Source organism: Python bivittatus, unplaced genomic scaffold (genome assembly GCF_059951505.1).
Source record: "Python bivittatus isolate LINGU-HERP-01145 unplaced genomic scaffold, Pbiv_v1 ctg000330_np1212, whole genome shotgun sequence".
Classification (NCBI taxonomy): domain Eukaryota; kingdom Metazoa; phylum Chordata; class Lepidosauria; order Squamata; family Pythonidae; genus Python; species Python bivittatus.
Genome location: NW_028277058.1, coordinates 62,600,792 through 62,722,687, shown reverse-complemented (window position 1 = coordinate 62,722,687; position 121,896 = coordinate 62,600,792). Strand labels below are relative to the sequence as shown.

At 54.1% G+C, this 121,896-nt stretch overlaps 3 protein-coding genes across 8 annotated transcripts; 2 read left to right on the top strand and 1 right to left on the bottom strand.

Annotated features, from left to right (window-relative positions):
• Positions 1-2,298: 2,298 nt before the first annotated feature.
• On the bottom strand, positions 2,299-17,736 carry LOC103066980 (H-2 class II histocompatibility antigen, E-S beta chain-like). 3 transcript variants are annotated; one of them, XR_015796307.1, is made up of 7 exons: positions 17,566-17,736; positions 15,378-15,650; positions 12,532-12,813; positions 12,238-12,351; positions 5,703-5,766; positions 4,250-5,261; positions 2,299-3,387 (listed from the first exon to the last, which is right to left on the bottom strand). XR_015796307.1 is itself a non-coding variant. In XM_088141482.1 (6 exons), the coding sequence occupies exons 1-6, from the start codon at positions 17,651-17,653 to the stop codon at positions 5,252-5,254; spliced, it is 831 nt and encodes a 276-aa protein (XP_087997608.1). In that variant the 5' UTR covers positions 17,654-17,736; the 3' UTR covers positions 2,299-5,251. The 3 variants fall into 3 exon arrangements, 2 of the variants coding, with proteins under 2 accessions (XP_087997608.1, XP_087997609.1); XM_088141482.1 differs by having other exon boundaries at positions 2,299-5,261; XM_088141483.1 differs by lacking the exons at positions 2,299-3,387; positions 4,250-5,261; positions 5,703-5,766 and adding exons at positions 9,402-10,745; positions 11,601-11,621 and having other exon boundaries at positions 17,566-17,735.
• A 4,669-nt stretch (positions 17,737-22,405) lies between these two features.
• Positions 22,406-83,486, top strand: KCP (kielin cysteine rich BMP regulator). Of its 3 annotated transcripts, none has more exons than XM_088141475.1 (50): positions 22,406-22,568; positions 33,305-33,861; positions 34,347-34,419; positions 40,979-41,247; positions 42,863-43,046; positions 43,622-43,689; positions 43,842-44,012; positions 44,262-44,358; positions 44,977-45,059; positions 46,253-46,346; positions 47,469-47,548; positions 48,885-48,978; positions 49,894-49,976; positions 50,838-50,931; positions 52,523-52,602; positions 52,702-52,795; positions 53,651-53,736; positions 54,574-54,667; positions 55,636-55,788; positions 56,334-56,440; positions 57,504-57,597; positions 58,691-58,864; positions 59,231-59,313; positions 59,497-59,590; positions 59,740-59,922; positions 60,472-60,642; positions 61,185-61,361; positions 62,702-62,787; positions 63,951-64,041; positions 65,021-65,103; positions 66,431-66,604; positions 67,814-67,993; positions 68,636-68,906; positions 69,133-69,215; positions 70,107-70,274; positions 70,475-70,568; positions 71,452-71,625; positions 73,224-73,306; positions 74,381-74,501; positions 75,120-75,199; positions 76,011-76,110; positions 76,834-76,922; positions 77,407-77,509; positions 78,075-78,217; positions 78,414-78,586; positions 79,652-79,763; positions 79,853-79,954; positions 80,549-80,713; positions 81,726-82,032; positions 83,216-83,486. In XM_088141475.1, the coding sequence occupies exons 1-50, from the start codon at positions 22,472-22,474 to the stop codon at positions 83,431-83,433; spliced, it is 6,834 nt and encodes a 2,277-aa protein (XP_087997601.1). In that variant the 5' UTR covers positions 22,406-22,471; the 3' UTR covers positions 83,434-83,486. The 3 variants fall into 3 exon arrangements, 2 of the variants coding, with proteins under 2 accessions (XP_087997601.1, XP_087997600.1); XM_088141474.1 differs by having other exon boundaries at positions 75,117-75,199; XR_015796306.1 differs by lacking the exons at positions 78,414-78,586; positions 83,216-83,486 and having other exon boundaries at positions 75,117-75,199; positions 81,726-81,863.
• A 2,502-nt stretch (positions 83,487-85,988) lies between these two features.
• Positions 85,989-88,790, top strand: LOC103066016 (interferon-induced protein with tetratricopeptide repeats 5-like). 2 transcript variants are annotated; one of them, XM_088141476.1, is made up of 2 exons: positions 85,989-86,134; positions 87,343-88,790. In XM_088141476.1, exons 1-2 carry the CDS (start codon positions 86,130-86,132, stop codon positions 88,661-88,663), a joined length of 1,326 nt encoding a protein of 441 aa, XP_087997602.1. In that variant the 5' UTR covers positions 85,989-86,129; the 3' UTR covers positions 88,664-88,790. The 2 variants fall into 2 exon arrangements, with proteins under 2 accessions (XP_087997602.1, XP_007442168.2); XM_007442106.4 differs by having other exon boundaries at positions 87,340-88,790.
• The last annotated feature ends 33,106 nt before the right edge of the window (positions 88,791-121,896 follow it).

The following is a 121,896-nucleotide window of genomic DNA, read 5'->3' as shown; positions in this document are numbered from 1 at the left end:
GATTCAGTGGCTCTGCTCAGGGGATCAAAGGGAATGCTGATTGTATGGGGAGAGAAGGCAGAGGGGGCAGAGGGGCCTTTTTGTGGGAACTAGAACACAAAGTTGGAGGTGCTGAGGGCCCAGGCTGCTCCCACTGTCTTTGTGGAAAGGACCCTCTCCACAAGAAGTTCCCACTCCCTGTGAAGGCCAGCTGTGGGAGAGGCGAGTCCGTGCATGAATTTTGTGTTTGAGGAAGGCTGGCTGGCTCACATCCAACCACGCAATGAGCCATGTGGGGAGGCGGGGAAGGGATTCTGCAGAGCTCCTGACCTGGGGGAGTGGGCTGCTGGTGCCTTCCTCCAGATGTGGTGATGGAGCTCACCTCTGCACTGCTCCTTTGCTGTAGGGTCAGCCTTGAACCTCTGTCTCTTCAGCTTGATTGTGGGAGCTGAGTTCCAGCATCGGTCGAGAAAGAGGAGAGCCATCAATCCGCCTGTTCGCCCTTCTGGACTCTCTGCCGTGATCCTCCTCCTCCCCTTCCCTGGAGACTGGAGTCTCCAGAGGGTCTCCCGGCCTCACAGGCAGCTGCTTCGGCCCCCGGATCATTCCAATTGTCTCTTCCTGCGCCCTTTTCTTCACCAGGTGCCAAGATCCCATTTGAGATCCCATTGCAAGAAAGAGGCATTTTGAGGATTCAGTTTCCCCAACCGGGAGGTAAGAATGTGCGATTTAGCTTAATTCGCTTTTTATCTAACCCATCGGCCAAAAACGTTTTCCAGCTTTGCTGATATTGAAAGCTTCATCTTAAACAAGGCCAGGTCCAGACACGGAAGACTGAACTTCCTTGTGAGGAGAAGCATCTCTTCCTTGCCACCGCCCTTCTCCACGCCAAAGTGAAGTGGAAGTGGTTATTAGCGTCCCGCCCCAGATCTATGGGTCACTCCCTCAATAAGGAATAAAAGAAGTTGCCCATGCAGCTGTTCCTTTCCTGCGCAAGAGGAGGAGAAATGGAATTTAGGATCCCCTGCAGTTCCTCTGGGCCAGCAATTGTGTGCAGAAAATAGTTCTCTCTCTGCAAATAGACTCAACAGCCCAGATCAAGCCTGGTTGTCCCCACTGACCATCTCAGCTGAAAGCCTACATCACGCTAACTGTCATTTATTTTATTATTTATTTAACCCTTCTGTCTGCAGGGAACGTTGGATCCAGGGGGGCCTCTTCGCCCTCCCCAAGTGGCAGGAAATGTGGGGGGAGGGGGGTGAAGAGACCCAGAAACTCTCCGGGCTGCAGTGAAAGTGAGATCCATACCTCAGTCTCCCTCTTCCTTGGGGGAGGATATAGGAAGGGGGCACAATGAGGAGGACTAATGATCCTGGGGTCTCCCAGCCCCTCCCTCGTCTGCCCCCTGGTGCACCTTCCCTGCTTTCCCCAAACTTCTCTTCTCCCCCCACTATTCAGCCCTCCTACCTGCCTTTCCTCAAGAGCCCCCAGGAGCAGCTCAAAGGGGGGATCTCCAGTCTCCTCCCCCCCATATCCTTCCTCCTCAGTTCCCCACATGGTTCCCCCTCCCCTCCAGACCTGGATTCAGCGAAGGGGAATTGGGGGGGGACTGGGTCTCCTTTCCCAATTCAGAGGCTCCCCCAACAAGTGTTGGCCATGGGGTAACCAACTGCTTCGGACATGTTTTCACCCGGTGCAAGAGAGGGCCAAATGACGCACAGAGTCAGGGAAGGCTTTCACCCTTTATTTCTGTACGGAGCAAAGAGGGCACTCAGGACCAAATTCCAAATCGGGCGCGCAAAGGGGCCTTCTCCAAGGTCTCTATGCCTTTCGCTAAGCAGGTAACATGCATCACAATTCTTATTGGCTAAAACAAGTCCATGGGCGTGTTACATCATGCACACGCGTCCTACAACTATGTACCCCATAATAAGCCATGGGGGGGCTCATTAGCGTCTCATCTTTACTCCTAGGGGTGTGTTTTTTACTATTATAATGAGGCAAGGGGTACTATAGTTCAACTTTTAGCCAGTCACATATCTAATCGAACCAGAAGAAGCAGGAGCAACACAGGAAATTCCTAATCGTCACAGATACAAACAGCTCTCAGTACACAAACAGCCGGTCAGGACCATGGGGAAGAGGAAGGGGAGGAGGAGGGAGGTCTTTCACCTAATCCAGGGCCTTCCCACTGTGAAAATCTACCCCCACCTTCTCTTCCTCCCTAACCAAGCCTTACTCTTGTGTAGGGTGTGGGGGGGGCGCCTTTAAGGTCCAGGGGCTGCCTCTGCCCAAGGGGAAGGGGGCAGAGGCTGGTCTTGGCAGGGATGTCTCTCCCTGGGTTTCAGGCGAGGGAGGGTTGCCCTGTCAGTTTTCATCCTTTTGAGACCGCTGGTTGCCGGCCTTTTGTCTGGGGGGGCTTCACCTGCACTGCAGAGCCTCACCCACCTCTTCCCAGCAAAGACCACAGCAGGTAGCAACCTATGCCCTCAGAAACCTGCACATTGCCCTCCCGTTAGCCAGTACGGGTTTAACCACACCAGCTGGGAATAATAGGAGTTGTAGTTACACATCACACAGTTACACGAGACCTGGCTCTGGAGAAGGCTCTAATGCTGGGAAAGGTGGAGGGAAAGAGAAGAAGAGGAGGACCAGCAGCCAGGTGGAGGGACTCAGTTACAGCTATGATGGGTGCACCATTGGATGACCTGAAGGGCCAAGTTGGGGTCAGATCAACCTGGAGAAGGTCTGTCTATAGGGTTTCTAAGAGTCAACACCAACTTGATGGCACATAATCGATCAATCAATCAATGGGAAGGGAAGGGAAGGGAAAAGAAGAGAAGAAGAGGACGACCAGCAGCCAGGTGGGTGGACTCAGTTGCAATGGCGATGGGGATACCATTGGAAGACCTGAAGGCCAGGTTGGAGACAGACCCCCCTGCAGAAAATCTATCTATGAGGTTGCTAAGAATTGACGCCAACTTGACGGCACATGATCAATCAACAGAAATCAAACAAACCATTTCTGCAGCGCTGCCAAGAAAATTACTTGGATCAACGGGACGTGAGCACCGAAAAATGTTGTGGGAACCCAGCCATTGTTTTAGAATGGTATGCAAGCCAGGTCATCACGTTAAGCCATGAGATGGCTTATTTGTCTCAATATTGCCTGCCCTGCAGGCACAGCGGTTGTGTTTTCTTAACCCATTTTGGAGTTCTGGGTGTCGTAGGGAGCTGGTCTCTGTGCCTCCCTTTCAGTTGCCAACGAAGAGGCCTCGCAATCTTAATCCTGGAGACGGATTCCATGGCTGACCCATTTAGCTCCGATTAAATCCCAAATCTCCCCCTCTCAGAACGGGTTGCCTGGAAGGGTCTTCAGTTAAATTCCCAAAGGGACGGACATTTCTCCTGGACAAAGAATGCATGGAAATTAGATTAGGTCGTGACATGCCAGCTGGCCCCATCCATACTGCAGAAGGGCCTTTCCAGCTAAAGATGCCTCTGAAATTCTGGAGGTGGAATGAGAAGATCTGGAGGACCCCCAGTCCTGCCTGCAACACGGCTCAATACAAGAACGTTTTGTGAATGCAGCCCTGAGAAGCCCCAGGGCCACGAACCATCCACCTGGAACCCCCCCCCCCGGACTCTGTAACTGCTTTCACGCAGCGAGATTACCAAGCTACCCATTTTCTGGGTTGACAGAACGCCCCCCGACCCTCGTTCTTGCCACCAGCTAAGCTACCGAAAACGAATCAGAGTGAAAGCGCAGGAAGACGACCTGCGCGCTACGCATCTGCGGGGGCTTTGCCTGGCTGGCTGAAGTGTGTGGGGCAAATGGGTGGGTTCTGGAGCTCAGGCTGTGAAAGTCCTCCAATCCAAGGCGCAAAAGCAAGAGGGGATGGAGGGAGCCCGGGAGAAAAAGGGGAACAGAGGCTGCTCTGCAGCTGCTGACCAACCGAGACATCCAGCAGCCGAGAGAGAAAAGGCGGTTTTCCTTCGGAGGGACTGGACAGTCCGGAGACGAAAGGGTGAAGGCCCAGGGAGGAAGCGCCCAGCGTGGGAAGGTGCGAGACTTCTACCTGCCAGCCACTGAAAGTGTTGGGGTTCGCAGATGCTAGTACCCGAAGATCCCATGCACCATTCAGCTAGTTTTAGTGGTTTACGGAGCAGAGTAGAAGCGTTCAAAAAAACTTGCACAAAGGCTTGACTAAGTTCAGTTCAAAGCAAACACTCTCTGCCCGTTAGTTAAAGGAAATAAAAGACAGCTCACGGTGTAATTTGCAGGCCTTCATACAAAGCAGTTTCACAGCAGAAACAGTCCTGTGCGCGTGAGCAATACGTTCGGATGAAACCTCCATGCGAATGCAGGCAACCCGCGTGCAGGTCAGAAGGCCACGAGGAGCAGGGAGGGCTCCCCCCTCGCCTTGTGCTGGGTCAGGAGGCGGAGAGGAGGAGGGGGGGGGACAGAAGAAGGCGGGCTCCGAGCCCCTCCCGCACAGGGCAGGGAAGCTGGGCTGCCCCAGAGCTGCCTCTCCCTTCGTGCCCAGAATTTCCAACAAGCGTTAGTACCACTCCCTTTGCTTTCTCCTTACGAAGGTAGGCTTTAATCACTTCTTTTGATGTAAAATTGGCCAGAAGTATAAAAAATAAAGTATTATCCAGAGGAGCTGTCGGGGGCTCAACTTCTCACATTGCCACCTTAACCGGAAGCCCCAAGGGCGAGTCAGTTCACTGCTCCAGATGAAGCTCTTCCCACACTCCGTGCGTTTATACGGTTTCTCCCCTGCGTGGATCACTTTAGGGGAAGCAAGCTGATAGCTCCAGAAGAAGTTATTCCCACACTCCGTCCATCCGTTTATACGGTTTCTCCCCTGTGTGGACCCTTCTGTGGGGAGCAACCTGGCTGCAGTCCCTGAAGCTCTTCCCGCACTCGCTGCATTTATGTGGTTTCTCCCCCGTGTTGATTCCGCCACTAAGGAAGGAAGGAAAGTCCAGCTGCACCTTTTTTCTCCTTCCCTGCCCTGGTCCTCTTCTTCTTTAGTGTCGGTTTGATGGTGTGCATTTTAATCTAAATTTCCCCTGAAGACTTTTCCTCCTCTTCCCCTGGGGAACTGGCAGGGCTGCTCCCCCTCGAACTGCATCGCACCCAAAGGCGGAACGGGTCTTGCTGCCCTCCTTTGCCTGGTTCCTCTCGCGGGTCTTTGCTCCGTTTGACCCGCAAACGTCCCTCTTCCTTCTCTGCGCCTGAGAGCTTCTAAGAGTTCCCGGCAATTCACGTCCTCCTGCCCAACAGAGCGAGAGAAAGAAGTGCGTGTTTACGCGAGGAGAAGGAAGCGAAACATCAGAATATGGGATGGGACTGTGAATTTCCTCCCCAAAGACTGCAAAAACTGAAAGGCGAAAGGCTATTCTGCCCCACCTAAAATAAGCTCATTTAAAGCTTATCGAATCTGGACTCCGGATGCAGGTCCTTACCGATTTCATCTGCATGAAATTGCATGGGATGGAAATTGATCTTTTATGGGCAGAAGAAACCATTCTAAACAGCCATTCATCAAAAATAACTCTGAACTTTGGGTTATTATAATGTTTGTCGCTTGCTATCCCTGATTTTCTATTTATTCCGGACTGCATAGCCTTTCCCATTCATTCTCCTCTTACCCCCAAGATCTTGGTTTCAGATGAGAAAAACCTGCATATTTCACCTATTAAGTTAAACTCACATGCCTGTATGGAGAACAACTGCCGCAGCTGGTCCAGAGTTCCTCGCAATCGCAGAGGAAAAGCCTCGAAGGGAAGGAAGGAGGACGTTAAACGAACAGCCTGTCCGACGTTACGCAGAGAGTTCGCAGGGCAAACGAGGCTGGCTGAGGGACCGAGATACGGGCGGTTGTCGAGGTGGGAACCAGGGTTAGTCTAAGCTGAGGTATCAAGTGAGAGTGCTGCAGATTTGGGGGCCAATCCAGGGCCCCCCGACTCAAATCCATCTTCCCAGGGCAGGCAAAGCACCGGCTCAGTACAGGGTGTCCAGTCGGCCTTTGCCCCGTTCCCGAAAACACTTTTCCAGGGAAACGAAAACTTTTGGCTCAGCCATAAACACCATGAAGGCCAAAGGATGCTTCATCCGATGGGAAAAGATCCTGGGGGGCAAGCAGAGATCGGGGGAGCAGACAAAAGTAACCCCCCGGGAAGAAACTGCCTCTGTTATCTATTGAAAAAAATCTATGGGCTTTGTAGTCCGGCCCCGCAACCTCCTAGTTTCATCCTAACGGCTCTGACCTCATGATGTGCTGGTTGCTCTATTCAATGTTGTGTCTGCACAGCGTTGCATCAGCCTCTTCCAAGGGGGCCTGTGGTCACCTTCCCCCCCTTGGATGGTGCTGTGGATGATGGGAGCTGGCTGGGGGAACAAGATCCAGATGGCCTTTGGGCGCATCTGCTTTTGCATCTCAGCTTGAAAAAGGGTTGCAGTTTGACCCTGCTGTTAACAGCTCTGTGGCAGGTGGGAATTCAACTGGTGAAGCAGGACTTTGACAAAAAGCCATAGGCAAAGTTTGCACTGGGGGAGGCCAGAGGAAGGGGGGGCCATATGCAAGCCGGTGCCAGAGGCGGTTCTCGACTTGTGCCATCTTTCTGAATGTGGCCAAAACACAAAAGAGGGATCTGCCCTGCAATCGCACAGGCGACCCAGTTGCAATGAACCTCCTGAGCCTGTGGCCGCCCAGCCCGGATCCCGGGCTTTTGCGCCCAGGCCGTGGGGCTCAGCTGGCAGGGCGGCCCTCAGGGGTCTCGCTTGCAGTCTCGGCTGGGGGCAGCCTTGGGCCAGGCTGGGTGCTGTGGGCTAAATGGGCACATGGTCTCTCTCTCTGCAGAACAGCAGCATCAACTTTGAGAAACCCCGTAAAGTACATGTGGTGGGAGCCAAGGAGAGACCCCTTGCCCCCCAGGAAGGGCCCCCAATGCCCTCCAGTGCCTTTCTCCTTCTCCTTCCCTGCAGGAGTTCGAGATCCCCACCCGTCTGCACCCCCTGCAGGCCATGTGCCACAACTACACCTTGGCCCTGACCGGGCCCTCCAGCAGTGGCTGCGGGGCCTGCCCCCCCTCTGTGTGGCCCAGAGGTGGGTGCCTGGGCTCTGGGGGCCCGGGCCTAGCCCCCTCCTCTCCCGCTTCCCACTCTCTGCCAGTTACCAGCTCTCCTGTGCCATGAAGCCCCTTACTGAGGGAGCGGCCCCCGCCAGGGCCAGCAAACCCACCTTGGTGATCAAGTGCTGTGCAGGGTGAGGGCCCAGAGGGGAGGGTCTGTGGGGCCTCTGCCCTGCACCCCCTGCTCACCCATGTCTTCTTTGAAGCTTGATTGCCTTGATGGGAGTGAGCGCCTTGCTGCCCTGGGACAGACCTGGGTCCCCCCACGTCACCCCCAACCTGCTGGGGCCATCGGTGCCTCCCCAACACTGAGGGAGCTCTCCAGATGACTTGGGACTACCCCTCCCTCCTGACTCCTCCGCCTCTGCTCCTGCTGGGGATGGCTGAGGGATGACCCCCAAACTGGCCCTGTGACCTCATGATCGGGACAGGCTGAGCCAACTTGTTCCCTAGGTTCTAGTCCTCAGCGTTATTTCAAAGCACAGCCATGGGGGGTGGGATTCTTCCTCTCACCTGGTCTTGGTTTGGGTGCCCAAACTTGTTCCCCACAATCTGGCTTGTTCAGAAGAGTCCCTTCCCCTCCCCTCAGACTGCCACATCATCCGGGTCAGCCTGGCACTGCAAAAGGGCACCCTGCACCAGGGCATCTTGGTCAGGGGGTGAAGTCAGTTGCAGCCCCTCCGGATGGTGGTTAGAGAGAGAGGAAGTGGGGCCGATTCGTCCCGGGAAGGTTTTGTGAATAGAGCAAATGGGAGGATTCAGGGGCACTGCAAAAGTTGGGGATGCCGCCTTCCAAGATGCGTTCTCCACTCTCTGAGGGAATGCCTCTTCTAAAATGAGGGTGGTGGAAATGCTTGGGTAAGATGAGCGTTTATTCCACTGTTAGGGGTTTATGCAGATTCAGCTAGTTAACAAATGCTTGTGGTTTAGCTCAGTGAAGGCTTCTCTAACAGTGTCCCTGCACTTACATTGATCCTGGCTCAGATCCAGGTTTAAGCAAGTGACGCTGAGCCTGTCCTCCGAACAGCAACACCTCCCTTCCACTTGGAAGTCCCCTGGAAGGTCGGGTGATGTTGAACCACGGCACCCCAATCTCTCTGAGGAGACTCGAAGCGGGGGGCGACTGAGGTCACCCAGCCATCGTAGGGAGGGGCAGGAGGGCCGCCCGGGAGGCGAGACTTGCAGGGCTGCTGGATTGGGGGGGCTTCACTCCCCCATTCTGCTCTGGGGCTGCGAGTGCCGGAAGAGTGTCAGCCATGCAATGGGGGCCTTCGCGGCTCTGCTGGAGCCCACCTGCTTCAGGGTCCGGCGGTGGCCAATGGGCCTTTCACCTGTCTGTGTCCAGGGAGCACCTCTCATCTACGGGGCTGGGGGGTGAAAGGGGTGCTGTCTCTTGGGGTCTCAGCTGCCAGCAGGGAGGGTGTCCTCTGAATGCAGCCACGCTGCCTAGGGATGATGGGAGTTGTAGTCCAAGTCATCTCAAAAGGGGCTCCCCAAAGTCTCCCTGCAGTCTGGCAAGACCACACAGCTCATCAGGGGCACCAGGGGGCAGCAGCAAAGCAGCAGGGCTTCTGCGGTCTCTGCTGCACCCTGGAGCATTAGGAGAGGGTTGCTTGTGGTTGGGAGATGGACCCCACTGCAGATGGTCAGTGCTGGGATGGGAGACCACCAGGAGCCCCCACGGCTCTCTACTACTGCAAACTCTATCCAGGCGTGAGAGATTCTGGGAGAGGAATGGAAGGAAAGTAGGCAGAAGAACTCAAGAGGCTGAAGGTGAGTGCTTTGGCAGGTGATCTTAGATCGTCCTCGGCCTCGGGGACAAGGAAGCTGGAAGAAGCCAGAGAGAGCTTGCCAGGTGGGATGCCATGGCTGAGATTCTGCGTTTGTCTCCGATGAGCATGAAAGAGGCCTTCTTGCTTCCTTGGCCTTGACCCCACTACGTGGGACTTGGGACCTCTGTGCTCTTGTGTGCCAAGGGGGGCAGTGTGGACCCTCAGCCGTGCAACATGGGTCACATGAATCATAGTGGCCATCCTGGGATCGGCAAATCATAGGCTGAGCGCGAGCCACAAAGGTGACCTAACTGCAGAAATAGCCAACACGATCCTGAGCTGCAAGGACGGAAGTCTCGTGTCAAGCTGAGGGAGGACTGCTCTGCTCGGTGCCCTGACCGGCTATGGCATCTTTGGATGTACGAATAATGATCGGAGAACCCACATTCAAGGGGAACACCATGGAGAGAGGATGGAAAAAGTTACAAGGGGACTCTCATTCCTTCTCCAAATTGTCAGAGGGGAGAAAAATCAGCTTTATTCTCATGAACAGGACAAAATGGCCCAGCACAGACACCCGGCCAAGATCTGAGAAACTAATCCGGGATTCCTCCAAGGGTGGGAGCGGGAGCCGAACTCAGCCAGGCCAAGCAGTGGATCTGGACCTTGATATTCCCGATGGGTTCCTGCCTCTTTTTCCCCAAGGGAGGGCTGCGGAGGAGAATGAGGACGAAAATGAACCCAGGGCAAGAACACCAGAAACAAGGAAGCCTCCCCTGAAAGGGGTATTTGGAAATCGGGGGGACCAAAATCAAGTGAAATAAAATTAGGGAAAAATTATCACACGGCAGTTCTTCTTCTTCATAAAATAGAATCTCAGGAAGGAGAGGGAAACGCCCTTCTGTGGAAAAATACTGAAAAGAAAAGACCAGAGACAAGCAACATGGGTGCCGAAAGCATGGAAGGGATCAGGGGCTTCCTCTTAGTTTTCCTCAAAGGATCCACCCTGGAGAGAATCCGTAGGAATGTAGGTAGCGAGGAAGGAGCTCCAAAGGAAGAGCCCCCTTCTGATGAGAGGAGCCACGCTGGCAAGGAGACCTATAGATGTGGGTGGGAAACGTCTCCCCTTCTGCGGAGGATCAGAAATTCGGGGATGGAGGGAACGGATTAAATGGACAGCATCAACTCACATCATTCCAGGGTTTTCCTACAGTCAACATTTTGTTGTTTTATAGCAAATAAAAGCCAAGGGAACTGACCCAGAGGAGAACAGCTAGAAGATGAAGCTCCTGCGCATTCAAAGCCGAGAGGGACGAGATGGAGAAATGAGGGGGGGTCCAAGGAAGGGGAAGAGGTTGGGGCTCTGCTGGGCAGAGACCAGTTGATCCCTGTGATCTCTTCTGAGGAAATGGGGATCCCAGGGTGGCTGGTACATGTGGAGCATCTGGATCTCTCTGGATCTGGTGGCCCCCAGGCTTGGCTAAGCGCCAGATGGATTTCGGGTTAAGTGGCTGGAGGTGGGGGGGTTGCAGCCATTGCTCTGAAGGGGGGTCTGTGCTGAGCAGGAGAAATTGGGGGGTCTGGAGCGACAGGCAGGCCAGGAGTTCCTGGGGGCAGACTGGGTGGTCTCCACCCCCTCCCCGTTTCCCCCTCCCTCAAAAGACAGGCCCTGAAAGGAAGCTGGTGGGTCTCGGCAGGAGAAGGTCCAGGCTGCGATTCTCCTCCTCTCGCCAGTGTTGAAGCTGCATCCTTGGAGGGTTGCAAAAAAGGCAGAAATCCATCAGGTGCTGAAATGCTTCAGCTATTTTGCATCTGAGAGCAGGAAGGGACAGCAGGATTAACTCCTGAGGGCTGTGAAGGAAAGAGGTGGGGAAGACAATTAAAATATGCAGTAAAACCTTCAGTGTAAATCAGGGTTTTTTTGGAGAGTCTGCAGGAAACACACAGGGTGGGCTTCCCCTCCCCCTCCCTTTCACCCCCCCTTCCCAGGCAAGCCCAACCTTCAGGGGGTGGATGATGGGCAGGGCCCGGATGGAGCCAGAATCCACCCCTTTCAGGGAGGAAAAGGCTGCGAAGGACCAGGGATTTCTCCCCATCTCATCTCCGGGGCTCGAAGGGGGTCCCGGTTCAGCCGAGGGGCTGCAAAGGGAGGGTCCAGCCTGACCTCGATAAGGTGGAATTTGTCCCTAATTGGTTTAATTAGAGGGTCAATCAAGAGAGGAGGCCTCCCTCGGCCCCCCCCCCCCGCAAATACTTCATCAGAACCGAGAAGATGCTGCTCAGAGGGTGGAGTCAGAAATGGCGTCTGGTGTCCAGCCTGGTGTCCCTTGGCCAGAGCTTGTGTGGAAGGTCAAAAGGGGGGGTCAGGAAGGGCAGCCCACAAACCTGGGGTCCTCCCTCTCCCTCCCCCAGGAGCTGCATGGCCCCCCTCCTTCCCTTCCCTTTGGCAATGTCCCAAAATGAGGAAACATCCTGGGGGGGGCTTTGGTGTTGTGTGCGGCTCTTGTGTGCAATTGCGTTACATTTTGGGGTCCCTGCAAGGAAAAGCCACCAAAAATCTTGGAAAGGGATTTGGGGACTCCAGAAAATCTTTGGAGGCTTTGCGGGTCCTTCAAGGCTCTTTCGGTTACTTAAGAGAGATTTTTTGGGAGAAGAGAGAAAGAGGAAAACTTATTAATTAATGGAGGGAGAATAGAAGAAGCTCACCTGGTTGCTGGATGGGAGTTGCTGGAAAAAGGGAGAGAGACGCATTCAGAACTTTTTAATCTTTTTAATAGGACTGTTTTTGACATATTTACTGTTTAATGTTTTTTGCTATATGCTGCCCAGACACTTGTGGGAGGCTTTATAAATTTGATAAATGAATGAATGAAGGCCTGGAGCATTTATGGGGTCAAGCACCCATTCTACAGCCTATAATATATTGCATTAAATCCCCCCCCCCTTTTTTTTCTTCCTTTGAGTCAATGTTGACTCCTGGCGGCTGCCTGGACTAGTCCCTGCAGTTTTCCTGGCAAGGTTTTGGAAGGGGGTTGCCATTGCCGGCTTCCTGGGGCTGAGAGACAATGACTGGCCCTCGGTCACCCAGGGGGCTTTGTGCCCAGGGCAAGACTGGAACTCACAGCTCCTGGTTTCCAGCCTGGTGCCTTCACCACCATCCCAAACGGGGTCTCCTATCCCTTGTGCCCCTCCAGGAAGAAAAATGTCTCCAAACCAATTTCCCAATGAGACCCTCAGCCTTGGGATTTGGGGCCCAAGAGGACCCACCTTGCCATCCAGATGCAAGGCCTCCCCTAGATGATCCCCTCCCCATAACCTCTCACCCAGCCCCCCACGGACTCACCTTTCTTGTTCTTCAGGTAGAGGGAGAGCCCCACAGCCAGGAAGACCACCCCCAGCACAGCCCCCACGGCCCCCGTCCAGAGCTTGCTCTTGGCAGCGTTGGAGGAACGTGGCTCTGGGGAAGGAGAAGGAGCCTTGCGTGAGCAGCAGGATCAGGGCCAGCTTCCTCCGGGGGGCCATTCTGGCTCTACCCACAGGGAGGGGCTTCCCAGCTCCCCATCAATGACCCCTTCTCCGTGCAGGATGGTGTCCCCAGACCAGGAGGGCAGGGAAGGGGAGGAAGGGAAAGGCTTACCCCACTGGACAGTGACGGGGGCCTCCAGGCTGGCGTGCCCCACCTTGCAGGCGTAGACGTCCCCACGCTGGGGCTGGGTCTCCAGCAGCACCTGGAGCTGGTAGGTCCAGTCTCCGTTCTGGAGCTCCTCCCCGAAGGCGACGCCCTCCTTCTCCGGCCGCCCGTTCTTCAGCCACTGGACGTCGATCTCCAGGGGGTAAAAGCCGGTCGCGGTGCAGAGGAGGATGGTGTTGGGGGAACCGGGGTCCATCTGGGCGGGGGAGATGGTGACGGTGGGCTTGGCTGGAGGGGAGGGAGAAGGAGAATATTTATATTCGTATTTCATATTCGAGAAAATGAATAAAGTCCCACATGATCTGGACAACACAGAGAAATAAGCAGAGAAGAGCAGAACAAGATTTAAGGGAGAAAAGTGTGGCTCAAACTGGCACAACTCCTGGATGGATTAAGGGAGGGCTGGATGGGCCCCCAAAGATGCTCCTTCAGAGCTCCCTCCAGCCGGGAAGGGGGTCTCGGGTGGCGTCTGGGGTCTGTCCTGGGTCCTTGTGCCCTTCAGCGTTTGGGTCGGGGAGTTGGGGGGGATCGATGAAGCTCGTGGCCTTCTGGGAAGACGTCAGTGGGTGAGACGAGGCTGAGTCTCTCCCTCCTCGGCTGCGAAAATCAAAATGCTTCTGCATCTTCTGCTACTTTGGGGGGAGGCGAATGGCTCGTAAATGGCTTCTGGGGGGGCTGCAAGGTATGTTTGGATCTGATTTTTAATCTCGATTTTTTTTCAATAATTGGCTATTTAGTGTCTTGTCTAAGTAGTTTGTTAGTAGTTTTTCTTACTGGTGAATTTCTTCACTAACAGTGAATAACACTTAATACGATTCAACTTTTAAAAGTTTTGGTTATTTGCAATGAAGACCTGGGATCTAGTCTGGTTGCCGCTCAGATAAATAATACATTTGTGGCTTTTTCTTCACAGGAAGCACATTTTTATCTTGGAACATTAAAAATCTTTGCAAAAGAGCTGAAAGGAGGCAGTTTTTTCAAACTGAAATGCATGTCCCTGCTTTTTTCTTTTTTTTACAAGAAAAAAATTCTGAATGAGAAAATACTTTTAACAAGGAAATGGAAGGAACAGAATCAGGAGAAGTTCAAACTCTAAAATCTGGCAGTTTTAGTGAAAACATCTTCAAAATGCAGAGATTAATTTTAGTAGTTAAGGAAGGAGATCATCAGAGGGCAGGAATAACATTTTAAGCCCTCACCAAAGATAAACCTAATTATTTACAAAACTGCCTTGCAAATATTTGGGGGGAACAATTTGATCTGACAGGAGTTGCTGGGCAGGAACTTTAATTCAGTTCTGGATCCACTGTTGGGTTGGAAGATTTTTTTTTCTTTTTAAAGGCCCCCCAGAGATACCACATCCTCCATCGATCCATCCATCCATCCATCCATCCATCCATCCATCCATCCATCCATCCATCCATCCAGGAATTCTATTTAATACATATATGGACACCTTTGCATTGAAAACAGCAAGAATATAAATTTAATTTCCCCACATCACATGTGTTCCACATTCATGGAATATTCCCCAAAACAGACTCGGGAGGCGTTTTCAGTGAAGTAAAATTAACACCTTTGATGAGAGATGAAGATCTCTTGGGGGAGATTGATGAAACTTGTGGCCTTCTGGGAAGACATCAGTGGGTGAGACGAGGCTGATTCTCCCTGTTCTTTGGCTGCAAAAATCAAAATGCTTCTGCATCTTCCGCTATTTTGGGGGGAGGTGAATGGCTCGTAAACGGGGCACCCGCCCTCCTTCTCCCCCCAGAGGCGTCTCTGGCGTTGCGTCCGGCAGCCTCGGCTTCTAGGCGGCTGCAAGGTATGTTTGGATCTGATGTTTAATCTTTTTAAAAATTATTTTCAGTAATTGGCTGTTTATGTCTTGTGTAATTTTTGGAAAACCTGGGCTCAGAAAGGGAATACGAACGACTCTTGAGGTTTCACCCAAGGAAGAGAGTTTCCCCGAAAAGGCTGAACTGCAACACGTGCAGCTAAAACACTCGATTTGCACAATGTTTGAGCTCTGAAACCTTATCAAGTGAGAGAGATAAATAAGTTCATCATTAGGCCAAGAATTCAAATTAGAACAAATTTAGGCAATTTGTAGGAAATCTGGAGCAGAGGATCGGGCCTCCTGCATTAAACCATCGATGGCTTCGGGGTTTCCTATGACCGGAAACTCCATTTTAATGGGGGTTTTTGGGCTCCATCCCAAATCCGGGACCTTCCCGGCCATGAAGACGGGGCTGAGTCTGGCGTGAAAAGCTGGTTTCGAGGGACGCTTTTCTGCCGGACTCCAGAAATCGCCCTAACAAGGTTTCTCAGCCTTCGAATCGGCTTTTCCACACTGCAGAGGAAGAAGCACATAAATATTTCCATACGACTGAGGTTTACGCCTTGGTTGAAACGTGGAATCACGATTAGAAATTCTAGCCTGGTTGATCATTTGTTCGTTTGTTGGATTTAGAAGCTGCCGGACCCTGAATCAAGAACAAGAATCAAGAGGCAAAACGCCCCTCCCATCCCTGAATCCGTATTGGGGAGGGGGAGACGGGGCTGGATTCTGCCCCCCCCCGAATCCTCCCTGGGGCACGTCCTGGAGGGGATCAAAAGGATCCCTGATTCAGGGCGGGGGAAGAGTTGGGATCCTGGGAGGAAAAGAGGAATATTTCGTAGATCTGAGAGCGCAGAATCATCACGGAGTAAATCTTTATAAGGGGATCCTTAACGGATTGAATGAAAGGGGAGGGGCCGATATTTCCTCCCCAGAAGCCCCCCCCCAGACTCACCTCTCCGGCCAACCATCCGCCCCGTCTTGGCCGCCTCGTAGTTGTTCCGGCAGAAGCGACCCACGGAGGCCCTCAAGTACTGCAGGAAGTTCTTATCACTGTTCCACTGGTCGGCGTCCGGCTGCCCCAACGGTGTGAGGGCCACATGTTTCCCGAGGTTGCTGTCGAAGCAGACAAACTCCTGCCGGTCGTAGATGTACCTCTGCAGGTAGTGCACCTGCTGCGTCCCGTTGAGGAAGTGGCACTCGGCCTTCCCCTGGTACAAGAAATGGGCTGCGAGGAGGAGGGGGAAGGCCATCAGGAGGGAGTCCAGGACCAAGGGTGCAGGAAGAGACACGGGGGGCTGCCACGAGACCCCTGGCCCAATCCACTCCGTGCCCCACCATTGGGGGTGAGGGGAGGAAGGACCCCAATCCACCGTGAGTGGGAGAACCTCCAATGCCTTCCTTCGGCAGCAGCAGCCAACCCTGCAGGGCTGTCGCTCCCTCAAGACGCCCCCTGGAGGAGGGAGGGAGAGGTTTCATGGTACCAGTGGGTCTCCCACAGGGAGATGGAGAGTTGCTGGGGGTCTGGAGGGGGAGGAGAGAAGGGGAGGGGGAGGAGCTTCCTGGTGGGTCCCCTCCATCCCCCCCGCCCTGGAGAAAGGCAGACAGAAACTCAACTGGTGCACCAGAACGCCCTACTCTCTGCAGGGAACGTTGGATCCGGGCGGGGCCTCTTTGCCCCCCAGAGGGGCAGGAAAAATGGGGGAGGGGCTGAAGAGACCCAGAAACTCTCAGGGCTGCAGTGAAAGTGAGATCCATACCTCGGTCTCCCTCTTCCTTGGGGGGGGGGGAATATGGGGAGGGGGCACAATGAGGCTGTCTGGACCGATGATCCTGGGGTCTCCCAGCCCTTCCCTCGCCTGAACCCCCCACCTTCCCTGCTTTCCCCAAACTTCTCTTCTCCCCCACTATTCAGCCCTCCTACCTGCCTTTCCTCAGGAGCCCCCAGGAGCAGCTCAAAGGGGGGTCTCCATTCTCCTCACCCCACATCCTTCCTCCTCAGTTTGCCCCTCCCCTCCAGACTCGGATCCAGCGAAAGGGAATGGGGGGGGGGCTGGGTCTCCGTTCCCAATTGAGAGGCTCTAAATTGAGAGGCATCTAAATGCAACTCTTGCCTGACCTTAAAAGCCTCTAATTGGAGATTTATATAAAAAAAAGTGAAGTTTCTGAAGGTGCAAAAAGGTTTTTCCTATGAAGGGCATTGTTTTGATACACAATTTTACACTCTCTCATAATGTGTGGGCATGCATGTGACAGTGCACTCTATCTTATTTACAAAGGATTAACTTGCGTTTCTTTCCCCCGCCTTATCCCTTTGTTGAATGCCTGATTGCCTTCCAAGAGAGCACAGCGTTCCCCCACCCCACTTCCTTAGAAGCAATTAGCCATTAGATGCCTGTAGCCATAAATTAGATTCGTACCAGGCAGGCAGAGGCACCAAATTCCAAAGAAGTTAGGTATTTCCTTGATAACCAGGAGAAAAAGTTAAACTTAGATTCAACTTTTAGGGACCACCTCAACCCCTCCTTAGGTCATCCCAAAATTCCCTTGTATGGATATGAGGGGATGTACTATCTGAAATATCTGAATATGCCTATAAAACCTTTGTTGCTCGCTTCGCAAGGTGTGGCTCTGGGCAACACTCCTTGAGCCATCCAGAAGGTTTCCTTGGCCAATAAAACCTCTGTTAACTAAAAGCCTCATCTCAAGTCTTCTCATTTGGCTTTACTGAAACTTGGGAAATAAAAGATGCCATACACCTAAATGCATCTTTTTCTTCTATGGCTTTTGCGCGGATTTAGGAACAAAAACGCCGCGATTTCCCTCTTTCTCTTTCACTTTCTTCTCCTTCCTCCTTCAAGGCGACAAACTTTGGGGGCTCCGGATCCGGGTCTCGTTCGGGGCCGGAAGGTCCGACTCTGACCCGGGTCGGCTGCCTTCCCACGACCCCCTCCCCACCTCGGCCACAGCCAGGGAAGGGGGGGGTCCCTCTCGGTCCTCCTGCGGGGGTGTGGGGAGGGAGGGGGCAGAGGCCACGCGGAGATCGAGGCTCCTACGGGCTCCCGACTCTCTTGCCCTAGACCCCTTTCCCAAGGTCACTCCTGGGGGTCCCAGCTGCCTTCCCCCCACCCACCCGTCCTTACCAGGGGGCTCCTGCCCCCCTTCACTTCCAGGGATCCGGGACAGGGCCCCCACCAGGAGCAGCAGCAGGGGAACCCCTGCAGAGCCCATGGATCCTGCCCCACAAGCAACCCCCGAGAGAGAGGCGGAATCGGTGGGTCTGGACTGGGGGCAGGAAGCGTTTTTTCTCTCAAATGTCCGTGTTGGGAGAGCCCAGAAAAGCAGAGGGGCCAATGGGAATTCTCCCTCCTGCAGCGTCATCAGTCTCCGGGCAGAGCCTCTCTGGATTTCGCCCCATGGAGGAGATAGTTCGGAGCAGAGAAAGCAGCGGAGAAAGTGGGAGGGGGGATCCTTTCAGTCTTGGGGGGCTGCAACTCCAGGGGGTCTCCTGCCAACTCAGAGGGGACCCTCCCCTTCCTTTGCCCTCCCCAGGACTCTCAGCCGGGCTCTCCTTTCTCTGTGGGCCTGGAGGGGGTGGACTGGATGCTTCCCTCAGACCCCAGCGGGGGGGACTCCGAAGGGGCGCCGTGTCCTTCCTGGAAAAAGCCGGGAGGACCGATCTGGGCGCTTCTCTGGGCCAAGGGGGTTTCCTCCTGACTTCCAGGAGGTGAAGGGCCTGGGGATCTGGGGGTCGCAGGAATCAGCCTCTGGTGGCAGGAGGGGGGTGGCCGTGGGGGTCCCAGGACCGGCTTCGTGCGGCTAAAACGGCCGGGCATCTGGGCACCTCCTTATCCTGGGCTGGAGCTGTTTCCTTTGCCAGTAGGGGACCCTCTGCTTGTGCGTCGGGGGTTGTGTGAACTCAGCCCTTGCAGTTCATCAACCTGGTTTGGGAACGCGAAGCAGCCCTTAGTCTGGCTTGTCTGCCATTGGCCGAGGGAGAATTCAAGGGGCTGCAAACGAAGGGGTGCATAAAGGGGGGGATGCAGCCTGGCCACCCTCCTTCGCTCGCCTGAAGCCCATTTCGCTCCCGCAGCCCCAAGTGGCCCTGGACTGTGGCCCCCCAGGAGCAGGCTGAGTCTCCTCACCCCACCCTTTGGGACCCCCCCCCCCACGGACACACAGGTGGGCTGTGCCAAGGGTGCTTGTTCCATGAAATTACAGAGTCTGGACTGCCGTGAGGGCCTCTGGGTCACGCGATGGGCTCCCCTTGACAACTGCAATTCCCAGTTGCGAGTCCCAGTTCCCCAGGAACGTTCCCGGTCGGTGCTGGTGAACTTGCTCCGGGATCTGAATCCCAGCCGGGAATCGGGGATGAGACGCTGCTCAGAGCTGGCAGAGGGGAGCAGCCGGTCGGCCCTGCGAGTGAGTAAACCAAGATCCGGCTGCTCTCCTCCGGGCCTGATCCAGGTTGCCAAGGACACGGACGTGCCTGGAAGTCACAGCCCAGAATGGGAGCCGATACTCCAGGTGTGCTCTGAGCAATGTGGAGCAGAGATGGACAGTGATGCCTCTGGATCTTGACGCTGGACTTCTACTGCTGCAGCCAAGGATTGCATTGGCCCTTTTTGCAGCTCTGTCACGCTCTCGGCTCACACTCAGTTTGTGATCTCCCGTGGTTACTTTCTGCTTATCCTGCTGCTCTGTATCCTCCCCCCCCCCATCCGCTATTCATGCCTTTGAGCTTTCCTGTCCAAATGTGGAAATTCGGTTGGAATTCCTCTCGCCAGTTGCTGCCCGTCGTTCCAGCTTGCCAAGATCTTCCTGAATTCTGAGAGTCTTCTGAGATGCCTGCTACGTCCCTGTCTTCTTCCATCTGAAAATCCTGGCACCTGGGGATGCTCCTCTCCCACCCACCCCCCAAAAGACAGACCAGGAGCCTTTGCCAAGCCAACATCTGGGTCGGCCCAGCAGCAGCAGAAGCCAACCACAATCAAAGGGGCCAAATCATGGCTCAAGAATCCACTCCAGCCCAGAAGAGGCTCTGGGTGAGAGAAAGGGGGCAAGGACCGCACGTGCAGAGCTGTGAAACAGTCCTAGAAAGAGATGTGTAAAATGTGGGGCAGGTTAATCGGTAAGAGAAATGAGGGTGGGGAGCCCTTGAGGGTAAGAAAAGCCCCCCCCCAAAAGGCAGGGAAGGGGGTCTGAGCTCTTTCCCCAAGGGCCCCCCAACGCCCTCTGGTGGGCACAGGGGGAATGGCACCGAGGAACGGCTCAGCTGCTAGGGGCACCCAGGGTGATCCAACTTCTCTCACGGGTGCCCCTTCCCACATGCCGGAGAGGGACTCTGGACCTGCCTGTGTCCTTGCTTGGGAGCATCAGGGAAGTGGATTCGCCCCGGCTTCTCTCCAGGACGGTTTTGAAGGGGGAGCCCAGTTCACCGAGGTGTGATTTCTGCATGGTCCCCCATCCAAGAGCGAAGCAGATCCGACCCTCCGTAGCTGAGATCAGCCAGCTCTGCCACGGGATGGGAGTTTGCGCAGAGCCAGGAAATGCCAATTAATCTGCCTGGGAAAGTGTGGGTCAGCCCCTTTGCAGAGGGGACAGTTTTGCCAGAGAGAGGGAGACATTCCAGAATCAGCCCCAGGCCGGACCTCCATCCCACTCTCCTGCCTGGAAGGTCGCAGCCGCCTGGGGTTCAAGATGGCAGCAGAATCCAGAGCCAGAAAATACCAATTAATTCCCGGGTTCTGGAGCTCAGACTGTGAAAGTCCTCCAATCCATGGCGCAAAAGCAAGAGCGGGGTGGAGGGAGCCCGGGAGAAAAAGGGGAACGAGAGGCCAGCTCTGCAGCCGCTGGCCAGCCGAGACATCCAGCAGCCGAGAGAGAAAAGGCGGTTTTCCTTCGGAGGGACTGGACAGTCCGGAGACGAAAGGGTGAAGGCCCAGGGAGGAAGCGCCCAGCGTGGGAAGGTGCGAGGCTTCTACTTGCCAGCCATTAAAAGCAAACCCAGAGAAGAAAAAAAGCAATATTTATTTATTTATTTATTTATGAATGACCAGAAGATGGCGGTAGTGATCGATGTAGCAGTGCCAACTGACAGCAACATCAGGAAGAAGGAGGATGAGAAGCGGGAGAGGCACCAGGGCCTGAAGGAGGAACTGGAGAGGAAGTGGAAAGTCAAGGCCAAAGGGGTCCCCGTGGTGGTCGGAGCCCTCGGGGATGGCTCCAGTGGATCCCAGGAGGAACATCAGTGCTCTCTGCCCAGAAGGGTGCAGGGCTAGGAGCAGCTCAGATCCTGCCCAGCAGGGTTCCTCAACCTCAGCCACTTCAAGATGGGCGGACTTCAACTCCCAGAATTCCCCAGCCAGCCAGCTGAAGTCCACCCATCTTAGAGTGGCTGAGGTTGAGGAACCCTGCTGGGCAGGACCTTCCAACTCCCAGGCCTCCGGTGGACGACCCGAGATGAGGAAGACACAGACCACCCACAGGGGTGAGGGGGGGATTTTATACACACACACGTACACACACACACACACACACCCCTCAAGATGGCAGCCACAGTGGTGCAACTGAGGCAGAGCTTCAGTGGTGCCTCCACAGCCGCCCTCTTGACTCTGTGGACCACACCGGCAGACGTCTCTGCTTGGAAGAGAGGCGGCCGCTTTCTCCCAACGCCTCAGAACGGCTGGTCGCGTCTGCATATTTCTCCAGGACCAGCTTCGGCTGACGCAGACCATCAGAGGAAAAGAGATCCATTGTTGGTGCTTCTATACGGCACCTTTATCAATATCTATCTATCTTGCTGGAGGTATTTCATATTACCGTGTTCCTCAATTTATCTGATGAAACTAAGTATGGAGGAAAATATTCTGAGTGGCAAATTGCGTGCTTAAGGAATGATGTCTTCCAAAGCACACCTCCAAAAGCAGCCATATATTATATACGTATACAATATAACATGATATATGATGTCCCACCAGAGCAATCCTTGGAAATCCATCTGCCTCTAAGAATAGGAACACAAATTTAGCTAATATCTGTGCTAAGATGTTGTGCTTTATCGGGCAGTCTGAGTCTCGATCGCTGATATTTATGTTCTGTGCATTCAGTACTCCGTAAATTGTGTGCAGCTTACAGCGGGGTTCCTCTAAATTAGGGCCCGACTAAGCCTGTCCTGGGTCTGGCCAGATTTTTTTTACGGTTTCCCGTGTTCTTAACGAAGTCTGGCTTTAATTAACCCTCCTGATGCTGAGCTTCCCCAGCCCAGAGCCTGCGTCGGCTGCATCGGCCAGGAGGTGGCGCTCTATTTGCATCTTCTGCTCGCAAAGAGGCTCCCCGCCAGGTGAGCGGGCGGCGGCCAGGTAAAGGCGCCACGCGGAGGACAGGTGGCGGCAGCCGCAGACCGAGGGGCGGGGCGCGCAGCCCCTCACCTGGCTCCGGGGAAAGGGCCTCCCCCTCTTCGCCCGGGCTCAGCCGCGCCGCTGCGTCCCCTTTCGCGGAACAGCCCCAGGCAGCGAGGCGGGGGTCGGGAGCTCCGAGGCGCGGCGGGAGACCCCAAAGCGGCGGCCACGAAGCACACCTGGGGGGGGCGACGGGGCGGGGGTGCGGCGAGGTGTGGCCGCAGCTTCCCGAGGCTTACTTAGGGCGAAGGGCACCCGGCCCGCTAGAGGGGGGGTCCAGGCGGGGGGCGCGGAGACGAGCACGCCGGCGCCCCGCGCCCCTCTGCGGGCCCCGCTTCCCCGCCTCCCTCCTGCCTGCCTCCCTACCTCCCTCTCGCGGCGGCGCCCGGCGGTCCTCGGCCGCCCCGTCCCCCCTCGCCGCGAGCGCGATCCGCCCCGGGACTTCGCTCCTCCCGCCTCCCGCCTGGCTGCGCTCGACCGCCCACCCACCCCTCGCGCACTGGAGCCGGGGGGCCTCCGAGACCCGCCCGCGCCGCCCGGCCGAGGGAGGCCGCCCCCTCGCCCCCCCCCCCCCGTCCCGCGGCTGGCCCAGGCGGAGAGCCGCGCGCTGCCCCGAGGAGAGCGGGCAGCGGGCAGCGGGCGCGGCGTCATGCGGGGCTGCTGGCAGCTGTACGCGCTCCAGTGGGCAGCGCTGGCCCTGCAGGGCGCCTGGCCGGGCACGGCGCACCGCGACTTCGGGGACGATGGTGAGCCGGCAGCAAGCGGGGAGTGGGAGGCGCGGGCAGCAGCCGGGCGGCCGCGACTGGCAGAGGAGGCGCCTGGGCGCGATCCCCGCGGCCGGGGGGGGGGGCAGGAGGCGCCCGGGCTGGGTTCCCACGACGCGCGCAGCCGACCCGCTGCCTCCGCCCGTGTTAGGCGCCTTTGCGGGCAGCTGGAGCCGAGGGGACGGGGCTTCGAGGCGGAGAAGGGAAGGGCCTCGCCGCGTTTGCTCTGCGCCTCCGCTCTGGGTCGGGTCTTCAGATACACTGCCTCTTGCTTGGGAGGCTCTGGTGGCCCATTCGGGTCTGATCCTTGTAGCCCAGCGATCAGAAGGCACCGGGTAGCCCCTTTCGGACTGATCCCTTGTAGGCGAGGCATCCGCTTTGGTGAGCTTTCCCGGCGGGGGGGGGGGGTTCTTTTGGAGTGTCTGCTCTGAAGGTCAGCAGGGTCAGCATGTTGAATTGACTTAGACTCCTGTGGGCGGAAGGCTCCCTTGAGGCCATCCAACCCACCCCTGCTTAGGAAAGGAACCTCCAGTAAAACTATGTGAGTTGAACTTGCCTTCTGTGACTTCAGTCCACCCTTCCATGCCCAGCATCCTGGCACATGAGAGAAGGCACACGACCTTCTTCCTGTAGGCAGCCTTTCAGGTCTCTGAGGAGGGCTGCCCTAGTCCCCCTCCCTCCAGTCTTCCCAACTCCAAACTTCTCCACCTTTCCTTAATTTTCTAGTCCTTTGATCCCTTCGTCTCGACAAGTTCCAAGTCGCCTAAAGCAGGGTTCCTCAACCTCAGTCGCTTTAAGATGGGTGGAGTTCAACTCCCAGAATTCCCCAGCCAGCACAGCTGGCCTAAAACAGGGGCCCCAGAACTGAACACGGTTCAGAACCAAGTGGATTTCGGTAACTTTCCATCATGTGGAAACTCCACTTCTGTTGATGCAGCCAGAAATCACTTGGACTGTTTTTGTCCCCACCTTTTTACCCTGCTGAGTCCTACTCCATTTGCAATCAACTACTGTTCCAAGATGTTTTTCGCAAGGCCACCACCGTGGGCATCTCATTTCCGTTTCCTAAATCTGTAACCGCGCTGGTCTCTGCTAACGTTCCTTGTACTCTTCTGGGTCTATTAAGATTGTTTCCATTTTTATCTCGGTCTGCTGGCTGTCAGTCCCCACCTGGTGTCATCTGCCCACCTGCGCCGCCTTCTTTCCACCTCTTCATCCGACATACTGAAGAATAGCGGAACGAGAGCTGGACCTTGTGGCACACTCAGTAGCCCTCTCCGGTCTGATGATGCGTTGATGAGCACCCACTGAGAATGGCTTTTGAGTCAGCTACAAAGCCATCATGTCATCCAGACCATGCTTAACCCTAATCCAAATATCATGCGCTACTTTGTCAGATGTTTTGCACGGAGCTAGGGCCTAAATGCCTAACAGCCTAAATGCCCCCTTCCAATGAAACTGAGATATATTATGTCGACAACATTCCCACAATCTACTAAGAAACCGATCCAATTGAAAAATAAGATAAACTTAACCTGAGTAGACTCGTTCTCGACAAATCCATGGTGACTTTTGGGACTTAGCAATGTCGTAACATACGCTACGATCGGCTGTAAAATATTCCCAGCTGTTGATGCCACACTGACTGCTTAGTAATGCATTTGAGCCTCCTTGTTCCCCTTCTTGCAGACCGGAACAATATTTACTCTCCTCCATGCATCTGGTGCTTCAGCCCACCAAGATTCCTCGAAAATGACACAAGGTTTCATCCAGCAATTAGCAAATTCTTTTGAAACCTTAGGATATACTTCATCATTCAGAGTAAATCTATTCTTTAAATAGAAGTAAATCCATTCCTTTGGTCCAATGCTGCCCTCTCATCCCGCCCTTCCGAATTTCCCGCTTGGACGCTCAGTTTTTGGTTGGAGAAGACTGAACAAAAATCGCTCTGCCTTTTCTTTGCTACCTGATCTGCTGATCCCTTTTGTCCTCTTTTCTTTTAAACATTTTCAAGAAATTATTCTCAGCATTCTTCACTGATCCTGAGCTTTACCTGTTAGGCCTCGCCCTTTTTTGCCACCTTTCTCCCATATGGACTGTGGCTTGGGCGGTCCGTTGGGCGTCTTCTCCTCCTCACGTTTGCAAAATCTTGAATAGCAATTTCACAGTTCCTTCAACGAAGGGCCAAAGTAGAGCTGATCTCATGTGAGCTATGAAGTCACCTGGGGGAGAGCGTGCTCCCATCAGAAGGAAGACTCCCCCCAGGTCCCTTAAGGGGTGGGCGCCCAAGGGAAACCCGCCACCAATAACCTTAACTTCAAGATGGACATCGTTTTGTGTGCTGTGTAGAAGTTTATGCTTATAATAAAAATTGCCCTTGGAGCAGTGTTTCTCAACCTTAGCGACTTTAAGATGGGTGGACTTCAACTCCCAGAATCCCCCAGCCAGCCATGCTGGCTGGGGGATTCTGGGAGTTGAAGTCCACCCATCTTAAAGTTGCCAAGGTTGAAAAACACTGCCTTAGAGGAACAAGCCATCCCCTTCGCTGTTCTGCAGAGTTTAAGAAGTTCGATGCCCTAAAAAGTTTTAACTGCTGCTTTTCATCCACTTTTTAATTCTTGTGGCTCCGCTATAGCCGTTTTATGTTAGGGGCGACCCCGCAAACTATCTTCAGTAAGGAATATTTCAGTGACGGACACAACCTGGAGGTCTAGCCCCAGTTGCACTTTTCAGGCCTGGGTGCAAGACGCGAGGCCTGCGGAGCCCTGTCTGATCTGTGCGCTTTCCTTCAGCATGTTAGCCCGTGCGCTTGCCACGTAGAATGGGAAACGTCCTGTGTGCCATTGCAGAAAAGAGCGTCCAAGGCTGGCCACGGATGCTGCTGCGTGCCTGGCAGCGTTTCTCAGTCCTCGCATCAGATGCATGCATTCACAAGTCCAGGCCCCCAGCAAGAACCGTTTGCACGCACACCAGAGACAGTCAGCCCCTCTAATTCGATGCAAATGTGGCGTCCCGTCTGTCTGAACAAGGAGACTTGGCTGGCGCGAGCCTACGCAAGGCGTGCACTTTCCCAGGCTGAAATCTAGTTTAATCAAGGCCAGCCAGTGCTGCTCTGGAGAGATTTGGGGGGCGGCTTTGGAGGAAGAGGGTGTGACATAGACCCGTCCTGCACAGCCTGCAGAATACGCAGCGCGGTCAGGATTGGGGTCTGGAATAAAAGGCCCAGGGGCCCTTCTCACGGCCACGGGGTGCCTTCGGCTTCAGTTCTGTGGCAGAGTTTTGTGCAAGCCCCAGACGTGCAAACGCACCATGGCAAACGGGTCGCCAAAGTTGGGGAAATGGGAAGACTATCCGGGGAAGAGCAGCAGGTGCTTTCAGCTGGCTTCCCTTCTCTGCATGAACGGGCAGGAATCCCACAGGTGAAAGTTAGCCTGGTGAGGATTGGGCAGTGGGGAGGGAAGTTTTGCCAGATCAGCTGGTGCCTTCAAAGGCCAGGAGCACCCCCAGGTGGGGGAAAATGTCAGCTTCCCCTTCCCCCTCCCTTGTGGTATTGAGCTTGCTCAGCCTCTGTTTTGTTTTTAAATGCAGCTGAAATTGCAGAAATGGATTTGTTTATGGGGCGAGATGTAAAAAGTCAAGAGTCCTCTTGCTGATGTTTGTGAACACAACTGTGTATTTTTCGTGACAATGCTGCAGAAGTGGTTCTCCAATGCCCCCCCCCCCAGTTTCTTTTCAGCTTCCCAGTCCAGCCTACATCCCCGCAATCTCCTGGTGGTCTCCCATCGATGGGCTCAACGTCGCCTTGTAGAGGGAGGAATGAAGTTATTCCTTCTTAAGCAGTGTGCAGCAGGTGGCTCATAAAACCTTAATCCACGAACAGACAATGATCAAACTGGCTGGCAGCGACTTCCTTGCTGCGTCATCTTGTCAGTTTGCGCTCCGTTTTTCTACCTCTAGAGTGCTGAAGGAAAAGAACAGAAAAAATGCCCGTTCACCCATCCATCCATCCACCCATCCATCCATCTACACAGACACACACACCCCTGTGGAGCATGTAATACTGTTCAAACTCACCCCCCGACACACTTGGGGGGCCATGCACACTTGCCCCATCCCCCACTGGCACCTCTGCGTTACGGAAGGGGGTCCACCGCACGGACCCCCACCTGCTAAAGCTCCTTCAGCCACCGCGAGCTCTCGAGTGCCACGCGGGTTGAGCAGATCCTACGGCCGGCAGAGTACCCTGGCCCTCAGAGTCAAGCCAGCTTGGTTTTGCCAGCTGTGGGTGATGGGACATGTGAGCCCGTCCCATCTCCTGCTGCAAGTGGGGATTCTTCAAATGGAGGTGGCCACAGTGGACTTGAGCCCCTTCCCACCAGCAGCCCCTAATCGGGGCGGGGGGAGCTGGGAGGGACACGGGCAGAAGCCTTGACCGAGACCACAAGCCAGGATGGGTTGGGTCGGAGCCCCTTCTGGGCTGTGGCTAGCAGGCGGAGGGTTTCTGCAGGGAGGTGAGTGCCCAGCCCTCCGCTTGTGGCTAATCTGAACAGAAATTGAGCGGTTGCTTAATTCTATGAACTCAGTGGGCAACGTTTCCCACTTTAAAGGGTTTTCAAATTCCAAGGTGGCAGGAGGCACGATCAGGGGGAGGGCATTTGGGTGGGGTTTTCCCCACAAAATAAGCCTCCCAGACCCACGCTAAGCCTTCCGTCCTCCCAAAATGGGGCTGGGAATCCAGAAGTCGGCGTGTTGCTGCCCGGGTCTGGCGGGTCTTCCCAGGGTGCTGGCAGAAAGGCCACTCTCCCTCTCGCGGCCCTGATCAGAGGACTGGGCAGCTGTTCCCACTGAGCGCAGGGTGGGCACGTCGCCACGGCCTGCCAAGCCCCATTTTGCCCTCTGATTCAAAGGGTTCCCCAATTACTAACCCCCTTTCTCAGATCACGCAGCTGGTGACAGGTCTTGGCTGATTGGAAAAGCTAAACAAACGCAGCCCTGGCTAGGGCTGAGATGGGAGGCCACCAGGAGATGCCAAGCTAGCCTGGGTTGTTGACAATCAGAATGCTGCAGCCTGTGAGATTTCCCCGTTCGACAGAGAAACTCTCATGACACGTGTGGTTCACAAAGAAGGTTTACTCATGCGTAACGTAGTAGTCACAAGCAAAGCCAGGACTGGCTTGGTACAATTGCATCACTTGTTATATTCCCCCCTTCCCGCGCTTTTTCCCGCCTCGTGATCGCGTTGCAGCTGTGGACTATTGGGCCCCCCAATGTCCCCCTTGATCGTTCATGATGGCAGGGTCGGTCAGAGTCCATTGTCCTTGATTGCCAGTCCCCCTCCGGCTGGGTTGGTCCCTCCCTGCTACGTGCAGACCTGCGGGTTCTGTGCTGCGTTGCGATCTTGTTTCGCTGCCCTGCGGCCCCGTTCCTTGCTTGCTCGCGCCGTTATCAGTTCATAGTTAAAAGCTTCCGCTGTGGTTTTCCTGTTTAGCTGGCCGCAGGTGGCTTGTTAATTAGCGGCGCTTTCGGTTCCTCTTTTCCCCGCTAGCTACCGCCGGTGGATTCCGTGTGGTCTGGCTGCGAGCTTCCCTGCAGCCCCGTGCTTCCCTGAAGCCTCGTGCTGACCGAACCTGACATGCCGCCCCCCTGAAGACAACTCCCCCCCCTCGGTTCTATTTCGGCTTCCCGGGGTATTTACTGTAAAAGTCCCGCACTAGGTCCGGCGCCCTTATGTGGGTTTTACTCACCCATTCGCTGTGGGATTTGGGGAAATGTTTCCATTGCACTAGGAGCTGGGTCTGCCCCTTGTGCCTCCGGGCGTCCAGTATCCGGTTGATTTCGAAGTGCTGCTCCCCCCCGACCATGATGGGTGGCGGCACTCCCTCCGCCTTGTGCCAGGCGTTCCCCGGCTGGTGCAGCTTTAGCAGGCTGCAATGGAACACCGGGTGGATCTTCCCGAGGCTTTTTGGGAGCGTCAGCCTGACGGTCACCGGATTGATGACCTCCGTAATGGGGAACGGCCCCACAAACCTCGGGCTGAGTTTTTTCGATGCCTGGTGCGTCTTTAGGTTTTTGGTTGACAGATACACCTGGTCCCCCACTTTCCATTTCTCCTCGGGGAGCCTCTTGCGGTCCGCGTGTTTCTTGTAGTCGGCTTTGGCTCTTTGCAATGCCGCGTGCGCCACTCGCCGGGTCTCGTCGATTTGGGCGAACCAGGCGTCTAGGGAGTTGATCTGGGATTCCGGCTGAGGCAGCTCCGGCATGGGGACGAAATCTCTCCCGGTGGCTACTTTGAACGGAGAGAACCTGGTACTCTTGTGGACGGCGTTGTTGTATGCCACCTCCGCGAATGGTAGTAGCTCCGCCCAATCGTCCTGTTGGTGCCCCACGTAGCAGCGCAGGTACTGTTCGAGCCCCCCGTTCAGGCGTTCCGTGGCTCCGTCCGTCTGCGGGTGCGCCGCAGAGGATAGGGCTTGTTTTGTCCCCACCCGCTTCAGGAACTCCTGCCAGAACCTCGCGATGAAGTTGCCGCCCCGATCGCTGACGACCCGTCGAGGTGCGCCGTGGAGTCGGTAGACATGTTGCACGAACAGTCTCGCCAGCCCCTCGGCCGTGGGGACTCGCCGGCATGCTACAAAATGCGCTTGTTTGGAGAATAAGTCCGTGACCACCCAAATGGCGGTCTTCCCCTTACTCTCCGGGAGCTCCACTATGAAGTCCATGGCGACCTCTTGCCAAGGGCCGTCGGGTTCCGCTACCGACTGGAGTAGGCCTCTAGGTTTGCCTTTGGCCCCTTTCGCTGTCGCGCACACCGGGCAACCCCCCGAGTACGCCTCCACGTCCTTCCGGAGCGTGGGCCACCAAAACTGCCGCCGGATTAAGTGGAGTGTCTTTACGAAGCCGTAATGCCCCGCGCTCCGGCTGTCGTGGGCTCTCTCCATGACCTCCCGTCGGCAACCCTCGGGCACGTACAGCTTTCCTTCGTGCCACCACAACCCCTCTTGCCCGGTTAGCGCCTCTCGGTTCTGCTTGAGCCAAGCGTCCCGCTCCGCCGCCTCCGCGAACCCTTGCCTTACTTCAGGCGCCGCGTCCCGTCGCTCCCCCTTGGTCTGGCTTCGGGTCACCGCCTTTGCAGCCAGCCTGCTGGCAGGGATGACGGAGTCCACGATCTCCTCCCGTAGGCTGGCGTGTTGGGGCATGCGAGACAGTCCATCCGCTAGGAAGTTGCGCTTCCCGGGGATGTGTTTCAGTGTGAACCTGAACCTCCCGAAGTATTGGGACCACCGTGCCTGTTTGGGGGATAGCTTACGCGGGGTCTTCAGGGCCTCGAGGTTCTTATGGTCCGTCCACACCTCGAACGGTTCAGTTGCCCCCTCCAGTAGATGCCTCCATGTGGCCAGCGCCCACTTGACCGCGTACGCCTCTTTCTCCCACACCATCCACCTCCTCTCCGTCTCGGTGAATTTGCGGGAGGCATAGGCGCACGGGTGGATGGCCCCCTCCGGGCCGGGTTGGAGCAGGACTGCCCCCGTTGCCACGTCTGATGCATCCACTAGGATTATAAACCGCCGGTCTGGGTCGGGATGGCGCAGGATCGGCTCCGCTGTGAACCGCCGTTTTAGTTCCTCAAACGCCCCCTGGCATTCTGTAGTCCACGCGAGTGCCATGCTGGGCTTGGGGGGTTTCCCAGTGCCCTTGGTTTTTAGCAGGTCGGTTAGGGGAAGGGCGATTTGGGCGAAGTTCGGGATAAACTGGCGATAGAAGTTCGCAAACCCTAGGAAGCTTTGGAGTTGCCTCCGGGTTCGCGGCGCTTCCCAGCCCAGGACATCCCTTACTTTCGCCGGGTCCATCTCAATTCCCCGGCTGGATATTCGGTAGCCGAGGTAGTCTAGTTGCTCTCAATGGAACTCGCATTTCGATAGCTTCGCGTACAGCTGTGCCTTCAGCAGTCTCTGGAGCACCGTGCGCACCAGGCTCACGTGCTCCGCCAGGGTCTCGGTGTAGATGAGGATGTCGTCCAGGTAGACCAGGACGCCCCGGTAGAGTAGGTCGTGCAGCACCTCATTTATTAGCTGCATAAATACCCCTGGGGCCCCTTTTAATCCGAACGGCATCACGGAAAACTGGTAGCTTCCGAGCGGGGTGTTGAACGCCGTCTTCCACTCATCTTTTGCGCGGATCCTGACTCTGAAGTAGGCTTCGCGCAAGTCCAGTTTTGTGAACACCCTCCCCTTCGACAGATGCGACATCAAGTCCTTCATCAGGGGGAGGGGGTATTTGTACTCCGTGCTGATTGCGTTCAGCCCCCGGTAGTCTACGCACATACGGAGCGAGCCATCCTTCTTCTCCCGGAATAGCACCGGGGCCGCTAATGGTGACTTCACGGGTTGGATGAATCCCCGCGCTAGGTTCTTGTCTATGAACTCGCGCAGGGCCCCCATCTCCCTCCTCGACAGGGAGTACATTTTCGGCTTAGGCAGGGTCGCTCCTGGCTCTAGCTCGATGGCGCAATCACTGGACCGGTGTGGTGGGAGCTGGTCGGACTCCTTCTCCCCGAACGCTGCCACCAGGTCTCGATACTGCCTCGTCTCCTATTGGGTCCGCGTGCCTCGACTCCCCTGCTCGCACTGGGACGCCGTTCAGTGCGAGCGCGCCTCGTTTCCCGCCGGCTCCGAGTCCTCTCCGGAGGATGCTGTCTCCGGGGTCGACCACCCCCCGCGTCCTTTCTCGGTCACCGCCGCCACTGCCCCCTTCTGCGGTCGGTCGCCGGTCCTTTTCCCGTTCGCACGCGGGGGCTTGACTTCGGGCCGTGGTGGGGCTCCTTCCCGCTCCGTCGGGCACTGCGCCGCTCGGTGGCCTCTGCCTCCGCATCGGAAGCACAAATTCGGGGCTCTGGTCGCCTCTCGCCCCCCGGTGGACTGCCGCCGACCGCTCCGCCTCTCCTCGGAGGTCCTCTCCCTCGGCTGGTCCCTCGGCTGGTCCCGTCGTCTTGTGCTCTGTTGGATCTGCCGCCACGCCGATTCCGCCGTTCCGGCCAGCCAGATCCAATCCTTCACTGTGGGCGGGTCGTCCCGCCCCAGTGCCCGTTCCAGGATCTCTGGGTTGAGTCCCCTCTTAAAATACTTCACCTTCAGGGACTCCGGCCAGTCCGTGAGCTTCTCGGCCAACCTCCGGAACTCCAGGGCATACTCCGATACCGATTTGCCCCGCTGTCTGAACTGTAGGATGTCGTCCTCCGCCCGCTTGGCGCTCAATGTGTCCTCGAATCTGTCCCGGAGCGCCTGCATGAAGTCCGGGAAACTCCGTAGTTCCGCCGCGTTGGCATCGTACAGCCCGATCACCCAGCTGGCTGCTTGGCCATCTAGCAGCTCGGCCACGTAGGATACTCTGTCCTCGTCTCTAGCGAATAGGTGACCACCCCTCTGCATGAACCCCCTGACGTGCGTCAGAAAGTGCGGCAGTTGTTCGGGGTCCCCTGAGAACTTCCCAGTGATACCTCGAAGTCTCAGGGCGTCTGCCGCCCGTTGGTCCTCCGACCGGGGCGCCGTGGGTGGTGCCGGCGGGGGTGCCGGACCGGCCCCCCTGTCGCTTGCCCCCTCGTTCACCGCCGGTGGCCCCACTCTCTGTAGTAGGGTCTGGAGCATCGCCTCCACGGCGTCTAGGCGTCGCTCAACTCTCTCCTCTAGTCGGGCGAATTCCTCGCTCCACTCGCGGTTCCGGAACCCCGAACCCCGGGTCATCGTAACGCCTGAACCGTCTGGTCCTTGGTTCACGCCCACCGACCACCGCTCGGATGGAGGGCGCCCGGCCCTGGCCGCTGCCCCGTCGCTCCCGGGCGGCTCCGACCGCCCTTCCGCGAGCCTGGGTTCCTCGCGCTCCAGCTGACCCACGGATTCCTCGTCGCTGGTCATGCCTGTATTGAGAAAGAAAACGCTCCTCGGTGGTACCGGGTAGCGCTGACGGTGAGTCCTGGCTTTATGTGAGATTTGCCCCGTCCGACAGAGAAACTCTCGTGACACGTGTGGTTCACAAAGAAGGTTTACTCATGCGTAACGTAGTAGTCACAAGCAAAGCCAGGACTGGCTTGGTACAATTGCATCACTTGTTATATTCCCCCCTTCCCGCGCTTTTTCCCGCCTCGTGATCGCGTTGCAGCTGTGGACTATTGGGCCCCCCAATGTCCCCCTTGATCGTTCATGATGGCAGGGTCGGTCAGAGTCCATTGTCCTTGATTGCCAGTCCCCCTCCGGCTGGGTTGGTCCCTCCCTGCTACGTGCAAACCTGCGGGTTCTGTGCTGCGTTGCGATCTTGTTTCGCTGCCCTGCGGCCCCGTTCCTTGCTTGCTCGCGCCGTTATCAGTTCATAGTTAAAAGCTTCCGCTGTGGTTTTCCTGTTTAGCTGGCCGCAGGTGGCTCGTTAATTAGCGGCGCTTTCGGTTCCTCTTTTCCCCGCTAGCTACCGCCGGTGGATTCCGCGTGGTCTGGTTGCGAGCTTCCCTGCAGCCCCGTGCTTCCCTGAAGCCTCGTGCTGACCGAACCTGACACAGCCAACCACTTCTGTACTGTCGCTAAGAAAATGCCACGGGTGTGTCTGTGAACTTCCCAGGAGCTAAACTCCAGCCATCCACCCACCCAGAATTCTGTCCTGGTTCTCCTGAGCTTCTAACGCGGGGGCTTTCAGGACGGGGCACAGCCACTAACTGCCGCGCTCTTGCTTCGCAGTCCTCGACCTGCTGGAGGCGCTCAACATCAGCCGCTCCGTGCCAGGCGTCACCAAGGCCAAGGGCCCCAATCCGGGAATCCCGGCCTGGAAGTTCCGCCGGCGGGTGCCCCCGCTCACCCTGCCCTGGGATTACTCCGTCTACCTGCTGTCCACGGTGCAGGCTGCCCTGGGGTTCCACTTCGTGGCCCGCCAGAACCCTGGCTCGCAGGGGACCCTCATCTCCCTGGCCTCCCCGGCGGCCACCAAGCGGGACGGGCGGCCCCTCTTGCAGCTGGTGTCCAGCACCCGGGAGGACCAGCTCCGGCTGGAGTACCGGGCCATGCATAACACGGAGCCCGCCTCGCTGGTCTTCCCTGGAGGCACCCCCTTCTCCCAGGGCCGCTGGGTGCAGCTGGCCCTGCACCTGGAGCCCCAGCGCGTCTCCCTCTTTGTGGACTGCCAAGAGCCCTTCGTCTTCGAGAAGAGCAGTGGGGAGGGCCTCCTGCGCCTCGCCCTGCCCCTCGATCTGCAGATCACCTTTGCCAGTTTGGCCGGAGACGAGGCCAGCAAGTTCCTGGTAAGTGCGGCCAGGGTGCCTGCAGCTTCCAGGGAGCTCCTGAACCCCGTTTGGGTGCCTGCCTGGCCTCAGCCCCCATCCTCAGTCTGCTGAACTAGGGTTCACTCGCGCCACGGGCCAGGCTGGGTTGGTTCCAGATTTGCTTGGTTTCTTTCGGTGGCTCAGCCTGCACGCCTGATGAGGCTGTGTAAAACTCCCATGTTTTTAACGGGCATTTTGGACATTTATTTTTAAGCCAGGGGAAGCAATCCAAAAAGGCGAGAAATTGTGCCCCACAAGCAAGCATTCATACAGGGACAGGCCAGCTATGGGGGGGGCAGGGTTGGGGGGCTATGGGTTGCAGGGACGTGAGAAGGCTGGGCACCACTTACCCCACTGCAAGCTGCTTGGAGTGTTACAGATATGGCAAAGGGCAGGGTTGGCATCTCCCTTTCCCAGCTACAGCCCCCTCCCCATGTTTATGGCTATGATGCATTTTTCGGCAGGGCTCCTGGCAGACGGCTGAGATCTCACCTCATGGCTTTCCCCACCGCCCCTGGCACTGTGAGAATCTGCCAGGTAAGAATCTCAATCCAAATTGCACGTCCCCATGCCCAGGGCTGGTGCAGCTAGATAGGTAGTTACAGCATCATTGCAGTCCTGCAAGCCCTCTAACCGTGCCACCCACCGTCCTTGAGCTGTGCTTTGGAGCAGGGGAGGGTCGTCCAGACTGGACCGAGTTGGAGGGAGGAGCTGAAGAGACAAGGATCAAAGCAATCCCGAGTGGGAAAAGTTTTCTTCCGGTCAGCCCCCTGACATCTGTGCTGCGGGCCAGATGTTCCCCGTCACGGGCGGGTAAGAGCCGTGGGCCTTGGCTGGGCTCCAGCCAGACAGGAGGCAGCAGCTGTTGAGCGCAGGCTGGATCCTGCCCCCCAGGAGCCCCGTTGGTGCCAGGGTGCCAGGGAGGGGAGGAGAAAGGGAGCCCTCTGGAATGGACGCTCCAACGTAGCACTTTCGGCTGGTCCGGTTCTGAGCCACGTTTGAGAGATTTTGCTTCGGGTGAAGCTGCTGACTGGATGTGAAATGATCCCGTTGTGGCAAGAGACAGGAGGGTCTTTCTGGAGTCTGTTGCGCAGAATCCGTGTTCAGGGAATCTCGTGTCTTGCCCACTCCCGAATTTCTTTCTTAGTCCCGGGTTGTGTAGGTACATTTCCCTATCTATCTATCTATCTATCTATCTATCTATCTATCTATCTATCTATCTATCTATCTATTAAAGAGGCTTTCAACAGAATAAAATCAGTACAAATTTTAAGTTGAAAGTAAGAAGAATAATGTAATAAGTAAATGAAGAGAAAGGAAAGGAAAGGAAAGGAAAGGAAAGGAAAGGAAAGGAAAGGAAAGGAAAGGAAAGGAAAGGAAAGGAAAGGAAAGGAAAGGAAAGGAAAGGAAAGGTTATAAAGAAGCAGCTTCCGATATTTTTCACAGCGGTTATAAATGCATTTATATTTTACCCTCTCTCTCTAAGGTGACATCATAATCTCCTTCTGTCCATAGTCCACCCTTTCTAATCATCAAACCCAAAAATCACAAGTTCATTTTTTTCTTGTTTCAGCAAAAAGTCCATCAGGGGCTTCCAGTCACTGATAAATGCAGTTGTTGATCTTTCTCTAATCAAGCAAGTCAATGTTGCCACCTCTGCTAGTTCCATCATCTTCACCAGCCATTCCTCCCATGTGGGTGTTTCAGAGTCCTCCCATTTTGGCCCCTATAATAGTCTCACAGCAGTAACCCCATATAAAAATAAACTTCCATGTCTCTTTTCTAATTGTCCATTAATCCCAGCAAGAAAAATTCTGGTTGTAGGTACATTTCCTTTTAAGACTTGTTCGGGCGACCCCTAAACCTTTTGTTATCAGAAAATCTTGGCTGGAAGATGGATTCCTTTCTACTTTTCCTCCTTGAAACTCTTCGCTGTCTCTCCAAAATGCCGTTTCCCACTCAGAATTCCCCAGGTTTGCTCGGATGGTTGCATCAGCGGGAGTTTCCAAAGCAGAGGAAGGTGGTTCTGCTTTGTTAGACCCCACCTTAATACTTTGTCCAGTTCTGGGCCTCAACTTTTAAGAAGGATTCAGTGAAATTTGGAGAGGCTCCAAGAAGGGGCAGAAGAATGAGTGGGGATCTCAGGAGAGGAACCAAGTTCTGTGCAGAGGGACTGGAGAAGCTGAGATGTTTAGCCTTGGGGAAAGGTCACAGAGGGGGCCTCATAGCATCCTTTGAAGATCTGGAGGGATGCAACCCAGAAAGTCAACATCTGTACCTGCTTCAGGACACGAAAGAATGGATCTGAGTTATAGCAGTGTTTCTCATCCTTGGCCAGTTTAAGATGAGTCCCAGAATTCCCCAGCCAGCAAGGCTGAATGGGGAATTCTGGGAGTTGAAGTCCACTCATCTTAAAGTGGCCAAGTTTGAAAAAAACTGAGTGATAGGAAGGCAGATTCTAACCCACTATAAGGAAAACAACTTCCTAAAAAGAAGAGGAATTGGACTGTGGAGCCAAGGACTCAGAGACGTGGGGGCCGTCTTTGCAGCACGTCTTCGAGGGGAAGTTAAGCATCCTCCTCTGGAAGATGCCCTGCTTTGCTCCTGCACAGAGCGGGGGTTTGACTCCAGGATCTCAACAGCCCCTTCCAGTTCCAGGATTCTCTGCTCCTAAAGGAGCATTTTTAGGAACTGCTGCCGATGCTCAAGCAAAAAAGTCATGAATTACTTCACCTCCAACTGGCTAAATTCAGACAGGCTTAATCTGATTAATGATTTAATCTATTTTCAGGGGAATAACTGGAACCAGAGCCTTACAGTAATCAGAAGGGTGAGATTTACTCAGCAGATTAAGCTAGACCCAGACAGACAGACAGACACACGTGTCACCAGGCTTAGTGTGTCATGCAGACATACAACTAACCATGCAAACGTGTGATGTGTAACCACCAGGTTGCAGGGAGGGACCTGAGGACGCCTGGCAAATCGCTCCTTTGTAAGTGGCCCTTCCCTCCGTGGCAGCCCAGTTTGGAACAGGCCAGCCCCCTCCCCGCCAGCCATTTTGTAAGTGCGCCCGCAACCTTTGTAAGATTCCAAACGTGCCCCATAGCCGGAAAAGTTCACGTAGGGATTCTTGAGCTACGAATTTAGGGTTGGGAATTCGCGCTCGAGCAAATCCAGAGGACGGTTTAAGGAGGCACGCCTCTGCCCGCCCGGGTCCCCCCCTTCTGCAGAGGGAGGCCATCCAAGAGATGCGGTTCCAATCTCAGGATGGCGGCGGTGGCAAGCCGCTTTCTCAGAACACGCAAATGGGCGGTTGGTTTCATTGGCAGCCCGTCTTTTTTAACCTGGGGGAGAATGGAGGGGGACCCTTGTTCAGGAGTGTCCACAGGAGAAGTCAGTGAAGTCACAGCCCTGTGATTGAAGCCCCCACCCCTTTTTTGCAGGTGTCGGGGTCTGCCATGCTGGAAGCCCTTGGGGCTGCAGGTCGCACGGCTGTGGCCGCCATCTTGACTTTTTTGACCCCTCCCTCCCTGCAGACACCCCTGGACTTCAGCTCTCTTACAAGAGCAGAGTTAGCTAAACTGAACTTCCCCCCCATAATATTCAAAATATGATCATATTCATATTCATATTTATATAGCATCCCCAGGATAAGGTAGAAAAACAGAAACCTCCCATTCAGGAGATGAAAAATCCAGAAAACTGGAAGATATATCTTACACAGTTTCCTCTTAACCAACGGAGTATGACTGAATTTCTCTTCGCTCATCCCCGAAATGACCATTTAATCTGCATGCTGAAGAGGCGCATCTCAGCCCCTTGCACGTGGCTCTTCTGCAGTCAGGGCTCTAATTTCTAGTTTTAAAAAATGCTGCCTCTGTGCAGAATTTTATTTTTAAAAATAGCTCCCTCGGGGGCTGTACTGAGGCATTTTTCTCACAACCTCTCCTGTCACAAGGTGCTTTGAGATCTGAAAAGGCAGAATTCAAACAGGCACTTCATTTCCTTGGTTATTTATTAACCGAAGGCATTTTTTGCAAAAAAAAAAAAGGCTGATGTAAAGTCTCCTGGGGAGAATGTTATTTGTCAACTCCCTGCCTTATTAACTGGGTCATTCTTGGCCATGTAATTTAGATTTAATAGCTTACAACAGTGTTTCTCCACCTTGGCAACTCTAAGATGCGTGGACTTCAACTCCCAGAATTCCCCAGCCAGCCATGCTTCCCCTTGCTGGCTGGGGAATTCTGGGAGTTGAAGTCCACCCCTCTTCAAGCGGCCAACGTGGAGAAACACAGTATAAAGGAAGGGGATTGAAAAGATAAAAAAATACAATAGAATAGAGATGTCAGACCACATTGGGGAGCAACGATAGTATAAAGACAGATGCCAAGTGGGGTTTCCCCTTTCCAGCAGGACAACCTTGCCAGCCTACCCTGACCGTCCCCGGATCTTGAAAAGGAAGGGCGCTGGGGGTGTTTGGAGATCTGAGTTCGAATGCAGGAAGGATGAGAAGAAAGGGAGTAAGCCCTGAGCGTGGTTGAATCCCTGTACGATTGCAGCTGGTTTTTGCTGCTGCGGCTGGTTTCCGTTGATGGCCTCCCCTTCCATCCAGCCGAATCCTCGCGCGTGGGAGTCCCGGTGGCATCTCTGCGCCATGATGTCATTTGTGACATAGCGACGTCATCTCACTCCCTGTGCCACGACCGCAGAAAACGCAAAATAAAATGGAGGAATGCTATTGCTTTTAACCTTGAGAGGCCTGGCTGAACAGGGGCTGGTGGGGGGGGGGGCTGGTTGTCCCAGGTTGGTGGGAAATCCAGCCATTGTCTGGGTTCATTATGGTTGAGTGAATCAGGGCATCTCCCCTCCCTAGCTTGGCATTTTCCCTTATGGGAACCCAGCCTTGCCAAGTTTGGGGCCGGGGGAGGAGGGTGTCCGCACGGCCCCTGAGTCCAGATGGCTCGGGAGCAGGTTGTCCCTGTGGCTGTGTTGTCAGGAAGGCTCCCAAGTGACACTCGGGGAGAAGGCTTGCCCATCACACCCTCAAAGCTTGTGGGCACCTGGGGGGTTTCGTCAAACCTCGGCAAAAGGTTTCTGCAGTTCTGGCTTGCAGCCTCCCGTCGCTCCTGCCGCCCCTCCCTGCAGAATTCTGGCTGGAAACACCCCCTTCCCAGCTGGGGGGGGCAAGCATCCCATTGCCGCAGGTGTCCCGAGAGCAGGCAAAGGTGCAGCCTGGTCTCCTCCGCCCAGCTCGGGGTCTCTGGGCTGCTCTTGTTACTCGAACACACACGCACACACACGCCTGGCCAGCTGCCCGTTCACCTGACCCTTCCTTAGTGGCGGTCCTGGAGGTGGATGGTCCCCAGACCCGTCCCCTCCGCTCTTGCTTTCCTACCACTTGGTGGGCTTGGAGGTGGGGAGGGGCCCTCCCTGAGAACAGGCTTGCCTAAGGCCTGTTTTCTGCCTAACCAGGTCTTTCCCCACCCTGGTGCTCCCCTCCCAGAAGTGCTGAGTTGCAAACCTGGCCATCCCTGGTTGGCTGAGCATGAGGGGAGTCCTAGCTGGCTGACGTGATTCTTTCCTCCCTCTCTCGCCCTGTGCTTCCTGCACTGGCTGCCCTTCCCAGAAGCTCCCCCCTTTTTTTTCCTTCTCCCACTCCTCTCCCCTTTTCTCATCCTTTCCTGCTGGGAAGAGTTGCTCTTTCTGCTAATGGCCCACGCGGAAGGGTTGAGCACATGTGCCAGGTGGGGCTGCTGCTGAGAGCCCTGGTGCCTCTGGCATCAGAGCCAAGGTTCGGGGGGGAGGAGGTGTCTTTCTGGCCCTGCAGGAGCCAGACTCCAAGCAGCCAAGGTCTGATTGCCAAAGCTGCTCCTTCCCACGTCTCTGGCCACCGAGGGTAAGCCTTGATGGCTGAATCCTCTGGCTGAGATCCAGGATTCGAGCTGGAATTAAACAAAACGAGGCGTCCAGAGTAAATCAGGCGTATGAACAACTTTTGCACAATAGTCCCTTTGCATAATTTGGCCTGGTTCTGCTTAAATCAATTAGATTGGGACTGGGCAAAGGGCGCGTCTGTGTGCCGCAGCAGGGCTTCTGGCCGGGATCCCTGGAAATCCAACATCGCTCCTTTATCTGACTTCTCCCAACTACAAATTTGCACATGGAGTTTTTTCCATCACACAAGCAGCGTGCGCTCTCCATCAGATTCTCAGGATGTTGGTTTCAATGCCATAATATATCGCAGAAAGGCTAAACACGAAGGTACAGGCAGCCTGACACTGGACGTTTGAAAGAAAAGATTGCATGGCCAATGTGCCAGCCTTGCTGCCCTGGGCAGGGGGTTGCGCTACCCCATCATTCTATGTCTTTCAACATCTCTTGATTGGAACTTAATACTTTAAGGAATGTTCCCAGCTCAGCTCTTTCCAGATAGGACAGGAATTGTCCTATCTTCCTCTTTCTCTGGAGAGAAAACTGTGTGGCCGTCTCCAAGCCCTCTAGGACTCCCCATCAGGACTGAAATTGCCAAAGATGGGGAAGGAACAAGAAACATCTCAAACTAAGGCTGGACGTTAACAGCATGAGCTCTACATTTCAAGATCTGTCTCAGGCTGGAGGTGAACTAATCAGTGATAGCTTTTACTGAGTGGCAGATCGCTAAGTGGGCAGGGATTTACAAATACAAATTGGAGTGATCCAGGTGTAGATTGACTGACTGATTTTGAAAGGCACAGCTGTTTATCCTGCTGGGTTTGAGCCAGGTTCATTGGGTCAAGAAATGGTGTTGTACCATGAAAGATGCCAGCTGGGTCTCTAACACTCCTGCACGGCTTCCTTTCCTCACATTGTGGGCACCCACGCACATTCCTCCCAAGTTCTTCCCATGGACTAGCAAGGAAGATCTCACTGTCCACCCCAAGTATGTCAAAACATCTTCAGTTAGTGCTTGGTCTTCATTGTCCTGGGTCTGCTAAAAGATGAGGAGTTCCAATAGACTCCCATTGATTGCCCCAGGAAATGGGGGTCAGGTGCTTGTGGGGATTCCCTTTCCTCGTGCCAGGTACTTCTGACCTCTTGTGTTGCCGACCCACAGAGCTGGACCTGTTCTCTCTGCCCTACGCTCTGCCTGAGGAGCAGTACATGGATCTGCTGGAGGGACCTTCCCTCGAACTGGATTCCTTGCCACGCTTTGAGCCGCTGGCCCTGGCGGATACCCACCACTACCAGCAGGAGCCCAGCCAGCCGGATTTCCCTCCTCTGGGATCTGCACGGTCTGGTGTGGCCAGCCCAGAACAGCGGATCCAGAGGCTGGAGGAGCTGGTGGAGGGACTGGGGACGATGCTGGACATGGTGAAGGAGCAGGTGAGGACCGTTCCAGAAACGTTAGGCAATTCTTCCTGGTAGTTATCCTGAAGACGGGGCTGACCGAGTTTAAAGCCAGAAGGCAGCTTTGCAGTCCGCCCCTCTGCTACCTGTCTCCAAACCCACCAAGGCAGAGGCAAAATGGTGTTCAGAGGATTTATTCTGGGAAGGAAGATTTAGTCCAAGGCTTCCTGGATTCAGTGCAGTTGAGTCCGAGAGTGCCAGAATATTGGAACAGAATTATAAAATAGAAGAGAATATCTGTAGCTCAGGGTTGCACTGTGGGGTCCTTGGGGTTCTCTGAGCTTGGCTGTTTTCTTGCAGAAGGTTCATTACCTGGCTAAGCAGGTAGCTAGGTACCCAACTGAAGATGTTACCTAGCCGGGTAATGAAACATCTGCAAGAAAATAGCCAAGCTCAGAGACCCCAAGGACTCCAGAATTATAAAAGCCTGCCTGAGCACTTCTGTGTTCCAGCTATACTTAACCCAACCAAGAGGGAATTGTTTTGAGTTTACTTCATGCGCTTTCTATTTTCCCGGGCTCCCATCTCTTCCGGGGCCATCTCCAGTTGCAGAGATCAGCCAGATCCTACTCCACTTTAGCGCTGAGCAGATGTTCTGCTTGACAAAGGAAGGGCATTCAGAAAACCATCTGGAGCTGTCACGTACCTGGGTGACACCCTGTTCACTGGTCCTCCACCCACACAGAGGCTTGTACTCACTGCCAGTCTAAGCCTGGTCAAGGAGCAACCATCCCACCGTGACAATAAAGCCACGTGTGGCTGATGCGCCCAGACAGCACCGTCTCCGAGTCAACTGAAAAGGGATTCCAGCGTGGCTCCTGCTGTGGGCAGGGGCTGCCTCCTGATTAACGGAGGTCCCACCACATCATGAGACATGCAAGATCATAGAAGTCTAGGACGTTAAGGACCGAGCGAGCATAGCGATCTCCCGTAAGAGCATCTGTTCCCTGTGCCAGCCACTCAGACCCAAGAGTGGGTACTTTTCAAGGGCACAAAGCATCTGGTCAGCAATCTGGTCATGGACTTCCTAGAGATCGGAGACCCCTCCGCCTCCGCCTCCTGCCCCCTGCCTCCTGCCCCCTGCCTTCCAGCCCCACCCATCTCCATTGCAGGGAACTCCAGGGGTTGGAGCTCCAGAGGTGGGCTTCCTTTTGCCTGCCGGGTCCTCCAACCAAGTGATCGGGAAGAGCAGGGCTTTCCCGTTGGAGAAGCCACCATTGCCCTCCCCTTGACTTTTGCGCTTGGCTGCAGCCTGAGAGGTGACCCCTGACCTTCCTTCCCTGCAATGGCCCGGGTGCAGCACCCAGATGAATGCCCCCCAGGCACCCTGACCGGGAGGAGACAAGCTAAGGATCACTGAACACCAAGTGATTGACAAGGGAAGGTTTTGACCATCCTCCTTTGACTTTTTAAAGGGTCAGTCCATGCAGTTTAGGCACTGTTTTGCTCTTCGGGCATGAGGACTAGAAACTCGCTTCTAAAAGAACAGAGAAGTGGCCTTGCCACGACAGAGAATATGGGGGAATGACCCCGTTCTGCGCTTGCACCATTCTGGTCCTGCAACCCGACCATCTGCCCCCTCCCTCCACAGAACTCAGACCTGCTGGGCCGGGTGAAGTCCCTCGAGCACTGCGAGTGTCGGCGGCTGACCTGCTTCGCAGACGGGCGGTCCTATGAGGAGGGGGCTTCCTGGGACCAAGACCCGTGCACCTCCTGCGTGTGTGTGCAAGGCAAGCCGGAGTGCAGTTGGCAACCCAGCCGGATGCACTGCCTGGGTGAGGAAGGGGCTGGGGTCCGAGGCTCCCAGGGCCGATCCCGGCGTCTTTTGGGGAGGTGGGGGACCCCGGATTGTGGCAGCATTCCCTTTCCAGCTCTTGCAAAGATGACCGGATCGATCTAGAAAAGGGGAGTGTGTTCTGCAATGTGGATTTCTGTAGCTCCACCAGTCAGGGTTGTCCGCGGGGGGGAGGTCAAAAACATCAAGATGGGCGTCTCAATCGTGCAATCGAAGCCAAGGCTTCGATTGCACGATTGACACGGCCATCTTGATGTTTTTCACCCCCCCCTCCTGGACACCCCAGCCAGCAGCACCATCTTCCAGAGAAAGAAATTCTTCATTTAAACTACCCCCTGCCGAATATTTGCCTTTCTTGAGGCCCCCTCCCTTTCCTGCCCCACCCCAGGAAACACCCCCCAACACTCACAAGCACGATTGCAGCTTTCCCCAGAGACATTTCCTCTCCCCTTGCATGCCCTGCGTTGCACTTCTCCCTTTAACCACTTCTCTGCAAGGAGAAGTCCAACAGGTGCACCTTTCCCCGTCTTCCCATGACTTCTGCCCTCCCTGCAGGTTGCACTGATGGGAGGAAAGAAGGTGAGAGCTGGACGCCAGATCCCTGTCGGAGATGCCAGTGCAAGGTGAGCGGGAGGCCGTACCAGTACAGATGCCAGCTTCCTGGTCTCCCTCCCACCCCCCGTGGAAAACAGTGCCCCCGTTGGCAATCAGAGCAGAAGGGGTAGCAGAATCTTCCCGTTTTGTAGCAGAGAATGTGGGTCTCTTTGCCCCCCAGGATGGCAGAGTCACCTGTGAAGTGGAAGATTGCCCCCCTGCGCCGTGCCAGCATCCTGCCACCCCTGGGGACAAGTGTTGCCCAGAGTGTGGGGACTGCCTGTACAAGGGACATCTGCTGAAGGACAGAGACGGCTTCCTGGAGGACCCCTGCACCCACTGCACCTGTGAGGTGAGGGGGGGCAGGTTCAGAGGTCACAGCACAAAATCTGGGCCGCCCACTCCATTACTGACACTTCCTTCTCCTCTTCCCAAAGTATCTGTGAGGCACTGGGAATGCCAGGCCAGCTCCGTAGCCCGCTTTGTCCCAGCTTGGGCCCTCCGATGATGTCAGGGAGGAACATCCAGTACCCTCCCTCCTGTCCAGGTGCCACTTTAGCTAACTTGGGTAAATCTTGCTTTGTCTCTCCGATGGTGCCAGGCAGGCACAGTCCGGTGCCAAGTGACTGAATGCCCGCAGCTTTTGTGCCAGGACCGCTACACGCCACCTGGGCAGTGCTGTCCCAGTTGCCGTCCAGGTAAGAGCGGATGTGGGGTACAGGGGAAAGCCCGGGGCCTCCAGTCTCATCTTAGAACGAAAGCTGCAACTGTGTTCCTCTGTCAGCCCTTCGAGGTAGACTAGGTTAGGAAATAGGCACCACCCGAAACACTAGAACTCCGCTTTTCGAAATCTGGGCCATGATAGCAGAATCCTGAAAGCCTGGTGACGTTTCCCTTCCCTCCCCCTGATACGGAAGAGAGTCAAGGCGGGACCCTCTTGGGCTTCTGTCTCACGCCGTCTTGTTTCCCTGGACTGAGGACGTGTTTTGCTAACTAGCGGTCTCCACGTGCCTTCTCAAAGGTCCTCTCCTCTGCCCCCACATAGTGTACGGGCGGTGGGCTACCCCAAACGATAAAAGATAAAGTGTGCCGGGGGGGGGAGAATCAGGTGTGTTCGGTGGGTTAGCAGACCCGTTTCCTTCTTTGCACCAGCGACCAGTGATGCTTGAGGGGGTTTGGGGGTGGTTTGTGCAGACATGCAAGGTGTGCAACAAAAAACTGAAATAAGAAAAAGGCAAACGGGAAGGAGTGGGTCCCCGTGAGGAGGGGGGTGCAGGTGCCGCGCACCGAGATCTTCGCTGCCCGCCTCTCTTCAGGCTGCGAGTACGAAGGAGAGCAGCACCCGGACGGAGACGTCTTCGTGGCCGCTTCTGACCCCTGCTTGAATTGCTCCTGCCTGGTGAGTTGGCCCCGGGGCGCCAGGGAAGAGCACCAGGCCCTGCTGGCATCCAAAGCATTTAGCACATGGACCCCGAAGGAGGGAGTGCAGAAAGGGAGCCCTGCAACACCCAGTTTGGCCCAGTTTGCGCAACTGGTGCTCCAAGGGTTGGGAAACCAGGCCTTCACGTGAAGCCCTCATAACGTTATGCGGTGGTAACCCTCATTTATGGTTTGGGTGAACCAAGCAGCTCCCGGGCCTGTTCAGTAGAACCTATTCTAAGTGGCCAGCAGATTTCTCAGGGAAACCCATAAGCCATACTGGCCGGGCATTTGGGGACTTGTAGTCCCCACAGGTCTGGAGGCCAGGAGAGCTTCCGTAAGCTAAGCAGAAGCAGCAGGGCCAAACTATTTGTCCTCCCAAGATCTGCTGCCCGTAGGTAGACTGCCTCTGGACTCAGAGGCTCTTTTTAACCCTGTCATATAGTTCATGGTCATCTATCTATTAATCGCTCTATAGCGGTTGGTATAATTAAGTAGGAACCCACCACGTATTGGCTGCGTTCTCATAACATGCCTGGTTGCTGAATTAATCCATTAATTAATTAATTAATCCATGTTCCGGCTTTGAACAACGTGGGCTGGATTCATACCATATGCTAAGACTCAAAAACACTAACTGAGATTAAAACTAACCAAGATTAGCATGTCAGGCAGGTCCAGCCTTTGGTTAAGCAGGTTGGGTGAACGCAGCCACCGTGCAGTAGCGAAGGAGGCCTCTTAAGACTGTTTGTATGACAGTTCCCCTGAGCATGTTTGGAGTGTGCTTCTCCCTCACTGTGTTAATTGCAGTTATTTCACACACACACACACACACTTTGGCTTTAGGAAAGTAGGGCTTCCTGATCGAAGAGTACAAAATAATTGATGATAAGTGGAAATCATATTAGGAGGTCGATCCTGCACATTGTAGAGCAGGGTTCCTCAACCTCAGCAAATTTAAGATGGGTGGACTTCGACTCCCAGAATTCCCCAGCATGGCTGGCTGGGGAATTCTGGGAGTCGAAGTCCACCCATCTTAAAGTTGCTGAGGTTGAGGAACCCTGTTGCAGAGGGTTGGACTAGATGCTCTGTGGTCTGATCAAGAAGGAGCCTTGTTTTCTGGGGGGGAGTGAGAAAGACGCCCTCCCCACCCTCCTCCATTTTCTGTTCCAGAGAACCCTGGTGCAATGCCACCCCATCCAGTGCCCACCAGCCCTCTGCTCCATGCCCGTCCTGCAGCCAGGCCAGTGCTGCCCCACCTGTCCCGGTGAGTCTCTTACAGTGCACCGGTTGGTACAACCGGTAGAGCCTCAGCAAGCGCAGTGAAGTCAATGTTGGAAAGCTAAGAGGGTCAGAACTGGTTAGTGCTCAGAGGGGAGGGAGACCACCAGGGAATCTTCATCCTGGCACGAGACTCTCCCTTGACTGGGGCTTCTGCAAAGGAAGAAGGCCGGCATGTCTTCCCGCAACAGCGGGCATCATGTTCACAGAGTTGTGATCGCCCCAGAGATCTGGAAGCCCTTGGCGGTCAGCTCCAATCTGCCCCCCACCTCCGACTGAACCCGGGTGGGTTGGGGCCATTTGCACCACAAACCAGCCGCTCTCTTTGCACGTCCAGGCCGGACCACAAGGCCATCATTTCCCGATTTGGGCACAGCAGGTGATGGGAAGGGAGCGTGTGTGTTCTTGACCCAGTCTGAGGCTTTAAGAAGTTGTGGGCGCACAGCCTAACTCAGCCAAGGCCCAGATTTCCGAAGCAGGTTAGAAGACCCCAAGCCATGCTTCACTGGTCACCTGTCACCCACCACATCCATTGGTTCTCCAGCCATTCCCTCCTTCTGTGGGATCCCAGGGCTGGAGGCTTGGCATGGGGTGGGGAGGGCTGCGTTGGGCCCTCCAATGGAAGGCATCTCGTCCAACCACACCCCCCACCACAGCTGTGAGATGGGTGGGTGGGTGGGTGAGTGGATGGATGGATGGACGATGTGCCATCAAGTCAGTGTCGACTCTTAGTGACCAGATAGACAGATGTTCTCCACGACCATCTGTCCCCAGCCTGGTCTTTCAGGTCTTCCCGTGCAAGTCCTCTCAGAGCAGAGAGAAGGGGAGGATAGGAATGGCTCATCCTGTGGGCTAGCATAGGGCAGCATCCTTGGCCCCACATTTGCCCCTTGGAGCAGCACAGGTCAGCCCACCTGCCTCCCCTCTGGTACCAGATCCCAGGTGCAAAATCTCAGCTGCCATCAGGGGACAGCAGAGAGTTTTCTGTAGTCCTTCTCAGCCACCTAACCTCATCCAGATTTTTGCAGGTAACACACACATGCGCGTGCGCACACACCTACCCTTTATCTCCAAGTTGGCCTTTTGCGCTCTGATCTTGTCTCCTCAGCGTGCGAGCTGGATGGGCATCCCCTGGAACCTGGGCAGCAGGTCACCTCGGCCGACGGATGCCAACGCTGCTCCTGTTTGGTGAGTGATGGGGGACTGGGCTGAAACGCTGCGCAACTCTGCAGCAGAAGAGGGGGCAGCCGCAGGGCGTGGTGCATGCAGAGGGTTCCAGGGTCTGTGTCCCCCCCGCCCCCCCCCCAGCATTTCCAGGAGGGGCTGGAAAACTTCTCCCTGGGAAAAGATTGGCTGCCAGTCTGTCCTGCCAGGCCCAGAGATAGATGGAGCAGAGGCGCCTCCCTCGGTTGCTAAACTGCTGATTTCGCATGACCCATGGATGCTTTCAGTCTGCCCTCCAGGTTTGGGCTACACACCTGGTAGCCATACTGGCTGGGGATGATGGGAGATGGAACCCAAGGCACGCTGCCAGCAGGGAAGCTTGCTTCAGGTGCAGAGCTCCGACCCTGGCAGCTCTTGTGGTTGGGAAGGGAGCAGGCGTGGCATGCTTTGCCAGGTGCCTGGGGGGGGGGGCTCTGTCCAGGGGGACCCCCCCCCCGCCTTTTCTGTGGCAGCTCCTTCCCCACAGTAGGGGAGGGAAGTGAGTTTTGTGAGGACCATGCCCGAGGGATTTGGGGGGGGATCCTCCGGCTGAGTGGGCCCTGAATCTGTTGCTCTACCTGCTCTACCACACTGCCTTCTCCAGAGGAATTGAGGGCCTTCAGAGCCACAATATGACTTTCATGGCCCTACAAAGAAATAGGGAAGAGTAAATAAGGTATTCTGTGCATTATTTTGTCATCATAATCAGTTGTTGCTGCCGATTAACGACGTTGTCTGTTGCATCTCGTCCTAATTATTAAATTTTAGTCTTCACGCTGCGCCCCTAGGGTGCCAGTAAGATCCTGGGTTGGGCGTTCAGATTTGTCTGCTCCTTGCCTGTTTTTTATTAAAGGTTTGAAAATAAATCAATATTCATCCAAAGGCCTGAACATAAACAACTCCTGCTTCCTGTTAGTGCTTTCTGCTTTAAAATATTTATTTTCACGGGCCCCGGGCCCCGGGGGCTACCTTGGTTCTGCCTGCCTGATCAGGCTGCATCAGATCAGTTAAAGCTGCAGTCACGCCCTATGTGACGCTTGCTAGTTTTGATTTGTGGTTAGTTTTCCCAGACTCGGGTGCCTGTGCAGTATGGTCAGAAAAGTCAAGATGGAGATCAAAGCTCCACCTGCTTTTTATGTGTGGAACACCGGAAAATCATTAGTCCAGTATTCAGATGAATCAAGTCAAGAGAAGCCACTTTAAAAGGACGCATAGAAGAAAGGGTTTGGTGAGGGATTTCTGGTTGCGCTCCCCAAATAAGACCAGCCCCCCATTAAACTGTTCCTTGAGCCTGCTCAGTCCCTTCTCTCTCTCTCCCCAGGATGGGAAACGTGTCTGCTCCCAGATCCCTTGCCCAGAGCTGGACTGTTCCAATCCAGAGGAAGTGCCCGGGCAATGTTGCCCCCAGTGCCAGGGTGAGCCTCTCATTTCTTTATTAGGTTTCTCTCCCACCTTTCCTCTAAGAACCCAAAGTGGCACACACAGTGTTCCCGCCTCCCGTTTTGGCCCAGAACGACAACCCTGTGTGGTAGGCTGGGCTGAGAGTGAACAACAGGCCGTAGTCCCCCCGGAGTGTGGTGCTGGGGAGGGCAGTTGTGTTCCAGGCTGATTAATTGTGAAAGAGTGAAGGCAACCGGGGGGGGGCAGCTTTTCATCTTTTGCCCATGGAGAAGTTCTCCTCTGCAACGCCCCCCTCCCTGAGTGAGTACACTAATAAGGGAGACGGGGTATCCAGATACCCATGAAAGCAGAATGGAATTTTAAGCGTGTACATTTGATGTGCTTTGCACATGTGTAAAATGGCAGATGGGGGTTTACTTCTGCACAGAGGTGTAGCAGGTTGGGCTGATTTTGCTGTGGCCTCCAAAGTCTGCTAGATGGGGGTCCCTCAATTTGAGGCTACCAGCAGTGCTGGAGTTAAGGGGAAAAGAGCTTTTGCAGAAGAATGTGCCTTTACCCCCCTCCAGAACAGTGTTTCCCAACCTTGGCCACTTTACCATGTGTGGACTGCAACTCCCAGAATGCCCCAGCCAGCCATGCTGGCTGGGGCATTCTGGGAGTTGCAGTCCACACATGGTAAAGTGGCCAAGGTTGAAAAACACTGCTCTAGACACTGATGGAAGACAAGGGTGGTCCTGTGTCCTTCCAGATGGTCCCCTGTCCTGCAGCTCTTAAAGTGACAGGCGTCCCCATCGGTTGGGAGGGGGCCGCCCAGAAATGAAACCCTCTCCATCCCGCCTTCCTTCCAGCCCTCCCTTATCCTGGATGCACTTTTCCACCCCGGGTGGGGTTACCTGTATTCAGTGTTCCCTCTGCCCTCCATGGCACAGGTTGTGTGGACGGAACCGCCAGACACGAACACGGGGAAGAGTGGACGCCTCCCACGGAGCCCTGCCTGAAGTGCAAGTGCCAGGTTTGCTCCCAAGAAGGCTGGGCGGCAGTGCCCGGCTCTCCGCCCGTGGCTTTCAGACTTCCATTCACCAGAGGTTCTCGGGCTGAGTCTGCAAAGTCCCCAGCGTCACGCTCAGCCCATGGAGACTTTACCTGCCAACAGCAGGGCAGCACCTGGCCGAGTTGGGCTGACCTGCAAGAACTAAGCAGGTTGGGGACATGCGTGGGAGCCACCAGGAAAGGTGGAAGGCACCAAGCCACGCCACAAAGACCACAGGGACAGGGTGGGAGTCAGGGAAGCCTGCAGGGTTAGGGTCAAAAGAGACAAGATGGTGTACAGGTCATCCTTGTTTAGTGACTGCCTCGTTTAACGACCATTCGCAGTTATGGCAGTGATGGAAAAGTCACTTTGTGACCATTCCCCGCATTTACAACCTTTGCAGCCAAGGAAAGCTGAAGTCAGATTGTAAGCACCGTCATGGGTTCACTTAGCAACCGCTTCGCTTAACGACCGAGTGGCCAGTCCCAATTGCAATCACTAAATAAAAAACGGGGAGTTTCAGTCACACCATCACAGGCTCCATCTTGACTTTTTTGACCATCCTCTGCAGACCTCCCTGAGTCATACTTGATTCAAGGCCACCTTTACCTTTCCGTGCATTTTGCGTGGTCATCTTTCCGGTACAGGCAGTTGTCCCCCCGTCTCGCATCTCGCTGGCTTCTGGACCAAGGAAACCCTGGGGTGCTGCTCCCTGCTACCCTGACCTCTTTGAAAACAGGGGGTGGCCAGCTGAATCCCTGACCCGAATCCCCCTCCCAGGAGGCACATCTCTTTGCACACCTCCAAGGACCCCCTTCTTCCTTCTCTCCCCCTCTGCTGCAGGAAGGCAATGCCATCTGCAAATGGAGGCAGTGCGCCAGTCTGTGCCGCCACCCTGCCCACCCTCGCCCAGGCACCTGCTGCCCTGTCTGTGATGGTGAGTCCTGGGAGGGGGGGGCCTCTGGGCAGAAAGAGGGGGGGGCATAGGCGTTCCAGGCAAACCATGATGACATCATTGTACAAATGACACAGATTACGTGATTATCTGTGCCACACACGCACCCCTGCCCTCACCCAGGGACCTGCTGCCACGTCTGTGATGGGGAGTCCTGGCAGCGGGAAGGACTCTGGGTGGAAAGATGGTGAGATCATCCTGGACAAGCCAGGATGACATCATCGTGCATTGTGGCCTCACGTGCAAGTGAGACAGATTATGTGATTTGTGCCACAACCCAAGATGCAAGTGACGGCAGATGGGTGTGAGGAAGAGAATGCCTTTTGCAGATGGCAAAATTGCCCTTGAGAAGTCGGACCATCTTCTGCGATCTTCCTTCCTTCCCATTTCCCTTACACAGAAAGCGTTTATTTTATTTTCAAGAGGAGAGCCGCAGGAGTTGGGTGGTTCTTCAGAGGAACCTACACCCTAAATACTGGGGTGGGACCCCAGAGGCAAGGCTGCCGAAGAAGGGCTCTCCGTGGGAGCAAACTGGCAAGATTTGCCAACGGATTTTGCACAGGGGAACCGACTTGCGTAGCGAAGATTACTCTTGTCTCAGAAATCCACATGCCCAAAGCGAAAACGTGGCCCCAAACGAACCTGGATCTGTGAATGCCGCCTGCCCCAATACCACCCGCCCCCCTATATTAGGGGCAGCTGGACCAAAACAATACATTTGTGGGGTTATTTTAAAACCACGCATTAGGGAGAGCTGTGGGCAAAACGGTCTCTTAGGGAATGTGGTAAAGAGTGAAAGAACGCCGAGTTCCCGGCAGGTGTTTTAAAAGAAGAGTCGCAAGATTGTGGGAACAAAAGACTTGAGGCAGTCTTGCAGTGCGCAGAGGCACCCGCTGTTCCCCCCACAGCAATCGGAGGGGTCCGCCCAGCCCAGCCCCCCCGACGCTGTTCAGTGGTTCAAGCTGGTCTTCCTTCCGTGGGGTTATTTTGGCATGCGGTTGGGGGATGCCAGATGTCACCAGCAGGGAAGTGACTTGATAATATTGCTGGAGAAAAATGACTGCCCTGCGGTAGTTGTGGCCCCTATCAGGGGCATCTGTGGGGGTCCAAAAAGTCAAGATGGCGTCATAACGGTGCAATCAGAGCCTTGAGCCTTCTTTACGCGTGTCGCGCACGACACATTTTAAAAGGGTGCAGGGCTTTGACCGCACAGTCGTCGCTGCCATCTTGACCCCCCCACCCCATGTCTCCAGTCTCCCAGATCTGGAAAAAGAGGTGGTCCTTGGTAATGGGGGGTTCCCTGTGTGCTGATTAAATATTCTGGAGCTGGTATAGCAAAACCCCTTTTTCTTGCTTCTGGTCTCCATCACGGGGAGGGAAAGCGAAGTGATGGAGGCCTTGCCCGACACCCTCATCACCCCCCCACCCCATCAGCACGGCAGTGGGAGGCCTCCCTCCCAGTGGGGAAAGTGGGGAGAACTCTGCCGACTCCGCGCTGCCCCCTGCTGGTGAAAAGAGCCCGGCCAGGGCTGCGGGGAAGACTTTCCCAGCCCGTTTGCCTTGCCACTTCCAGGGTGCCTTTGGAAAGGGCGCGAGTACCGCAGTGGCGACGCCGTGCAGAGCGAGGACCCCTGTGAGCGCTGCCGTTGCCTGGTGAGTCTGCTGCCTGGGGGGGCTGAGCCCTACTGGCTGGGGGGGCTGAGCCTGTCCCGAGTGGGGACGGTCACGCCAGGCATCTGCTTGCCCCAACAGGCTGGTGAGGTCTCTTGCAGACGGATGAACTGCCCGCCCACCCCCTGCAGCCACCCGGGCAAGCGTCCCGAGCAGTGTTGCCCCACCTGTGATGGTGAGTTGCCCCCCCTCCCTCCCCTGGCAGATTTCCCATCCTCCTCCCCCAGGGATGTCCACGAAGGGACCAGCTGGGGTGGCAGAGCAACTGGGCAGGTTATAGGTTTTTCCCAGGAAGTTGAAACTTCTTCCGAAACGCATTTGACACTAATATCTCGAGATTTGCTGAGTGTGCCAAATAAAGCCTCCACGCCAGGAATAGTCTATCTTCATCTGCATTCCGAAGGATGCTAAAGGAAAGGACGAAGCAAACGTATATTCATTTTATCTTATTCAGAAGACATGGTAAGAATGTGAAAGTTCACTGAAATAGAACATAGTAAAGGGATTGTGCAGACATTAAAGCAGTGTTTCACAACCTTGGCAATGTGAAGATGGGTGGACTTCAACTCCCAGAATTCCCCAGCCAGCAATGCTGGCTGGGAAATTCTGGGAGTTGAAGTCCACCCATCTTCAAGCTGCCAATTTCAGAAATACTGCATTAAAGGCATATTATCAAACCTAGAGAGTTTCTCCACTAGCTTTGGGGTATCTGTCAGAGGGCTACCTTACTAACCCATCATCAGTTTTCTATAATTTAGCAGAATTCTTTACCAGCCTAACATCTCTATTTCCCTTTATGTGAAAGATCATTGCCCAAACGGGTTTCTTTGTGAGAGCAATTCGTCCTGCGCCATTACCCTCTGCCCCCGTGGCCTCATCCATCGCAGGAGCAGAAATAACCACGGAGCCCAAGGAGATGCGGAAGCCCCCCGCTCTTCCCCTAGCACGACTCCGAAGTTAGGGCCAGGACGGAAGAGTTTGACCCTCACCTTCCCCCTCTTCCTTTCCTTTCCTGAATCCCCTTGGCCAGTCTGTGAATTCGAAGGACGGTTGTACCAGGACCAAGAGACCGTTCCCCCTGCCGAGCGGGGTCCCTGTCTGCACTGCCAGTGCTTGGTGAGTGGTGGAGGATGGGCCAGCGGGCAGGAGGGGCGGGGGACTGAACCATCAGGCCGTGTGCCAGTCAAGGGCCGGGCTCCGTGCCACCTTCCCTGCGTCTTGGTTCAAACACACACCCATGTCTTTTTTTATTAAGTTTAATTCCTGCATTAAAGTCTATTTTCCCAAGATGACTTAACAGTATTTTAAAATGCTACTAGTTCCTCGTCAGCCAAATGGGGACAGGGGTGAGGACAGCTATACAGCTCTTCCTGAGTATTCAGATGCCATCAAGAGCATAGCTGACCTGGGTATACAGCAGTGTTTCTCAACCTTGGCCACTTTAAGACGGGTGGACTTCAACTCCCAGAATCCCCCAGCCAGCCTTGCTGGCTGGGGGATTCTGGGAGTTGAAGTCCACCCGTCTTAAAGTGGCCAAGGTTGAGAAACACTGCTTTAACACCGACAACTCAGTGGAAGTCTTCTCATCAGCTTTTTGGAGAAGGTGCAGACGAGGAGACAGCCCGGATCCAGTTTGCCCCATTTGGGCCGCTTGGCTGCAAGTTGAACCCCAGGCTAGCTTTACCCCACATCCACTCACCCATCCCATGTAGCCTCGCATCTCTAATCTAGAGAGCGGGCACCTGACCCCACCAGTGGGGAGGGAATTGCAGTGCCCTGGTGCATTCAGAAGACCCTTATTCCTGGAGGGGGTTGCATTCCCCCAACAGCTGGTCCCTGAATTAACTCCTTGTCTGGGTCTGAGTCATGATGAACCAGGCCAGCCGCGTCATGCGCCCGCCCGACCCTGGCCAAGGACTCCCATTCCTCCCTTTCTTTGCTTTTTTCACTCAGGACGGGCACGTCCGGTGCCAAGAGCAGCTCTGTCCCCCAGCGCCATGCTCCCAGCCGCTCCAGGACCCAGAGCGCTGCTGCCCCGTATGCCCAGGTGAGTGTCAGAGAGGACCCCGTGCCCTCTTTGCTGCGCACTTCCTCACGTGGAGCTGAGTCAGCTCAGATTGGACTGCGACCTCACGGGAATTTGCAGCGTGCAGCTTGGCTGGCTTGCCCGAGTCATCTCCAGGGCTTGTTCCAGAGCATCAGGAATTGGTTAATGAAGCCATCAGGGCTATTTATTTATTTATTTGCATCATTTCTTAGCCGCCCATCTCACTAATGAATCCTTTTTGGGTTGGTCTCGCGGGGAACATCAACCAGGCTTTTCATATAACTTTTGCATCTGTCAGACTGAACCGTGACCTCGAAGTATTTTTTTGGTTTGGACTGAGCTTGTGCTAAGTATCAGCCATTCTGGGTCATAAACTGTGGTTTATGGCTGAGGGCAGTGTTTCTCAAGCTTGGCCACTTTAAGCTGTGCGGACTGCAACTCCCAGAATTCCCCAGCCAGCCATGTTGCAGTCCGCACAGCTTAAAGTGGCCAAGCTTGAGAAACACTGGTTTAGGGTGTCATTGCAAATGCATCTGGCTGAGGTTTGTTGAACAAGCTGCAATTTGGCATGTCGCACGAGACTGTGGCTCTCACTGAATGGGAGCTTCCGATGTCTTAGGCCACGCGGCTAGTGGCTCCTTCTGCTCCCTTCCGGCTTAGGGGAGTCATCCTTAAATTACCTCAAAGCCCAGCAGATGTTGCACTCTGTGTCCGCATTCACACAACATACAGAACTTGGCCACCAATGAACCTGTTTTCTGGAACTCTTGGGATCCTCAACTGACCCCAAGCAGGGATCGAGGAACTAAATTGGCATCTTGTGTGAACGCAGCCCCTGGCATCTTCCCAAATGCCTTGTGAAATACCGGGGGCGGGGGGGGGGGGAACCAAGCCTGTGCTGTGTTGCCAGGATGAAACCCAATTTGACCCCCCCCCACTTCCCCCGCTCTCTTGTTGATGACTGCCAGTGTGTGTTTTCGAGAACCTGGAGTTTGAGGATGGCACCGAGTGGGCACCCGCGGGAGACCCCTGCAGCGTCTGCACCTGCCTCCTGGGGGAGACGGTGTGCCACGCCCTCCCCTGCCCCCCAGTCGCCTGCCAGCATCCGGCCCGGCTTCTCGGTGAGTGCCTCGGTCTCCCCCCAAAACTGTGGGGCCTTCGCCTCTGGGATAGACAGAATTGAACTCGGATCCCAGAAGGAGGGAGCCGAGAGGAAAGGATTAGGGCACTCGCAAATGGGCACCTGTGGGCACTGTGGTGGTCAGGAAAAAGTCAAGCCAAGATCAAAGGAAAAAATGAGGGAAAAGCGGGCTTTTTAGGAAAAGAGAAAAAGAGAGCATTCATTTAAAAAAATATTATACTAAACCAGTGTTGCTCAACGTTAGCAGCTTGAAGATGGGTGGACTTCAACTCCCAGAATTCCCCAGCTGGGGAATTCTGGAAGTTGAAGTCCACCCATCTTCAAGCTGCCAACGTTGAGCAACACTGTACTAAACCACAATGAGACCTCTTGCGTTTCAGTTTCTAATGAACCCCCTGCCCCTTCTTCCATCCTCCGACTCTCGATTCTCACCGACTGGGCATTCAGCCGTTGAACGTTCATCCGTGGTCTAAGGGGCTCCCTTGCGCCACGGGCCTTACCCGCTCTCCCTCTGCCCCCTTCAAGGCTCCTGCTGTCCTCGCTGCCACCAGTGCTCCTACCACCAGCGCCTCTACAGCCACGGCCAAGAGTTCACCGATCTGGACAGTCCCTGCCAGAGTTGCCGGTGTACGGTGAGGTCCACCCGGTCCGGCCGGGGAATGCCCCGCGGTGCCCCCAAACCCTTCTGCCCGCCAAAGTTGCTTTACAGCCCAAACCCTGAAGCCGCTGCGCCAAACTGAACCTGTGTTGGTTTGGTGATCGCTCATCTGAGATTTATTTTTTGGCACGTTTTAATTCATTCATTAATATTTATTTATTTATTTTAATTAACGTTTATTCTATTTTTACTGTAAGCCACCGAGAGTCGCCCCACAGTGAGATGGGCGGCGACAAATTTGAAATAAATATAAATAAAATTTATACTTGTGGGCATCCGCAGAGGGGGAGGCAAGGGACATCAGGCGCGTCACGATGTCGTCGTGCAGCACAGAGGATGTAATTGGCGTGACCCACATGTGGCTGATCCCAGTGCATCATCTGTGTCATTTGCGTGATGACACACATGATGTCATTAGGGTCTCTCCCAGACACCTGGCTGGGCTCTCCTTCTGGCCATGTTGCACCCAGGGTGCTACACAACACAACATCCAGGTCATTTAAAGAGCCAAGGACTACATCGCACAATTACGTTGGCTAATATTAACCATGTAAAGTGTTTCAGAGGCTTCCTTCATTTAGGTTTCTATTTATGCCGTGAACAGTTTAGTAATTGGAACAAGGGAGAGAGTTAATTTTTCTTTTAAAAAAGGTCAAAGTCACCATCTCAATTTAACTATCCATTTAGAAAGTATGGGTGGTCCTCACTTAACAACCATTTGTTTAATGATGGTCCGGAGTTACGACGGCTGTGGAAAAAGTGCTTTGCGACCCCCACGGTCACATGATTGCGATTTGCAATCTTTTTTACAATGGTTGTTAAGCGAATCACATGATCATTAAGCAAATTCCAGCAAAAAACATTCATTGGGGAAGCTGGATTCGCTTAATGACCATGTGATTTGCTTAATGACCATGTGATTCACTTAACAACCACGGTGGCTGGCTGGGGAATTCTGGGAGTTGAAGTCCACCCATCTTCAAACTTCCAAGTTGAGAAACATTGGTCTAGATCTCCTTCTATGTCCCTTCCTGCAGGGTGGCACAGTCCATTGCTCACCCACTGTTTGCCCGCCAGTGACCTGCCCCCACCCAGAGCAGAGGCCTGGATCCTGCTGTCCCACATGTCCTGGTGAGTCACTGAAGAGAATCGATGGGGCACCTTCTACCTCTTGCTTTATCTCTCTGGAATTCCAGACTTTGCAGCCAGAGTGATAGAAAGATGCAATAACTGGTTTAGAAGGTTTTCTTTCCACCATGTGTAGGAATAATATTCAAGGTCGGTGGGCCAGGTGGGGGATCCATCATTGTTTTTCCCTCAGTGGCTCTGAGATCGGTAGAGAAGAAGATGGGACCTTTGGCTTCACAGCCATAGCTGAGCTGAGCTCCCACAAGGAAATGGAGAAGGTGCTGGGGACATTGGGGGGGCCACATTGCTCCTCTCTTGACACCGTTGAAGCATCAAGGAGATTATGACGAGCCTAAGAAAAGTCCTGGCGCATCCAGCTGAAGGACCAGCCACTCTTTTTTCCCCATGAGCCAGCCTGATACCTCCATGGAGGCCACCAGCTTCTCCAGAAAGCGGCACTTGCTGCTTGCTGGAGACGCCAAAGCCAGTAGCCACAGCTGGACTACTTGCCAGTCCTTGAATTGCTCTAAAAGCCACTCCCAACCTAGGTCATCTCAGCAGGAAAATGGAACCCCAAACCATGAAGGGGCCAGGCGGGCCTCCTGGGGGGAAGACTCGATGCAGAAAAGGGCTGGCTACCCACCTTGCCATGCTGGTGTGGAGGAGAGGGGGCTTGGCTAGCCCGATTCCAGCCATTTGGGAGTCGGAGGGTGACCGCCCTTGCAGGAGGGGCCCCATCTGCCCAACAGAAGTTCCCAGATATTCTTCCAAGGTTGCATGATGGTAGCTCCCCCCAAACCATGGGTTTCTCTTTCCAGGGAGGGGTTTCCCCATCCAGAACCAAGCTGAGCCCCTTCCTCAAGAGAGGCAGAGCCCCTTCCTCTCCCCCAGGAGCGCTTCCTCTCCTGGAAGGGGCCCGGGCTGTTTCTCTGCTCTCTTCTCTATCCTCTCGGTTCCTTGGTCTCCCGAAATACGTAACTGGGAGTCACCGGGAGCCACTGGGAGTCACTGGGAGCCACTGGGAGCCACTGGGAGCCGAGTGGCCAGGGGGGTGTTAACTGCCCTTTCTCTCATCCCTCCCCACCCACCGGTCTAGGCTGCCTTCACGAGAACCACGTGGTGCCAGAGGGAGAGGAGCTCCCTGACCCGCTGGATCCGTGCCAGGCCTGTGTCTGCACTGGTGGAGCGCTGATCTGCACCCCCCGGAAGTGCTCGGCTCCCCTCTGCGCCCACCCCTTGCCAGGCTCCTGCTGCCAGAACAACTGCAACGGTAGGACCGGCAGAGCCTCGCGCGGAGCTTCCGGACCACCATGCTTTTTCCCAGATGACCCCGTTCCTTGCTGACCACCCGCTTCCTCTAGGGCAGCATTTCTCCATCTTAGCAACCTTAAGATGGGGACTTCAACTCCCAGAATTCCCCAGCCAGCCTGCTTTCAGATGGGTGGATTCTGGGAGTTGGAGACCCCACATCTTAAAGTCGCCAAGGTTGAGAAGCAGTGCTCTAGAGAAAAACAGCAACACCATTGAATTAAAATCATTCTTGTGCCCGCTCTGGGATGCCCCCCCCGAAAAAAAACCCAGCTTGCATCCTTTTTTCCTCTTCCCGCAAAAATGATGCCGCTGATACTCTACGCAGGTTGCAGCTACGCCGGAAAGGAGTACCCCAACGGGGCAGAGTTCCCCCACCCCACTGACAGTTGCCGGCAGTGCCACTGCATTGTGAGTGCCACCGTGAGGACCCGCAAAGATGGCAGCCTCCCTCGGAGCAGTTCGGAGGGAGATGGGGCGGCTGCTCCTGGGGCACGGGGCTGGACTGCACGGCCTCGGGATGCCTGTCGGCCAAGGGGGCTTCTCAGCCTGCAAGGAGAGATGCCAGCGGGATTCCCTTCCCTCCCTTTGCAGAACGGCCACGTGCAGTGCCTCTCCCGTCGCTGCCCACCCCTGCTCTGCCCCGAGCCCTTCGTGAAGCCCCAAGAGTGCTGCCCCCAGTGTCCAGGTAGGGCCCTCCCCTGGCCGCCTCACCCGCAACGGCTGGGCTTTGAAGGGGAGGACTGCCACCCCAAATGGAGGGGATGGGAGGCATTTCAGGAGCACCAGAGGGGGGAGGCCCCGCCACCCCTCTAACAGCCCCCTCCCTATTTTTAGCCCCTCCGGCTGGCTGCCTGTACTTGGGGGTCTCCTATAAGCACCTGGAGCGGTTCTACGACCCGTCAGAGAAGTGCCGGAACTGCGTCTGCGCTAATGGCACCATCACTTGCCAGCGCCAGCCCTGCGCGCCAGTCCAGTGCTCCCACCCGCTGCAACAGGGCTGCTGCCGCTCCTGTGACGGTAACGGGCAGCCCCTGCCCTCCCCGATGCTCTCCCCACCCCCAAAGTCCCAGCCCTCGAGGGGTCGCTCGTTCGTCTTCAGCCAAGGGTTCCCAGGCGGGTTGCACCCCCATCTGTGGCTTTCCAGCTCTCCGTCTGCCACAAGCGTGGCTTCTCTAGGCCCCGAGCAGTCAGGTGAGGCTGGCCATGCCTATCCCTGTTTCTCTATTCAGGTCTACGATTCAGGCAGCGACGGCCCATGGCAACAAACGGGGAGCCGTTGCCACGGGCAGGGATTGTGTTATTAACACAAAGCAGCAGGATATAAAAGAACGGAGGTCTGCCATGCTCAGAGACACCCCCTGCTTGTCCCAGCCTGTTAGCCAAGCCCCCGTGGCTATCCGGGGTGGGGGGTGATGACATCAAGCGCAGGATGGCGCCATCACACGGATGGCCCCAATGACGCTGCTTCTGCCAGATGACGTCATTGGCGTCCCTTGTGCCAGCACCTCGGATGGTCTCCTGCCCACCAGCTCTTCCGCTTCACCAGCCTTCTCTGCCTCCTCCCAGGCTGCCTTTACCAGGGCAAAGAGCTGCCCAACGGAGAGCAGTTGGCAGACCCCCAAGACCCCTGCCGCCTCTGCTCCTGCTGGGAGGGGAGCGTCGTCTGCACGCTCAAGACCTGCCCTCCGGTCGAGTGCGCGTTCCCGGTCCCCGGGCCCTGCTGCAAGAGCTGTGAAGGTATGTTAGGACGGGAGGGCGCGGGGGGTGAGCCCGCCTCCAAGGAACGTGCCTGGTCTGAGGAAGGGCAGAGAAACAATCCGACTTCCCAGTGGAGCCCAACCAGAACCCACAGGACTTCCCACGACCCCGTCCCTCACGGCCACCCCGCTGGGCCCCGTTTCCCAAACCAGCCGACCAGGCAGCTGGACTCAGAGGGTCGCCGCTCCTGGGCTGGACCTCCAAAGCCAGAAGCAGCCCAGCTGAAGACGCACCTCTTCCTGAAGTCCTCACCCGCCTCCTGCCTGTGTGTGGACTTCCCCAGCCTGCCCCCCCCGCCCCCCAGATGAGTCCAGACGACCGGGCTGGAAAGTCTGGGGAGCAGATCCAGCGGGCCTTGGTTGAGAAGGTTCGGTGCCATTTCCTCTTGCAAAGCATGGTGAATCCCGGTTGGAGCAGGAGAGTCCTCGTGGGGCCACCCACCCCTTCTGTTTCCGATGCAACGGCCTCGGAGGAAGACACCCAGGGGTGCTTCTGAGTGTCTCCTCTCCCGCGATCCCAAGGGTGCGAATACCTCTCCAAGCGCTACCTGAATGGGCAGGACTTCCCGGACCCCCAGGACGCCTGCGGTCTCTGCTCCTGCCTGGGCGGCTCCGTCACCTGCACGAAGAAGCCCTGCTTCCAGGCGCCCTGCAGCCACCCTCGCCGGATGCCCGGACAATGCTGCCCTGTGTGCCACGGTGAGGTCCGAGGGACGTGGGGCAGGGAACGTGGGGAGGCGTGATCGTCCGCAAGGGAAAGGGGTGGACAAAGACCCCACTGGCTTGGGGGGGCCTGTCCTCACACCCCACGCTTGACCAGCTCTGTTAAAGGCCACACAGCTGCATTTACACAACCTATTAACCAAGATTAGGGTTAACTTTGTTAGTTGTTTTTGGGTTTAGCACACTGTGCAAGCCCAGCCCATTTATTTAGCGTATGGTTCCGCATATTGCGCGAACCCGGAAAGTTACTTCTCAGTTGGCAGGTTAAGCCTATTGTGCGAATCCAGCCCTTCTCTCCCAAACATCTAATTGCAGGAAAACACAGGAACACTTATCAGAGGACTGAATCAATGTCCTGGGGGGGAGTGTTAAAATTGGGCCAAGGCCACATGGAATTTAACTGATGGCCGTATTGGGCCGCAGGGCCGCAGCTTGCCATCCCTGCTGATCTTTAAAGCTATTTGCAGGGTTAGGTTCCAGCAAGACCTGCCTCAAAATGAACTGAGAAGTAGTCTGTATCTGAAGGACACACACAGGAACACGCCTTGGCCATGGTGACGCCACCTGCTTAACCCAGTCAACTAAAGGACAGCTGCACTTGCGCAACATCTTAATCTTGGTTAGTTAAGTTCTTCGGCCTTTGCTGCTTATGCAAACCCAACTGTTTGGGTTCATCCTTGGTTTAGCAGCTGGATTCCTAACAACGTGCTGGGCCTAAAGGTTGCTCATCTGTTTCAGCTCAGCTAACCCTCTTGGGCAGTCTCAGCCAACAGATTGCTGAGATATAGAACAGGGATGAAGTCCACATACGAGGTCGGGGCGATGTGCAGCCACTGAAATACAAAAGCAAAGGCCAATTTTATGAAAAGGCACAAACTTTCATCAGCTGCCGCTCGCTTCTCCAGATGTAAATTTTATTCAAAGCTTTCGTGAGCCACGGCTTGCTTCGTCAGATGCCCGGAGTGGCAAAAACATCTGATGAAGCTAAGGCTACTCTGGGCATCTGATGAAGCGAGCGGTAGCTCACGAAAGCTGACGCCTTTGAATAAAATCTGTTAGGCAGAAAAGATGCCACCAGAGCCCTGAATCCTAACGGGAAAATGGGCAGCGCCTCCCTTCCTCTCACGCTGGAGATCCTGCCAAGCTTTACCCAACCATCTCCTGTCCAGGCAGGGCTTGCTCTGTCTCCCCTGGCCTAAACGATTCCTCTTATCAAGTTCCAAGATGTGCCAGGAGCAATGCCCCCTGGCACCAGCCACAGCCAAGCCCAGGGTTCTGGTCAGCCTCCACCTGCTTCTCTTCCTCTCGCCAGACAGACTGCGCCCTTAACGGGGTCATTGTTGCCAATGGCCAGGCCATTCCCGATCCGGAAGACCCTCTCTGTTCTCAGTGCACCTGTCAGGTGAGTGTGGCGATCACCTGAGCAGGTGGGCAGCGGGGCAAAGAGAGGGAAAGTTCCGGTTATGGGGCTGGAGTGGGGGACGTTCTCTCTGAATGACCTTGGATATGGATGTCTGGGGGAGTCAAAAAAATCAAGATGACCTTGTGATCAAATCCTGGCCCCTTTTATACATGCATGTAAACCAGTATTTTTCAAGCTTGGCAACTTTTAAGATGTGCGGACTTCAACTCCCAGAATTCCCCAGCCAGCAAAGCTGGCTGGGGAATTCTGGGAGTTGAAGTCTGTACATTTTAAAGTTGCCAAGCTTGAAAAACACTAATGTAAACAAGGGAGAAGGCTTCCATTACACAGTCACAACCATTATTCTGAATTTTTGACTGCCACAGACACCCCTGATATGGACGAAAACTTGCTCGGGAAACATATTTCTTGGAAATCTCAAGTCACTTCCATGCTTTGATTTCTGGCATGTGCCAACCATCGTCATGCCAAAGTAAGCACAAGGAAGACAGGCTTTGAACAGTGAATGCTGCCCGGGGTGCACTGAAGATACTTTCAGTTGCTGTCGCACAAATGGCTGGAATCTGGTGTCCACACACGTGGCCGGACAGTCTGGAACCCTCTGTCTGTTGCAGACTGGGAACTTGGCATTGTTTCATTCTTCACAACATTCCCTAACAGATCATTTTGCACGCAGCCTTCCCTAATGCATGGTTTGAAAATAAGCCTACAAATGTATTCTTTTAGTCCAGCTACCCTTAGAATAATACATTGGGCAGGGGGGGCATTGGACCAGGCGGCTTTGGGCATGTGGATTTTTGAGACGAGGCTAAATGATGCCACCCAAGTCAGTTCAAAATCCAAAGTCTTTGCACTCCTGTCTCTAGAGTTCCACCCCAATTTAGGATCATTTGGAGAGCCCCCCCCCATCCTGTATTTGCTCTATCAACGACATCTGGGACAAACAGCAATCACTCAGTCAGTGACCTGATTTGGTACAAGAGAATTTTGTAATATCTTGGCTGAGGATTATAGGAGTTGGAGTCCAGTACCTCTGAAAGGCACTGGAGCGCAGAAGGATGCAGCGAGAGAAATGGCAACCTGCTTTGTGGCAGCTCAAGCAAAGCGTCCTCTTCCTCTTCCTCCTCCTCCTCTTCCCGCAGGCGGGCTCACTCCATTGCATGAAGAAGCTCTGCACGCCAGCCAGCTGTGCCCATCCTGTGCCCGGCCCATGCGCCTGCCCCCTGTGCCAGGGTGAGTGATTTCAGGAGATGCTCTCCTTCATCTTCAGGGCTTTGATCTCGGGGGCAGCAGGGAGGGGACAGGTGGAAGGAGGCCCCAATGTAGACGGGGGGCTTCTTCCAGAAAGGACCCAGCACCTTTTCCTGCTTTCCCCCACCTTCACCCCACAGGCCAGCTGCCAACCAGAGGCCTCAGTGGGTAGGGGGATGAGGACCATCCTGACCCCTGTTTTGCCCATTTGGCCTCACTGGGGTCAGGAGCAGGTGCCACACTTCCAGCCCCGGCATCAAAAAAAGCAGAGCAAGTGGCAAGAGCTTGGCCTCCCTGTATTGCCTATATATAGCTTTGAAAGCAGGACACTTGCTGGAATTCTTCAAGGCGGTAGCCTCGATCTTTTGGCTAATAAGCTAATAATCTAATCAGAGCTCAGATCTTGTTCCTGGAATTCGCGGATTCCAGGCTGGACTGCAGGAAGAGAGGTTTGGTGGGGGCAAAGCAGAAGAAAGCTCTTGTTGAGGACCTTGACATCGTGTCTCCTAGCTACTGGTTAAATCCATTTTCTCCGTTGAATCATAGACCTGGAAGGGACCTCAGAGGATCTAATCCAACCCCCTGCTCGTGGCAGGAGGGTTGACCACTAGACCACAGTTTCTCAACCTTGGCAACTTTAAGATGTGTGGACTTCAACTCCCAGAACTGGCTGGGGAATTCTGGGAGTTGAAGTCCACACATCTTAAAGTCGCCAGGTTTGAGAAACCCTGTGCTAACTCCTTCTCCCCAGTCTGCTGACCTTCTATTTACCTGGAGTTTTGAGGGGGCAAAAACACGTGCAATCTTTTACCCGCGCTCCCACCAACAAGCCCTGCATCAAATCCATTTTTCTGAACTGAAGCAGCAGGAAGGGACAAGAGGGGAACTCGCAAGCGGTGTCTTAAAGGGCCGGAAGGGGTTCCTTTGCTCCGCTCCGAGTGGCCTCTTTTCTCCCCTCCAGGGTGCAGGTTCCAGGGTCAGGACTACGGGGATGGAGAGAGCTTTGCTTCCCACAACCAGCCCTGCGAGGATTGCCAATGCCAGGTCAGTAGTGTGGGCAGAGGGCTGGGTTCCTGGGACTGAAGGTGGGGGAGCAAAGCAGCCTGGCTGGGTTGGCGCATTTCTCAGTGGGGGGAAGCCCAGGGCTAAGGGGGATTTCTGAAGGCGGTGCCAGACTGGGGGAGCTAGCTTCTCCTGTCCGGCTTCATGTTGGCATCCCGAGCCTCGGAACAGGCCCCCAAAAAGGGTAGCCTAGCCAAGGGCACTGTGGATCTCCTGTGGGTGCACCATCCAAGCAGGTAGAAACCCCAGCAAGCATCTGAGCCCCATGACAGCATGCTGGAAAAATGAGAGAAGGACCAGAGGGGGGAGAGAGGAAACAGCCTTTGCGTGGAGGCTTTGAAAAGGGTTGCTTTGTTAAAGCCAGACACCAAATGCTGAGGGGGGTGTAAGTGTTAAGTGCTCCTGGGCCTTCTGCAACCCTGCGGCTGCAACACTCCTCGTGCAACCAGCAGGGCCCTTGGGCGCCAGCTGGGGAGCATGGGTGTGGTGGCCAGCCCCTCTGCAGGCCAGTGGGTTGGGAAGGCTGCGTAAAGAGCTGGGCAACACAGGGCATTCTGGGGATTCAGGAGGGCAGAACCAACTAGGTCCCATCCCAGTGGTGGGGATCCTGCCCCAGGCGCCTTCTCTCAGCCGGGCAGCTGGGGGGTAATTTGTGCTCCTCCCTGGAGCCCCCGGGATCTTGGAGCTCCTTTCCCCCAGCTTGTCCAGAGGGGAGGAAGGGGGCGAGGGCCCAGCCCCTCTCCGTGGAGGAAGCCTCTGGAGGCAGCTGTGAGCATTGCAAGGGGGCAGGACCCTCCGAGTGTCACCATAGTGGGCAAGCCACAATCTGCCGAGAGACCCACGGCGCCCTGGGACCATTGGCTGAGTTTCAGGGATTAATGTAGGGCAGTGTTTCTCAACCTCGGCCACTTTAAGATGGGTGGACTTCAATTCCCAGAATTCCCCAGCCATCCTCAGCCAGTGGCCGAGGTTGAGAAACACTGATGTAGGGGGATGTTTCCCCCCCAGTCAAGGGAGGAAGCCGGAGGAGGAGGGCTCTGTATCTCCCTCTCCTCAAAGTTGGCCCCACTCGCTATTTTTCCAGGGTTTTTAAGACGGGGATGGATGGCCCAGTCGGACCCTGAAACAGATGTAGGGAGGTGGGCTTTGCCCGGCTGAACCCCTTGCTATAATCCCCACCCTTCCTTCCCTGAAATGGGCTGACCACGCTGTCCCTGCTCCTTGGGGGGCATCCCGAAGTAAGAGCCCCCTCCCCAAACCTCCCCCACTCAGGTTTTTCTTTTTTCCATCTCTTCCTTCCTCTTCCCAGAGAGGCAACGTCTCCTGCCGGCCCCGGCTGTGCCCCCCGCCCCTCTGCCCCCACCCCTCCCGCGACCCCTGTGGCTGCCCCATCTGCGACGCCTGCAGCTTTCACGGGCGGGACTGTAAGGAGGGGGAGCGCTTTCCCGACCCCCAGGATCCCTGCAGCCGCTGCATGTGCCTGGTAAGGAACATCTGTGCCCCCCTTCCCCCCGCAGCAGCCCCAGGGGAGCGCTTCCCCTGCTCTCACACCGGCAACGCCTCCGCGTGATCTGATGGTTTCTCAATGGCCTCGATCATCCCCCGCCCTTGGGGTGTCACGTGCAAGGGTGTCCCCCAAGTTTAGCCCAGCAGCAATTCTGCACAAGGCGTTGGGCTGAGGGATGTGAAGCCAAAGATCACCCTGTGGAGTGGTGACCTGGATCGGGGCCTTCCTGGCTCAAGCCCTGCCTTAAACTCAGTGCTTCCTTACATGCTCCGGCTTCCAAGCGTGGCTGAAAGGCACCCAAAGGAAGAATCCAGACCGCTATCCGACTCCTTAATGCAGTTTTTCTCAACCTTGGCCGCTTGAAGACGTGTGGACTTCAACTCCCAGAATTCCCCAGCCAGCATGGGATTCCCAGAATTCTGGGAGTTGAAGTCCACACGTCTTCAAGCGGCCAAGGTTGAGGAACGCGGCCTTAGCAGCTGCCCTGCAATCAGAAGTGATTATTTTCCAAGCCAGAATCTCACAGAGTTCTCTTTAACAAGATTTATGATAGGAATGGGGTTACAAGAATGCCAGCAACGGAATTACTCTCAATTTGCAACCAACGTAGCCAGGGTTTATGTGAACGATGCAACATCTTATCAGATTTCCAGCCGATTCCACCCACAAAATTTCACAAGTTTCCCGCAAGAATGTCAAAACATCTTGCATTCTGGCAGCCTTATGAGACTACAACCCTATTTTTTCATTATTTTTTTTTCCTGGGAAGCAGGGGGACCTTTTAGAGGCATTGTGTACTTGGTGCCCAGGACACCACATTGCTAATCTCTGTCCTAAATATGGTTGACAGTGAAGCCTTCCTGGAACGCTTTTCTTCTCTGCCCCAACTCCCCCCACCAGTCTTTTTGCAAGCAGGGCGTAGCTATTTAACTTTGCAGGCATGCTTGTCTAAAATGGCACAGATCCAGGTACATATTTGGCACTAAAGTCATTATTATAATGTTTGTTGGTTTAGCAGTGTGCCAGCCATGAAAATGGGTTTATTCGGCGACCTGCTTTGGGGAGTTGTGCAAACTGAACTGGGCACTTAGGAAGCAGAACCCTGCCCTTGGGGGGTGCAGCCCACTCTTGGGGAAACATTTGTGAGTCAGCAATAATAGGGGCCTTGTCTTGCTCTGTCCACAGCGTGGCACTGTTAAGTGCTCTCCCACACCGTGCCCCCCTACGCCCTGCCAGGAGCCCGTCACGCCACCCGGCCAGTGCTGCCCCAAATGCACGGGCTCCTGCCGGTACCATGGGCAGCTCTACAAGAGTGGGGAGGTCTTCACTTCACCCCACGATGCGTGCCACAAGTGTACTTGCCTGGTGAGTGAGCACCAGACCGACCAAGGGCTTTCCGGGTTCCTGGCACTCCGTTCTCCCTTGGCCTTCCTTGCAGGGGTGCAAGTCGGAGGAGCCGGATCTGAAAGGGCTGCATCAACCGCTTGCAGGTTTAAGGGCCCCTTTGGGCATGAGGCTTGGGGAAAAGTGTCGCGGTGCCATCCGATGTGGGAGGGAGGTCTGCAGGAAACCACATCTGGGGCTTCCTCGCCAGCAGGTAGCCTTTTGGTGACTGGATCTGTGGGGCAAGGGGGATGTAGAGAGGAGAAAACGGTGTCTGGAACGGGCTGGGGCAGGGTCTTTTTATGGCTTTTCGGGAACTCCTAAGTTATTTAGGAGCGGCAGTAAGATTTGGGGGTGTTTCCCATCCGGGAAGGACAGGAGACTCCCAGCCTCAGCAGGTGGGGAAGGAGCAGAGTGCAAGAGTGGGCTCCTTTTGCACCCCTCCGCAGACGTGGCTCCTGCTGGGATCTGGAGCTGCTGCTCCTTTGGACTCTGGCCGGCCAAGGGGGCCACGCTCCAGGCTGAGGCCAGACCCCAACCCCCAAGAGCGCTCCCTGGGGGGGCAGCCCAGCAGCCTTGGGCCTCTCCCTTGCCACCTCCTCACCTTGCCCTCTCCCTCCCCAGGCTGAAACGGTGACATGCCAGCCAAAGCCTTGCCCGCAGCAGTGCACCCACCCCGTGCCCCCATCCGGGGACGCCTGCTGCCCCCTCTGTGACGGCTGCCTTTACGAGGGCCAGAAATACGCCAACCGACAAGCCTTCACACCACCCTCCGACCCCTGCCAGCGCTGCAGCTGCCTCCGGGGCAACGTGCTCTGTGCCCCCGTGGGGTGTCCTCCGGCACCATGTGCCAGTCCCAGCCGCAGGCCTGGCCAGTGCTGCCCTCGGTGCCCAGGTAAGAACAGGTTGGCTGAGATGTCGCCTGCAGGCCAATCCCAGGAAGCCCGTTATGGAGCCAGACGGTCTGCGTATTGCCTGGGGCTAGGAAGGAAGGGGGCTGGGCTGGGCTGGGCTGGGCTGGGCTGGGCTGGGCTGGGCTGGGCTGGGCTGGGCTGGGAGAGTGACCTGTGCCCCGAAGTCTGGGCCCTTGGGAGCCTCACCCGCTTTCCTCCTGCCCCCAGGGTGCCAGCAGGCAGGCCGGGAGTATCCCGAAGGCGCTCGGTGGCTCTCGCCTCTGGACCCTTGCCAGCAGTGCTCCTGTGGGGTAAGGTCCTCGCGGCCGTGCCCCATGATTTCCTAGCTGGACCCCGCCTTGCCCCAGGGGGGTCAAAAACATCAAGATGCCCATAGCCCTCAAAGCCCTACCCCGTGGGGGTGCAGAAGTCAAAAGGGTGATTTGGGTCATGTGGTGGTGGCTGCCATCTTAAACCCCTGGAGTTGCTCTTGGTGCCATCCAAAGACCAGGCTCTTCGCCATCTCCAGTCCTCAGTGCAAACTTTTTGGGTGGAGGGGGCTGTACGCGGAGGAAACCCTTTGCACGGCTTCTCAGGGCCAAGAGAGCAAGGAAGGCAAGGCAGGAACATTTGGGGCGGTGGGAAAGGAGGGCTGCGTGAGTGAAGGGGTGGATCTTCCCCCCCCCGTGACCTAGGCTATAATGGGGGGGGGCAGCAGAGGGTTCAGAGGGCAGCGGGAAGCCAGCAGCTGGCAACCATTCCCTGGGCCATCAGTTAAACCAGGGAAAGGCACGGTTGAGGTCAGTGCTGGAAAGCAGAGCACGAATGAGGACTGGGGGGCAGCACCATCTTTGTGTGCTCCCCACCTGGGGAGGGGGGCTGCGTGCTGGATTGGGGGGACCCGATCTTAGCCTGATCGAGCCTTGGGACCAGGGGGGTCCACTGGGCGCAGTCAAAAACATTAGGATAGTGGCCATGATGGGTGACCCAATGCCCACCAGTTTTTAACAGTCATGGTCGCCATCTTGACTTTTTTGACCACACGGCGCAGACACCGTTGCTGGGGACTCTTCTGTTCCACTGGCCCTCGCCTCCTGGAGGCAAGAAGGCCTCTGGCTAGTCCTCCTCTGGCGCGAGGTCCCTTCTCCTGGCTGACGCAGCCCCATTGCATCCCGTCCCCCTCTTCTCTCCCTCTTGGGCAGCCTGGCGGGGAAGCCTCTTGTGAGCCGGTGCCCTGCGAAGCTGCGCTCTGTTCCCACCCGGCTCCGGGCCCCTGCTGCCCCCTGTGCCACGACTGCCTCTTTGAAGGGGAGCGCTATGCCCACGGGCAGGGCTTCCAGCCCGAGTCATGCCTCCGGTGCATCTGCCAGGTGAGTCCCCCTCTGCCCGCTGGCACGGCTTCCCTGGGAGGCCAGCCATGGTCACCCCACGTGTCACGGGCATAAATCCAGGCCTCCGGGCTGGGTAGCCATTCAGGATGGCAGAACATGGACTGTGCCAGCCCTCCTCAATGAGGGAGTGAGAGAGGGGTGGGGGGCACTGATGCTCTTGCCGCCTCTCCGTGTTGCAGGAGGGGAACGTCCGCTGCGAGGTGATCGCCTGTCCTCCTGCCACGTGTTCCCACCCGGTGACAGAGCCTGGCATCTGCTGCCCCCGCTGCAAAGGTGCCACGATGCCTAAGAGGAACTCGGAGGCCACGCCAGGGAGCATCGTCACGTGGACAGCGCTCCTGTCTGACTTAGCCGAGGGGTGGGATTAAGACCGTCCCAGGCCCTGATGCAGGCAGGGGTGGGGGGGCAGGGGGGGTCCTCCTCAGGCATCCTCAGAAAAAAGGGAACAGATGCTCATAGAGCTCTAAGGCTGAAGGGACCCCGAGGCCATCCAGTCCAACCCTTGCACAGAATAGCAGGAATCCAAATTGAAGCGTCCCCAAGAGAAGCCTGTTTTGCCTCCCCTTGAAAACAGCTCTTCTCAGTCCAGCTGCTCTTCCTCCAAGGAAGCTCTAAGCTTCATTCAGAATCTGCCAAGTTCTGCCAGGTGGCTACAGGGTGTGGTCAAAAAAGTCAAGATGGTGGCTGCAGCAGTGTGATTGACACTCCGCCTGCTTTTATCTGAACACACATCAAAAGCAGTCAGAGCTTCAGTTGTGTTGTGACTCCCCTCTTGTCTACTTTGACCGCGCCCTGCGGGCACCCTGGCACTTCGGAATGAGGAAGACTGGGCCTGGACCGTCTTCTCTGGAACATCCTCATGGCCTTGAAAGGAGCCATCTTGTCCTGTCTCTTCCTTCCCAAGGCTTGCCATTCAGCATCTTCCCAGGCTTAGTTTCTAGTCCTCATTGCACTTTGAAACGTCCTTAAAGTCTGGCCCCAAACAGATCAACCCCCTCCCACTGTTGTAGTGGGCAGAAAATGCCCCCCCCCAGTGGATTTAGACCTGGCCCAAGAAATGCCACCCCCTGCCTTGCGCCAGCAGAGCTCCCAAAGAGCAAGGGCTGTCTTCCCCGCACCGGCAGACCTGATGCCTCTCTGCCCCCGCCTTCCGCAGGTTGTGTGCACGAGGACCAGGAGCAGGCTGATGGCACCAGCTGGTTTTCTCCCTCGGAGCCCTGCCAGGCCTGCCTGTGCGCAGACGGCGTCGTTACTTGCACCCAGGTCATCTGTGTGAACTCCTGCCCTGCTCAGCTGGAAGTGCCGGGGGAGTGCTGCCCGGTGTGTGCAGGTACAGCCTGGGTGAGGAGGGGCCCAGCAGGAGCTGGGCAGGGGGCCCTGGGGGGAGAGGAGGGAGGCGTTCCCCAGCTCGGCTCTTCGTGATGGCAGCCCTAGCCTTTGTGCCATGGGGCCATGCGTTCTGCAGGTTTTCGGTTATTCCGGAGACCTGCTGAACCTGTTTGACCAAAGGAAGTTGCTTGTAGGACTTTGGGTCCCTTTGGACCCCTTCCCACGCTGTCCGATTCCAGATGAAACATGGGGGCCTTCTTCCTCCTAACATTTCTAACTTCCTCCCGTGTCGCTCCGAAAACTTGGCAGGGGTTCACCCAGCACCCTGCCTGAGGCTAAAATGGATGTGGAGAAGTTGCGGTTCAGAGTGTTGTGGGAACCCAACCCTTGTCTTAGGCCGTTACGTGAACCAGGCCAGCCTATTAAAGCCAACCGAGGTGGTTTCCTTGTTTGGACTTAGCGTTTCGTGTGAATGGAGCAACCATGGATTTTTAACCAGATTTAGAGATAAGGATTGCATTGCAGCGGGGGGCTGTCTTCATACAACCCCCTTTCTGGCTGCCCAGCCAGTTAAGATGGGTTCGTTTCAGTTTTGGTCAGGTTTTTTAAAATTATTTTTGTACCTTCAGCACATGCAAACCCAGCCCATTTGGTGAGTTTACGATTCAGGGTGTGGTGCAAGTTCACAAAATGGGTTGACTCATTTAATGGCTGTTTTTTATTTCAAGCTGCTTCTCACTGAGGTCGCCTGCCTTACATTTGATGTAGGATGGCTGGGGGGGGGTTGGTTCTTTGTGGTTTGTGAGACTCTTCTGGATGTAGCTGTGTTGCTGTTACTACTACCACTATTCCTATCATGTGGTCATTTGATGTTGCACGCTGCACAGAGTCCTATAAAATAAATTCCTATAAAATAAATAAATTCAGCAATCAAGCGCATGTATTGGGGGAACCCAGACTCTACCAGGGAGTGCTGGGAGCCCAGATTCCTGGGCTGGCCCATCTCAAGGGGGTGGGGGGGAAGCCGGGGCCTCTGCTCTCCCTTCCCCTTCCTCCTGCCATTTCTCCCTGATCCTCATTCTGGAATGATCTCCGTTGCTTTCTTCCATTCCTTACTCTCTTTCGAGCTTTGGAGTTTCTGCTAAAGCCCTAAGTGGGATTTCCTCGTGGTCTCCCATCCAGCCCTGCTTACCTAGTGTTGCCCCCTAAGGGTTCCATGTTAGAATCATAGAATCATCAGGCTAGAAGGAACCTTGGAGGATTTGTGGCACAAACCCCTGCCCAGAACAGGAATCCTGAACCCTATTCTTATCAGCCCTTCGAGGTAGACCAGGCTAGGAAACCAAAGTCATGCAAGCTGATACTGCTTTTATTATAAGGTTGCAGTAAGAGAATCCTGCAAATCTGAATGTGCTTCCCCCCTCTCTCCCTGTATCTTTGTGAGAACTAGGGAGGGTCTTGCTGGAGACACTTTCTCGGGCTACAGTTCTTCGGACTCAGGTTTCTTTTATCTGACCATTGCCTGGGTTGCAGCTCTTCCTCCTGTTCCTCGAGGTTCTTCCTTCCACCCACTACAATTCGTCTCCTTTCTTTTCCCAGACTGCAGTTACAAGGGCCACGGGTACAGGCCCGGCGAGAGTTTCCAGCCTGGAGAAGACCCCTGTGAAATCTGCACCTGTCAGGTAGGTCCTCCCTCGAGGAATTGGGAGGGAAAGGTTCCTTCGGTCCTGGCAGATTGCTGTCCTTCACAGACCAGGCACCGTCCCCATATTTGGCACCCCCCACTTAGGCATTTCCAGCAAACACTGGAGGACAGGGCGACCCCCGAGTCCTAGCATCCGCTGACCCCGTCCGTCTCTGGGAGCCGGACAGAGCGGCTGTGCTCAGGCTTTCTCCACTGGAGGGCAGAGGATCACTCGCCAGCCCACCAGCTCTGGGGGCCAAGATGCCACATATTCAGGAGGGCACCCGGGCAACTGAATAAAGGCAGCCTTGCCCGATCAGGCCAGCAGTCCCGGGCCCTGGAGTTAAAGCGACCAGATCTGCGCTGCCACCTCCAGGCCGCCAGCAGATGGCAGCCAAGCGTACAGGGGAGTCTTTGAACACTTGGCTGCCCCCTGAGGGTGGTCTCAAGTGTGGCCCCCCGGTTCTCCTAGCGGGGGAGAGATGGAAGGAGGGTTGGCACCCTTTTCCCATTGGGGAACATCGTGCCTTGTGTGGAAACGGGTAACGCAGAGATCCCTTCACGGGACCCACATTCCTCCAGCTGCACCCCCTGTTCTTTGGAGACCGTGAGAGGCACCCGGGGAGGGCGGCTTCTCGTGTTCACAGTGACCCGCTTGGTGTTTCACCTTGGAGAGGTCCTGCTGAGGACGCGCTTCCCTCTGCGCTGGATTGCCTCTCCTTCCCACCAAGAGCGGGGCAGGTCCACTTGTCCCAAAGAGGGTGGTGGCATTGAGGATCAGGGTGGGGGCCTCCCCTCCCCTCCCCTCTCCCCCCCACCCTTTTTCATACGTACCTGCAAAAGGTGAGGATGCAGACTTGGTGGGACCAGCCCAGGGGCAGGAAGGGAGCAGAGCAGGGAGCACAGAACCTGGAAATAAGGCCGGGGTTGGCGGGGGGGGGCGGGCAGGATTGCATCTTTGACTTCGGGGCCTCCCTGCAGCAGCCCCTGAGCATGCGTCGCACGCTCCCTGCTCCTGGTGTCGAGCTGCATGACAGAGCACGTGACCCGCCGCTTCTGCTCCCCTTCCCAGCTCACGTCCGACGGCCACCGGCGCCTGCAGTGCCATCGCAAACTGTGCCCGAGCCTGCTGGACTGCTCCCAGGACCAGGTCCAGCCCCCGGGGCCTGGCGGCTGCTGCCCGACCTGTGCGCGTGAGTCTCCCCCCTCCCTCCCTCCCCCTGAGCAGGAGTGGGGTTGGGGCAAGAGAGAACATCTGGGCGTTCAGGAGATCAGCTCCCCCAGGAAGACTGTTCGAGGGGTGATGTTCGATCCCCACTTTAAGGAAAGCCACGAAGCTTGGAAAGCAGCCGCTCCTGACCAGAACACTCCCAGGTGTCTTGGACTAGCTTCCCAGCAGCCTCACCCCTCGTGGCCATGAATGATGGGTACTGTAGTCCAGCACATCCTCTGAAAGGGAGCAGGTGGAGGAAGATTTGTCTGCAGGAGGAAAACTCGTATGCAAGTCTTCCCTGCTCACGTTTAGGCCTAGCAAACTGCCCCCGATCCTCAGGGACCTATAAAAAGAAGAGCCCTGATGGATGGGGGGCCTAGTCTAATCCCCCCCCCCTTGTTTACTGGGAGCACCAGAGGGAAGGCAGCCACAGGCTGAAGCATCCACAGGATCAGGCGCTTTTGTGAAATTGCACCGTTTTCTTTCTGTTCTCTTCCTTCCCCTTCCCCTTCCCGTCTTCCCTTCCCCTTCCCCTTCCCCTTCCCCTTCCCCTTCCCCTTCCCGTCTTCCCTTCCTGCTGCCTCTCCTTCTGAAGAAGCCCTCAGCAACTGCACCTCCGACCTGGTGGGCAACGAGGTCCAGGCCACCAAGGCGCCCTGTTACACCTGTATGTGCCAGGTGAGGCTCCAGCGCTGACTGACGCCGGAGCAAAGGGGGAGGGAGGAGCAGGGCTCGGTCCCCCGGGGAGGAGAGGAGAAGCCGTTTTCCAACCTGCTCCTTCCACATTACCAAATCGGGAGAGATGGAGCAGGACCACTCATCCTTGGCACCATCCAACCAGCCCCCCGTGTTGACCTGCCCAGAGGTCTCCCTCCAGGTTGGCACGTCCAAGGATGCCAGGAGCAGAGAAGCCCTGCCGTTTTCATAGCCTCGGTCTGTGCAAAGGCGGGCTCCCTGCCCTCTGCAGACACCCCAAGACATCTCTCTGCCTCCGCACGGGGGCATTTGCCCCGGTTGCGAAACCACCCCGGGCATCAGAGCTGCCCCACGTCTCTTCACCTATCTATGCATTTAATTTCTATCTTGGCTTTTCCTCCACCCAACCCGCACGGCAGCCACCACAGCTGTGAAAGTGCTAAGGGTAAAACATAAGAATAAAGAGAAGACAATGAAACCAGGATCTCAGACCAGTTCAGTTCACATTTAGAACGTGAATTGAACGAGGGAGCCCGAGGCACCAGGGGACAGAGACAGGGGCCCAGGGAAGGGCCTGGGGGGGCAGAGGGTGCTAACCCACACTGTTGGTGGCATGGCAGTGGTGGAGTCGGTGTCTCGGATTTGCTCCTTTTCCATTCTTCTTGACCGCAGACCATCACAATCTTCCTTTGCCCCCAGACTGGTGGCCCCCCTAAGCCTTCCAGTTGGTCAGTGGACCCCCAAGCTTGCCTTCAGTACGTGCCAGTCCTGATATTGCCTTATTTCCATCTAGGATCTGACCTGGGTGTGTGTGCACCGTGGATGCCCGCCGCTCAGCTGCCCCATCGCCGAGCGCTTCACCCCACCGGGTTCCTGCTGTCCCATCTGTGATGGTGTCATACCTCTCCCGTTTATGTCCCCCCCCCTTTCCTGTGGACCAGGCTCACCTGGTATCCAACTGCAAGGTCCAAAGCAGTCTTTTTTCAACCTTGGCAACTATAAGATGGGTGGACTTCATCGGCCAGAATTCTCCAGCCAGCGTTCTTCAGAGTCAACTTCTGGTCTAGACCAGAAGCCAACATCAACAGCCAACCCACTGAGTTTGATTCGTAAATACATATTGTAAAAATTACCAGCTGGTAAGCCTAAACCAGTGTTTCTCAACTTCGGCCACTGTAAGATGGGTGGACTTCAACTCCCAGAATTCCCCAGCCAGCCATGCTGGCTGGGGAATTCTGGGAGTTGAAGTCCACCCATCTTACAGCAGCTGAGGTTGAGAAACACTGGCCTAAACAGATATACAACCATGGTCCAAGAAGGTCTCCTTTAAGTTCAGCTCATTGTTAGGCCATGGACAGGTTCGTGCAGTTTGGGAACATGACGCAGAAGTGATTTTCATGGGCCTCCCTCTAGGACGTAGTCTCCTGGTCTAGCCCACAGCCCTGAGACGTCCTAGGGGTCCCCTTTCCAAAAATGAGCCCCGCGTTGCTGAACCTTGATTGCACTAGAACTTAATCAAGGTGGGCCAGATGCTGCCACCCAGCTGGACCTGCTTGAGTAGATGTTTCCTCCTTTGAACTAGGGAACATTGACTGTTTGATTCCTCCTTTTTGCAGAATGCGTGATCGAGGGTGACGGACGGCGCGTGTCCGACGGGGAGACCTGGAAGGACAGTGCGGACGGCTGTGTGTCCTGCTCGTGCAACGTAAGAACTAGCAGACCTTTCAACCCAAACCCTGCCTATTCTGTTCGATGATGAGTTGGAAGCCAAGGCTTGCCAAGGATATTGGCAGTATTTCTCAGTTCTGCACGTTTCTAGTCCACGTTGATACCCCCGTACTAGTTTTTATTTCTGCCGTTTTGCCGAAAAGAAGATTGAAGGTGAACACTGGTCACTTGTAGGATGGCAAAGGAATGATGGAGGTTTGAACCCAGGGCCAGCCACCTTACCTGCAAGAACACAGACTGCGGTTTGGACAATAGTCATGGCTTAGAATTGCACTTCTGTGTGCCTTTAATAGCTGGCATTTTTATGAGGCGGCTGTTTCATCATTAGTACCACCCAGAGATGTTTAGAAGGGAAAGCAACTTCCTGAAGAATGTGTGTTGGGTGGCAACGCGGTTTGGAGGTGGGTGTCTCAGACCCACAACTTTGGGATCTAATTTCGGCTCCCTTGTTTGGTGTTCAGCTGGGACACATTGAATGCCACATCCAGGAATGTTTGCCCTTGTTGTGCCAGGACGGCCTGGTGGAGGTGCGGGTGCCAGGGCAGTGCTGCGCAGAATGCCAAGGTAAGAAAATAAAGCATGCCCAGCAAGAAATGGGCAACCTGTGAAGTGGGGCAGAGCTTGGATCAGGGGGTTGGGGCCAGCATCTTAACTCTTTTGACCCACCCAGCTGACTGACACCCTTAGGGGGCAGCTAAGGTGGGAACGGAAGGGGCTCACCTCCCGCTCCTTTCCAGCCTTTTCTCCCATGCATTTTGCAGCTAACTGGGATCCTGAACTGCCAGAGGCCACTTTGCTGCCAAATTTCAGCCACCCAATTTGGGCCCTTTTTACTGGAAGGCTGGATGGAGTCTGGGGCCAGTTCACGTCCTGGGCGGGGGGTCTTCTGCTAAGAGCTCCCCAATCTTCCTTTTGCCAAAAGGAAAAAAAATGCTGATTTGCTGGGCTCAGCCAACACATTTGAACTTTGAGCTAAGTGAATGGATTCAGGCAGGGAACCTCTCCAGGGTGAGCTGCGGGTGGGAATCCAGCTGCTGTATCTTTGAGGCCACCAGAAACGGCATGTTTGCAAGGAAGGTCACCTTCTCCCCCCCCCCACCCGTCCCTCCCTGTCCGTCTCTTTGTCCAGATCCCGGCAGGGGCTGCTCCCAGATGGGCCAGGGGTTCCGGTCCGAGCAGCGCTGGCAGGTGGACGAATGCACCACCTGCGCCTGTGTGTCCGGCCAGGTGCACTGTCGCCGCGAGCGCTGCCCCCCCTCCGCCTGCGCCGCCGTGAGTTGGAGGGAGAGGGCTGGGGGTTCAGAGCCAGTCCCAAAGTGGGGCTCCGTCCAGTCCAGGTGGGGGGTTGCCACTCGGCTCCCCTGCCAGAGGATCATCGGGAGGGGGGCTCTCTGGAGCAGGGAGAGGTCAGTTTGGGGAGGGGGAGGAAAGGGAGCAGTGATCCTCCCGGCCCACTCTTTGCTGGCAGGATGAGTCTCCGGCCCTCATCCCCGGCGTGTGCTGCCCCCGCTGTGTCCCGCATCCCGCCACCTGCGTGGCCTTCGGTGACCCCCATTACCAGACTTTCGATGGCAAAATGGTCCACTTCCAGGGAGGCTGCACGTATGTCCTGGCCCAGGATTGCAAGGGGGGGGACTTCAGGTGAGCCCCCTCCTCTTCGGTGCCAAGCCCAGGTTGCTCCCCCAGGGGTGGGGGGAGAACGAGCTTGTTCTTTCTGCCAAACATCAGCCCTTCAAGGTAGGCCAGCCGCAAACCCCGCACAGCAGGGATTCCAGCAATACTCTTGATTGGTTACAGGCTAGAATAAGAGGATGGGGGGGGGTCTCTGCCCCCTCTTCTGCCAAACCAAATCAAGGCAGGATTCTCATGCTGTGGCTAAACATCCGGACTCTGGAGCACCTTTTCTGAGCCACGGATTTTGTTAAAAAGCATCAGCAAAACCACTCCGTGCTTCTGGAGAAGCGACCTGCAGCTCACGGAAGCGGATGCCTTTTAATGAGGTGCTGACAGAATCCTGATTTTTGGGCCCCAAAGCCTAACACGGCTCTCCTCCAACCACCTCAGCAGTTGTGGGAATTCTTTCCTGACAGCATCTCAGCTCTTCTGCATTGAACGACTTAGCAGAAGTTCTGCCGTTAAGCGTCCGCCAGCCTGCTCAGAGACGTCTGGCCGTCGCAGGCTGGGGTTCTCCGCGTTCTCCCCATTTAGCTCCTGGGCAGGTGCAGAGAGAACAAAGCGGCTCCTGGCTTCTGTCTGCAGCCAAAAGGAGAGGACAGTCCCAGGAGCCATGCGCATGGATGCGCCCTCCACTCTCAATTTTCAAAATGGCAAGAAGGGGTGGAGGGCGAAAGAGCAGGAAGTTTGCTTCGCTCAACCAGCAGGGTTGGGTTGGACCAGGAATGGGGAGATCCGGGTTCAAGTCCCCCCTTAGCCACAGAAGTTCCTGGGGCGACATGGGACCAGTCTTCTCTCAGCCCAGCCTACCTTGCAAGGTTGTTGTGGCAGGGAAAAATAGGAGAGGAGGGTGCTCTTGAAGGAGAGACGGGATATCAATCTAAACATAAAGAAGTAACCAATAAAAATAAGTGGGCCACTGTGCAATGCGCCAAGATGTTTGGATACCATCTGACTCACAAGGAGGGCAAATGATGGCCTTTCCTAGACGCGGTGCCCAAAGTCACTCTGGAATTATCCCCCCCCCCGCAGCATCCATGTGACCAACGAGGACCGCGGCCGTCCAGGCGTGTCCTGGACGAAGGAGGTGGCTGTGCTGATTGGGGACACCGCAGTGCAGCTGTTGCAGGACCACGTGGTCATGGTGAGGAGAGCGATGGGCCGGGGGGCTGTTCCACAAGAGGGCGGCAGGCCGGATCCGGCCCCGATGGTGACGCTCCTCTCGGTCTCCAGGTGGACTCCCAGACGGTGACCCTCCCCTTCCTGAAGGAGCCCCACCTCTCCGTGGAGCGAAAGGGCAGCGCCCTGCTGCTGAACACCGACCTTGGCGTCCAGGTACCCAGGGAGGAGGTGCCCCCGCCTCAACAAGCAGCGGCCTCGGGGGGCTCCTGCCAGGAGACTGGTGGCAGCAAGTGGGGGCTCAGTCCGCTGGGAAATTCAGCGAAAGGCTTCCAAGGGACCCCCCAGGACCATTCCCGTCCTGGGCTCCTCCGCTCCCCCCCCAGGGGCACCCACATTTCACTGTCCAAGGCTTTGCTTTGCTTTGTTTCACGGTAGGTTCATCTGTGGGAGAGAGTTGGAAAGGAAGTAGAAATCGGGGTGGGTGGGGGGGTATCAGATCTAACCGTAACCATATTGATGGAGAATCACAGAACGGGAAGATTCCTCAGAGGCCATTTAGTCCAACCCCTGGGCAGGATCCACCAGAGTGTCATCTTCTGTTTGAAGACTAGTGAGGAGAACTCACCACATCACGTGGCAGCCCGTTCCACCAGCGCACAGCTCACGCGGCCAGGAACGTCAAGCCTGAAACTCTTTCCTCGTTCTTGGCTCCCCTGGTTCTGGTCCTGCCCTGCGGGACAACAGCGAGTAAACCCACCCCCCACGCTCCAGGTGTTGAAGACCACTTCTGCCTCCCCTTCTCTGCAGGTGCTCTGGAACGGGCGCTCCCACCTGGAAGTCAGCGTGCCCGGCACGTACAAAGGGCGCCTGTGCGGACTTTGTGGCAACTTCAACAGCTACCCCCAGGATGATCTGCGCATGCGGTCGGGGCACCTGAGCCTGTCGGAAGCAGCCTTTGGCAACAGCTGGAAGGTACGTCGGAGGAGGAGGAGGAGGAGGGGAGGGGGGACACCGAAGACCAGGAGCCACGGCCACCTCCCACCAAGGGAGCTGTGGACGCCGTTTTTGGCCCCAGAGGACTGAAGAATTTGTGCATTAAAACCAGGAAGAAACCAGCCAAGGGAAGAAGGGAGGAAGAGAATCAGGAATACAGAAAGGAAGCATAGGCACTAAGATGCTTTTTATATTTAAATTTTTATATTTATAGGAGAAAGAGGGTGCACCCATGCATTTATTTATTTATTTAATTATTGGATTTCTAAGGCCTGACTCAAACAATGTGTGTGTGTATTTAGATAGATAGATAGATGATAGATAGATGGATGGATGGGTGGATGGATGGATGGATGGACGGACGGACTAGAAGAATGAAAAACAGATACCTCAGACGTTGTAGACTAAAAAAAGCCACCTATATTAGAGTGATTAAGGTAAACTGAACACAAAGAAGAAAAAGAAACGAACAGAGAAAAAAATGAGATCCATGTCATATCAATGTGAGGTTAATGCAACCCTCACCAATCGTTGAAATGTTTTTGTAGTCTAAAAGTGAGAAGAGAGTCATATGTTTCTGTATGGGCTAGAGTAGTGTTTCTCAACCTCAGGAACTTTAAGATGTGTGGACTTCAACTCCCAGAATTCCCCAGCCAGCATGGGAATTCTGGGAGTTGAAGTCCACATGTCTTAAAGTTCCCGAGGTTGAGAAACGCCGATCTAGACAATGATGAGTTTCAAGACTGACTGTGCCCTGAGAGACTCATTATGTTGGTTCCAGCTCAAGATTAATAGCGGGAGACAAAGCGGAAACGCTTCTGCGTTTTCCTCTTTCTGGCAACCCACCCCGATTCACAAACCACGCTAAGCCCCACCGTTCACCTCGAGCGGCCCTTGTCCTCCGGGCGTCCATCCCTTGCCAGGCAGCGTCTCCCTTCGCACAACCCGCAGAGGGAGGGCCTTTTGCAGAGCGTGTGTTGCTTTGTCCCAGGTGGTCGGGGCCAACGCTACGGGGTCTGGCCGCTGCGCCGACGGGCTGGACGCCGATCCCTGCAAGGAATCCGGGTACCGCTCCCGCAAAGAGGCCAACGCCCGATGCAAGGTGCTGAAGTTGCCCCCCTTCGACCGCTGCCATGCCGCCGTGCCCCCGGAGCCCTTCTTCGCCTCCTGCGTCTACGACCTCTGCGCCTGTGGGGCCGCCAGCGGGGACGAGTGCCTCTGCGAGCTCTTGGAGGCCTATGCCAGCCAGTGCCGCCATGCTGGCTTGACGCTCCAGTGGCGCTCGCCTACCCTCTGCGGTGAGGACGTGGGCAGCTGGGCACGGGGCACTCCTCCTGCTTGGCTCTGGGGAAGACAGTGCTCGGAGCCAAAGGAATATGGGGTGGGACCCCGGGAGATCCAGCGGGGCCGAGAGGAGGAGAGGAGGCACAGTTGACTGGAGGGAGATTTGGGTGCTGGGGTGGGAAGGGCAAATCCATTTGCTCTCTGGATGGGTGGGCTGGTTTATTGTTCAATTGATTGTGCCGCTCCCCTCCCGCAATTAGGAGCCTCTAGAGGGGGTGGCAGAAAAGTCACGATGCTGGCCACCACGGTGCCCTTGAAGGCCTTTTATGTATTTGCTGATTGTGCCTGCCATCTTGGCTTTTTGGCTACCACCCCTCCATGGAAGCCCAGGGGAAAAATGCTTATCTTGGTTAACAGGTTAAGCATGTTGTGTGAACAGGGCCGCTCTCAGCTTGGCATGACACTTGGGCAGAATCTGCTCTCATGCCACACCCGCTGGTGCCATATGGGCATGATGTTCAGAGAGTCCAACAAAACACGATTGCTCCTGGTTGAAATGGTTCGCCAGGCAGAGCCTTGCCCGGTGGTTCAGAGGAGGCCGAAATTCCCAGAGGGAAGGGATCCAGAGGCAACCTGATAAGTCGCAAAGACATTCCCATTATATTGGGAAAAGGATTGGTGACGGAGAGCAGAATGGATGGATTAGTTTGGGGGAGGGGGTGATCCACAGCACAGCTAAGCCTTCCTTCTCTCTCCTCCCTTCCATCCATCCCTCTCGTGTCTTTCTTTCTCCTTCCTTCTTTCCCTCCCTCTCCCCCTCCATTTTTCCTTCCTTCCTTCCTTCCTTCCTTCCTTCCTTCCTTCCTTCCTTCCTTCCTTCCTTCCTTCCTTCCTTCCTTCCTTCCTTCCCTCTTTCTTTCTTTCTTTCTTTCTTTCTTTCTTTCTTTCTTTTTCTTTCTTTTCTCTCTTTCTTCCTTCCTTTCTTCCTTTTTCTCCCTCCCTCCCTCCCTCTCCTAGAGGAATCTTGCCTGGTCTTTGTTAACCAAGCCAAAATGCCACCCTGTGCCTTACCTCAATCCTCCATCCTTCATGTGGTATATGGCACCCCCTGCCTCTCTCTGGAGTGGTACAGTCCCACCCCATCTGGACCCTCCATCCTTCCTGCTACTAATGCCATGCCTCTCTGTTTCTCCATAGCTGTGGGCTGCCCCCAAGACCGGGGCTACGTGTTCGATGAGTGTGGGCCCCCCTGCCCCAAGACCTGCTTTAACCACGCTGTGCCACTGGGTGTGCTGGAGTCCCATTGCTTTAAGCCCTGTGTGCCAGGGTGCCAGTGCCCAGCGGGCATGGTGGAACACGAGGCACACTGCATCCTCCCAGAGGCCTGCCCGCCCATCATCCACGGCACCCTCTGAACCGGACTGTCTCCGGAGAGCTATCCCGCTGAGTCCTCACGCCACTCACCGACAGCCGTGGCCCTTGGAGGCTCTTCTGGAGGCAGCTTCTCCAGCCAAGCAAAACACGACGTACAAGTTCACACACACAGCTCCCTCGGTGTACTTTCTCTCGAAGGCAGTTGGGGGTTTCCACAGAGGTGCCAGGCAAGGGCAGAAGCTGCCCCCGGCCACGCCTGAGAAGCTGGGCCCTGGTCCTCAGGAATGAGGAGAAGAGTTGGAAATGAGTTCCACCAAACGTTCCAAAATGAACAGAAAGTTTGAATGAAGAACCACAATTAGTGACGCAAAACCAAATCATGGGATAAACGGCCTGATTTGTTTTGCTTGTCACAGCCCAGCTGGGTTATGGGTCAGAGATATACTCAATTCTCTATCAATATCCCTTTCCTTCCTAGGCCTTCAGGCTCAAATCACTCACACACACACCTTTTCTCGGTGGTCTCCCTCCACCTTCCGGGAATGAGATGGATGGAAAAAAACTCACCCTCCTCTGACTGCAGAGCAATGCTCCGTATCAAGTTGGGCCATGCTCCCGGCATCGTCTTTCATCCAGAGCTATCTGGAGGGGCCCCTGGGCCCTCCTTGCTGGCAACCCCTGGATCCTGCTTTCAAACAATCTGGCCATTTTGCTGGGCAGGAACGTCCCTGCTACGGCTTCTCCAACATGGGCTCCTCCAGATGTGAGGAAGGCACCTCCAGGACTCCCCAGCTGTGAGCCATGTTGGCTGAGGGTTCTGCCGATTGTCGTCCAACGCCCCGGAGGGTTCCCAGTTGGGGGGGGTGTCCCCCATCGAAAGAAGCTAGCCTGTGTTTATTTGGGAAACATTAGCCCAGCCCCGCCAGATGTATAAGGAGAAATATAGGGATTTTTACCTCCACCAGAAATGTGGGGAGAGAGTTTGAGGCAAGACCAGGCAGCCCAAAGGTATTGCTTCTTGCAGGGGGCTGTGGGGCAGAAGCTCGTGGGGGGCCCTCCCAGCCCCACTCTGCTGGCAGAAAAGAGGGTGTTGGAGCGCCAGTGATGTGGCCTTGAAAGAGAACTCACTCTGGATTTTCTGAAACTTTTCCCTAACCCCGAACAAAGAATCTTTTATGAAATGGAATAAACGTGTTTGAAGAAAAGAAAAAAGTAGTAAATGGTAAATCTGGATGAGGCTCTCTTCCACACCGACAGGACGTCCAATAAAGGTGTTGGTTTGGCTAAAGAAAGCCGGGATCCAGTGGGATCCCTTGCAGGAGTGTCCCTGGGGGAGGGAAGTCAAAATGGGTGAGCCAGAGAAGGTTGTGAGGGAAAAAATTCCACCCCTCTGGTTTAAAGTCTTGCCCAGAACAAATACCCCTGAAAAGTGAGCCTCTTTTCAGTTCAGCTTAGCCCATGGTGATCCCAGGCACATCTGTGCACTTGCCATCAGGGACTGCACAGGGTGATTTCTTCCAGACACTCTTAACTTCCCGGTCCTACCCAAAGTTTTGGGATCCTCTGGCGATCTCCCATCTGAATAATCATCAAGGGGACCCTGCTTAGCTTCCCCACTGAGACAAGGTTCACCAGGTGCCAATCGCGGAGACCAATATCTGTGACCAATCTCCATGAATTTCAGCCGAAAGGGGAGTTGCCAGGAGCCCCCCCCCATCCCTGCAAGCTAAAGTGGGGAGGGGGGTCTGTAACTTGCAGCCAGCCTTTGCCCCGGTGAAGCTGGACACCTGAGCAGACAGGCTGGGTCCGCGAAGCTGCTGAAGCTGCTGACAGGAAGGTCCTTCACGAGCATCCCTCGCGGGCGGGCTCGCTCACAAAGCATGGGCAGTGAGAGACCCCAAGAAGTGGCCTCCATGAGTGCCCCTAAGTACTTGGAGGAAGAGGAGGAAGAGGAACGCTTGTCAGATCTGCAGGGAATGCAACAGTGGGAGAGAAAGCTAGGCGGGGAGGGAGGAAGGAAAGAAAAGGGAGGCAGCAACTCCGGTTACAAGCCTGAGCCTTTCACACACACCCTGCCCCCCTCCCCACTGCTTCGGTGACCCCTCTGCTCCCCTGCAGGAGCCAAGCGTCCAACCGATGGGGAGGGGGGGCAGAGGGGATCGGGATCCGGATCCGGCCCCAGCAAAGGCATCGCTGCTCCCCACCCAGGGGGCTGGGCTGTGAAGACGGGGGGGGGCTCCACACTGGTGGGGGCAGGACTTCTCCGCAGGACCCGAAGCAGGGCTGGGGGGCAGCTGCAGAAGACCTCGCCGGCCCAAGGCGACTTCTGCAGCGCGCCGCTCCCCTGGGGCGGAAGCGAGCGGGGGGCAAACCCTCCCTCCCAGGCATGGGCTATCTGCCCCCACCCGCACGCATACGCGGCATCTGGGGCAGTCCCCAGGCGCTCAGCTGCACTTTCCTCCTCCGTCACAAGCCCAGGGATTTCCTCCGATCCGCTGCGCGTGGCGCAGTCCCCGCGAGCGAATCGCTCATCTAGTAACTGCAGTCAGACGACCGACCGGAGAGGCGTCGCAAACACCCCACACATGGAGGCGGTCTCGGCGATGCCTACCCGCTTTCAGTTTCAGTTTCCATTTCCCCGGCGGGACTGGGGAAACGGAGCTGCCGCGGCGCCCGTCCAGCCCCGCTCATTGCGCACGAACCGGGAGAGGCGACGGGAGCGCGGCTGAGCGGCAGGATGAGGTTGGCGGGGAGGGGGCGAGAGCGGAGCCCCCTTGGAGCGGGGGGAGGGAGGGAGGGGCCCTGAGGGGCGAGGGCCCCGCTGAATTCCGCGGGACGTCTCTTCCCTGCAAAAGGGGGCGGCGGAGGCTGTCGCTGCCCCCCGGCCTCTCCCCCCCATGAGCTCCCTGAGGTCCCCCCCCTCCGTGTAGTCCTGCTGCCGGAACGGGATCCCGTGGCCCTGCCTTTGAGAGGGGCTCCGGGGCACGGCCGTGAGGCGCACCCTGGCTCGGAAGCGCTTTCCAACCCCAAAGGAGCCGGACCGGGCCCCTGGGCCCCTGAAGGGGCATTGCAGGGGTGGTCCCCGCGAGGCTCCGGGCCAGGCCAAGGCAGGACCCCTCCTGCGCCGCAACCCCCCACCCCAGAGGCCCCCAGAGTCTCCAGCAGCCCTCCTGCTTCCTCCCACCGCCCAGGCTGCCCACTCCGGCTGAGTGGCCGGTTCCCCATGGCCCGGGCAGCCTTTGCGCCCCCACAGAGCCCCCTCCGGCAGAGGCACGCCCCCCCAAGTGGCCAGGACAAGGGAGATTTCCTCTAACTTTAGAGCAGTCCTCAGTCACATACGTTCAGCTTCAAAAGTGCCCCTCCCTTCCCGCCATCTGCCCCCTCCTGGCTTCATGGGAGACCTATTCCTCCCCGGGGGCAGAACGGCGTCCCTTTTTGGAGCCCCTGGGTGTTCGCAGGGGAGGCAGAGCCAGGTCAGCGGCAAACTTGGTGGTGCTGTCCCCACCAGGTGCCAAGCATGGTTTCTTTGGGAGGGTCGCAGGGTGCAGATGTTGGCACCCCAGGAATGGGGGGGCAGGGACAGGCGAAGGCAGCCGGAGGGGCGTTTCCAGAAGGGCGAAGGGGGCAAGAAAGCTGCCCAGAGGTTTCAAGAGCGGGGAGCAGAGGCCCCCTGTGCGGTGCAGCTCCTCACGCAGAGCTGGGGCTGGAATGGGATCCCTTCCTTGGAATCTGCCTTCCAGGTGGACTCCCGAAGGTTGCGGTCCCCGGGGTCTGCATGGTGGCACGAATAGCCAGAGTTGGCCGTATTCACATCCTCCCGCTGGCCTGAACAGCTCCGTGATGGTCAATGTATTGTGTGAACCCCACAAGGTCAGATGCCGTTTGCCACTTACCTTCGGCTCCTCTGCTCTGTCTTCCCCTCCCCCCTCCCCGCCCCCCCCCAACAGCAGACCCCTGAAGGAGAAACTCCGGCGCCTGCAGTGCCACTTCACCTGGGACTTCGAGATCAAGGACAAGGTGGATGTCAGGCACACCCTTGGGACCCTGGCTCTCCGCCTGGAGCACGGCCCGTCCCGTAACCAGGCCACCTACCTCGCCCTGAAGGCCTATCTGTGCCATCTGGAGGGAAGTTCCAGAGAGGCCCTGGCCATCCTGCGGGAGGCAAAGGAGGCCTTGCAGAGGGACCATCCGGGCACCTTCTCCCGCCAGGTCCTGGTGACCTACGGGAACTACGCCTGGATCTACTACCAGTTGACCGATTACAACAGGGTGGAGCTCTACCTGGGCCAGATCCGAGAGATCTGCCGGGATCTGTCCAGCCCCGACCCCTACTCGGCCCCAATCCCAGAGATCTACGCCCAGAAGGGCTGGTCCCTCTTGGCCATGGGCTTCCGGAATGGCGAGCTGGCCAAGCGGTGCTTCCAGAAGGCCCTCGAGCTGCAGGAGTCGAGCGAGGAGCTGCAGGAGGGCCTCGCCTTCTCCACCTTCGCTTCCTGGACCCACTCTTGGGATGAAAAGGTGAAAAAGGAGGGCCAGAGGTTGCTGGAAGGGCTGATCCGTAGCCAGCCGGAAAATTATGAAGCCAAAATATATTTGGCGAACATTCTTAAGGAAGACCATGGAAGAGCAGTGAGCCTTGCGGACGAAGTGGTCCAGAACAGTCTCAACCCAGAACTCCTGAGGGCTGCCACCAAGGTTTATAGGCCCTGCTCGTTGTTCCGCGCCATTTCCACCTTGAAGACCATCGCCCTCCACCATGACCACCATCTCCTCCACTATGACCTTGGGATCTATTACATGGAGCTCTTAGATCAAGCATCAAGAGAAGAGAGAGCCCAAATCGTGGAGGATGCCATTGAGAGCTTCAGACGGTCTCTGGTAGCCAATCCTCAATCCATATATGCCCGGCTGAAGCTGGCGAAATTGTACGGAGAGAGGACCCCGCGTTACGAGGAAGAGGTCTACCTGGGCGTGATGGAGCAGCTGCCAACGGCCAGCAGGAGGTGCCAGCAGGCCTTCTATCTGCAATGGGGGGAGTTCCTCCTCCACAAGAAGGGGCAGAGGCTGGAGGCCCTGAGGGCCTACCAGGCCTGCTGTGACATCCCAGGGGACCACCCTATGGAGCAGAAGCGGCTGGAGCAGCGCCTGAGAGAGCTGGCCGGGGTCTTCCAGCGAGAGGGGGAGACGGAGCACGAGGGAGCCGTCTGCAGCCTGCTGCGCGCCTTGGCAGAGAAGCATCTTGGGGGCAGGGTGGGGGAAGCTCCTAGTTGAAATGAAGGCCGGGCACCGCCCCCATGGGACCCTCCGCAGGAGTCCGCAGGGAATATCGGGGTCCCAGCCCCGCGCTGCTCCTTCCTGTTAGTTGCTGGAAAGCCAAATAAAGTTTTCTGCAGTTGCCTTGCAACCTCCTCTCCCTGTTTTCCTTTCCATCCTCTCTTTTCCAAGCAGAAGCACATGCGCCCCCAGCCCCCACCCCCGGCCAAGCTTGCAGCAGGAAATCCCTGGGCTTGTGACGGAGGAGGAGGAGGAAAGGTCGTTGTGAGGGGAGCTGGACGAGGTCTTCTGCAGCTGCCCCCCAGCCCTGCTTCGGGTCCTGCGGAGAAGTCCTGTCCCCCTCCCACAATGAAGCCTCCCCCAGTGAGGAGCCCCCCCAGTCTTCACAGCCCAGCCCCCTGGAGGGGAGACGCAGCCCTGGGTGGGGAGCAGTGATGCCTTTGCTGGGGCCGGATCCGGCACCCCTCTGCTCCCCCCCTTGGTTGGATGCTTGGTGCCTGCAGGGGAGCAGAGGGGTCACTGGGGCGGGGGGGAGGATAGGCTCGTGCTTGTAACCAGAGTCGCTCTGCACACGCTCTGAACTGGGTGCAGGGAGGGCTGTGCGTCTCGTATATCCCAGAGAAAGGCAGCACATGAATAATTGAGGCCGTGTGGTGGGGGGGCAGCTGGGGGGGGTCCTGGCTTCTTCTGGCAACAGCATCCTCGGGGGAAGCAGCGGAGCACCCACCTTCAGGCACCTGCAGCCAGGAGCCCCCAAATGTGGAGGTATGGGGGTGGGGGTGGGCTGCCCCCTTTTTTCCTTCTCCCCCAGCTCAAGCGGGGAGGAGCGGCCGATAGAGGGGGGTGCTACCCTTCTGTTCCTTGGCTCTCCCTCTTCCCTCTTGGCACCTGATAGATGCTCCGCCACACGTGTCCTCCGAGTGTGGCTTGAATTCCCTGGCCTGCCCCCCTCCCAGTTTTGGCTCATGAGGGGCTCCCCCCTTGCAAACAGGAGATGCCGCAGCCTTTACGGGCTGGGGTCTTCCTCTTCCTGAAAGGGACTGAGGGCCTGGGCCAGGAACTCCCACCTGGAAACTCACTAAGGCAACCCCTCCTCTGGCGTTGCAGCTGTGCCCATGGAGGTCTCCCCCGACCTGGCTTGGGGGGCTGCGTACAACCAGCAGGGTGTGCCCACCCCTCCCCAGGGGAGTCAGAGAGACTTTGCTGACTTCACCCTTCGGGCAACCTTGCGAGAACCTCTCTGGGGCTATTCGTTTGGCCAGAGACCGGACCAGTTTGCCCGTCTGCGGGTTTATCCTGCCTTCCGTGGCTGAGTGAGGCCAAAGGGAAGACAGCGCTAAACGTTGGACACATCCTTCCTTCACAGCATGTGTGTGCGCGTGCGGGCTTAAGTTTTAAGCCAGGTTCCCACAATACGGAAATAGATGAATGCGTTTTATGCCTTCTGGAGCCAGCCTGGCCTGATCGAGAGCTCAGATGTCCGGTGTGAACTCAGCCCACTTCACCAGGCAGTTAAAGATTCGTGGCTACATTCCCACAACCTCCCGTGTAACCTTGGTTACTATTTAATGCAGCATTTCTCAAACTCGGCGACTTTAAGACATGTGGACTTCAACTCCCAGAATTCCCCAGCCAGCATGCTGACTGAGGAATTCTGGGAGGCGAAGTCCACCCATCTTAAAGTGGCTGAGGTTGAGAAACACTCCTTTAAATCATGAAGCCCCAGATGTGCTCTGGGCAGGAAGCCAAATTAAAACACCACCTCAACATACAGTATCTAGCAAAAGGGGGCGGCTTCCTTCAGTCCTGGGGTTGGGGTATACTGTCACCACCAACCAGCCGGGATGATGGGTTTTGTATTCTAGGACAAGGAATGAGAGGACAGTCCTGCCATGATACACCTTAACCAGGGTTAAAGCTATTTCCCTCCGCTCTTTGAAAGAGAGGGTTGCCTGCCTTCATGTTCTCCTGATGGATGCCAGAGCACCTCACCCAGAGACCCCGGGGCCTTGGAGACAGGCGGACCTCCAGCGTGGGCCTTTCCAGACGCCAGAAGAAAGGGCCCAGCTGCGAGCTGCTGTCTACCAGGTGGGAGAGCCCAGCAGAGAGAGGTTTGAGTTCTACCAAAACATCGTTCTGCAAGGAGAGGAGGATGGGCCTTTGCCCCACGGAGTTTATAGTTACTGCTATGGATTTCAGCTGAGAGGCTCTGCAGAGCAAAGTTTGACCAAAAGCGGTTTAGAGAAGAGATCTGGAGGAGGAGAGGTGGTAAAAATTGCTCACTTTGGCTCAATGTCTATAGGATTTGATGAAACGAGTGGCAACATCTTGCAGTGTTACCTGGAATACATTTCGAAGAGGTGCAGGGGGTGCTTGGTGACACGAGCGTGGTTGCCTGTGGCTGGAGCCATGTCCCACCTGTTCCTTCAGGCTGCCAAGAGTTTGGTGGAATGGATGCATGGACCCAAGACCCATGCTTCTTTGGGAGAGGAAGTAGTACTGGCGGCCTTCAAGGAGGTAGTGGTGGGGCCCATTTTGGAGGGGTACTCCCTGGATCCAATCCTCTTGGATTGGTTGTAGAGGTGTCAACTACAGAGGGACTTAGATGAAGCAGAGGATCTGAATCCCTTGGATCTGGGTGCAGGCCTGGGCCCAGGATGCAGACAGTAGTGGTCAATGAACTTCTTTGGAACCTAGATGGGGGAAGCACACACCCCACCTGGTCCTTTCTCAGCTCTCATCAGCATTCTGGACTATAGTCCCCTGCGCTCATCCTCTGGGAGACGGACTACTACAATGCACTTTACATGAGGATCTTTGAAGATCCAGTCCCACAGGATCCCTCGGGGGCCTTCACACTGGCCAAGGACTTCCCCATCTTCTCCATTGCAGACCTCTTTTCCCCTAAACACCCAGAAATGGGTTGAGGAGGCGTCAGAGGCAGGATTTTAAAAAGTCTATACTCTCCCCTTTTAATGGCATGTGGGAATGACCTTGGGAGACCGGGCAAAGAGATGCTGCCTAGGAAACGGTCAGATAAGAGGAAGCATAGCCACAGCTGCATAGTAGGTAGAGCAAGAGGGTCAGGAGGGACCCTCCCTAAGTTATTGGGCTTTAAAGGAGATGGGATGGGGGGAGAGATGTGCTTTCAGACTTGCAAGATTCTGTTAATGTAGCTTTACAATAAAGTAGAATTAGTGTATCTGGCCATGTTTCCTGTCTGGTCTACCTTGTAAGGCTGACACCCCTTTGCCAGACATCTTCCTCAGGAAACCAGCCCTTTGCAGACATCTTCTGAGTGGGTGGTCTTCTATCCCCATCTTCCCTAGCCATTGTGGATGATGGGACTTGTAGAAGGTTGGATTTCTTTGATGCAAACTAAACGGTGTCCACTCAGAGGCAGGAGATCTCCAAGGGTCCTTCAGTGCTGCAATTTGGAGGATAGGAGGAGGAGGCTCTACCCACCCTCCTCTCCAAAGCAATCCCGCCCCCCATCACCTTGCAATGGCTGCTCTAAGTAGAGGGAAGGGGGAGATTTCGACCCAACTCTGCTCAGCATCTTTTCGGTCACTCAGGTCTTTGGGGGACGACCTTGGGAGGGCTGCTGTGCCCACGGGCTGCTGGAGGACCTCTCTGGAGGAGGACAGCAAAGTGCTCTGGAGCAGCGGGTGAGTTGGGGTCACAGGGGGCAGGAGACAGTTCTAGACCACCCCTCCTCTTGTGGCACAGCAATGAAGGGCACCCCTTGAGAACCACCACTTGCCCAATTCTCATACAGGGACACAAATCCTCTCATGAAGACAGAGATCTCACATTCACCTTCAGAATATCTAACTGCTTGAGAGGTGTGGACAATTGACAGGCAACAGTGTTTACTTTGAGCCTGATGGGCCTGTAGTACTGGGTGGAAAATGTGCAATGGGATTAATTCCATTTGAATCCTCCAACATCAGATCCATGAAGACCTGCCCAGCACCTAAAATATTTCTATTTTGTGGGTTTCAACTTCAATGAACATTCCAATTTTTAAGGTCCATGTTGACTGGCCAGAGTGAAAAGCTTCCAACACACAAAACAATGGGAGGTCCTGGGGTGTCCTCAGGATGTGCTCAGGAAAGTCAAGATGGGGACCCCAACAGTGTGACTGGAGCCCCACCTATTTTTATATGTATTGCGTGTGCTGCCATCTTAACTTTTCTTACTCCCCCAGAGTAAAAAGCCTGTTATTCACAGCATTCACACATGATGCCACTAACTTAGTGTTTGTACACTATGTTAAGCTTGGTTAGTATTAATCTTAGTTTCTTTCTGGATTTGTGCTTTGGGGGAATGTGGCCAATTCAGATAGGTTATGGCTTAGTAAGTTGTGTAAACCCAGCTAATGATCAGTTCAGTAACCAGGTTAAGCATCTTAATCCTGTGAGACAGTGGAGGAAAAATGAAACTCCCAACAGCAGATACCAATGTCCATATCCAAGGTTAACCAACTCATGGTTTACTGAATTAACTAAATTTTCTGGATCTGTTCAATACACTGAGCCATGGATTAATCTCAGGAAATGGATTTGCAGAACATTCAAAGTTGGGTTCAAGTGTGGTTGGCTAGTGGGGGGTGCAAACTATTGTGGGAACATAGAAAATGGCTCTGGTGTGGGGTAGAAATTGAACCTTTTTGCTCAATCCCATTGACTGAGTTTTTCATCTCGTGAAGGACATCAGTGCTACTATGAACAGATCCTTCTCTCGGTGGGGAACCAGAGGTCAAACGGCACAACCCCTGGAACAGGATGTCAGCCCATTCCCCAGATGGTAAGAAAAACCTGGATGAAGCATTTCAAGAAAGACTTCCAGAATCCAAAAAGCTAGAGACCAGACCTAGGGGCTGACTGGGACAAAGATGTTGTGGGAAGGAAGCCACGTAGTCAAAAGAGGGAAAGCTCAGGTTCCAGAGGTGGTCCAAACTAATGAGTCCTACCAAAGTGGCACAATTAGGACCCTCCTGTAGGATAGAAAATGCTCAGGACCACAGTAGGTCCCTCCCTATTTCTAGGAGACAATGCAGGCTGGCATGGAAGAAGCTTTTCTCAATGTTTTTGGTGAACTTTGTAAATAAGTATGGCTAGAACCACAAGTTCCCTTTTAAACTGCGGAAAGACTTCCAAAGGTAGATGAACACCTGCCCCCAGAGCAGCGAGCCAGGAGGCTGGTGCAGATGATGGAGGACCTTCTCTTCCACAGGTGGGACTCCAGGGGCCTGGCCTCCTTGCTGGTGGAGGAGGCTTCAGAAGTGCTGGCAGTGCTGGAGCGGAAGTACCAGGCCCTGCAAAGGAAGCTCTGCGAGGAGATGCTGCGAGGGCATTTCGGTGAGCAGCTGGGCGGTCGGGGTGCAGGAATTACATGCAGGAGGGTGATGGCCCAGAGCAGGGTTGAGGCCGGAGCTGAATGGAGAGGGCACCTGGAAGTCCATCCAAGCTGAGAAAAATAGGAGGAAGAAGTGTACTCATTAGGTTGTTCGCACAATACATTTAACCTGGTTATTGAATTACCCTATTTTTCTGGGTCTGCACAACTGAACTAGTCGAATGTCCTGGGTTTAAACAACACGCTAAGCCAGGAAGAAGACTAAGCAAGTCTAACAAGTTGTACAAATGCCACCAGCCAGTCTGCACCTGAACTGGTTAAGCACATTGTGTCGCCTTAGGATATTACGAGCATCAGGCCAGAGCACTTGGTTGATTTACTGGGGCCTAGCATGTTGTATGAACACAGCATTTGTGTTGTCTTAACCAGGGTTAGAATTAAAACCCTGCATGGCTCAGGGCCAGGCTACTGGCAGAACCTCTGCCTGTGAGGTTCTCTGCCTGTCCAACCAGATCTACAACTAATTAGTTAATCAAAAAAGAGAAGCTGGAGCTTCCTTCTGTCCACAACACCTAATTGCAAGTGTGCAAGAGTGGCTTCTGGCCTGAATGCCTTCATCCTCATGACCATGGAAGGTGGGGAGAACCTGGGGGCACAGCTTCCTACGGACTTCTTCCTCAAGCATCACCTTGCAAGTGACTTGGATTACACTTTCCACCACCATCCTCAACCAAGCAGCTGTGTTGACCAGGTACAATGTGAGTTGTAGCTAAATTCATTTGGAGATGACCTGCAGTGGAAGGAAGACCGCTCTGGGGGTGGGGGGTGAAGAAAGCTACACTGGGGGGATTCCCACCTCTTCATTCCCTAGTCCCCCCCCCCCCCCGGTCTCTCTCTTCCTCCCGCAGGGCAGCAGTTGTGGACATCCCTGGCCCAGCACACGAAGGAGGAGAAGCTCTTGGAGATGTTGGCGCTGGTGGAGCTGGCCCTGCCTGAGGGGAGCCTTCTGCCCATCTCCAGACTCCCAGGAGCTGGCCACAGGATCAGGTACGGCTCTGAGCTTCAGAGGCCTTGTAGCCAAATGGGGCAAAAGGTTGGGGAAGGACTGTAGGGACATCTGAGCCAGGGCAAAAAAGTCAAGATGGGGGGTTTGACCATGTTGTCTCAGTGGCCATCTTGACTTTTTTTGACCCTACCACAGCCACAAAGCTCTTGTGAAGGAGGTTGGTGAAAAAGATGACACTGGGGTATCTCCACTGGTTAATGGGAAACACAATCCCATCGCCAACCCAGACTGCCAGATGGCACCAAGCAGATCCAATCCTGCTTAGCTTTTCATGTTGACCATGCACACAAGTGTCTTTTTCCATTTGCTCTGGACAAAGAAATGCCTTTCCATCTCACCCCACAATAAAAGATGCCACCAAAATTAGTTTCCTGTGAAGTTTTCACTTTAATTTAATGCAGACTTTGTTTTCTTAGGACAGTGCAGTTGGTACGGGGAGTCCCGACATCTATGGAAGACACCAGGGTTAGCCAGAACAGCAACAAGCCTTGTGGCACCTGAAAGATTAGCCCATTTACAATCACCCAAAATTTATGGGATATGATGCCCCTCTTTATAACCTCCATGTATCAGACACAGTGAGCTGCATTTCATCCGTCAAAGATGGGTCTGTCTTTAAGGTGCCCCCAGGGTGTTTCGCGTTCTTGCAAATCATGAATGCAACAGTTGGTTGCACCATTCTGGCCACTGTCTTGAATTGTTTGACCACACCCTGTGGATCCCCCACCCCCGTGGGAACTTTACTAAGATGGAAATCTGCATTTCTGGACTCTTTTCCTGCTTCTCCTTGCTAGTGGGAACGGTGAGGAATGGCCCCTTCTGCAAAGCAATACTGTAGAAAGAGGTTCTTCAGCACCCAAACCCAACCCCTGGCAAAATTCTGGTTGCAGCTGATCACCTTGTGGAGTAATTCTTCCATGAATTCAGGGCACCATGCCAACCACTCCCTCCAACCATTTTCCCTTGCAACAACCACCCGCTGAGGTAGGCTGGACAATAATGACTGGCCCAAGGTTCCCCACAGTGCTTCCGTGGTCAGGTGGACTTGAACCCAGGTCTCCCCTCTCTTGGACTCACACCATAACCCCCACACTCCCCTTGGAATGGGGTTTCCAAGGAATTCAGCCTTCCTGCCTATAGATACTGAGTTTTCTATTGTATATCTCCTCTTCCTCCTATGTTCCTACAACAGCGGACCCATAAGGTTGGTTGAACAGAGCAGCTGCCTAATAAAAAGGACACCAAAATATAAAATACATGCCACAGAGGTGATGGTTCCGTGCCATTCATTCATGTTATTTTATTGTCCATTTTTTACGCCACCATGATCGCATAACCACCCCTCCAGCAGTTATTTATTAATTATATTTATATCCCATCTTTTTGTTAAGCAACTCAAGAGAGCGTACATGGTACTTATCTTGCAACAACAATTTTGAAAGATAGGTTGGGCTGAGAGAGCGCGGCCGGTGCAAAGGGGCCAAGCGGGTGACTAAAATTGGCATCTCTACCATCTCGGTCCAACCCCTTCCCCACTGCCCATCTTGGCTTCTGAAGCTCTTCCCAGCTAAAGAAGGGTGGACGATTCAGGTTTTTCAGTCCTGGGAGAAACAAGTCTTTTTCAGCCTGGTAAACTGGTCACAGGAAAAACAAGAATAAGTGAAGAATAAGTTACAGCATGTTAAACACAAGCCACCTCTCTGCTGCAGAAGATTTCTCAGTTCCTCTGTCTCCCGCCTTTTTGATGCCCATCATAACTTTGGATGCTTGATCTTCTTCCTCACCAGCTCCAGGGCTCCACCTGCCTGCGCTGACTTTGATGTGGGGCACTGTCGCCGCTCAGCCCCAGAGCAGACGGCAGGACACGCTCTTCTGCAGCTGCGGCAGAGGAGGCAGGCAGAGGCAGCAGCCCTCCTGACCCAGCCCCACCTTCTGGAGGGCAGGTGAGTCTTTGCATGCCTGTACAAAGAAGCCTGCCCAGTGGCGTCTGTGTGGTCAGCAGGAGCCGAGCCCCATCTTTTTAGGAGAGGAGGAGGCCATACTGAAACTGATCAATGCTGGGTCCTGCTTCAGGAGGGCCCGTGCCACCCATGCCTGGGCCAGAAGTCTGGACATGAACCTGCGGCTTCTTCCTGCTGGCGATCTGCCCTGTGCTGCGTGAGGTCCTTGAGTCAGGCAACGGGAGAGGTCCGGTTGGCCATGCAGCTGAGAAGATACCGGACGGCGTGGAAGAGTGGCTATCCCAGGAACCCTCAGCCTCCCACTAGAGAGACTGGCAGAATCATAAAAGTGTGGGCTAGAAAGGGACCCCAAGGATCCCCAGCCCATGCTGGCTGGGGAATTCTGGGAGTTGAAGTCCATACTTCTTAAAGTTGCTGAGATTGGGAAACACTGCCCTAGCCCAACCGTCTGCAGTGTGCAGGAAAAACTATTCAAGCCTCCTTGAGACCACCCAGCCTCTTTTGGAAAACTCCAGAGATGGAGAACCCACATCCTCCATAAGGAGACTGTTGTTGTACAGATCTTACCATCAGGAACTTTTTTCTGATATTTAAATGCGGTCTAGGCAGCTGCAAGTTATACCTGTGGTTTCCAGCCTGGCTTCTGCGTTCATGGGAAATGGTCTGTGACCATCTTCCCTACAACTTCCCCTTTGTGTATCGGGACACAGCTAATCATGTCTCCCCTCCATCTTCTCTCCAGACTGACTCTCAAGTTCCCTCAATCCATGCTGTAGGGCCTGTCCCGGGATTATCTTTGTCACCATCTTCTGAGCCTGTTTTAATCTGCCAACATCGCTCTGGAAAAGTGGGAGGCTCAGAACAGGATGCAGAATTCCAGGTGTGATTTGACCAGTTCTGAGCAGAGAGGAGTAAGGATTTAATGCATCTTGGAGACAATGCTTCTTCTGATGCAGCCCAGGAGGGCCTTTGCCCTCTAGCAGCTGGTTCATGCTCAACCTGGCTCTAGTACCAGTCCCTGGGAAGGGCGCACAGCTGGGGCGGACAAGTGCAGGGCAGTCATGCTGATGGGCGTGCTCTAGCCATCATCTCCTGCCGTACATCTGGGGCAGGGAAGCTGTGACTGCAAGCCTGCAGGCATCCTCCAATTTTTGTGGCCCTCGGAGCCCCACTCCCAACTAAAACTGTGATGCAGTTTTCCCCATTTTTTATGGCTAAGGAATATAAAAATGCTTGCATAACTCCTAAAATACATTTAACATGGCTGAAAAAAACCTCTGTCCCCAAAACAGGAGAGAGAAATCGCTAAATCCTGGCCCCACTGACTTGCATCACACACACCCCCACGGTGACCCTCAACCTCCTCCAAATTTGACTGTGGCTTTCAGCTGCCAAAGGGTCTCCTGTTTGCCTGGCATCCCAGCGCCCACAATTCATTGATGCTCCTTGCAGGATATCCTCCCTGCCCGATTTTGGACTCGCCCAGGAGTGACTGCTGCTCCACCACCTGTCCTGACCTGTAGGAAAGCTGCAGTTCAGCAGGTGATTCCCAAGACAGCACCCAGCCTAGCTCTTCCACAGGATGCCAGGAGAGAGCCCCGCCAGAGTGGTCAAATTTCTCTTGCCTTCTCTCCTGCAGGAACCCAGAGACCTCCCGCCAGGTGTTACGCTTGCACGCTCACGCCGAGCTGGTCCAGAAGGAAGCGACCTTGCAGGGCGCCCTCCTTGCCATAGAGCTGTTGACGGGAGAACGGTGAGTCTTCCAAGGGGAAGTTCGTCGGAGGAGGGCCATGCTAGTCCGTGGCATCTAAAAACCTAAATAGTCTTTCTCTGTCCCTGATTTTGTGTGACAAGCCACCAAACCACCATGGAGGCTCGATGGTGAGGACATACCCTCAGCGAACCGTCAGCACCCCGGCAAGCAGGCGGTGTGGCTGAGCCTTGGGGTCCTGTGATTGCAGGTTTTGGGACTCGCAGCCTAGCGCGCCTGAGGCTTGCCACCGGGAGCTGGCTGAGCTGCGGCTTGCTGCGGGGCAGAGAGCAGGACTGGCGCGGCAGCAGGCCAAGATGGTGCCCAGAAGATCCATGAAGGTATTGCGGGGGAATCAAAACGGAAGGGGGTCTTTGTGCTTACAGAGTTTAAAGGAGGACCCCTTGGAGAGTCTCATCCTGCAAAGCCAGGTCTGGGGGGGGGGTCTCCCCTGCAGCTGCTCGTAGATTTTATCTGTCTGTGGAGTATGTGAGGCTGCCCAACTTGGTAATGACTCTGGGTGGCATTCAGTCAAAACCAACCATTAAAAAGAGCCAAACCTGTCCCCCATCCTAGCCCAGGGTCCGGTTTTCAGGGCTCTTTTTATCTTATCTATTTTTATTTTTTAAATACTGTCTGCCAAGGAGGCTAGGAAAATCCAGGTTAAGGCGAGCCAGAGGCTGGGGCTCTGCTATCAATTCCCAGTTCTTGGATGAGTCCCCTCGGTGTGTTTCTGAATGAGCCTGGGGGCTCCCGAAAGCCTTAAAGCAGAGATCACAAGTCACAGCCCCATTGAAGGAATTCTGCTTCTCCTTCATCCATCACACCCACTCCAAAGATCCAACAGATCCCAGTTAGGGAACACAGAACCATGCAGAGAAGCAGCTAGCAAACTCCTCCATTAGCAGCCTGGCTGGGCTGACCAGAGCCCCTGACTATTTAACAAATCCAATTTTTCAGGCATCCTTGCAGAGCTCTGATCCAGGGTGTGGGCAGACAAATGAGGAATAAGAGTGTACATAGAAATAGGTTCAAAGTAGGTCTACCAAAAGTACCATTTTCTTTAACTCAAAGGAGTTACAGGTAGTCCTCATTTAACAACTGCCTCATTTAGTGACCATTCGCAGTTACAATGGTGATGAAAAAGTAACGTTACAACAAATCCTCACATTTATGACTTTTGCAGGTCTGTAAAGCAAAGGAAAGCTGAAGTAAGGTTGTAAAATCACAATGTGTCACTTAGCAACCGCTTCGTTTAACAACTGAGTTGCTGGTCTCAATTGTGGTCGCTAAACAAGGACTACCTGTAGTTGACAGCTGTGTTCTTAAAACATTGTCTTCATCAACAGGAGAGGAAGTAGGCAGAGACTTCTTGGGAGAGGCCTTAGAAGGGTTTGGTGAGAGGGCTAAGATGGTGACGTTGGTGCCCGGCATTACCTTCCCTTGGGAGGTCCATTGGGGCAATAAGCACCCCTTCCCAAGGTGGCCCCTAGAAATGGCTGGGAGCTGTAGCCCATCTCATCTGCCTCTTCTCCCATAGCAGGTTGTGCTGGACCAGCTCCTGCTCCTCCAGGAGAGGGACAGAAGTTCTCTGATCAAGACCTTGATGGTCCTGGTTGAGCCAGAGGCTGCCCACGGACAAGCCCGCCACAGCACGGAGCCAACCCACCTGGGAGAAGGTAGGCCATCGTAAGCAGAGAGGGAAGAAGCTTGGCAGTCCAAAGGTTTGATGGAAAGTCTTAGGAAAACTGGCCCATTGTTATTAAACATTTGCATAAACAATTGAGAGGAGTAAATGGAAGGACTCCTTGTCGGATATGTCGATGACACCAGGCTAGAGGGACTGGTGTGGCCCCTGGAGAACAAACTGATAATTAAAAATGGTGTTGACTGGTTTGAATATGGGGCCAAGTACAACAAGCTGATGTTCCACAGTGACAAGGGTGAGGTCCTGCATCTGGGGAGGAAAAATCAAATATGGGTTTGGGAAGACCTGGCTTGATGGCAGTGCATACAAGAGAGTTCTCAGAGTCCTAGTGGACCCCACTGAGGATGAGGAAGCACTGTGATGCTGCAGCTAGAAAGCCCAAGGCAATCTTCAGCTGCGTAAACAGAAATATTGCATTCGGTAATTGGGTGGCATTAGTTTCACTGCACTGAGTAGACTGGAGCGCTGGGTCCAGTCCTGGCACTGCATTTAAAAGGGAGGCAAAGAAGCTGGATTTGGTTTAGAGGAAGGCTACTAAGGAGATCAGGAGTCTGGAACCCAAACCCCACAGGTAACAGCTGAAATTAAATAACAGGCTTTCAGCAGCTGCCTTGATCTTGGGCTCCATTCCTGTCCTAGCGGAAAAGCCTTCTTCTCTCCACGAGGTGGGAATCGTTCTGATGCCCCCACGTTTTAAGGAAAGGGGGGGTGTTCTTTGAAGACATCCCTGGAATTCCTTTCAAGGCTCTCCTTGGGCATTTCTGTTTATGGATCACTTTGACCTTCTGGGCCTGAAGGTAGGGAGGGACCAAAGTGCCCTGAAGCTGGCTGGAACAACAGCCCATTTGGTCTGGCCTTTTCTTCCTCCCCAGTAGCCAACCAGTGATTCGGGGAAGCCACGAACAGGGCATTTAAACAGCACCCTCCCTCTTCGATCAGGAGCAACTGATCTGAGACACGAAGACCACCCGATGGTCCAGGAGCCCAGGCTGACTGGAAGGCCCACACACCAACTCTGGTCATGGTCAGGAGTCATGCTCCTGCATGAATTTTGTTGCAGGAGAATTCCCCAGGGCTACATTTGAACAGGAGATCAGGATCCATTATGCTGAAGCACAGATTAGTTTCTCGAAGGAGTTTGGGCAAGCCGTCTTTCCTCTGACCGGTTGCAGTCCTGGGCTATAGATGGAAAGTACCTTCTCCGTAGGACGGAGCATTAAACGGGATTGATAAGGTTAACCCTTCTGGTTGGGTACTTGCATGAGAATGTTTAATAAGGGCTGGGAAGGGTGAGGTCATGTAGTGCCTTTTGGATTAAACCAAAGGCCTAAGAAATCATCCGCAGTTGTAACTTTTACCATAGCTGTTATCCGAGGACCTCGAGTTTCCAGCACTAATTCTTATTTCCTTGCAGGAAGGACTGGATTCTTTGCCGATAGCGCTTCCTCTTATCTTGTTTTGCTTGTTACACTGTGGGCCCTTGAAAAACCTCAATGCCCAGGGCTTTTCAACTCAGCCAGCATCCTTGTTTGGACTGGAAAACATGTGTGGTCTCGGGGCTTGCTTGGGGACCCTCAGTTTTCTCCAGTTCGGCTATCTTGCATTAGTGAGAAAGTTTAACCCAGTGCAGTGGACAGAAGTGTGCCTTTTTAGCTTCGTTGGAGGACCCCACTGAGTTATTAAAAGGGAGAAAGAATATCTCTCTTTGCATTCTCCAAACAATTCATGGCAACCTGAGTTGACTTCCTTGCAGGAAGAAGGGACCCCAAGGGTGAGTCCCGATAACCAGACCTTCTCAAGAGGAGGAGGAGAGAACCTTGTAGGTGTGACCGTCTTCCTTTAGTGCCAGCGTTAGAGCTCCCCAAACTCCTGAGGTCATGAATGATGGAGGGGGCAAGGGGGAGCCCCCCGCCCCACCTGCAGAGCATCTTCAGATCCAGATCTGTGCCTCCCCCCACCATGTGATGCCTTTCTTCTGCTCCTGCAGGATGCAGCGGGGGAGAGACCTCTCCTAGGCGAGAGGAAGCCGCCCCCCAGGGGCTGAGGCTGGCCCAGAAGCCGTTGCCGATTGCCAGGAGGGCAGGAGCCTTGTGGTGGGACTGTGCTGTCACCAGGCTCGTGGCACTGCAGCAGGAGCAGCAGGAGGAGCTGAGATGGACCATTGAAGGACTGGCAGAAGCCACCAGCAGAAGGGTGAGGAACACTCATTCAAGCCTTTCCCCAGTCAAGACTTTGAGTGCCCCCTCCAAGAAATCTCCTGCAAGGAACTTTTCTGCTGAGATCCTTTGAGCTCCCAGGAATCAAAGATGGTCTCATCCCACCAAGATTTGGCAGGTCAGGTGCTTCTTCCTCAAAGCCAAGGGCAACGATCCGGCGAGGGATTTTCCTAAGTGTCAATGCTACTTCTGTAATGTCACCTGCATAGGAGGCTTGTTGTATAATGGGTCTCCGTGCCAAGGGAGTAGAAGCCAAGGTTGCCCCCAACCCAACAGAGAACCCCACAAGATACCTTTGCAAAGCTCAGGCTCATAGATGAAGAGCTCCCTTTGCTCCAGTCCAATCTGGCGATGCCATTGAAGTCTTGGTGCTTGGAGGCTGAGAGGGTCTAGATGGGAGAGAACAGGCTGAAATGGAAGGTAGCGAGACAGAGTTACTGCATATCCATGAGGGGTCTCTGCCTGCTCTGGATGGGGTGTCACTACCACTGAAGGAACAGGTTTGCAGTTTGGGGGTCCTCCCAAGTAGAGGCTATGCCTGGAGCTCCTTTTCCCAGATTCAGCTGGTGTGCCAGTTGCAACCTTACCTAGAACTGGGGGGTCTTGTTACAGTGACTCAAGTCATCAACATCACTTGTTTAGACTTCTGCAAATCACTCTACATGGGGCTGCCTTTGAACATCACGCAGAAGCTGCAGTTGGTTCAGTGCAGCAGCCCGTGTGCTAACTACCATTCATCAGTGGGAGCACATTAACCAGTGCTGTGGGCTCAGGCTGATGGCCAACAAGCTTCTGGGTGCAATTTAAAGAGTTGGTATTAAGCTATAAAACCCCAAATGACTGGGCACCAAGTTATCTCCCATTGCGATTGGCCCAACTAGTCTACCCAAGGGAAGCTGTTTGTGGTGCCCGCTTGCGGGGGGGGCAGGCTCAATGCCACTGCTTTAGGGACAGAAGGGGTGGTGCTTTCCATCAGCTGCTGGTTGTTTCATGGATTAAAAAATATAACAACTGGGCACCAAATGCCCTTTGGATCAGGTACCCCCACAGAAATGTGAGTTTGAGAGAAGAAAAAGAAATTGTTCCATAGGAAAAGGAAAGATCCAGTTTTGGGATTTAGAATAAATGTATTTGTTTTCCAGGAAACTTTGTTGGTGGACCAAAAGTCTTTTTCTGCTCAGGAGGAGCCCTCAGACACCAGTGCCTTGGTAATGAAAACCATACTTCAGAGAAAGTTTTCAGAGGCTGCCCAGGAAGTGAACAAGAGTGGAGTCAAGAGACATGTCTGGACAGGTTTGGAAACCTTTCCAGTCCAGGAGAAACTGGAGTCACAATGGAAAGGCCCAGGACTCTCTCCACAGAAAGGGTTAGAGGGACCTGACCTTCAGGAAAGGACAAATGCCAGTGCAGCAGATCTCAGGGTCCAAGACACTGTACAGACGGACACTAACATATTTCAGGCTGAAAGACAACCAGAGCAGAAGTCACTTCAGCTCCAGGGACCATCAACATTACTTCAGGTTCTGAAGGGATTCCAAGGAGATCCAAATGTTCAAGATGCAAAGGGTTTACATTCTGGTGGCTTCCATGAAAAGAAACATCTGGAAACACCCCATAGGAAGGGGATTGGTAATCAGAAGGTGGTTGGTCCTGTACATCTTGAGTTCTCTCAAAGGCAAAATGCTCCCCAGAGAGATCCAGAAATTCTTGATCTCCCAGAGGAGTTATCACATGAACCTCAAAAAATTCCAGGGCTCTCTGACAAGAAGAAATCTGAAGATATCAATAAAGGAGAAATTGATGGTCTTCAGATCACACCTAAGCAACAGGAGATGCTTGAATGTACAGGAACTTTACTGAGGATGGAGGAGATTTCTCAACCTTGGAAACTTTGTGGACAACAAGGACTAAAAGATCTAGAGATTGACCAGGCTTTAGTAACTCCTGACATGGACCAGACTCTTCCTGAGAAAAAGGAATGTAATACTCAGGGAGATAGTTCTCAAGGTTTTTCATTCCATAGACTGTGCCTAGATAACTTGCCTCCTCAGGGAGAGATACTAAGGAAGTCAAAGTCTTTGGGGTGCTTAGAATTTGTAACACCACAGAATCTGCTGCTCCAAGGATCAAGGGATCCAGAAAGTTCTCTCCAAATACTATCTGAGAGACTGCAGAGAGCTCCTTCCCCAAGAATACAGATGGAAACTGGACATTCCCAACAAGCTCCAAGTAGCCTGCAGAATGTGCTACAGGGTGTAGCTACAGAAGTTAGCCAAACAGAGACTAAGATGAAAACAATAATCCTGAAATCTCACATTTCTCTTCAAGGAAAGCAAGAACCTCAGAAGCAGATTGACTCACAGGATGGCTGGAATGAAAAAACTTTTCACACCCAAGGCACACAAATGCCTCAGCACCAGGACTGGGGGGAACTTGAGCTTGTCAGCAATCTCCATAAAGAATCACCAACTCTTCATATTGCAGAAATGAGACCTTCCAAAGATCTGTGTCACCAGGAGCAGAAGGTTCCTGAATTCTCCCATTGTCAGGGGTCTCCTGTGAAGAAGTCAAAATCACTTGAACCCCAAGAGCTATTGCAGACAAGGGCCAGTGAATCCAGCAATTCATCACAGATTCCACTGGAAAATAAATATCCTCAAGACCCTCAATGCCAGGAATGGAAAAAGATCAGAAGCCAGGACATTTCAGAAAGAGAGGTTTTGAAGTTATCTGATTCAGTTCTCCAGCACCCAAACATTCCAAAATGCGAAGAAGTCATTCAGATGCCAGGACCAGAGACATCTATGATGAAAGAGAAGCTGGATTTTCAGAAGCAAGAAGTTCCATCAAAGGAGATACAATTATCCTACCCTCAAGTACAAACTCTGATTGACACGGATCCTCTTCATGCTCAGAAGCTTCAGAAAGGTCTGAGCAAGTCACAAGGCTTTCAGCCACATGCTGAAAAGGAACCAGAGTTCCAAACTGATTTGGCAAGGAAAGCAAAGTCTCTAAAGTTAGACGAGAAGTCAAGATTGCAAGATGAGAGTCAATCAGAAGAGCTTCATATCCCAGGAGCAATGCAAGGAATTGGTAGAGAAATCCACCAGTCCCAAGAAGCTCAGCTGGAATGGCCAGTTCTTACCTTGAGAGAGTCACTGGCACTTCAGCCCCAGAAGCTTGTTTCACAAAGCCAAGAAGGCATTCCTGCACCTCAGGATTTCAGAAGTCTAGAAAGCCCACCTCTTCTGTGGAGCATCTTATGGCGGAAGGCAAAGTCATTTGAACAAGTGAAACCATGTGTTCTTCTAGGCCCAGAACGAGGACAAGCTGCAATCCAGAGAATTTCAAAGAAGGAACCGCTCATTCCTCAGCTTCCCCAGGAAATAAAGGAAGCATTACTGGTTCAGCAGCAGGAAGGATCACCGGTGGAAACAGAGCACCAGAAACTCCAGAAGTCAAACATCCTTTATCTCCAGGATTTGAAGCAAATGGAAGTGATGCCACAAACCCAAACAGAAAAGGTTGTCCTAGTGGAAAAATGGATACAAACTGATCCTCAGGAGTTTCAGCATCAGGGAGAGACAACATCAGAGATTCTTCTGGAAGTAACAATAGGACAAGTAAACCTTGGAGAGATACAGGCCTTTCGCCCTCAAGAAACAGGGGAAATGGAAATTCCTTCATCCCAGGAAGCTCCTCAGAGAAGGCTACAAATCCTTCCAAGGCAAGAAATTTCAGAGAGGGAGCTAGAATTGCTGAAGCATTCAGGATCCTTCCTACAAGAAGATCTCAGTGGGGCACAGCCCCTCACAAAAGAAAATCTGGAAAAAGTACAGATTCAAGAGAATGTGTTATTAAAAGAGATATTTGTCCCTCAGCCCCAGGAATGCAGAAGTCTAGAATCTCCTCCTCTTCTATGGGGGGTTATGGGCCTGAAGTCAAAATCTTTTGAGTTGGGGACATCACGTGACATAGAAGCTCATGAGCCGAAGGAATCACCAATGGCTCAGTTATGCAAAAGATCTGAAATGAGACTTGAGTCTGCTACACTACAAAAATGTAAAGGTCCAGATGTCATTTCTCCTCAGGACCTAAAAGGAGCTGAGTCTCCTCTAGTCAAGCCCAAGATTGGAAACTTTCAGGTTGGGAGACTCCTGCCCTCATATTCACAAAAGTCACACTCCCCAAAAGTAAAGAATTCAGAAATTCCTCACTCTCAAGAACCTGAGAGGACAAACTCTCCTTTCCTGAGGGAAAAAGAGGCCTTATTGGGCCAAGAAATAAGAGAGATGGAATCACCTCAAACCTGGGTAACTTCACAAGAAAAGCCAGAGTCTTCCGAAACAGAGCAACGTGTTGTGGAACTGACAAAGGATCCAGGAATGGCTGTTCAAGAACTGAAAGATCAACAGAACTCTTTGCCTTCCAGAACTAAGTGTCTAGAAACACTTCTTCCTCCTGAGGAATGTAGACACCTTGAACCTTCTCCTCTGCTGGGGAGAGCCTTAGAAATAAAGGCAAAATCATTTGAGCTAATCAAGTCACAGGCTTTTCAGACGAGCTGCTCAGAGGCAGCTGCTTTGACCCCACCAATATCACAGCAGGAACTCCAGGCTCCTCACATTCAGGAGAGGACAAAGTTAGAAATGATCCTGCCATCAGAAAAGCCACAGAGGGAGCCAGAATCCCAAGAAACACCGAAGCGTGGAGCTCCACAGGTGCTTCATGAAACAGATCTGAGGGAACTGTTAGCCACTCAAGTCCAGGCTGGAAAGTCTGTGCATGCCCAGACTCCAGGTTCTATTTCAATGCAGCATCTTCTGGAGGACTCAAAGGAAGTTCAGGCCCTGGAGCCTCAAGAGCTGAGAGATCTAGAAGTCCCACAAGCCCAGGCAGATCCACAGAGCGACAAAATTCTACAGGAGCTGGAGAAGCCAGAGATCTTGCAGCCATGTGGAAAGAACGTAGATGCCCTAACATCACAGCCAGTTCCAGAAATAAAAGCAGAGGGTCTCCAGCGTACAGAACGCAGTAGTCCAGAGACACCTCCTCTTCTGTGGTGGGTCTTAGAGTTAGCTCATCAGGGAATATTACACAGGGAGCTGCAGGTTTCTCCTCAACCTCAGGAGTTGAGTTATTATGTACCAGGGACGCAAACACAAGAAGGACCACAGACAGAGCCAGAGGCACAAAATGGAAGGAATCAAAATATACCTTTTGCTAGGAAACTGCAGAAACTAGAGGCTTCTCAACCACAGAAGGAGCCCTTCCAAGATGCAGGAATTAGGACAACAGATGCCCATCTTCAGTCCCAGGAACATATAGATCCAAAAACTTCACAGCCTCATGAAATTGTTCCTCAGGGAGAGCCCATTAGCCCGGAGCTTTCAATCTCACAAACATTCCAATTTTTGGCCCAGGAGAAAGCAAAACCATTTCAAGGTCCCAAGAGAAGTCCTCAGGCCCTTGAGGTCCATCTGCTGAAGGAGAGGGAGCCTGTCTCAACTGAGGAATCTTCAAAAAGAGATGTCCAGGGCACAGAAGGATCCCCAGTGAAGCAAAAGACTTTTATTCCTATGAAGCCCAAGGGTCTGGAGGGTCTGGTACAGGAAGATACATCCAAGTTATGTGATTCATACAAAGTAATTCACTCCCATGACCATCAAACTCTGGGTACCCTTGGGAACCTGGACTCCATATACCCCTCATCCCCATCTGCACAAGTCCAGGGGTTGAAAACAAGAGATTCAGAATATTCTGGCCTTCTAAATGGATCGCAGTTTCTTCACCCAAAGGAAATAGCAAATGCTGAGACAATAAAGAGAGTCAAGCAGGATGATTTTCCAGTTCTTGAAGCTTTAGAGGAGCACGGTAAGATCAAAGTTTTTCTGCCCTTGGAAAAAACACTGGGGAAATCAAAGTCTTTTGACTTATGGGAGCTTCAAGTTTTGAAGACTCAGGAACCACTAAAGAAAGAATCTCTTCAAGCTCAAACAACCGAAGTCTTACATATTCAAAAAGACCTCCCAAAGAAGCACCAGGAAAAGACTGATTCCCAGACCATTTCATCTCAGGAACAGGGTAACCAGGAGCAGGACACACCACAACTACTGCAATCCCATGAATCAGCTTCAGAAAACCCTTCAATTCTCCAGAGTTCATTTAAGCAAACATCAGAACTTCCTGAGATGGAGCCATGTCCCTTGCAGATCCAGGAACTCAGAGACGTGGTCATGCTTCAGCCACAGAGCTCCAAACTCCAAAGAACTATGAATTCCAAGACCTTTTGCCTACAGAGACACCATGAAGCAGAGAGCTGTGAATCTGGGGTAGAAGATAAACACCCTGAAATGCAAGAAATCCTGCAAAGATATCCGCAGTCCTTCCTTGTTCGAGGTATCTTATACCCTCAGGGAGATGCATTCAGGAAATCAAAGTCTTTGGAACTGCCAAAAGCAAACGTTATTCTGCTTCAGGGGTTGAGAAAGCCGGACATTTCTCAGTCTCAAGAAAATGTGAAGGAATGTCCTGGGATCCTTGACAACCAAGCATTGTCACAGGTAATGAATAACCCTTTGCAGGAGAAAGAGACTGGAAGTCCTACACAAAAGGAACTGAAGGACTCAAAGCCCCAGGAAAAACTTGGCAAAAATAAGCCAGCTATCTTAAATCTTGAGGAAAATAAGGTCCTGCAGCTCCAAGGACAGAAAGAAATAGAAGGTCCTCATTCCCCAGGAATTCCCCAGATGGAACATACTTCTCCACAGAGCCAGGGGAGTCTGCAAAACAACCCAGACTATTCTGGATGCAGAAATGTAAACCATTCAGGTGTTCTTCAATCTGAAAAACACTCAGTGATAACAGAAACTGTTGAATTTGTGAAGCATGTGAAATCCCTAACTCAGTTGCCCTTGGCATCTACAGAGAGAGAAGCTCTATCAGCCTGGTGGACTCTGGGAAAGTCAAAGTCTCTTGACCTTAGAGACCATGAAGCCCTCTGCCTAAAGTCATCCCTAAGAGAGGTGGATTGTTCTAATCTCCAGAATATCCATTCAGCCAATATATCTCAGCCACAAAGAGATATCCAGGATGAGCTCATAGAACAATGGAAATGCAAGACTCCAATGGCCCGTTCCAAAACTCATCCACTTGAGGAACATATTTTAAAAGATAACGTTTGCCAGCAACTGCAGGAAGAAAATAGTTGTGCCACCCAGAAAACAGAATACATGGAGCTGGAAGCTCAACAGTCCCAAGAGCTGTTGAGACATGAGAGAGAAATCATGTCTTTCCGAAAACTGGGGGATATCCAGATGCTCTGTACCAAAGAATATAGAAAATTGGAGGCTCTTCAACTTCAGGTAAGTTCCCAAAGTTTGAAGGAGCCTCTTCATATCAATCAGTCTGTACAGACAGAATCAAAATCTCAAGGGCTAAGAAAGCCACAGCATCTTAATCACCAGGAAGAAAGAAATCTACAAAGCCCTCCTCTCCTGAGAAACTTGCTGAGGAAGTCCAAGACATTTGGATATGAGGAACTAACAAGTAGAGTTGATCCTCAGATCCAGCTTGTCCAAAAGGAAGAAAAACCTGGGGAACAGGATAGCTTGCATGTGGAGAGACAGTTGCTGCAGAGATTTGAGGGACCAGAGCCACACAACATCCAGGAGATAAGCAAGCCTGAAGTTCTTCAACATCAAGAGATAGCAAATGTTGAAAGGATTTGGGGATCCACAGGGCAGCCTAACTCCCCAAGGGAAGCTCACACAATAGAGATGACATCCATGAAACCCAAGGTAGCTCTGTATACAAACCAGGAACCTCCTCAGGAACAAGAAGATACGCCATATGTAGTTCCACAGAGCAGCGTACCCCAGATTGTCCCACCTCATGACAGTCCACAGTTTGGTATTAAATTTCTTCAGGAACTAGGAAGGCTGCATAATGAATTAAATACCCTCAGACCACAGGAACGGAAGGATGGGAAGGCCATTTATTCCCAAGGTGCTAAAGGTTTCAGTCAACCACAGCAGCAAATACTAGCTGAACCCCAAATAAATATAAGTTCTCAAGTTCTCCAGCACCACAAATGGAGTGCTACAACATCTCCTCAGCCACCACCAGGAGATTTCTCTGAAGCTTATAAGGTGCAGGAAATGCAGCAGCAGACTCTTCAATCTCCCCAAAGCCAACAACTTGACCAGATCCCAGAGATAAAACGGGAGTCAGAGAGAAACATGGGGTCACCAAAGCAGAAGGCACCACAGATGGTCCAACTGCAAGTAGGCTTGCTGAAGAAATCAGCTGTGGTGCCAGAGATGACAGTTCCTCCTTCGCTTCAGTCCCTGGAAACTGCAGAAGCAAACAGCTTGGATCTTCAGGAATCCCTTAATGTTGAAGGGAAGGTGATAGAGAAAAAGCCAGGAGCCATAGAGCCAGAAGAGGACCATCCCTCACAGATGCAAAAAACTTTAATGGCCAAGTCAAAATCCCTTGAACCTCAATCTTTGTCAAGGGCTCAGGAGTTCCAGCATGAGAGACCAAAAAAGGTAGATAAAGAGATGGCCACTGAACATATTCCTAGTTCCCAAGAACCATTAAACATCCAGCCACGAGCAATTTCCTCCCAAAGCCAGGAATTTTCCACAAAACAGGAAAAGGGGGATTGGGGCGTTCTTTTGAATCAGAAGGAACAAATGGCCCAGCAAGGAGACAAACGTTTTCAGGGAAAGCATGAGATGTTGAAGCTCCCAGAAGGAAGGGACCTAAAATCATGGCAGTCACAGAAGGAACAGGAACTTCCAAGGGAAATGGGGACCCTTCAGCTTCAATGGACGGAGGGAAAGAAAGCTTTTCAGGAATGGAGAGAGGCAGAAACTCTGCCAGTTGAGGGAGCCCAACCAAAGAATCTCTCAGCCTGTGGGAAGGGCCTGCTGAACCTGGGAAATCTTGGGCCTGAAGCTGAGAGCAGAAGACTGGAGACACTTCTACTCTGGGAGCAGAAGACCGCAGAGGCCACAGCTATGACTTTGCTTTCTCCCTCTAGCCCTGGAAAGCACAGTGAGATGATGTGGGATCCCAGCACGGTCAACATGGGCATTTCCAGGGAGACCTCTTTCTGCGTGGCCCAACCTTGTGCACCATCTTGGGTAAGATTTATCACTTAGCCGAGATGTAGGCTTTGCACTGCCCTGGGACAGTGGTGGGGGGAGAGTTCATCTCTATTTCAACTTTAATGCTCAATGTTAAAGAATGAAGGTGGCTAATTGTGGTAAACTGGAGATGAGGACAGAGAAGTTTGCAAACTTTTTCCTGTCTATAAATTGCCCAGCAACCTCTCTATATAATATAATAGTGGTTATTATATATATTGCTCTGTAGATTGATCATACTGGGACTAAATTATCTGAAGAAATTTGTTCACCCACTGCCCTGCCCATAAGGTGAGATTTACACCAGTAACCCCTGCCAAAAGCCTGCCATTGAGATTGGTGGCATTAATGTGCACAAGAGACAGGTCCTTCTGAGTCGGTGGCACTGTGTCTTTGGACCCAACAGACTGACACCATTTGCTACCCATCTCACATCTAGATAGACCTTCCAGATCTTTAAGACTACCTCTAAATGATACCATGGCGGCATTTCCTGGCCTAAAGTTTTTCAGACATTCTCATCCTAGGAGATGATGGGAGATCTAGTCCAACACTTTCAGAAGAAGCCAGATTGGGAACATCATAGCATGTCACCGAAATAGCTTCTGGGCTCTGCTTCGTGAAATTCTGTCAGTTGTCTTCTGTCTCTTTTTTGCCTGTTGCTTCAGAGGGAAATTGAAATAAGCAATGGCTGGTGTAGGTCTTCCGGGCTGTGTGGCCCTGTTCGGGAAGTTTTGTTTCCTAACGTTTCGCCAGCACCTGTGACTGGCATCTTCAGAGTGCAGGAGCACAGACAGGAGCAGTTCTCTCTGTGCCCAGGGTGATGTGACCCTTTTGTGGGTATTTATAGAGATCTGAGGGGGGGGGAAAGGGGGGGATTGGGTGTGTGTGTGGGGGGGTTGAGTTACTGAGTGGCTGCTTGTTTTGGTGTCAGCATCTGTGTGTATCTTCCTGGGGATTAGGCAGGGTTTTTTCTTCTACTGAATTGTTAACGAGGGGCTGCTGGGGGTGATTAGCAAGTTCATTGTGTGAACTGTTCACACGTCCTGGTGGTTGAGCTGAGTTCCTTGACCTTTTGCAGGCTGTATTTTTCAGGATTGGTAGCCAGGTTTTGTTGATTTTTAGACTCTCCTCTTTTTTATTGAAACTGTGCTGGTGTTTGTGAATCTCAATGGCTTCCCGGTATAGCCTGGTATAGTGGCTGTTGGTGTTGTCCAGTATCTCTGTGTTTTCAAATAGGATTTTGTGTCCAGTGTGCTTGAGAGCATGTTCAGCTACTGCAGATTTTTGGTTGCGGTAGTCTGCAGTGCCTTTCGTGTTCTTTTATCCTGGTATGGATGCTGCGTTTTGTGGTCCCGATGCACTCTGAAGATGCCGGTCACAGGTGCTGGCGAAACGTTAGGAAACAAAACTTCCAGACCACGGCCACACAGCCCGGAAGACCCACCCCAGCCATCGTATGCCAGCCGTGAAAGCCTTCGACAATACATTGAAATAAGCAAGTTCAAACATTTGAAATAAATAAGATAAACATTAATCAGCCTTGAATGGGAGGAGTGAGCATCTGTTGTGGCTCTCCAGATGATGAGGGTTCCTCTCAGAGGCCCCATTTCTTTATACTGGACCAGATTTGGAAGATTGTTTTGGTGCAAAGGTTCATGCAGGTTCAGAACAATGGCATACATAAAATGATATTAGATATTTTTGCTGGGGAGGGAAGACATGGGGAATGAATGAATTCTGGGCAAGGGCTTCTGTCCCTCCTGGCTACTTGAAATTTGTATGAAGCCTCACTGGTCACAAGAGGTAGAGTGAACCTCCCACCCAATGTCCAGACTGACTGTCCCTCCTTTGAGGGTCCACGCCCACTTGATTTTACTTTTGTACCTTCTCAGGAGGACAATGTCCACATAAGTGCCACCAGTCCCAGGGACTCCCCATCCTTGGAGAAGGCAACTGACTGTCCACTGCCAGGTGAACCCAACCAAAAGGCCATGAGGACCTTTCATGGGGATGCTGCAGAGGGGCGGCTGGTGGCAGAAGGAGTGGATGGGCAGGTGAGCAACAGAGTTCTTGGGGTGCCGTTAAGGGGGTGTCCATCACCTGATATTCTTCAGAGCTTGAGCTGAGTGGCTTAATGCAGGGGTTGGGGAGGAGCATCGGAAGGACTGGCCCAGGTGTCATTTTCTGCTCCAAGCCGCCTAGAAGCCACTTATACAGTGAGATGGGTGGCGTATAAATGTGATCAATCAATCAATAAATAAGCATTTTAAAAAATATGGAATCATGGAATCACAGAACGAGGGAAGGGACCACAAGGATCATCTAGTCAAGCCCTCTGCCAGGTGCAGGAAAACCAACCAAACCAACATGAGAGGTGGCACTCCAGACGCTTCTTAAAGATCTCCAGAGAACCCACATCTTGCCAGCCCCACCCTGCTCCAGGATTCAGATTACTACGGTTTAGAGGAGTAATTTGGGATTTTTTTGTTCTAAAACTATTGTAAGCCTGTTTGGCAGCTTCCATTATACATCTGTGATTGGAATGGGGGGAGCCCAAAATAGATCCGGAGGTCTTGACCTACCTGGATGGCCTTCCGAAAGCTTCCTCCCTTCCTGTGGAGTGAAGCAATTTGGCGGGTCCGCCTTGCTCTCACCGGCGCCCTCTTGACCTGCCTTTCCTTCCCCCACCAGCTTCTGCCCCCCCCTCACCCGCCAAGCCGGGAAAAGGCCTTCATCTGGCTCTCCCCCCAAGACAAAAAGGAAGCCCTGCAGCGGCTGGCAGAGACCCAGGCCGCGGGAGAGCGCCGTCACCAGCGCGATAAGGAGCGCCAGAGCCTGAGGGTGAGCATCATCCTGGTCCCCAGCCCCACGGAGACTTTACCCCTCCTTCTCGGGAGTCAGGGCACCCCTCGCTGGCCTGGCTGGCATTTTGCAAAGGCTAAAGTCCGTGCGTGCTCACCCTCCCGAGGAACTGGAGCGCAGTTGGCAGAGAATTCTGCAGTTGGGGTCCCACCCATCTGCAGGACCCCCAGTCAGGGTCAGCCCCCCTCTTTCATTCAACCTGGAAGGAGCCATTCTGCCAACCCTCTTGATGCCCAAGCGCCATCCTGCAGAGACACGGGTTTTCATACGTTTCACATCCCCTATTCCTTGCCCAGACGCAAATCGAATGACAGCATAGCCCTGATCCCACAACGTGCTTAACAGAGTCAGTAGCAGCCCCACTAGCACAACTTGCAGCATTTGGATATCCATGATTCGTGTTTTGTGCCTCGGAGAGTTTGCTATCCTGCTCATGTGATCATTGATGGTTCAGGGCATAACCCAGGCAAAGAGTTATTGGAGTAATCAGGACAGATGTGTGGTAGAAACCAGCCTGTCATGGTGGAGGCAAGAGGGAGACCAACAGAGTTGCCAAGCATGCTAGGGGACCGGGGGCAGGGGGGGTCTCTGGTTTACAAAGCCATTGGGAACAGCATCAGTTGGCCCAGTTGATGCTATCACACCCCTAAGACTTGCTGAAAGCAACATGGGGAGAAAGACCTTCCTCCCTTAAGTTCCAGGAGCGACTGTCCATCGCCAAGCGTTGGAGGTCCAAGGAGGATCTTCTGGGAGACAAGCCAGCAGACCGATGGCTCTGGGCATCAGCAGCCTCTGAAGGCCAGGTATGGACCTTCTGGTGGGATCAGATGATTAAGGTAATGGGAATTAACTCTTCGGGGAGAAGGGAGGAAGAAAAGCAAATGTCTTCAGGGCTTTCCAGAAGTCTTTACAGCAGCGAGTTTGCTAAATGCATTTGGGTCATGCGTGCGCTGGAATTGCTAGCATACCCAAGACATTCATTAACTCTAGCGTTCCAGAGTTCCTTAGAGGAAGTTACTGCTGCACCCGTGCACGGTGGCTCCCCTCCTGGCTGCATTACTGACATTATTTCACTCACCCCGGAAGGAGGTTTTCTGTTGCCTCTCTGCATGGGCTTCCTGGCTGAAGGCATGACCAGAACAGTGATTCAAGTTCAACTCTAGCTAAAATAAAGATCACAGTACAGTCTCTGGGTGTGATGCTCTTTCACTCTCACTAATCGCCTAACCTTGTGGCAACCCTACGAATATGTGCTCCTTGTAGGAAGACGGTGGTTGGTACACATTATTTGACCACCAGGAGGCAGTGTGCTACCACTTTCGTCCTTAGTGGGAGGATGAAGTTGGTACACACTGCCTCCTGGTGGCCACGTAATGTGTAACAACCACAGGAATATAGATTTGAAAGAGTTGCCCCTTTCTGGGGCAGGGTGGGGCAGTGAAGTCATGAAACCTCCAACATGAGGCATGATATAATACCAACTCTATCACTCTACTCCAGTGTTTCTCAACCTTGACAACTTTAAGCTGTGCGGACTTCAACTCCCAGAATTCCCCAGCCAGCATGGCTGGCTGGGGAATTCTGGGAGTTGAAGTCGGCACAGCTTAAAGTTGCCAAGGTTGAGAAACACTGGACTACTCTGACAGTTCATATAAAGGAAGGTGTATGCTCTAGATTGATGTCTGTTGTAGGAAGAATGAAATTGATCATAATCCTCACCAAGAACTAGATGTGGAATGAGGGGCCTTGTCTCCAGGAGCTGCTGAACCATGTTTGTGGGGGAGGAGGGGGTTGTGGTCAGCATGTCCGGAGGGCGCCAGGTTGCAGAAGGCTGTTCTAGAACCTTCAGCTTAGACCTAATGAATTGACTTTTACTCTGTCCAGTAAAAAAAGCAAGTCCCTTGTCAAAACTTCCCTAAAAAAGAACCAGGTCCAACTTCTTAATGACTTCCCTAAAAGCCCCTCTGCCACAGCAGACAGGCTATTCGACTCTTGGGGCGGTTCCCCAGTCCAGAAGCTCAGCAACACTTGCTAAAGGAAAGCTTCCTTACATCCATCAGGTCCTGTCTTCAGTAGCCTGATGGAACCACCGGTGGTCCTCCTGATTCCTGAGAGCTTCGTTCCACCTTCAGGAACAGGCTCTGGATTGATGCCCTGCAGGGACAACCACGCGGGTGGCAGAGGTTTAGCACACAGGGGCCAGTAGACAAGGCCAGCTAGGCCAGGCCAGGCTGCCATCTTGGAGTGGCCTTGCGTGCGTCCTTCCTACCTACCCCTATTCTTTGCAGCCATGGGGGGCAGAGGCAACTGGCCTGATTCTGGGCTTCCCCTTCTGGCAGGATGAAGCTGGGCAGAAAATGGCCGTGAAGTGCCATCTGGAGAAGGTCAAGAGGGAACGGACCTACGTCATGCAGTCCAAGAGAGAGAGGTGGGTGGGGCGGGGGGTCTCGTGGGTTCTTTCTTAAAGCACTCCCAATTAGTTTGACCCAGACTCAAGAGAGACGCAAAAGCGCTGGACCCTGGACGGGTGGTTTCTTTTAACTCTCCCTATAAGGGGTGGGGGAGACTCTTTATTTTGTAAAACAAGGCTATTCTATAAAAGTGACATGTAAACTCCACTATATACACAAATACGTATGTGATATAAGAGAAAAATACTGGGCTGAGAGATACTAGTTGCTTCCTAAGGAAGGTGGGGAGGGGTCTCTTATTTCCAAGACGGTGACTTTGTGGGGAGGGGAGGCAGAGCCGAACAGGGATTATGTGCTGCCAGAATGATTGGTATATAACCTGGTTAGTTGCTGGCTGGCTTAGCCACATCCTGGGAAAAGGGCCACTGGCTGTGTTCTCATGACCCACAAGAACGGTTAAAGACCTAGTGGATGCATTCACACAACTTGCTAAGCTTGGTCAGGTGTTTGCTTGCTCTCTTGTGGCTTAGCTTAAGGTGCAAGCCCTTTGGCTTAGTTTACGATGCAGCAAATCTTGAAATGTGTTAACCCAGGAACTCAGTGAAGCATGTTGTGTGAACTCGGTTAGCAACAGCTTTGCTTGTGAGGATGCTGGGGCCATAAGTACGAGGAAAGCTGCGCTGGATCATCTGGGGCGGTGCCCGTCATCACGGAGCAAAAGATCAGGGATGAGGACCTTTGAAAGACCCATCTTCTTCCTCCCCATTTTCAGAGCTTCACCCTGAACGATGCGCAGGAAGACGGAAGGGAGGGCTTCTGAGCGTGTGCAAAGGGTGGCCCACCCACTCAGGGGACCTTTAGGGAGGCGGAGATGCCAAATTCCTGGGGACAGGTGTCTTCTGGCCAACTCCTGCTCCAGGAATGGGTCTTCAACCACCTGGAAGCAGTTGCTCCCCTTCTCTTTCTCTCTCCATCCCACAGGAACACCCTGAAGTTCAAGGAGCTGCTGGACCCGCTGGTGGCCCCCAGGGAGGAGAACCCTGCTCTGAGGCAGGCAGAGGAGCACAAGCAGAGGGGAGACCTCCATCCTTCAGGATCCCCTGGACAGTGAGGACAGAGGCTCTTTCTCACGTCTCCCGTAAGATTCCCAAAGAGGAATCAGTGGAGGAAGGGGCCGGAGCCCAAACAAGCAAAAAAGCCTTGTGTTATACTGCGACCCGCTACGCCACTCTGGGCGGACAATCCCAGAAAGAAAGGGAAAAGAAGCAGAAGGATGGCCACGGATATTCTGCGGCCTCACTGCCAACTCAGCAAGCTTGCAGGAATTACCGAGTGGCTCTGTAAAAGAGCAGGAATACTTTTGCTGAAAGCCTTTCATTTTTACTAGTTGTGTTGTTCTGGTTTGCAAGACATCTTCAGCGCATCGTGGTTGTTCGTGGGTGGAAGTAAATTTGTCTTCGTTCATTGCAAAAGTTCCAGCCATCCCAACACTGAAACTTCTTTCCTTTTCGCCTTCTGGAACGCGCTGATCTGCACGTGGTTCCGTAGTTTTCCAGAAACACATCTTCGGAAAGAGGGCTGGGCTCCATCTGGAATACTGCAAACCTCTTCTTCTGCCAGAAAATGTAGTTCTGGAAAACCCCTGAACCACTTCTGGGATGGCCAGATGAGCAGATTCCAGAAGAAAGGGACCACTCAGCGTTCCCAGGAAGATTCCATTCCCAGAACTCTCTGCCCTTGATCCATCTTGCACTTCCTTGCCTGCTAAGCCACATCCCAGGGCCCTCTAATTCAATCACATCCCTCTAATTCAATGTTTCTCAACTTGGCCGCTTGAAGATGTGTGGACTTCAACTCCCAGAATTCCCCAGCCAGCATGTGTTCCCAAACACATCCATTCAGTTTCACTCTCCATACGCAACGTAAGACATCGAAGGGGAACCTCAGCTGAAGTCTTCTCAAGAGGGTTGGCGATAAATATGAAGTTACTTGATCCAGGATGGACCAGGCAATAGTTCTGTTAAGTTCTTGTTCCTGTGTGTTGCTGTCACATTGCAGAATTGTAGAATGCATGAGTTGGATGGAAGCAGTCTTAGAGGTTCTCTGTTTCAAACTTTGCTCAGTGCAGGAATCCACCAAACCAGGGTTTCTCAACCTTGGCAACTTTAAGATGGGTGGACTTCCAGAATTCCCCAGCCAGCACTTTAAGATGGGTGGCCTTCCACTCCCAGCATACTCCAGCCAGGGTACTTTAAGATGGGCTGGCTGGGGAATTCTGGGAGTTGAAGTCCACCCATCTTAAAGTTGCCAAGGTTGAAAAGCAGTGCACTAAACCATCCATGAATCAAAGCTCCATTTGAAAACCTCCAGCAACGCTTCCATTAAGGCAGATCTCACCCATTCTATAACAATACCTTTGTCTTTCCCCACCCAGACACAGGACTCATCATTCTGGTCACAGCTGAGTACCATCCTGTTGGGTTCAGCCCAAGATTCAAGCCTGCCAAGGTCATTTTGAGCTGTGCTTTTTTCCCTCCAAAGTATTAGCCAACCCCCTAACTTGGTGTCCTCTGCAAACCCAATAACCCTCTTCCCTTGTTCTGTTTCATCTTCTTGCTATGGATTAAAATGTTGAATAATGCTAGGCCAACTGATGGGAGACCCTTCTCAAGACATCGCTCCAGAATACGTGCAGCATTTATTTGTATAGTTTTCCATAAATTAGCTTGCTTCTCTTTCGAAATGAACTGGTCAATAAACCTGTCCTGAAACCTACTCTGATGAAGTTGCTCCCTGGAACGGATCGGCCAGCCAAGAGGGAAGGGACGGTGATGAAGCTTTGCCAATGCTCTCCTGGTTCAAGGGCTCAGGAGCTATCAGGCACTTCAGAGAGCACGGGGGTAGGGACTCTGTATTCCTGAAATTTTGAGTTTTGGCCCAGTTAGTGTGATTGTGTGCTGAGTCAGTGACGGCCTCGGTTAAGGGTGTTCTGGGAATAGGTCCTTTAACATCACAATTCCCTGCTCGAATGCTCTTTTCCCCCATCAACACATGGAGGAGAACAAGGGGCAAGCAGAGTTGGATGGAGATGAAGGTGACTCAGGTCAAGATCACCTGAGTTGGATGGAGATGAAGGTCTGACTCAGGTCAAGATCACCTCCACTTGGCATTTAACCATTCCTGAAATCAGCTCACCTTGACCCAGGCAAAGATAGAATTTTTTTAGTGAGCTTGGAGCAGTGTTTCTCAACCTTGGCAGCATTAAGATGTGTGGACTTCAACTCCCAGAATTCCCCAGCCAGCAAAGCTGGCTGGGGAATTCTGGGAGTTGTAGTCCACACATCTTAAAGTTGCCAAGGTTGAGAAACACTGGCCTGGAGGCTGCATTCTGCCAAAGGTCCGTCCAAACGATTGTGTCCCACAGCGCATGACGAGACCCAAACATGATGCTCCTCCCCACAAGGCATGCTGCAATAAGCAGGCCTCAAGGCCACCCCAGTCCTCTGGGGTGCTCAGTCGCCTTTTAAAACCATCGGCATTGGCAGCACTCAGCGCACTGAATGCAGGCAACTTACAGTTCAGCCAGGCAGTCCCTTTTATCAGTTTTAACGGAGGATTTCATGTTCCAATCTTAGGCAATAGGGAGAAACATTTCTATGTCCAGATTCATCCTATGCCTGAATCTATCTGGATGATGTCTATAGCCCACCTTCCCTTCAGCTGTCAGAAAGATAGAGAGAGGTTGCATGATGTCAGGTCCCTGCATATGAAGTTTTACATGATTTCTCTATTTTTACACAAGCATGTATCCCGTGTGGTGACTGCCTCCTGGTGATCAATACAATATAATGCCAAGCAACACCGAGGGATGTGGGCGTGTGTGGGGGGGAAATCATGTACGTAAAACCTTGTGCAGGGGACATGACATAATACATCTGTATTCTATATCTCCCTTCCTGCAGGACCTAATAGCACCTAAATCCATTGTGCTGTATCTACTGCAGTTGTCTAAAAGTGCAACGGCCCGTGAGTTGAAATCCTGGAAGAGGGTTTGAACCCCATAGAATGACGTCCGCCTACATCTGGAGTCCCATAGAGGATGCAACTGGCCCTTGGGGGTCAGTAAAACGGCAAACTCTGCATCATTTCATTTCAACTCTAAGAGTTCTTTGAGCCCGTGTGATTCCCGGTGTCCTCACAGACAAGACTGTGCAGTTTTCTTAGCAACAGTCCAGAAATGTTTTAACTCCATCCAGGCTGTGTTTTAACTTCCTAGTCTGGCTTTCGGTCTAGAGATTTCCTAGCGGTACCCACAAAAGTACTGCTTAGCTTTTCAAGATCCAGATCTCTATCACCTCCGTGCATCCATTTCATTTCGGTTGAAGGTGCAAATGTTGCTGTGCTGGCTGGGAAGTATGAAAGTCCAAAGGTTGTGGAGGAATGATCTAGGCCTGGAGCTGGAGGAATTTGTCCTTTTCCTGACCCGTTCTGTGGAAGAGCAATGGCTGTTCTTGCAATCAGAGGTGGGCCACCCACCCCTCTTTGCCCAGGCTCAACACTGAAGAGACAGGATCAGACACATCATAGAGAGGTGGTCCTCTCTGTCCTTGATTCATCTTTCACTTCCTTGCTTGCTGGAAGTGACACATCTTTGGCACAACATCTTTGCCACCCTCTAATTCAGTGTTTCTCAACCTTGACCACTTGAAGATGTGTGGACTTCAACTCCCAGAATTC

What these genes read in the sequence shown, in the direction of transcription:
- LOC103066980 (XM_088141482.1), bottom strand. Translation starts at nt 17,653, where the DNA reads ATGGGCTCTGCAGGGGTTCCCCTGCTGCTGCTCCTGGTGGGGGCCCTG. An exon ending in AGGGGGGCAGGAGCCCCCTG is followed by an intron (nt 15,651 to 17,565) that starts GTAAGGACGGGT and finishes TCCTCCTCGCAG; the next exon opens with CCCATTTCTTGTACCAGGGG. An exon ending in CCCCGTCACTGTCCAGTGGG is followed by an intron (nt 12,352 to 12,531) that starts GTAAGCCTTTCC and finishes CTCCTTCCCCAG; the next exon opens with AGCCACGTTCCTCCAACGCT.
- KCP (XM_088141474.1), top strand. Translation starts at nt 22,472, where the DNA reads ATGCGGGGCTGCTGGCAGCTGTACGCGCTCCAGTGGGCAGCGCTGGCC. An exon ending in GCCACAAGTGTACTTGCCTG is followed by an intron (nt 67,994 to 68,635) that starts GTGAGTGAGCAC and finishes CTCCCTCCCCAG; the next exon opens with GCTGAAACGGTGACATGCCA. An exon ending in ACACCGACCTTGGCGTCCAG is followed by an intron (nt 79,955 to 80,548) that starts GTACCCAGGGAG and finishes CCTTCTCTGCAG; the next exon opens with GTGCTCTGGAACGGGCGCTC.